The 111,996-nt window shown below is 35.0% G+C and overlaps 1 protein-coding gene across 2 annotated transcripts; it reads left to right on the top strand.

Moving 5' to 3' along the window:
* The first annotated feature begins 12,538 nt into the window (after window positions 1–12,538).
* On the top strand, window positions 12,539–103,474 carry LOC123871729 (lachesin). 2 transcript variants are annotated; one of them, XM_045915673.1, is made up of 9 exons: window positions 12,539–12,841; window positions 28,922–29,121; window positions 57,577–57,683; window positions 63,482–63,667; window positions 64,431–64,623; window positions 73,607–73,735; window positions 86,853–86,972; window positions 99,732–99,902; window positions 100,511–103,474. In XM_045915673.1, the coding sequence occupies exons 2-9, from the start codon at window positions 29,043–29,045 to the stop codon at window positions 100,735–100,737; spliced, it is 1,212 nt and encodes a 403-aa protein (XP_045771629.1). In that variant the 5' UTR covers window positions 12,539–12,841; window positions 28,922–29,042; the 3' UTR covers window positions 100,738–103,474. The 2 variants fall into 2 exon arrangements, with proteins under 2 accessions (XP_045771629.1, XP_045771621.1); XM_045915665.1 differs by having other exon boundaries at window positions 57,577–57,710.
* Window positions 103,475–111,996: the final 8,522 nt, after the last annotated feature.

The raw sequence follows: 111,996 nt of genomic DNA, 5'->3' as shown, positions 1-111,996 counted from the left end.
CCGAGTATTTCGATGAAAGTCCAAGTTTCGTTCCTAAAAATGTTGTTTAGCTGCTGAATAGAAGGAAATTGAGCGTTCACTCTTAGTGTAACGTTCTGCCAAGCAGTTCCTGCCTTTGAACGAAGCTAAGCCGCACGAATCAGCTAGTGGATCATAGACTTTACCTACCGGTTCTTTGAGAATCAGCTAGAGCTTGAATAAAATCTGGAAATATACCTACACCCAGCTGACTGACTTTAATCTACAAGTACTGATGTGATGAGAGCAGAATAGGTACATATACCTTACAAAACTTACGTCTAATAATGAAAGAATGTATGTATGTAACATAGCATAAAATACAATCTTACAACGAAAATATTTTCGTATCTACTACGTCATTCTCGCGTGCATTTTGTAATACGTTCAACTCCTATATTGTGCTCATTCGTTTCATAATTCTGTTAGTGAGAGGCAAAATTGCGTTTTGTTACATATCACTATCAGTCAAGAAAAAAAAAAGGAAAGTTGCCGTCGTATCCGACTAATATGTATTGTGTGGTGCTGAACGTAAAAATTAGGAAATATTTTGAGTTTTTATACGAGTAAATTTGCATATTGAGCATATTGTGCTCACATTCTTGTATTATATTGATGGGAAAATACAAACTTTTAAAAGTAATAAATTCTTATGATTTATCACACGTTTTCAAACACAGGCTTAAATAACACAAACTAATTCATAAAAATAAAATTGCTACGAGAGACAACAATATATCAAACATTTGTATCAACAATAAAAGTACCAAATTGAAAAATAAACATTAAATAAAAAATTACTTTAACAAAAAGACTCATAAATTCGAGTAAGTTTTAGTTAGATTTTTTGTTTTTGAAGAGCGTGATATTATTTTCTAGTAAATTTGAACCTCAAGAGAAAATAAATGATTGATAGCTCAATATTGTGCTCGCATGTGTATTCTATATTTCCTTTAAAATTCTACACCGTTGCATTGAATTTAAATTATTTGGGAGCGCAGTAACAATACAGTTTTAGTAGCGCAAAAATATCGTGGCAATAAACAGAATCCCTAGTGTAAAATATATGTATCGTGTTTCATCCACGTTTGATTTATATTTTTCATAGTGGCACCGAAGTATTTTTAAAGCTTTTGTTTAATAAGGAAATATGTAGTTTTCTGGATAGGAAATACGCTGCGAAACTTAATTGCTTTATTACAGTGGAGTATAGCGAGTGGTTCTGAATGTAAATCAATCTTGATAGCAGTCGGGACTCGAGACCAATACAAGGCATTACCATATTCATACTCCAGTGTAATTTTGAAGTCAGTTCGTAAAGTAAAGCAACTTCGTTACGGGCGAAACTAAATTTAAACGAAATGTACCGTACGGTGAGTGTAAAAGATGCCCTGTAGGCTATCTATCGAAATAGCTAGCTCGTTGAGAAAAACACTCATGTTACGAATAGATGTCTACCCTAAAATGTACGTTGTATGGTTCAAAGTTGTTAAATAGCAATTTAAAAGCTACAATGAATATTTTTAAGGAGCGAAGCCGTTGCGTGTTCTCAGCGTAGTAACTGTGCAGCTGAATAAGTAAATGTCTGGTATAAATCAAGTTAATTGCGTCGAAGCACCTCCTCGTATGAACCAGCAGCCTTCTAGTACAATTTTCGATAGACTACATTTACTATACCCTTCCTGAACCGATCTACTGATAGATTGATCATGAGAAATTCTAACGTATTTTCTTGTCAACGAAGAGATTCCAAAGGACGAAACGAAGTGAATATCATTGTTGAATATTAATTTCCAGGAAAGAGGGTTTTCAATTAATTTAGAGGAGAGAATAGTAGAGGTATTTCTTATAGATGTAGAAATGATTATAAATAGAAAAAAAAATCATTTTAATAATAAGTATGTAACTGTGCTTTTCAACTTTACAGCTCTTAAAGTTTATTTTTTAACTGGCTGAGGCAAACAAACAGATGGACAAACGGACTGGACGAAAATATAGGTGTTATATGTTTCACAACTGTACCCTACAAAGAGAATAACGAAATTTGGGAAAATATTTACTCTAAATAAAAAATAATTTGCCAGTACGCAGTTAAACCCTTTGTGTAAATAATACCTACCTACTCCTTTTTACGACATTTATTTGTCCAACACATATAAAAAAAACCAGTTGGTTTTCTTGAGCCACAATCCAGTTATTTATACATATAATCTATTTATATTTATAAGAAACAAAAAGTAGTTAGATGACGGCGCAAAATCTAATTTAGACGAAGTACTAAACTGGACCGAAAATCCTAAATTTGTGAAGTTGAAAACTAATAATGTAACTACTCTAGCTACCTACTGCGGAGCTGAGAACAAAAACTGCTATCCCCTCTCGAACTTGAACACATTTCTCGCAACTTGTATACAATTTATATTTAGCTTTGCGACTTTGTGAAAGTCTTTTTCTGCGCCATAGCATGCTCTCCGTGCTCCATATAGCTATTGAATCAAGATTTGTGTATTAGAGATTCCATCGCATATCTTTCTTTCCAGTCATAATCTCTAAATTTGATAATTTGACAGAGCGAAGAGAGGTTCCAAAAACTAGGGTGTGTTTTCATTTTCTAAGTCCGCCCATCAACTGCCTATAAGGTAAGAAGAGTAAATAGGCATCTTCTAGGCAGGTACTTTGATGAAAGCGCTGAATTCAGCGAAGAGGTTTAATATCGCTTTGATTCGTATACTTGCAAGTGGATTTCTTGTAGTTGGCTCCTAGTAATGAAGTAAGGTTGATAACTTTAGAAGCACTAGTTAAACTACAGAATTTCTGTGCTTGATTATTACTTGTTTGTACATGTTAATACAGTTTATACTTAGTATCGTGGATACCCCTGTTTAGACACCCTAAATCTTTAAGAATTTATTAAATATTATGGATATCTGGCAGGGGGTTGCCACGATACTGTCTGGCAACGCATGACGTGATTTCTAATAATAGGTATACCGAAGAAAATTAAAAAAAAATGACTTTATACTTTCACGCAAGATTTGATGAGCAGCTTTTACAAAATAACCCTCTAATAGTAACTTCGGAATCCTCGGAGCTTAATCACCACTGCGTTATTGCTTGACAATCAGAAAGTGTACAATAGTACCTACTCAATTTGAATAAATGACTTTGACTTTTGAACGAGGGTTTGACCCTCCCGGACTCTTAGTCCAGATGAAGGAAAACATTGCGAGGAAACCTGCATGCCTTCTCCATAATTTTTTCAAAGGTGTGTGAAGTCTGTCAATCTCCACTTGGCCAGTGTGTTAGACTATGGCCGAAACCCTTCTCATTTCAAAAGTAGACCCGTGCTCTGTAGTGAGCTGGCAAAGGTTTGATCATGATGATGACTATATTTTGTAAGACTTAAATTTTATCTACAATAGACTTGATACCGCAAGCGTCCCGAGCGCATGAACAGGATGCTGTGAAGACAACAATGTATGGCGCTCTATGGAACGAAAAACACAAAGGCTGAGATCGCACTTTGCTCAGACTTAAGACACAGTTAAAACGAGACAGCGTTATACCTCTGGCATAGATATGTCTCGTTTTAACTGAAACTTAAGTCTAAGCAAAGTTAAAGTGCCCTCTATAGATTTAAACCTAAGCACGCGATGTGCATCCATCTGTTCCCATAGAGCGCCATACATTTTGTCTTCACAGCGTCGCGCACTCCGCGTGCTTGCTATATCAATTAGTACCCATATTATATTACCTGAAAAGAATCTAATATTGAATCACACCTCTTTCTCCATCCCATAGTCGACGTTTTGTAAAAACTTGGTTCATTTGGTCAAATGAACTGAGAATTTTAATACCTACTTTTCTTTGCGAACTTAACTTGTTAGAACTTTTCTTCTTCATTCTTCGACGACCTTATTAGACTTTTGCTTCTGGTTTTATTTTAATTATAATAGCAATATTTTCGGAGACAATATATAGACACAAAAATGTATATACTTTTCTACGTATAGTACTATATCACACTAATATTATAAAGGCGAAAGTTTGTATGTGTGTGTGTGTGTGTGTGTGTGTGTGTGTGTGTGTGTGTGTATGTTTGTTACTCTTTCACGCAAAAACTACTGGACGGATTTGGCTGAAATTCGGAATGGAGATAGATAATATCCTGGATTAGCACATAGGCTACTTTTTATCCCGGAAAATCAAAGAGTTCCCACGGGATTTCGAAAAACCTAAATCCACGCGAACGAAGTCGCGGGCGTCAGCTAGTTATAAATAAAGAACTAACTGACGTTCCCCGATTTCAAATAAGTATCTATTAAAAATGGTTTTACGAGCCTTCTCATTCTACTATAAGCAAAAAGTTACTCAAATCGACTACTGAAGCGTTTCTGCATAGTCAGAAATATTTGTTCAGTTGTATTGATTGGATTCCATTATCTAAGTAAGATTGTAATTTAGGCCGAAATAAGTATAGCTGGCGTGAATCAGCTCCGTTTTTAAAATCACCACTTTTTTTTTTTAATTTATGTACCTAATTATTGAGAGTAAATAAGGAGGCACTCAAATTATTTGAGTTCAAACTAATTTTGCCGAGCAAATAGCAAATCACTTGTTTGAAAAATCAAATTATAACTGTCCAAAGCAATACACGGAATTAATATTTTAATGCACGCCGATAATTAGCGCAAATCAAACTCGCCAACATTAATTATCGCAAAATGGCAAACAATCGTTTAATTACTCACTGGCATGGAAACCGCCAAATTAAGCGGCTGCAACGAGACTGTTTATTTTGTACACATTCAAAATTATTTTAGCTTAAATATTATAGAATATACATAATAATAATAAATCCTATGATCTGTTTCTATATGTTGAATAGTTCACGTAAACTTAATCTTACCGTAATATTATGAAGAGGTAAAATTTACCAGTTTGTTTGTTGGGAGTAATCTCTGGAACTACTGAACCGATTTCATAAATTCGTTCCTGAGTAACATAGACTATATTTTATTTTCAAAAAATTTGTGATCCTATATAAATCGAAATAAACTACCCGTGCGAAGTCGCGGTGGATCGCTAGTATCTAGTATTTTAATAAGAAGTTGGTTAAAAAGAAAGGCTAATTTTAGGTGAGGCAATATTAAGTAGGTACCTATTTAATTATAATTTTTACATCAATTTTACTTCAAAATAAATGATTTTAATGTCTTTAGTAGCTCTTAGAAGATTGAGAAAAATTACTGATAAAATAATTATTATCTTAATTCTCTAATTATTATTTTATCTACGCGTTTAGCCTATAAAGCGCCACAAAGGAACAAACAAAAATATTATAGACTTATGAACACATCACTCTTCGCTTTGCGCAGTCTTGTAAAAAGCAACATGATATTGATAAAATCAATTTCATAGTGTTACGCGCATCTATATTTATTGGAATAATTTAGAAATACCTAATATAATCAACAGGAGCATTAGAATTGAGCTTACATTGAAACATGTAAGTTGGAAATTAACGCTTAACCTCTCCAACATTAATTTGCAAAATGGCAAACAATCGTTTAATTACTCATCGGCACGCAAACCACCAAATTAAGCTATTATTATACTTACTGTGAAAGTTTATTTTATACCATAATATCCAATAAATATAATGCACAAAATTATTTATTTTTCAAATTGATTCCCGAATTTTACATTTTCCTACGTGCTTTAAGTTAGTCTATAAAAATCTAACCATTATATTGGTTTGTTGTAATAAAAATACTTGGCAATAATAATAAGTATGTAATACTAAAAGTATTACCAATACTGAAATCTTTACCTAACTAATTTTATTATTATCTTGATAGCTAGGTAGGAGTAAGTAAATTGACATCACCACATTAAAATTCTATCAATTATAATAAATACACAAGTCACAAATCACCAAATTAAGCTTTTTAGCAATTGTACCAACTGCTAATTTTAACGTGCTTTAAGGTAGTGCCTCATAAGGAAATGATAAATATTATTATTTTGTGATTTGTGGTAAAAAATAGTTCACAAAAACACAAACAAAAAATAATTTATTTCAAGGTACCTTTAAGGTACCTTGATATTAGCGTACCGTAGCAGAACGAAAGTAACCGACATAGCTCAACGAACAAACAAGCTGAAGTGCCAACGTCTGCCGCAGAACCGATGGCCGCTGGGGCAAACGTGTTCTAGACTAGAGACCCTGTACCAGCAAGCGCAGTGTCGGATGAGGAAGGCAGAGGACCGTGTGTGGTGGCGCCTTCTCAGGAAGGTCTATGTCCGACAGTGGAGACAAACAGGCTGATTGATATAATTAACTTTTTAAAATTCAATTATTCTGTCAAAAACCTATTGTGAAACAATTATTTGAAAAGCACACGAAAGTAGGGCGTTTATGTAAAACAGTTTGAACGAATTCGAGAATAAAGCTCAAACGCCTGGAGTCAAGGTAAACTTTTGTCGTTATTATCCACATGCCCCAGCACGTTTACGAAATTATCCTCACAGTTCCAACTAGAAACAACTTTCACTGAATAAAAGTGTAAAAGTGATAATGCTCTTAATTTTGTGAATAAATTAACTGGTAAAAATATTTACCAAAAACGTTAACATACTTAGATCCGATACCTACTTTTTAGTTTGAAGTGGACAAGATCTAGCTAAGCGGGTAGTGAAGCTGAAATGGCAATGGGCCGCGTACATAGTTTGAAAAATCTATAGACATTGGGGCCCCATGATGCTCAAATGGCGAGCTCGCACCGCAAAGCGCAGCGTTGATAGACCCCCACTAGGTGGACGGACGACATCAGGCGAGTCGCATGGAGCCGCTGTATTCAGTCGGCGTAAGACCGTGCCATGTGGAAATCCCTACCAGAGACCTATGTCCAGCCGTGAACGTCTATCGGTCGTTGATGATGATGATGAATGTCTACAGTTGCTGTCAGACGTGAGTCTAGATTTTTTTCTCTGGACTTCAATACACAAGACTGTTGAGAATGTAACTAACGAAAATAAACCATCCAAGTGCAGCTTTGATGATAATATTTAATTGCCACGTGTTTAGTCGAGAGTCGCCCACCGGGAGTTCGGTAGATTGGAATGAAACATGTAAATATTAATTTGTTTAAATTAGGTAATCTACTGCTTCAAAAATATCTCTTTTATATGAGAACGCAAAACTAAGTTTGTTTTTAAAGATTTATTACTAATCCGTAAAAAAAAAATTCTGTAAAGTTTACATAATCTTCAACCAACTCAAATTGTTTCAGACTTCAGAGGGGAGAGGGTATTTTTCACCTTAGTACTAAGGGGTAGTGTTCGTTTTTGCTGGTGCTCTAATTACTTGTATAGACACATCCTAACTTAAAATAATGCTGAAGAGTATGAAATTCTCGCTATTATAATAATATTATTCTATTCAATTCTTTCAATAGGTACGTAAGCACGCGAAAGTCGAGCGTTTATGTAAAAGAGTTTGAACGAATTCGAGAATAAAGCTAAAATGCGCGGAGTCAAAAACTTTTGTCGTTATTATCCAAATGCCCCTGTACGCTCACATAATTATTATGTGCTCACAGTTTCAACTAGTAGGTATGCAACTTTTATGTAAAACTGAATACAAACGATATTTTCATAGTTTTTCCATTTTACGTAGGTAGGTACGTAGGTGAAAACAGTGATGTTGTTGGCAATGAGTCATACTACGAGTAAGATGAGGAGTTAAACCAGACAAGGCTTTACGTAAAAACGTAATATCATATCAAACTTTATTCATCCATATCAATACAACAAATGCTAAAGTATGTCTTTCTAGTAGTTTTACGGCTCAGCCACAGAACTGATTTTTATGGACACTAAGACATCCTAAAGAGGGTAGCTACGTTAGCAAAGAATTATTGAAACCAATGATCGCGTTTGTACCTAAAGTACCTAACTCATTTTAAGTATTTAATTACTAACTACTACTAACTACTAATAATTTTTGATGTGTTTATACTTTATGTACAAGATGCAATAAATCAGTTTTCGTTCTTGCTTTCTCTTTTTTAACCCCCGACCCAAAAAGAGTGGTGTTAAAAGTTTGACCTGTGTATCTGTGTATCAGTGTATCTGTGTATCTGTTTATCTGTGAATCTGTGAATCTGTGTATCTGTGTATCTGTGTATCTGTCTGTGGCATCGTAGCGCCTAAACGAATGAACCGATTCTAATTTACTTTTTTTTTTGTTTGAAAGGTGGCTTGATCGAGAGTGTTCTTAGCTATAATCCAAAAAAATTCGTTTAGCCGTTTAAAAGTTATCAGCTCTTTTCTAGTTTTCTTGTAGAAAAGTAGGTTAGATAACCCTTAGGTTCATAATATTCAAGTGTCAATTGACAAATGTCAAGCTGTCAAGATGGACGTTGCCTAGATATACATAATTATTTATTTGAAAATGATGTTTTGGAAAACTTAGATACTTTAGATCGTAGGCGCGGAATAGTCCAAGAAAATCGGTTCAGCCGTTTGAAAGCTGTTATCAGTTCTTTTCTAGTTACTTGTAACCTTCACTTGTCGGGGATGTTGAAAATTTTTAATTTACACTTGTTTTTAAGCTTATTAGCTAACCCTGGTAGTATTAGGACACCATGAGTCATGATCACAGATTTAGGAAAAAGACTCTCTGTGGTCATGACGTATAAAATAATATTATAGCATAATCTTGGACGAATAAATACTCAGCATAATACGACAGCTGAAATTGAGCCGCAACGGGAATTCATAAGAATTCAATAGCTTAGAAATAATATTTTAATATACCTAATCGATTTTCATATGTTTTCCGAATATCATCCTTATTACTATTAATTATTATTATAAATGCGAAAGTGAGTCTGCCTCTCTGTCCGTCTGCTAGATTTTACGGCACCTGTTAGCTGATTTAAAAGATATTTGGTACACGGATAGCTGGCATACTGGGGAAGGACATAAGCTACTTTTGGTCTCTGGAAATGAAAGAATTCCCATGGGATTTTCAAACCTTAAATCTACGCAGTCAAAGTCGTGGGTATCATCTAGTAATTTACTTATAGGTAGAATAATTACCCCAAAGGAGTATCGATTTTTTGATAAATAATTACATTGTGTTACGCTGCGTCATCAATTAAAGAAGTAATTAAACTGAAATTATAACATAACATATTTAATAAGTATACCTACCTAATGTTTAAAAGTTCATACCATACTTACTTACTTAAATACTTACCTACTTTAATTTTACTAGTTCACTCATGTTGTTTTGAATACCATACTGAAAGATACTGAGGTCTGGAGGAGTTTGTGTGAGGGAAATTATTATAGTATAATTATCTGACGTTTCAGGTACTCTGAGTTCACTGACCACGTTAGAAGATCATGCCAACTATAAATCTGTTCCTCAGAAGAATATTTTTTAAAAGAAACTGATACAGATGCATCTGTCTGTAACCACTGAGTTTCTTGCTAACTAGCAAACCAGGTAGGCATGGCGATGGCATTCCGAACCAGTGGTAATTTCTTATGTCGATTCAAAGGCACTTTGAATAAAAATCTATCCTTAGTCCAAGAACTCTATTCTGTAGTGTCATTTATTTTGGGAGAGACTGTCTTCCATAACACATATTCTCTTAGTATGTATAGGGTAGGGATTGACGGTTTGACCTGAATTTACACAGTATTAATAACATGTTACTTTAAAATTAATGTTTATATAACTTTAGCAGATTTTGCGCTTTTTTGATAGACACTGAAGTATTTCTATTTCAGACTATAACTGAGATAGTGAGAATTTGATCCTTTTATTGTAGGCAATCAATTCTTTCGGATTGTGCTAAAATTGCAAGCAAGCCACCACTGCCTCAGTTTCGAATCCCGCAAGAGTTGACTTAATCATAAGAACGAGACGCGAAAATCGCTCGGAACGAAACGAGCCCCTAGGGAGTTCTCGCGATCGGCCTACTTTTGCTTTCTTTAACTCGCAGTCGATCCACTGTTGCAAACTTACACGGATTACAGTGGACTTACGATCTTATAGCCTTAGGAAAAACTTTTACCTTTTAAAGTGCTGCCTTTTTTGTTGTTTAAACGTTAGCGTAAAGAGGCTAACTACTTACTTACTTTTGAAACTCTTTTGGCTTAGAAAACTACATTAGAAAGATACGATCCAGTGTTTCCACATGTGCATCAGGTACTTAAATGGAAAGCAGTAAAGAGTTACTTAATGTGAACTAAGTATATTAGGAACTCCATCTATCATTCTAAACATAAAATACTAAAGTCCTGACTCACTGACAGACTCATAAAGGGCCAGCACAAACCCTTAAGTCCTTACCCCTAGAAAGCTGAAATTTTGCACAGGTTACCTTTATAATGTAAACCGGAAATAAGGCTAGAATTCTCGAAATTCCCATGGGATAGTGAATAAAGAGGATTTATATTTTCGCCGTGCGAAGCCGGAGGTAGTCGCTAGTCACATATAAAAAAGTTGGCGATTGGTAGAGAAAAAGCATATTTTCCTTTTTACTATAAAAATATTATTTTAACTTCCTGCTAACCAAAATTTAACAACTTCAATATTATCTAAGCACCAAGACATACATGAATGGAGAGTTCAAATACCCTGATACTTAGACAATAGAGTTACCAAAGTTCAAATTATTCAGCTTAGAGCTTTGATGAGTTATTCCTTAAATTTGATACTCTCGGTAACATTCATGATGGTACAGCTAAGTGTTAACATGAACTTACGTAATATAATTTGTAGGCGTCGACTCTCATTAGGGCCTTGTTAAATGCGACACTAAACAAATAGGTGCACATTTAATAATAATCATTAAAAAACTGCATAGTGACTTACACGCCAAAAACTCTACAAAGAACAATTATTCTTTGTAAGTAGACAATAGAGTAGCAAATTCCGTGAACTGTGTAAGAAAATTTGATACGGTGAAATAGGTGTCTTGAGGACGTAAGGGTATTACGCTGGCTTATGGCACTGTATTAATTTTGAACCGTAGTAACTTTGGCGGTGACAGAACTGAGACACCGACACATAATTCACTTTGTAACGCAAATGAAACTAGCGTTTAATTTACTGTTATAATTTAGTGAATTCCTTTACAAGGCTCGCCGTGTGCGCGGTACACTGCGGTTACGGGTTGCGGGTTTTTGGGTAGGATTTATTGGTACTACGTAATGTACGCAATACATTAAATATGACCTGTATAGTGAAATAGGTAAGCGATTAGGTCATAAATAATGCATTGCAATTGTATTACTAATCTTCTACAATGTTATGCTCTCGTTTCTGTACTGAGTTTCTCTTTGATAAATTAACTGTTAAATAACGAATAGCCAGCATCTTTAGATATTCCTCCAGCACCTCGCATTTCGACACCTCTTTAAAATAAAATCGTAAGTCCTTTTTGTTTTGTTTTTCAGAGTAAAACAATTACAAGTAAAAATTAAAAATATCTATACCTACTGTAGGTACTGTACTGTCTGTAGGTACTTTACTTCTTAGTAAGTACCTAAGTCAATCTTTTTAAGCAAGCACCAAGTTACAATAAAAAATAATATTAGTTAAGTAGGTATGTGTATTATATTATGTGACTAATTTAAAAACTAACGTAAATGTAATCTATCAATGCAGTAGGATTTTGTTTCCATAAACTCTAAAGTTGTCTCGAAAGTTAGAATTTTTTTTACTTATTTCATTGACTCGTTAGACTACTTACTCTTAATTTTTTTAATAGATAATGTATCAAGTTCCAATGACTTTGTTCAAAATAATTTATTTTTTATATTTTATTTATTTACTTTTAGTATTTAGTATGGTAGCGTTTAAAATTGTTTTTTTTTCATAAGTAGATATTGATGAGTTACCTATGTACAATTCTTCGACCTTTAAACGGGCAATATGCCCAGAAAGATTTATATTTTCCACACATATGTTTCAGAAAAAAACTTTTTGAAGATTTTTAGTCATGTAGAGTATTCATAGAGTATTTATAAACAACATAAAAACGCCATTCAATTAATATCAAAATAAAAGCGAATCTGTTTTTATTTGTTGTTAAACGAATTCAATAAATTCAATTCGAAAGTTCATACGAATTCGGTAGTCAAATCCATTTATTCCGAGTACCAAAGCATTGCCAAATTCATATTACCATACAGCTAGATATGAGCAACCGCACGTGAAATTGGCAAAAAAAAGGGAAGAGAAAATCAGACGGTGTAGTAACGCGGGCCGACTCGGTTCGCGAACTACATTACAGTTTACATAAAAAACATTGTGTTGAACGACAACGGGGCATCAACTTTCCCAGCGAAGACATAAGCGAAATTGAATTACACATATTGAAAAAGAAATGTGTAGCTCCTTAGTAGGCGTGGTTTAGTCAAAGACTCCTCCTCCATAGTCATCCGCGCATGGATCGCGGCTGCATCGCTGGCGAGCCGCTCGCTTGATGTACGTACCAGCCAGTACGTGTTGAGATCCAGGTTGGGCCTGTATTGGATCCGCACGCAACTTTCCAGTCCAACTTCGAGTTGCAATTTGTGTACGCGCAACTTTCAGTGCTAAACGTAAGACATTATAAAGTGTGTGCTAACGCAACTTATAGATGAGTGAATGAAACTGGAAAACGAAAAATATTTAAGTGAAACCGGTTATGTGTGCTTTGAAAAGGACGTACCTACGAGGTGTATAATTTGAATTAAAAAATATTTGGAGAAGAGTTATTTTGAAAATGTGATATTTCAAAATAATAATGATGTAGTAAGTACTATTTAATATTTAAGTCATATCTATGTACTTAGTTTACCTAAGAGCAAAAACATGCCCTATGTTTCAGTGTGTGCAATGATGATATCAATAAAAGACCTGCCATTCTAACTTAAAACTAAAATGACAGCTCTTAATTTATTGATATCCCCTTTATAGTGCTCGTTTAGATTGTATCGAAACAGGATAGTATTAAATTTAGACCTGTCAGTTATTGTTACTATAGAAGACTAGCTGATGCCCGTGACATCGTTCCCGTGGATATAGGTTTTTAAAAATTCCATGGGAACTCATTGATTTGCCGGGATAAAAGTAGTCTATGTGTTAATCCAGAGGTTAATCTATCTCTCAAATATCATAAATCCGTCAAGAAATTTTTGCGTGAATGAGTAACAAACGTCCATACATCCATCCATACATACAAACTTTCGCGTTTATAATATTACTAGGATTGTGTGCAAAATTATTATTAGCCACATTTGTGTATTTGCCAAAATGGGAGAAGGTACTTAAGTACACTGATTTCTCCGAGGTTTTTGGACTTTTTAACAATAGATAGACGCAGTTTGCATAATAATTTTTGGTTCCAACTCCTCAATTCCGATGCTGCAAGGTACTTGCACTAATTTTAAGTACCTACAGAAAGCGACACAGTGCAAATCTGTATCATACAAGTCTGGTCGTGTGCGATCACCTTTTGTTCAATAGATCTAAGGACGCGCACATAGGAGCAACTTTTGTCACCTCGATTTCTTTGCAATGTCAAGTGATATGCGATTCGCACAGAAGTTTTATAGAATTACTAGCCGATGCCCGCGACTTTGCCCGCGTGGATTTAGTTTTTTCGAAATCCCGTGGGAACTCTTTGATTTTCCGTGATAAAAAGTAGCTTATGTGCTAATCCAGGATATTATCCATCTCCATTCCAAATTTCAGCCAAATCCTTCTAGTAGTTTTTGCGTGAAGGAGTAACAAACATACACACACACACACACACACACCTACACATATACACACAAACTTTTGCCTTTATAATGTTAAGTGTGACAATTGTTGTCAATGAAACCGCTGCGTCGCGGACACATAAGATGCTGGTGTGTGTGCATCCTAAGGCTGAGATCTATAGAGCGCACTTTAACTTTGCTCAGACTTAAGACACTGTTAAAACGAGACAACGTTATACCGCTGGCATAAATCTGTCTCGTTTTAACTGAAACTTAAGTCTAAGCAAAGCCAAAGTGCACTCTATAGATTTCAACCTAAGAAGCACTAAAAATTTCTAGCCGCGCTATATTATATATATATCACAAAATAAGATCTAAAACTGATTTTAAATAAGTAATTATAAATTATTTGAATTGGCAGTTAATTTTAAGTCAAAAGCTTCTTTACAAAACTTATTTATATAGATATTTAATCTAAATTCAGCATCATACGAAAAACGAAATAAAAACATGCTTAGATTTTCTTTAAGACCTTAATCTATTCAGCATAATTCACAAAGACATAAACATCTGTTTATATCACTGAGTCAATAGATTTTTTTTAACTTATTCATTAACTTAAAAGCATCTTGAAAGCCCAACAAGACGCTTCGTCTGTTTTATACAGAATGAGGACCAACATAATTTAATATTCCATTCATTTTCTGTATGAATTTCTGTATACGGAAAATTTTAAGAGCTTTAGGAAAAATTCGGTTCTTTAACTCCAAAGAGATAAAACTATCAAGAATTTTAGCGTTTTGCCGTAATAATAAAAACAAAATAAAACTTTAGCCATTAATATTGCAGTATACGGTATACCTAACCTTATAACGAAAATACCGGCCAAGTGCGAGACAGACTTTTGCATGGAGGATTCCATACTCGGATATTTTTTTCGACATTTTGCACGATATGTCAAAAACTATTACACGTAAAAGTAAATGAAAATCTGTTTTAGAATGAAAACGTAAAGCCCTTTCATATGATACCCCACTTTGTATAGTTATCTTTGAAAATTGAAGGCATTTTTTTTTTAAATGATTAAACCACAAATTCACGGTTTTCGGATTTTTCCCTTACTTGTGCTATAAGACCTACCTACCTGCAAAATTTCATGATTCAAGGTCAACGGGAAGTAGCCTATAGATTTTCTTGACAAACACGACAGATGGACAAACGGACAGACGGACAGACAGACAACAAAGTGTTCCTATAAAGGGTTCTGATTTTCCTTTTAAGGTAGGGGACCCCAAAAATTACCATTTTTTACGATGTAAATAATAGTTACGTACCTAAGTACTTCCGGTTGTGTGGTAGCACCAGCTATTGAAGAAGACAGTATTTAGAAATGAGCGAGAACAAGTTCAATAAAAGTTAAGTAGGTACTTAGTTCTGTGGCCTTTATTATCCGGTAGCACCTCTTGCTTTTGCTGGGTTACTTATATACTAATTTGAAATAATTAAGTTTTCTTTACTTCCTAAATTATTACTTGTTAGCTAATAGCTTCATCCAGATTCCACTTCAATGATTTAGTTTTTAGAGTTCCGTATTCGAAGGGATCCAACGGGACCCTATGAAGCCTCCGCTGTCCGTCCGTCCGTCTGTCTGCCTGTCAGCGGGCTGAATCTCATGAATGAATAGGAAGAGTTGAAATTTTCACAGAATGTGTATTTTGTCTATTATCGCTATAATAAGAAATACACGCAGGTCAGGTATATATTAATAAAGGTCAAAATTTGGTTTTCCCTATAATATACACTAACTTTACTTTGACATATCTATTTTTATCTTTGTCAAATGTCTTTTATAATTGGATACTCAAAACGCCCAGTTCTTTTCGACGGAGAGCAAGTTTTTAAATATATTTTGATGAAAACGCAGCGCAAAAGTAATTTTCAAACGACTTTAATTTTTGGCTTGCAATTATTCTGAGTACCCAAATGAAGGGTAGTGTTAATGAAAATGTACAACTCGGAAATACTAGTACTCGACTCAAAATAAGTAAAAATGGTATATACTTACTTTTAATTTATGTACGTACTTTTTTATTTGAACTTTGCTAGTTTTAATTTTTAAGAGGATCTTGCGTTCTTTATTTATCTTTCATAATCGTCAGCCTGTACGTACTCATTCTTGGACAGATGTCTACCTTAGTGAGCACCACCACACCCGGTCCGCAGCTTTTTTCATCCAGCTACTTCCCTCCACCCTTTTTACATCGACAGTCCTAAACTACGCTTACTTGTAGTCTTAAAAATTCACATACAAATCTTTGAGCCCTTGTAATTTTAAAATTATATATTTTTAGAAAAATCTAAAACACCACAGGCACAGATATTAGTTTCTAGAGTATGTCTGCAAAATTTCATGGACTTTGGTTGCTTAATATTCAAATGATATTGGAACTACGATTGTATGGAGTAAGTGACGGAGAGAGTCCTGTTAAATCCGATATAATTGACATTATTTTGGTATAAAGAATTATTACTAGGCATCTATTAGGTCCGGGAGAGAACGTTCCATTTATAAATTGATTTTATTCCGACTAAATTGTATTACCTAGCACTTGCTAAGGTTTCAATAATAACAAAAATATATCGTCAGTCGTCATTCCTGCAGCTAGTGGGCGTAGATGATAAACAAACAGTGAGGCAGTGATAAAAATTAATAATTAATCATATTTATTATTGTTATTCATACTGCTCCAAACATAGTCTACGTGATTTATTCATTCACTTTCCTGGGACGAGCGCCTATGTATTTACTATCTAGATACTTTTATTATATACTGAAAAACAGAAATTCTGTGGTAAGTCGCCAGCAACAACGACTACCAAATATTGTATTGTAAACGTATTTCTAAGTCCTATGACCATTATTTTCTTTTAATATGTGGGGAGGAATTTGTTTATTGCCATAATCTTAAACACAATCAGGATGTAATAAAAGTCCATTACACTAACGCGGCGGTAAAAGTAATTTTTATTCCTTATCTTAATAGTGTGTGAAATACAGCTAAGTGGATTTGCAGTCACGAGTGAGGCCACGTTTCCGGGACGGTGAGTAATTTAAAGACGGCAGCCACTGATATCTGAGGGCACATCCATTACACGAACAACGGGGTAGAGGTGTGCCATAAATTATTAGGAGCTATACTTATTTGTTGATTTATATGCTGACTATGAAGAGCCGCAATCCAGAGTCCTTATTCACTATGAGGCCAAGCGAACCCCATCTAAGCGACCCAATGTGTAAGTTACGCAATTTCAACATGGCTCTGGCATAACTCTGGTTTAGTGACCGAACCTTCTGTTTCGGCTTCGGCTTCCTTCGACTAACCAAACCTTTTCTTTGGCTAAAACGGGCCGTTGTCAAAGCGGAGGGTTTCTTATATGGCAAGCGCCTAAACTGAAATCATTGTGAATGTTAAATCACTTTCAAGTAAATAAATAATTATTGTAATGGACCTTATTTCAAAGCGTTATTATTTATGTCAAGTATAACAAGATAACAGCTGACATTTAAATAAAACCGGCCAAGTGCGAGTTAGAATCCCGCACCGAGGGTTCCTTACAATTTTTGTCATCCTGATTCTCTTACTCAACACTTTCGTAATACTGTATGAGGTGCTGGAAGCACACTGGCCGCTTGAAGTTGCAACGCCATGCAAATTGGTGGACTCTACTCCAGACCACTGTAACGCTACTGCCACGTACATTCTTCACATTGTTATAGCTCGATACAGTTATTGTTTAAAGAGCAGATTTTTTCATGAAAACCAGGAAAAACAAAGGATTGTTCACAGTCTAACTTATATATAGAAAACATTATTTGTGAGCGAGTCAAAATGTACCTATTGTAAACGGTCCAGGCTTCATTTTATTGAGAGATTTTGCTAGCGGAAAAATAGTTCTGTGCATGACACTGGCATGACGCTATCTTGTGTAGCAGTTGGCGTAGCGATTTTTAGTATATCGAAGCAACTGAGGAGAAATTTGCTAAAACAGTGGAACGAAATTTAACAGTATAATAAAATGTAAATAGTATTATATTCTTTACTTTATCCGGATCATGTAATTATTATGTACATAGTATGTGTGTACATAGATTCTAGGGATTTACCTTAGGGAGTTTTGAGGGAACGTAATATTTTAAATATTATAATATACTAGATGATGGCCGCGACTTCACCCGCGTGGATTTTGATTTTTAAAAATCCCGTAGGAACTCTTTGCTTTTCCGGAATGAAAAGTTACCTGTGTCAATTTCCGGGATGTAAGCTAACTCTGTACCAAACATCAAAATCGGTGAATCTGTTGGGCCGTGACAAGCTATCAAACAAATAGACAGACAGACGGACAGATAGACACACTTTCGCATTTATTATATTAGTATGGATGGATTATGCTAAATTGTAGGCACTTAAAAAGTGGGAATTTAAAAAAGTCAAGTACCCAAGCAATAGCAATAGGTATTATGACGTGCATTTTATAATGAACATAATATTACTATTTTTGATGCTCACTCTTTACTATTTTTAAAATACAAATGTAAATTAAATGCAAAATAAAGAATCATTTCATTTCATTTCATAAAAAATTATAACACCCCCGACAAGTGAAGGTTACAGTAACTAGAAAAGAGCTGATAACTTTCAAACGGCTGAACTGATTTTCTTGGATTAATAGCCAAGAAAACTCTCGATCAAGCCACCTTTCAAACAAAAAAAACTAAATTAAAATCGGTTCATTAGTTTAGGAGCAACAATGCCACAGACAGATACACACGTCAAACTTATAAAACCCCTCTTTTTGGGTCGGGGGTTAAAAAGAAAGACTAGCGTATGACGCCACATGAATTTCAATAGTGTGAGACATAGTGGTTCTGTAGTCACGAGTGGAGTCCATGCTTCCTGTGCGGTGATTTAAAGACTTACTGTAAATCTGACACAGCAGTCTGGTATCTGAGGATACATCCATTCACGAACATTGTATTGTAAAGACAAACGTAGAGGTGTGCTATAAATAACGAGCTTCAAACTACACTCATTCGTTGATTTATACTTCAGAGTTGAGAGCGTTAGTGCGCCTTTATTCTCTTAACATAAACATCCATAATATGATTGGTGTTTCCTTTTATAAGGTAACTAAAATGTACGAATGCAAATTAGTTATCTTCTTTTTTCTGTGTTATCTAAATATATAAAAGGAAAAGATGACTGATGGACTGATTGACTGATCTATGAACGTACAGCTCAAATTAATGGACTAATAGGGCTGAAAGGCATGCAGATAGCTATTGCGACGTGTAATAGGCATCCGCTAAGAAAGGATTTTTGAAAATCCATATCGGGGCTTAAAATTTGTGTATTCCACGCGGCTGAAGTCGTGGATATAAACTAGTTAATTATATAATAATCACTCACTCAGTTACTCACTGATTACTTAATCACAAAATTTTAGGAACTAGAAAGCCTACAAAATTAAAATTTGGAAAGTAGGTTTCTTTTTTAAATTTCTCGGGTCCCGTTGGCCCCTTTCGGGTACGGAACCCGAGAAAGAATTTTACAAAAATCTACCCCGAAGAGTAAAGATTTTAATCATGAGTCTGGTTCCAATAGTAATCCAACTCCGTTTCCATGCAGCGCGTTCCGAATACACTTCACTTAAATAGGTATATAATTGTACTTTAATATAACCCAAGATTGAATCGGCCATCGCGGCCGCACTCAGACTGTTGAGGGTTAATTGAGACATAATTTTAAAGCGCTCCTTTCAAATATTCTCTAAAACCCATTAAGTTATTAAGAAATTCAGTTTTCTCTCGCTTTAATTTTGTACTGGCCATTCCAACCCGAGTCTGGCAATGTCTATTTTTGTAGTAATCTGCTCAAATTAGATAACCTGCTCTGAGTGTATCCTTGCTAAAGGTCTGTGCAGGTAGTTCACTTTTTCGGAAGACACGATGTCATCATCAGGTAATTTACGAAGATTATTGACTTTTTAATCCTCATTGATATTGGTTAAGATGTCAACTTCCTATTTGCTAGGTCGGGGGTTCGATACCGGGCACGCACCTCTAACTGTTAGATGTTAAGTACCCTTTAACAATTGAATATTACTAGCTTTAATGGTGAATAAAATAATCGTGAGGAAACCTACATGCCTGAAAGTTCTCGATAATGTTCTCAAAAAGTGTTTGAAGCCAATCCGCATTTGGTTAGCGTGGTCGATTATGATCTAAGCCCTTTTTATTCTAAGTCGGATTGGGCTTTTCACCCATGCTCATTAGTGGAAATTTTCGTTTTGTTTCTGCAAAAAATTATAAGTTTTTAAAACAAGTACCTCTAACTTGCTCAGGTTTTGCAAATATTATGCAAACCAGAATAATAATATTAAATTATGAATAAAAAGAGCTTGTGCTAAAACAAAATGTCGCATCTCTAAAAAATACATTGTGCGCACACCCTAAAAGGTTAATATTTTTTCTGGAATAGTGCCAATTTTCCCCACACTCACATGGAAAAGTAAAGTGAAATACAATTAACTTTCATAACACTTTTTGCAATTACCTCGAGCTTCGGTGAACTTTTATAAAATTGTTTAAAGTTGCATTTCCCAACTATTGTACTTTTAGCTAAGAATTTTCTCTGTGATCGTGTCATATGGGATGACAAATTAAAACTTCCGCCAAAAGCACTTATCTTTAAATGCTAAGGCATTAGTAGGGTAAGTTTTGGTAGACATAATAATTTTGTTGATACAGACCATTTCTTTAAATGTAATTTTCGTCTCTGCGCATACTGCATAGTCATACAATTGATGACATTAAAACATTAAAATAAAATATACCGGAAGTTCATAATACCTACCAAACCTAATAGTATTTTCATAAGTTTTCATAATTTGTAAAATAACACTATTTAAATGGAGTTTAACCTGTAATTAATAATTCAGGAAAAACTCTGGATTCTAAGATGAGTTAAATATTTAGGCATTTTTAGTTAAGCTTAGAATCTATACCTGCATCTAAAAAGATTGGCGTGTCCACATTTCATTCATAGGAACACCAGCAGGAAAATTCTCTATTATTCGTCAGCAGTGAAATGGGACAGAACGAAAATAAAATCACAACGTCAGTCAGCATCCAACGAAAATCAATATAGCTGGCCAATATGTGCCTATCATTTTGACATCTAGAATTTCGTATGCAGTTTATAGCAAAAAGTCCTAGAGACGGCCACTAGATTTCTTAATGAAAGATTACACATAATAGTTTTGAATCACATAGTTACTATCCTATTTTTAGGATCATACTAAAAATAGTTTTTTTTTTTTAATTATATAGCTTGGCTGCAATCAGACCTGCTAGCAAGTGATGATGCAGCCTAAGACGGAGCGCGCTTGCTTAGAAGTTGCCTATTCACTCTTGACTTGAAGGTACCCATAGTATAGGTGGAAGAGAAAACTGACGCCGGAAGGGCGTTCCTAGCGGTTCGAATTAGAAAAGAGGAAGCAAATCGTTTCGTAATTTTAAATATTATGTAGTTCCAAATAAAAACAGCCAAATAGCCAAATTATGTTGCTCATTATTCGATTTGAAATCCACACCTTGTCTATGAAACTATTAGCTTTATCAACCTAGTCAAAAAGTAGACCGTTTGACTAAGTTTTCCAATGGAATCTTTCGCCATCGATCCTGATAAACGACGAAATATAGAATGAAATTGGCCGACTCGTCACATGCTTAGTAAGTGTTGCAACGCAGAAAATCAGGCTACCCTGTAAAAATCCTTGCAAGATACCTAGGTCTAGCAATAGAATGCGGATTAGCGTATGTGGATGAAAAAATGACGACTTTGGAATAATCCGTTTACATACGCATTACCTACGTAATTTTCCATAGGGACATCTTGCAACCGTCTCTTACTCAAAGAATTGTGAAGTTATCAGTGAATATATGTATATTCGTACTTGCATGACGGGCCAGTTTTTGCGCGATACATAACACCCCCCATTCATTAGGCCTCGCTGTCCATGATATTAATTACAGGGTATCCTCGACGCTTGGCCGTGCGTAGATACTTTATATGCGCCAACACAGTCAAAACAACTTTTATATTGTATATGTAGAGTGCGGAAATTGTTGATATCGGCATTAACCACATAATGGTGACATTAACAGGTTCGATAGGTAAAAATTAAAGTGCAAAATTTTACGTAAGTAGCAGATTTCAGAACTTCACCCATTGTAAAGTTATTTTAGGTTTTTTCCAGCAAACCCCCTGATATTTATATTTCAATGTCCTTGAGTGTAAAATCTTATTTTGGGTAGCTATATTCATAACTACGTAAAAAGAAAGTACTAAGTCAGTCAGTCAGTCAGAAAATCAGTTTTTTTTTAATATAAAGCAGAATTACTGACACAGTTCATTTATCTCATTGCTAGATAAGCCAGCAAAGACTTAGCTCATTAGTACAGTAGCTGCAGCTAAAGCGGAGATACTCTGACCGTACTAATTAGAGTTGAAGGTAATACTGTTGAATAAACCTTCTGTATTAAACCACAAGATAGAGAGGTTACAGAATGCCTGCTTAATACGAGCCACGATAACAGATGCACTTATACATAGAATGCTGTCGTCTTAAAAAACCATTTGTAATACCTCTATAACTGCAAAAATATATTTGAGTGATCGTCAAAACAGAGGAGTTTTCAACAAGCATGGTGGCCTGATCTTAATTTTACTTTACTCCATTATCGTCATCCCTTCATCATAATCAACCCATTGCCGGCCCACTACTGAGAATGGGTCTCTTCTCCGAGTGAGAATGGTTTAGGCCATAGTCTGCCACGCTGGCCCTATGCGGATTGGCAGACTTCACACACCTTTGAGTACGTAGAGAACTTTCAGGCCTGCGGGTTTCCTTATGATGTTTTCCTTCACCGTTAAAGCAAGTGCATCTAAGATAGAAACCCTAAAATTGCACTAGTTCTTATAAACAAGCTATGAACAAGCGTAAAAGTGTTCCTTATGTTTCACCTCCATTTTGTAACTTTTGAATCACACATAATATTGGCTTATCAAACAACAGAAAGCTTGTCAACATTGTCTAATACCTGTATTAATTGGGATTTAAATTTAAGCCCTTTAAGAGATTATTGGTATTAGCGACAGAAAATCTTATATGGATCTTCGGAGGCAATAATGAAATACATATGTACCTAATACGAACAAGAACAAACGATTTATTTATTCATTTGTACACATAATATGTATGTGAAATATGTATATTCAACAAACAGATGAAATAAGGACATGAAATGGGTTGAATATATTTTATTCATTTTAGTGGCACACCACTAGGTATCTATACGGGATATTTCGGTTTCCTCATCAAGCCGCTTTGATCCATCACGCTGAAAATTGTCTCACGCTGTCTCCGTTCCAGGTTGTCAAGTCTGCAACATGCAATATGACCGGCACACTGCCACTCCAGCTTGTCGGACCTTTCAGCTGTGTCAATCTATAAGGGTGCCTTTCCAAGCCAAGGGGAGCAGAGATTTGTTGAGCATCTAGACTTTTTATTAATACCTGTTGTGATGTTTTGTTCCGTCATCTGAAAATTACTGATTGGTCAACTATATACACATCTCCACTCCGCTCAACTTCAGTGGACAGGCACCCTTAGATTCTTCTATGAAATTCTTCGTTTTGGATTCTATACGTAAAAGAGAGACAACTATAGTAATTTATTTATTGACTTTGAATTTAATGCATCGGATATGTAGTATTGGAGCGATTTCGATTAGCAAATCACAATCCCACCGCGTGTAGACCACGGCTACATGCGATGGACTGATTACGTTGGTATATAATTGCTGCTCTTACAAATGAGTTGAAATTGCCTACGCGAACGCCGAAATGTTTTCGGTTGATCGTTCATTAATTTGTGTGTATTGTGTCAATTTGTACATTTACCTGATTAATACTGGCTTTGTTACTGATTTCATAGTATAGTTAGAACATTACTTTTGATGTTTGGATTTAAAAGCGGTCTGTATTGTTTATCAATTCATTGTCGTGTATATTTATTTAGATGTAAAATAATGTATCGAATTGCTGATAATAATATTCATTTGATGGATGGGATTTAACTAGTTTGCTTGTTTATTTTAATTACCTACCTACAATATTTACTTATCCAGCTTTTATGAGATATCTGCTATTGTAGATTTTGTTGATACAATAATTATCCTACATATCATAGTGGAGTCATATAAAGCCATTGAAATCCATATCTATACCTACTAATATTATAAAACTAGCTGATGCCCGCGACTTTGTTCGCGTGGATGTGGGTTTTTTAAAAATCCCGTGGGAACCCGTTGGTTCGGAAGGTTTATGTGATCTCTTTGATATTCCGTGTTGAAAAATCATGTTAGTTTTTGATATACATTTTTATTTTTTCTATACTTAATTAGTGGTCTATGAAAGACTACGTTGGTTTTGATAATCAATTTAACTTTTTTTGGATCTCTGATAATGTAAATAACATCAAAAAGTTTAGATAGTCATGTATAAAAAACTATTTCTATGTATAAGATTATAAGTATTTCTTTTTTAGAGGATGTTAAGGGGTTAAGTGAAATAAATCAACCCTTTTAGTTTCCAGAGTAAAAAGTAGCCTATGTCACTCTCCAGGTCTTTAACTCTACTCGAGCAAAAAATTACGTCGACCCGTTGCCTCGTTGCGTCGTGATTGAAGGACAAACAAACACACGTTCGCATTTATAATTTTAGTACTTAACGATGTGAAAATGTCTCGGTCTCCCTGCCTGAGCTTTTTACTTGACGAAATTTGGTAGTACAGAGATAGAAGAGAAGAGATTTTTAAGATAGAAATGATTATCTTTTTACTTGAAACAAAGAATTTAAGGACTCTCAACTATAACAGGTCAAGTTTAACTTAGTGAATCTTTAGTAAAAGTTAGGTACTTAATACAAAATTAATTAAGCAAAATACTTCAATACCTCCGGGAAGTTTGTACATCAGCCGAAGCTAAGATAAGCGCTGAAAATCTTAATCTTCTTTATACTCCAACAAAAACAAACCACGCGGAACAACCCTAAAAACTTTATTACTTGGAAACTATTCCTCGCAAATTGAAATAATTCACCCTGTCCGAGCGCATAACTCCAAAGTAACTTATGAACGGGCGCAAGGAGGCTTTACACAGTGCGATAATTACAGTATAAAGTTGAGTACTCACGTTAAGATACCACAATCATACTCGCAGGAACTATTTTAAGGCCGTTTTGCGAACGTCTACGAGATTAGTGCCCGTTTATTAGTAAAGCCAAATATGATAAAGTAAGTAGGTATTCTTAATAAAGAATTAAAATAGGGGAACAACTGGTTGAGGTTATAGGCTGACGCAAAAAAAAAATTGGTGGCTAGTGTCCGCCATACCTATTGTTTTTTTGTGACGTCACTCACCCAGTATCAGTCTAACAAGCAAGCTGCAAAAATTTTTACCTACACAATACATAGCTACAAGGTACACCATAAACACCCCCCCCCCCCCCCCCCTTCTGGTGAAGTCGGACAAAAATACCAGCATTTCAAATAATATATTTAGGAATAATCCTCAGCCTTTGCCAGATTGCGAGAGAATCTTTGAATTCAAATTCCTGTAATAAGTACGGCTTGCACGTATAGGTACCACATTCACTCATCTTTCAGTTACGGTTCGGTTATTACTCCCAGACAGTGTATGAATAAAAAACATTGTATTCGACGGCTTCCACAGCGCAGTGGTAAACACTGTAATCTTATTAGTGGGAGGTCCCGGATTAGATTCCCGGCAGGGGTTTGAAATTTTGTAATTTCTAAATTTCTGGTCTGTCTGGTAGGAGGCTTCGGCCGTGGCTAGTAACCAGCCTACTGACAAACCGTGCCGCCAAGCGATTTAGCGCTCCGGTACGATGCCGTGTAGAAACCAATAGGAATATGCGTTTAATGAATTTTTCATTTTAATATCAAAAGTTTGTAAAAATAACAAATATTACTATCGCAGATTATACGTACAGTCAGCAACAGCAACAACAGCTAGGTTTGCACCCGTCCATAGTCGGTGCAAACCTATAGCTTTGTTGCTGACTGTACATTGAACTTCGTACTATCAATAACAACATTCGGATAAAAATACTATTGGCGTCACTCAGAAAAGCAGGTATTATTTAAATATTTTTATCGAATTATTGGAATGTCCTCTCCGAAACCAACACAAAAAAAACACAAGTTTAATGTGCAAGGTTATCCGAGAGTTTTAATCTAAACAAACTAATGCTAAAATAAATAATTTAATTAGAGCGTGATTGCTATCACAACATCTAATTATCCAGTTCACAACCCAAATACCGAAAATATGCGATATCGCCCCGAATCTCGGAAGGAGACTGAACTAAAACCTTCAAAACACCCGTATTTATGCAAGTTCAATCTTGTTGGCCTCCTAGTAACAGATTGTATGACATCGAATGAGCCAAATATCGATTTTACCAAACTACCTTCATCAGCTAAATTAATAATTTTATATTATTTTTGACAACTCAAATCAACTTTTTAAAAATAACCTTACAGTTCGGCCGTCCTGAATTTAACACGCCCTCGTGTTTCTAAATAATTTTGTCATGTCAGTCGCGGGCTTCCTTGCCCTAAGTCAAATCCAAATCATGGGCTATCCTGCCCTCCGTCAAATCATTAAAACCTCCCCCTGAACTGCCGAACTCTCAGTTTTAATATCAAGTCAACAATACATCCAAACGACTAACTTCTCATTCGATGTATACAAAATCTGAACCACTCATTGCAAATTACTTTCCAATTCACAAAAGACTAAATTATTAAAAAAAAACTAAAAATTTTAATCACCAAATCAAACTCAATAAAAATTTTAATCAAATGTGGGTTGTTTACAAAAAGATACCAAAGCGAAATTAAGACAACGTGAGACACATCCCGCTTCTGAATTATTGGCGTCACTCAGAAAAGCAGGTATTATTTAAATATTTTTATCGAATTATTGGAATGTCCTCTCCGAAACCAACACAAAAAAAACACAAGTTTAATGTGCAAGGTTATCCGAGAGTTTTAATCTAAACAAACTAATGCTAAAATAAATAATTTAATTAGAGCGTGATTGCTATCACAACATCTAATTATCCAGTTCACAACCCAAATACCGAAAATATGCGATATCGCCCCGAATCTCGGAAGGAGACTGAACTAAAACCTTCAAAACACCCGTATTTATGCAAGTTCAATCTTGTTGGCCTCCTAGTAACAGATTGTATGACATCGAATGAGCCAAATATCGATTTTACCAAACTACCTTCATCAGCTAAATTAATAATTTTATATTATTTTTGACAACTCAAATCAACTTTTTAAAAATAACCTTACAATACTTACATAGAAGTTAAATTCAAAGGCCGCGAACGTACTCATAACATCAAATACCTTTAGTACAGATACAGACCCTGCGGACCCCTATACCACATTCACTCATATTTCGATAACGTTTATCAGTCGCCCGCAGTGGGTGCGTGAATAAAGGCATAAACACAATATTATCATGCTATTTATTGTGCTTACAATTCGCTTAATGTAAAATATTATCATAATCCACTTACTTTGCTTAAAGGTGCTAGAAAAAGTTGTACAGTGATTGCAAAATAAGTAGTCCAATCTGGAGTTCCAACATGCGATAAGCGCAGGTCATACATTAAAGTATGTTAAGGATGTATTTTATTTTGTAAGAAGTTAGAAGTATAAAGTGCTCGACACTAGAATATTACATTTGAATTATTCAGCAAATGGATTTTAGCTTATGTATTTCCAATGAATATTAACAAGGATTTGATTGGGTGCTTGATATAATATTGAAAGTTTACATTTTTAATCAGTGACTGTATACAAACCTACGTGAATTGAGTACTAGGTTACTCACCCCGGCTTTGCTCTTATTTTTCTGAAAATTTTTCTTAGTGGATGTTGAGAATTTAGTAGTTAAAGGAAAGTCAGTGTCTATTATATAACAGTTTTCCCTTCCAGTTTTTATATGGGTACCTTTAAGTCAAGAGTGAATAGGCAACTTCTAGGCAAGCACGCTCCATCTTAGGCTGCATCATCACTTGCTAGCAGGTCTGATTGCAGCCAAGCGCTAGTCTATAAATTTTGAAAAAAATGTATTAGTTATTTAACAGGACCTACTTAGAGGAATGCCGGTACCGTAGGAGGGTCTTTGGAGGTATGATATCTACAGGGGGTGTTCTGAATAGCATAGAATAGGATTTCTTATATAAGTTGATCCAACATATAGTAATCATAACACATAATAATGTAAAGTAGTTCAAATCTAACTCAGTCAGCATTTAAAATGTATCATTCCAAATGAAAGTAATCATCACTACCTACATGTAAAGCCTCCAGTTTCTAGACTCAGCAATTTAACAAGCTGTATGTCCAATGTCAGTCAGTTAGTTTATTCTTTTATATGTTGTATAAGATTGACATCGAATAATGCAAAAATATTTTTACCTGCTTATTTTAAAAGCTACATCAGGGGAACTGCAAAAGAATCTTTGATATCAAATTCCTTTTACAGACCGCACGTAGGTATACCCCCATACCACATTCACTCATATTTCAGTGATAACGTCCAACTGTTGCCCGCAGTCGGTGTTTGAATAAAAGCGCAAATACATTACCATGCTGTATTGTGCTAACACTTCGCATTATTCATTGCATATTTACTTGCAGAGTGATAATTATTCTTATAAATAGTTTTTCTTTCAAATTAACACTGTTAGGGATAAACAAAAAAATTGCTGAACTGTGTAACACAGAATTTAAAAACTATAAAAATGCTAGCAAGCAGGGAAGAAACTTGTAATAATGTTATCCAAAACATTCTCTGATCATCATCTTTTCTATTGTCAACGCTACAATTGTAAACGTCGAACATTCTGCAATAAAATATGTCATAAAAACTGAGTTAACCATTGTTTCGTTTTTGCAGGTCTCAGCAGTAATCAATGGGTTTACCTAAGGATTTACCTTCACACAGTAGGATGGAAAAGTCCAGAAGAAAGCTGAAGAGTGACAGACGGCAGCGCAGGGCAGTAACGCGCTGAGTCAAGATGGCTGCGGGTGCGCAGGCGGGTGGAGGGCCACTTGCGCGTCTCCTGGTTCTAGCTGTCTTGCAAGTCAATTTTATAGGTAAATATTTTTGTCTTTTTAGATAAAAAAAGAAATTAATTCTAGTATCGACTAATTTGTGAGAATAGTCGATACTAGAATTAATGTCTTAAACTGGACCCTTTCAAGTAACGATTTTTATATAAACCTGTGAGGATGATACTGCCATTGTCGCTATTAAAATACCATAAGCCTACGTTGTCGTATTAGTTAACAAATTGCGAAAAACGAAATTAAATTTGAATTTCGCGGGCAGGTCCGTCTCATGCCCCTTAGAACACTTTTTTGAACTAGAATTGAATTGAAGAAAAATTATCTTTGAACACCTTGGTTTTAGAGACTTCAGGTTACTTGATATTTATGTATACTGGAATTTAGCATTAATCATAACTGGACATTAATTTAATCTACAACCATAACTTTATAGGAGTCTCCTTCAAACGCTGCTGCGTGCACTCCATGCAGATTACGACCGAAAACGTTCAAAAAGCGTATAAATCTTTGAGCCGGTGTCACAACCACACATTTTTATGGAAACTTAATAAACCACAGAAAAATATTAGTTTCTAGAGCGCGTAGACAAAATTTTATTGACCTTGGTTGGTTACTGCTCAAAAAAATGGGAACCAAACTTTTTTTATATAGAGCGTGTAAGGATAGTTGTAGATTACAGCCACAATGCACTGCACGCTGCAAGAACCGCACGTAAATTTTATTTTTCAGTACTGAGAACACTGAAAGTGTTTTGCCGAGTTGTCGACTGCATCTGAAGCATCAAATCCCCAGTCGACACGGTTCAAGAAAGATTAGACATTAACTTATCACGTCATTCACATTCGGTTCGTGCGTTCTGCTGTTATCTTCTATTAGCTTAACACGGAAAAGGTAGGTTTTAGCGACCACACTTAGTTTTTTATATCCATCATTACTATAAATTGTCTGGCTTAAATCTTTTTAGTATTCAACGGGTGAGCATTCCGCTATATTGGTATAAATTCATTCACTGTAGCCATCTGTCTGTCCATCTGCCAAGATAGATGGACGAGTGCCAACTTCTAGTCAAATTCGAATATTTTATAAGTTTCTAGCTAATCTCTTTTCATTTTTAACCGCCCCAAAGGTGGAATTAAAAGTTCGTGTTGCCTTAACTTTCAAATAAGCCGTTCCGCTTACGTGGGTTTGAAAATTTTAAAAGTAAGTACGTTTTACTTAACGGTTGGATGGAATTAGGAAACGATCTTTATAAATTCGTTCAGAGTCAGGTGTTTCTTCTGGTGTAAGTTTTTGACAGTGGTTACTTAAGCACATGCCGTCAAAACGCCATAGCACAATCGTATAACTTGTCAACGGCCCACTACCGAGCACGGGTCTTTTCTCAGATTGATAAGTTTAGGCCGTAGACTGCCACGCTGACCCAGTTTTACCCATTTTTGAGAACATTATGGAGAACTCTAAGGCATGCAGGTTCCTATAAGGTGAATCAATGTTTAGACCCTTGACTTAGTTCTAATGGGACACTTAACAGTCCTTTCCAAAAGGCATGTACCTTTTTTGACGTTTTCACGAAAAATATAATGAGGGCACAGCTATACAATACGCTAAAGTACATAAGTACTATTTTTTAGATTTAATGCGAGCAATTAAACATAAAAATTAAGTGGGACATTAGTTTAGAAAGCTTCACACTGACTCAGTGTAAATGCTACAGCGAGATTGCCAAATAATACTGTACCGTACATTTACGACATTTGTGTGGTACGTCCTGAGTTTTGCAGTTTTCATCTAACAAAGTGCAAGCTTTCACAGCGTTTGCGTGAATTTCTACTTTATGACAATACACGGCGCGTTTGCACGGTTATAAAAACATTTTCACAAAAGATTATAGCATCAACGGTTGCCGTCATGTAGTTTTACCTTCACAGACCTACCTGTGTCATGTGTGATTAAAAAGTTTTTTTTGTTGTTAGATATATAAATTCATGTTTCATATTCTGTATAGCTCTTCTTATATTCTTATATCATCTTGATATCACATGAAATGACTTTAACTAAATATTATGAGTTTAATTATACAATCATTGACTCACAATGATTACCTACGTGCGTAAATTTCTCAAAAATTGCAAAGTCACCTTTTTAGGGTTCCGTACCTAAAAAGGAAAAACGGAACCCTTTTGGGATCACTTTGTTATCTGTCTGTCTATCTGTCCGTCTGGTCGTCCGTCCGTCCGTCGTGTCTGTCAAGGAAACCTATAGAGTACTTCCCGTTGACCTATAGAATCATGAAATTTGGCAGGTAGGTCCGTAGGTCTTTTAGCACATGTAAAGGAATAAATCTGAAAACCGTGATTTTGTGGTTACATCATAAAAAAAATATTAAAATGTGTTTCAATTTTCAAAATACGTCATCATATGAAAGGTCTGTACATTCTAAAACAGATTTTATTTATTTTGTGCATAAATAGTTTTTGATTTATCGTGTAAAGTGCGGAACCCTCGGCGCACTAGTCTGACTCGCACATAGCCGGATTTTTATTATTCATTGACTTTGCCCTTAACTGCAATCGCACATTGCGGTAAGTAACAATGCAGTCTAAGATGGAAACGGGCTTAGGTACTTGGAAGGTATATAACAGTTTAATTAAACCCATTCTGTGCCCATACTACCATTCTACTAATCTGTTTCTATGCGACATTGTACGCTAAATCGCTTGACAGTTAAGTATACGTCTTTGTGGAAACTAGCAACGTTCGAAAGTAAAACAAAACCAAACCAGAGCCAATTTAGACTGCAGCTTCATCACTCAAGGATATATCATAAGCTTTGTTAACTACATAATGTATATAGTAATCGATAACTCTTCAATCATATAGTTTTAAAATTTATACTTTGACATAATATTTAAAGCTAAAAAATATGCCAAAATAACTCACGAAGGTTAATAATCCCGTTCAATTCATATATAACATAGGACTATAGGGAGATATGGGTAATAACTACAATCCATTCAACGGGACATTTAAAAATGAAAATTTCGGCCAATTTTGATGCATTTCATTCGACGATCGTAGATAAATAAAAGTTTAACACGGAGGGAGTCTTTCAGAGCTTTGAAACGCCTGAAATTCGCATGAAAAATTCACAGAAAAACGTATCGTTTCGCACTTTGCATGTTATATTTTGCTCTCTATATCGTGGATACTGTGATCGCAAAACAAATAGTCCAATCTGAAGTTGCAAAAAGGTGGTCCGCGCAGGTCATAGACTAAGGATTAATCAATTCAATTCAATTCATTTATTTAACGGACAACAATATCTATTAATTATATTAAATATAATTAACACATACGCCCGGCTGAGATCTGTTTCTACTTATACAATGCTCAGACATAGGTACGCCTCCTTTTTTTAGATTGGTCTACTAGTTTCACGCACACTTAATCCCCAGGTCTATTATGTACTCGATGCATGTTACATACTATTTAAAAATTATTACAGTAATTAATGACTATAAAGTTCGCTGGAACACCACACTCGCGGCGTTTCTGCTGTTGTTGGTTTTTGCCGTGCACATTAGAACTTCGATTGTATCTGCAACGGAGTTATATACCTATAGGTAACGTGACATGTGAGTTGGTATTAAGTCTATTAGCATGGGGGGAGAAACGCCTTGATTAGTCGTCTCTTTATCTAAAATGTTGGCAGATTTACTTTACTCTTTAGTTTTTTCTTTTCATGAAATCTTACAATGAAACACAATGTTCAAGTGTTCCAGTGAAACTAAGAATATTTTTAGGTAAAGTTCAAAAACACTGAGGCCGATAAATAGGATGAAGTCGTTGAAAAGCTGCTTAGCTCAGCAGAGCGTATCTATGTACGCGGCTGGCGAAATTTAATTAATCTCGTTGTAAAATTTTCACTTGCCACCTTATCTCGCGTCGTATTGTCGTTTTATTGTGCCTACCCCTGAAACCATTAGTGAAAATGTCACAGCGCCGGCATTGTAATCGCGCCGCGGCTGGCCCGCACAATGATCACCATTCGACCCCGCCCGTGTACTCCCGCCCTTACCTTTATGCTATGATACAAAATTTGACTCTCCATAATAAGCGGGCCCTCGCATAATTTCGAGTATGCATATTATATCACCCTTTATTTCGTAAGCTAATATCATGACTTCGTTAGGATTGAATTGCGTAGAGATGTTCTAAAATACAGACACTGTGCGTTCTACTCATGGTGTGTTTTTTGTGACTAAAGTCCTATTAGCTTACAACATCCCTGTACTAATATTATGATCAATACTAATATTATAGATGCAATAGCATGTTGGCCAGTCTGTCTGTCTATCAACTTTTTACGGTTCTATCACTGAACTAATTAATGTTGATGTTTGGTCTGTGACTTTATTGGCTACATTTGTTACTGGCCTTTAAGGATTAAAAAAGTAATAATACCAAAAATTGGTTTTTATTAATAACCCCAAGCTCTACAAAAAAAAGTGCACTTAAGAATATTAGGTAGCGTTAAAAATAGCTGCGCGTCAGTTGGGACCGCCAACAAAAGTGAAAACAGAAAACTCTGAAGAAAAATCATACCAAAATACTCCAACTACCGAAAGCATAACGCAAAGTAACAAATTTTAAAACCAAATAAAATTAGCATGTCGGTGACGCGACCTTGATGTTTTTTTTTTTCGCCCGAAGAAGTTTTCACTTGAATAATAATATACCTACACCTCAAAAATTTCTAAGGTTACGTTCACACGACGCCTATTCGATTCTGGTTTTCCACGCATAAGGTTTTACCGTATACGAGACAATCGTTCACACGACGACCATCTAGACATACGACATACGACCATAGAATACGACAGACAAGTTTTTCGCGTGAACACAACACGAATATAAGCGCCACTACGTGTCGTATTCGCTAAAATCGTTTTGAGACGTAGCTTCCTCGGCGACAACTTCGGACGGTATACGAGATAACCTTTCTACTGTCACCTCTCTATTCGATAAAATCTCGTATAGGTACGAAAACATAAAGGGTACATACCACGACTCAGCTGCATGAGTCATGGTCACGACAGGACTGCATTGCTACGAGAGATGAAATTCAAGCTGAGCCCAATTACCTGCTTTCTTGTTCAACAAAACACACTCACAACGCCACTATTACTCGTAACTTTGTTATCTACATTATAATATGTCTAATGTTATCTACATTATAATATTAGTCGTTAAACCACGAAATAAGCTTAAAACCATTACTTAACAACATGGCTGTCTGAACGTAGCCTTATAATATTGTACGAGTTGACAAATCTCACGCGTCCGCGCTAAGATTCCTCTCACGTTGTGAGCAAGTGGCCGACAAAGGAAAAAGGGCTTGCATACCTTATTACCACCTTTTCACGAAATCCCTACTTACGACTATGTGAAACACGACGCACGGGTAATTTAAATAAATAACCGAATGTGTGTCCTACGTGATGTCGCTGATAACCACAGTTATAATGAAGGGTGTAGATTTAATTTCCATAATACAGAAAATACACTCATATTTTTCTCCCTAGACATTTTTTTTTTTTCAAATTACTTAGCTGATGATGCTGGGCTAGGCGTTGGTAACTTAAACTTATCTTTTTATGTATTTAGATTTAAATATTATTATTATTTTGCTTTACGAAGCAGAAGCAGTTAGTAGGGTATAAAATCTAAATACTTAAATCTAATAATGATCTGGTGAAAATAACTTTACCAAGCAGTTAACTCTAAAATATAAAAATTAGTTATAGTGACTTATGTTTTTGTAGTTCCATTTTGCCGCGGAAAATGTTTATTCTCAACTGTACATTATTATTAAACTTTGTTTCATAATAATCAGAGTTTCGAAATGCCAAAAATTAATTTTCCCTTGTCGGAGCCTATTAACAAGCGTCCTGAATATTTTTCTTCGTCAGAATGTCACCGCGGCTTTTCTCGCAATTAATCAGAAAGTCAATGAGCCGTTTTGTTTGGACATATCTGAACGAGCAATCCTTCCCCAGCGAGTAATACCAGAGCATAGCGTAAAATTGAGTTGGAGGTTGAGTTTGAATTACCTACTATTTAATATTTCTGAGTTATGTAAGCGGTATACGAGCAGTAGGTATTAATATAATCATAATTTTATTCGAGATGGATGCAACCTTTATCTGTACAACTTGAATTGAAAGTCTATGTTAATCGAGTCACTTTACTCTTCTATAAAAACGAAAAGGCTGAAGCAGTAGTTTTCCATGCCCCCTGTCTTTGGCTACTGCTAATGTCCCGGCAGATAGCCAAAGCCGGGTCCCACAAAAGTGCAAAATTTAATAAATTTACAGGTTGTTAGCAGTAATGGGTTGTCTAAAACATCGAATTTCTTGGTCAAGAATTAAAAAAAGACTACTTAACAATTTCGTCTGCTTACCATCTACATAATATCTCTACTGAATACTGAACCTTATGTTTTTTCCAAACATTAATGTGCTACGACGTAGCCTTAGGCTCTACGAAATCTACTTTCTAATAGATACTTTTAGTAAATAAAAGCAACGAAGAACTGAGAATTTCATTTTTGCATCATAACTATTTTACAAAAACTGCCCTTACTATCAAATAACATAGGAAGCAATATCCGAAACCAAGTGAGTTCAGTGAACTTGTGAAATAGTGTAAGAGGAAACTAGAAGAAGGAAAAATGCAGAAACAATGCTAGTATTTATTGTCGTTATCTTATTTGCATGCAATTCAAAATATTACTGCCCCCAACATACACCATGAGTCGTACCTACTGCCTCCCGACTTGTTTATAGAATATTTACTCATAAACATGCAGATTGCGGGTGGGACGCGTTTTTATGTAAAAAAGGGAAAGGGGAGCTATTTTATTTATTGCCCTCTTGACTTGGTGGGGTGTCGGAATGAGAGATTGCCTCAACTGCATTTCGGGATTAAAGCTCTTTGTATAATCTTCTTATAACAGAGAATGTGTACACAACACAAGTTAAATGAAGTAGTACTAACCCTACACCGTGGATTAATTGAATAATTTATTGCCTCCATTTTATTCATCAAATGTAAAAAATCTATTAATACTCAAAGTGGATATGAGTAAAATGCAAAAGTGTGTTTGTTTGTTGGTTTATTGGTTTGTCTTTCGATCACACCGCAACGGAGCAACGGATTGGAGCCATTTTTGCATGAATATAGTTAAAGATCTGGAGAGTGACATATGCTACTTTTTATCCCAGAAAATTCAAGAGTTCTCACAAGAATTTAAAAAACTTACCTAATCCACGAGATTCGAGAGAGACAGAAGAAGTCGTGGGCACCACCTAGTGTTTAGTAAAAGCACGTATTTTTGTCACTAAGTACCTACTTGTCAGTTATTAAATTAATGTAAAAATTTCCACGCCGTTGGATGTAATTGAAGAACGAATCCACAACTTTGATTACTGTGGACGAAGCAAATAAAATAAGAATCTTGTTTTCCAGTTCGTGATTCATTTAGAAAACAAAGGATATAAGTCACTGGCTGCGGGAGACATAAATGCTGATATTTATTGCTAGTAATGTCCTGGGACTTTCTACACTAAACATTTTGTTATAATACGATCATCGCCGTTTCAATTGATGTCCACAGCTGGACTTGTCTCTTGCTAGGATTTTCACAGAATATGAGTGCCTGCCCAACGAGGCGATTAGGGTAAAAAACTAAAGTAGATTTGACATTTTAATTCTTTAGACATCATTTTTGGATGCTGTCCTGTGACCTAATATCTTTTGTCCCAACTCATAGGCTTGATAGGTTACCCATTTGATAAGACCCTTATTATTATGTTGTCTGTCTTATTTAGAAAATAAGGTTAACACTAAGTTGGAATTAAATACTGATCCTTGCGTATGTAAGACTGTGAGGGAAGATGAATGAATCCATGCTAATAAATGCTAAAGTGTGTCTATTTCTATCTGCTAGCTTTCACGGCATATCCGTTAGACCGATTTTCACCAAAATTGGTACAGAAATAGTTTGCATCCTGGGGAAGAACATATACTACTTTTTATCCCGAAAGATCAAAGAGTTTCCACGGAATTTTAAGAAACCTAAATCCACGCGGACGATGTCGCGGGCAACTACCCGAACAAAACTGCGTGTAATAAACTGTGCCAGTAATATCATAAAAGTATGATAGCAAACAATATGAAAGTGGCAGTTCAAGAAGTTATAAGATAATTTTCCTTTTTAAAAAACAAATACAAAGATTGTGGATCGCAAAGTAGCAAAAAAATACTTAAGACGCTCCGCTCCTACTTTATCTACCGGAAAATGAAAAGCTTTTAAAATTTCAAGCGCGATAACTTCTTTCTTAACAACTTCGAGGAAAAGCCTAGGAGTTACACAAATAATCTTGAAAATAGTTTTACGCCCCAACGCCTCATAACAACATATTTTGCGTCAGTCTGTTGCTTTTAATGCTTTATTCCCTTGTAAAGTTTCCCCTGTAAAGTGAGAAGTCTATTTAAGACTCTTCCCTCCAGCTATAAGCTACTTTAATACAGGAATAGCGGTTAGTAGAACAATAGCGTTTAAGGATAATAAAGAGTAAACACTTTACTCGTTAAAGCAATTGAAGTGAATGTTTACTTTTGCTAATTGCATTTTCTGTCAACATTGCATAATTATATAACCCATCGCATCCCATTAGTCTATATAACAAAGTTTCATTAACTAAACTTAACTACCTGTCCGTTGTGAATTCATCCGCGTTGATGGTAGGTATTCATTATTCACATAGACCTACCTATTTAAATCCAATAAATTGTGTTAGAATCCGAATTGAATAACTCGTTACTCTAAACACAGCAGCTTTATAGAAGTGAACAATATAGTAATAGTAATTGACTAAGCCGACCTTTATGGCGGGTGCATCAGCCACCAGCGCTGAATGGACCAATACCCGCAAATATGAAAACCTCGATGGGAGCTTCATATTTTGTGCCTTTTCACGAGCTCTTTTTGAAGAAATTTTGAAAAAGGTTATCGCGTCAAACAGGTACCAAAAAGCTGGCAGCTACCTTGGACAAAGTATTAGTTTGACCATCCAAAATGCTGTCAGCATCTCGGTTGTTATGCTTCACTGCGTTGGTTTCGATAAGGTATTTAACTTTTATTTTTATTTTTAATTAATTATAGTCTAATAAGTTTATTTTATAAATTAATTTAATTATTACTGTTTCTTAAGTAAGTAACATTTAAATGCTTATTTATTAATAATAGATACTATAGTTTTACTTGTGAATTCAGCTTTCAATCAGTCTTCACCCTATAGTCGATACGCGTGCTGTCAAAGTTAAATCTACTAGTGAGACGAAAAGGCAAACTAATTAAAAACGTGACCGTCATCACTTGTCAACTTGGAGTGAGTTTTATCTTCACCCACACGCGTTTCAATGAGCTGTTTATTTCAAACAAACTTTCAAGTTTAAAAAGACGGGTACATGTGAAATAATAACACATTTGTTTTAACATATAATCTAGTAGATCATAATGCCAGCGACATCGTCCACGTGAATTAAAGTTTTTTTAAATCCCGTGGGAACTCTTTGATTTTCCGGGATACAAAATTGCCTATATCAATTTCCGGGATTCAAGCCACTTCTGTACCAAAATTCATATAAATTGGTTAAACGGATGGGCCTTTAAGAATTCCGAGGGAACTATTTGTTTTTCCGGGATAAAAACTAGCCCATGTCCTTCACCAGGATGTAAGCTAACGCTGTACGAAATTTCATCAAAATCGGTTAAACTGTTGGGCCGTGAAAAGCTAGCGAACAGACATACAGACAGATAGACAGACAGACACGCTTTCGCATTTATAATATTAGTATGGATATGGACTAGATAATGCCCACGATTTCGTCCATATAAGTTTTGGATATTTTTTAATCCCGTCGAAACTGTATCCGTCTCTATAATGTAAGCTATCTCAGTACCAAATTTCGTGAAAATTGGTTTAAAGGATATGCAATGAAAAACTACCTAATAATTTCTTAAATATAGCAGTATTTTTGGTGAATTAAAAACAAATATTAAATAGGTAGGTGGCGAATCTAAACCACCTTAGATCACTTCCGTACAGCCAAACTCTACTAATGAAACGTCACGAATGAAGGTGAGGTAATTACAAAGGCGACCTTCGTCACTTGTCCACCAACGACAAGTTTTTTAGGGTAACGTACCTCAAAAGGAAAAACGGAACTCTTATAAGGATCTCTTTGTCGTCTGTCTGTCTATCTGTCTGTCTGCCCGTCTGTCGTGTCTGTCAAGAAAACCTAATAGGTACTTCCCGTTGACCTAGAATCATGAAATTTGGCAGGTAGGTGAGGCTCTACTAGAGATCTCATAACTTTATAACAGTGAAAGCATTATGAACTTGTGAGTTTTGGCAACCTTTTTACATGAAATGTTTTTGGTGGGATTCGTCTTGTCTGATGATGTTCAATAGAATACAATTTTCGAATTTATATCAGATTAGGAAACAGGAAAAGCATCTTACTTTACTTCAACACTTTTATTTAATTAAACTTACTAGTAATAATTAGGTACACATTAATAAACATTCATATAAAAAGTAGATAACAATTTTTAAAATTATAATCCTACAAGTTTACTGCCCAAATTGTTAAGTTTTTCGCTTGCTGCTCGAGTTATGGATCTGAATATTTTGCCAGGGACCTGTGAATAAATAAGTAAAGAAAAAAATCTGAAAATCGTGAATTTGTGGTAACATTACCAAAAAAATTAAAATGTGTTCATGAAGAAATAAATTAGTATTTTCAATTTTCAAAGTGAGATAACTATACCAAGTGGGGTATCATAAAAAAGGTACACCTATACATTCTAAAATAGATTTTTATTTATTTTTATGCATAATAGTTTTTGATTTATCGCGTAGAATGTCTAAAAAAATACCCGAGTACGGAACCCCCGGTGCGCGAGTCTGACTCGCACTTAGGCAGGTTTTTTTTAGTATTCTATTCCTTTTGTCTCCCATAACCCCTCTTCTACTATTATTTACATAATTTCTATGTTGAACACACAATTTTACAATATAATTGGTTTAAGTATGTTATGATAATATCTGTGACTTTTAGAAATAGAATATAAAAAAGGGTTATCAGTAACTTATCAACTGTGAAAAATATCATTTTGAGCACAATAAAATTAAATTAAATTAAATTGATTGACGACTTTCTCTCTGTGTATCGTAAGTAATTCATTGCTTTAACTGTGTATATTATGTTTATATGTAGTACACAATAATAAAATAAAATAGGTACCTAATGGAATAAGTTGTGACTGCAGATTATAAAGCCGAAAATATCCGATAGCCCAAAAAAAGAGTGTAAAGTTTTCAGGGTTCATGTCTATGTGAGTTCCTTTATTCCACTGTAATTTCTAAATGCCTGAACAAATTGGGGTGTATATGTATCTTTATGTCAGATTTTAGGCACTATACTATATATACTTTAAAGACCTTCAAAGAAAATCAAAAAGAGCCTTAGCTAGTTTATTATGTTTTTAATTGTGCAATAAATAAAAGTTAATCTTTCCAAAGTACATTATATAAAATCCATTAATATAAGAAAACCCGTAAAGCAAGTAAAAATGAACTAGGAAAATGTAAAGATAAGCTTGTTTTCATAAGCCATATCAAATTCATTACGACAATAAACTCCCAAATGTATTTACAAGGGATCACTTCATGAATAAATTTCGTCAACGGAAAGTTTGATGCGTGAAATAGCGGTGGCAACTTAGACAAAGCTTGAATAAACATTTATGAACGCTCTTCGTTTTCTATAAGCACCCGTTCGTGCTTGCGTGTATTTTAATAAAAGTGTAAAACTATTTCTTAGTAAAATGATATGAAAAAATGATAATGGTTAAAACTTTGTTTTCAGTAGAAGCATCCAAATCGATCGTATTGAAAAGTTGACTGATAAAATGGCCTTATAAAGGCAAACATATTATTATGGGCACCTCTCTTAAGAGTAAAAATATTAATTTAAAAATTTAAAAGCGTTGTTTTCCAATTATAGTAAAGAAACCTTTTTATTGTGGATAAAATAATTAGCCTATGTCCGTCACCGAGCTACAAGCTATCTCTGTACCAATTTTTTGTCTAAATTGGTTTAGCTGTTGTTCCGTGATGAAGTAACAGACAGACATATTTTCGCACTTGTGAAAAACATACATAGACTTGGATTCAAATACACAGCACAGATTTAAAATGAGTTTCCAATGAGCAGAGACGTGAGTTTTGTTGAGAAATTATTTTTTTAAAGATTGATTGATTAAGGAAAAGGACGTCATAAAATTATTACCGCTCCACTCCGCTTCAGTGTAAAGACAGCCTTATAAGAGTTTCCCAAAATCTTAATGATTAAACTTGATCCCATACAAAATAGCCGTTCCAAATTGAATTCTTACCCATTTTGCGGCTTGTGCCCAAATGCAGATCTCAGCCTTTCCTTCCATGTGGTCGCATACCGTGATCAAATTGAAAATTCCTCGGGACTACCCTTTAAAGACATAACTTTACGTACTCGTAGCCAAGTCAATATTAAAATCGAATAACGCTCACTTTATTGTCAACAATAATTAGATTTTTTCACTGGAGCCTTTTATAATGATTTTTTTTTGAATACCTATCATTTCTACCTCATAGATGTATGATATGCCAGAGAATAAAAGTCTAGTTCCATATACAGTTTCGATTTATAAAGTTCTAAGACTAAGATCTGGTGAATCTTGAACAAACTTTGGTAGAATCTTCGTAAATAAAAAAACTAACTCATACATAGACATAAGTTAAAACAAATCTTTGACAAGTGTAAATTAAAAATTTATAACACCCCCGACAAGTGAAGGTTACAGTAACTAGAAAAGAGCTGATAACTTTCAAACGGCAACACCGATTTTCTTGTATTATAGCAAGAACACTCTCGGTCAAACAACCTTTCAAACAAAAAAAAAATGAAATCGGTTCATTAGTTTAGGAGCTACGATGCCACAGACAGACACACACATATACACACGTCAAACTTATAACACCCTTCTTTTTGGGTCGGGGGTTAGTTATATGTGATATTACTACTAGTATATGGCTCGATTGATATAATAAGACCACATAACCCTTTTACTGGAAGCACAAAATGTTTAATACTCCTGACTAACTCGTCCCACGGGCACTATTGTCAGTTCATTCATTCTTAACTCGTATTAAACAAAACCGTTTAAAAGTTTTAATATGTTAAAAGAGATTTATTCACGGAGAACATGTCCTATCAAAATATCTCGGGCCACACGTTATGTCGGCACATTCTTCTCCTAAATTGAAATTCTCGAACGCTCTGCCTTCGTAAACGGGACGGGGTCATGAGCCAAAAGACAAATAGAATGTTCGATTAATGCGATCAAATATTATATTTTCTTCAGCAAAAAAATAAAGGGTATTAAGACATAATGTTAGATTAAAGATCTCGCTGTACAATTTTTATACGACTACCCAAAACATTAGAGCAATGTTTTCAGAGTTCATGTATGTACTCTGTATGTACTCGTAGGTATGTGTGTACATATGAGTTTGTTTATTTCACCATAACTTTTAAATGACTGAACAAAGGATTTATGGGATGTCATTAGAATCCTTACATCATTCCAAGTGACACTCGCTGTAATTTTTCGAAAAAAAAAAATCAATATGTCAGGGCAGTCTTGTTTTGAATTTTTTAAATCGCTTGTAAAATAATATTTTGATTGTAGGTCTATGATTATTTGGTTATAATGCTACGAGTATAAGTAGGTACTACTACCTACAATTTCATAGCGGCAATCAGTCTAGAACTTAGTGCAAAGTAATTCTGATATAACAAAAAAAGGATTATTATAACTTTTTATCGATAACTGGTCTTCTATGAACCGATAAACAGTAATAAATAATAAATATTTTACTGCCTTGATATTATTTTATTCTCTTATCTTTCTTTATCTTTTACCTACTGCTTAACGAGAAATGTGTATTTATATTGGAAACCGTATTAATTAATAGAAACTTCTGCCATGATCCAGAAAATTCTAAGAAAGATCTATTTTTGTTCAAGCAATAAGCGTTGATAAGTGATATGACTTTCCTTTGACTTTCAACCTTTGTACATCTATAAAATATTATAATATGTAATGTCAAAGTATTTCAGAATTGTTTTCAAAATTTCCTGGAATATTTTCTGGTCACTGAAGTTATTAAATCATTTATAGTGATAAACTGGCAATTGTGGCATCCCATTGAGAATTGTGAAATCCTTTTACCTAGCCAGCCAGGCAACTCATGTAAGAAGCTAATACCTAATAGGAACCAACATAAAAGAAATATAGCTCTACATTTTATCACAAACTAAAGAGTGGATATCATACACTCAGTGTACCACAAAAGGAGAGAGGAATAAAGTAAAAATCTATTCAGTGTAGCTGAAATCGATAGCACTATCAAAATACGGCTGTACTACACTCAAAGGCCGCTCGACCTCTTCAAAGAGCGTTTTTAGACGGAACAAGCCGTTCGTTCCCAGATCAATGCCGTCGTGTTCTATCGTGAACTCCTCGGTGAAACTCATCTAGTCTTATTCATGTATGTTAAAACCGCAATGGCGACAAAGGATATCAAAAAGATTTACCTAGGTGCGCGTAAATGCTTTACAGATTCTCACCAACTGTTTTGCAAAAGATCTGTGGCTCTACGTGGTTCTAACGTCCACTATTACGAATAAATTCTATACCTAAAGCCAAACTTTATACCGAACTGTTTTTCTATTTTATGTTCAAGTTTCAAAACCAATATCGTTCGTTCATCATTCAAAATAATTTATAGATTAGTCTTTGTCAAACATCTCGACTCGAAATCGGACGAGGGATTTTAGCGTCCATCAATATTTTATTAACCGTCAACAATTCAAAAGTTACTTGTTATAAACTACGAAACGTTTTAAACATGAATCTCGACTAGTTTTTTTTTAATATTAATGTTGATTATTCAAGTTACGAGTAGTATCTACGAATATAATCCACTTGAAATTCATGGTTCAAATCCCGCAGAGCTAAATTTAACTTTTTTTATTATGACAACGAGAAGAAAAACGTAAATAACTTAAACTAGCTCATACTGAAATGTACCAGGACCTGTATATATTTACATTCTTCCGCTTTGCAAAGTTTCCATTATTACAGAAATAAAATGCAAAAAGCATGACATCCTTATGAATGTCTACGAACTGCACGGGCGAGTAGTAGAAAAAAGGACTACTTACAAACATTTTGTATAGTAAACGATGAAGCAATTTTATTATTTAGCTCAGTCATGCATTATATTTCTCCTCATTAGAAGTATATTTATTTAATTTACTACCGGCTGGGCCTCGACGATAAGCTAAGGGGGCGTGAGCGCCTTAGACTCCGTCGACTGAATAACAATGCATACGGGTACCTACCTAAAACATTGCTTTTATTTAAGAAATTATACACATTATTACATAATTTTGTATTCTATCACAACATTTTATGCAGTAAACTTTATCACTCTTTCCGTTGTATGACGCAAGCTTGACACCTAATGAAATAACGTTAAAGAATTCAAAAGAAAAAAGTTGCTCGTACCTAACCGAGGAGAAAATATAGCGGAAAAGACAAGCTTAAGCTTAAGCTGAGATGCTGCAAATGTAATTTGCTCCCTAATCCATCGTAGACTTTTATTGTCAACTCTTTTAAGATGTAAAAGAAATATTTTATTCAAGTCGACGATGCACGTTCAAGAAAGAAATGTCATGTTTTAATTTAAAGCATTATTCAATTTGACTCCAAAGTACTAAATTCAATATAAACGTTTGTCGTAGTATTCTTTTTTAATTCAGACGTTTATTTTCAGGTTTCTGAACCAGAAGAGTGTCAGCGAGACCCTATTACTAAGCCTGCGCTGTCCGTCCGTCTGTCCGTCAGCAGGCTGTATCTTATGAACCGTAATAGATAAAGAGTCGAAATTTTCACAGAGTGTGTATTTCTATTGCCGCTATAACAACACAAACAATAAAAACCAAGATGGCGAGTTTCAAAATGGCAGCTATGCAATTTTTTTTAAAAGTAAATAGTGTTCTAAACATGTACGATGGTACGGAACCCATCGTTTTCGACTAACTCGCACTTGACTGGTTTTTTAAGTCTATACTTATTTGATATACTTATCGAGGAAGAAGATCCGCATTAAACAAGGTACAAAGTGCTTTTACAACCGCACAAACTACGGCCTATCACTTTTTGATAACATCACTTCCCTAACTTGCCATATGGCGGCCAATATCTTGGGTTCGTGATATTGAAAAAGTGAACGTAAGCACGCTTCTCGGATCCTTACATTTCTGGAAAACTGTGATAATAATATTATGTTTGAAAAGTAAGTAGTAAAATCTAGTTTCTATCAGTTTTTGATTGTTTCAATTCAGTTAATTTTTTTGGAATTGATCATTATGAATTATAATCATGATTAATTAATTCATCGCTGACCCTTAGTACGAGTCTCTTCTCAGAATTGAAATAGGAATTTAATTGTATTTATTTACATAGTACTTTATGAACACAATTACAAAAACAATAATTAAATATCAGCGAGACAGCCATGTGCAAACCAAAACAAAATAATAAACGATAGAGCTGTATTAGTGTAGAAACACTACGTCGCAGTTCTATCGCCCGTAACAGGAACGCAGAAACTTTACACGTATTTGACTAATATACTATAATTGGTAATAAAATAAGTATTAAGTATATAATATTCATTAAGTAAATCAAAGTAAGACCTAAAAACCGGCTAAGTGCGAGTCAGACTCGCGCACTGAGGGTTCCGCACTCGGGTATTTTTTCCAACATTTTGCACGATAAATCAAAAACTATTATAATAAAAACAAATAAAAATCTGTTTTAGGATGCACATGTAAAGCCCTTTCATATGATACCCCACTTGGTATAGTTATCTTATTTTGAAAATTGAAACACATTTTAATTTTTTTTAATGATGTAACCACAAATTAGCGGTTTTCAGATTTATTCCTGTACTTGTGCTATACCTACCTACCAAATTTCATGATTCTAGGTCTACGGGAAGTACCCTGTAGGTTTCTTGACAGACACGACGGACGATAGGACGGACGGGCAGACGGACAGACAGACAGACAACCAGACACAACAAAATGATAAGGGTTCCGTTTTTCCTTTTGAGGTACGGAACCCTAAAAATTAATAACAATGTGATGTGTAATAACATGACGAAGAAGAAGAGAACAAGAAAATAATGAGAATGGCCATGAAAGCCTAGTGGCTGACGTCCACCTTCTACTCGGGAGGTCGGGTGTTCGATCCCGGGATGCACCTTTAACTCTATCAGAGGTCATGTGCGTTTTAAGCAATTAAATATCACCTGCTTGTGGGTTGTAGGTTTCCTTTTACCGTTTGTAAAAAAACATACCCAAACTCAAAATCAATTTAAAGTAGGTACCTAAAGTTGTACATCTTTTGATAGTCAGAATTGTTAGATTTGTAATGATATAGTTGTGATAATTAATTACATAAACTTAAAACTAAAGCTACGAGGGTCCCAAACGCGCCCAGGTCTGAGAAGAGCCCACAACTAACTTAGCCGGGTATGCTTTTTACTATCACCACTTTACAAAATCACTTAATAGAACTATCAAAGCTGTTAAGCAACTCATTCCCAAGCTTTCTTATCATTCACATAGTGAAGAAACCTTGAGAGTAGGTACTCCGTAAAGTTCTCCTAGGGTTTGCAAAGTCTGCCAATCCACACATCCCCGCGTAACGGAAAGCTTATGGTGTAAACCCTTCTTTTGCAATTAATACTATGGAAAATAGCTTGAGCAAAGCTTTCTGCTTCAGAAAAACTCCGATATTAAGCATTCTGCTCCGAGAATTTTTCTGAAGTTGAGGCTATTTGTTTAAAATCCCTGGAATAAAAGGAATATATAAAGTGTGCTTCACGATTTCTTGCGAATAACATTTTCAGTTTGCAGTAAAATTAATAAAGAAATTTTTTAAAAACAGTTCTTAATATTTACTCAACGGCGGATTTTCTGTTACTCGCTCCATACGAAAGTAGTATCATATGAATATAAGTCAATCAATCATTCTAGTTATAGACACGTTCTAAAAAGTAATAACTTACGTCGGTAGTTTGCCAAAATTTTCGCAAAAATAACCAGTTTTAAAGTAACACGGGGTTAAAGACTTGTATGTAGAGAACCATAGACCTATTTATTAGTTCTTAGAACGTCGTATCTATAAAATTTTATTGAGTTTGATACAGTGCTTACTTTAATACTGATTGGATAGCATTCAAAGTACGTTTGCTTGGAGAGTAGGTACTACGATTGAACCTCTCTTAACGAAGTTATTTATACTAGAAAACAAAAATTAACAATACCTGTAAAGTGTACATTGTTCCCGATTTAGTAATGGATGTGTAACATGTTGTAAGTGTAAGTTGACCCACGTCAGACGAAGCGCAAAGTGCTTCGATAACCACCGAAGCCGCGGCCTATCGCTTTTTGATAGCACCACTTTCCTAACTTGCCATCTGTCGGCCATTAGCTAGGGTTCGGGGATATTGAAAAAGTGATATGCTATCACGCTTTTCGAGAAATCTTGTAAGGTTCTTTATTTTGCGAGTAAGAAATAAAGATAAAATAACATCGCTGAATATTAGGTATTGCTTGAGATTCTTGAGCGCGACGTGTAGCCTAGTTGTGATAACGCATATCAATCGATTGCGATTTTAGTCAATAACATTGATTTAAGGCGGTAACTAGATGGAGGTCTGATAAGACATTTTCGTAGTTATGTTGAAACGTTATCTTACGGCCAAAATTAAAGTCAATCTATCTGTAATCCGTCGAGAAGTTACTTAGCAATATTTTTATTCGTCAAAAGTCTTTTTGACATAATATAACGTTGCTAAGTAACTTATCGACAAGTTAAAGATAGATTGAGCATTAATTTTGGCTGTTAGTTAAGCTGTATGTGGAACTCACTGCATTAATATCACAATAAAACACCTAATAATGGTGGAACCATTATGTAATTAACATAAAGAGGTCACCATCTTTAGTAATAAGGAAAACGATGCAGAGAGAGAGAGAGAGAGAGAGAGAGAGAGAGAGAGAGAGAACCTTAGTGAAAATTTTGTATAAAATATTATAGAGATTTTATAACCAAGAGAAAGTAAGCGTAGATAATACAACAATAAACACAAAAATTTAAGATGCCAAAAACCGGAATAGACGTAGAAACAAAGTTATGAAAGTAGTCTCTGGCTCAAGAATAAGATTACGCTTGAAAAAACTTTGCTTCATACTTCCTTAGGTACCTAGGTACTTTAAATAAATAACCCTTACGAAGCCAAACCACGCAACCTTTTAATTGTTATTCGGCTGATCCACGCGCGCTCTTATTTAGCTTACACAAGTAATTCGTTTTCCCGTGAGAATAATTTCAACACGTGCCTTGTCTAGACCAATTGACTGTAATGGACTTTCTGGACTTGAACGATTTATTCACGAAAGGAAGTTAGTGGCCAATAATCGACTGATTATTATTAATTATTATTAGATTTTTGTTTCAGAACTATCTTCGTCCATTTTATTACTGGGATAGCAAAACTTGTTTTAATAGATTTTGTAAATCCGTTATCATTCTTTCACGGTTAACGTCGATAATAATTTGCTTTTATAATCAATCCAGACTATTACCTACTATAAATATCGACGTGTCTGTCTGTAACCTTTTCTTAGTCCATCCGTTTAATTGAATTTAATGGGTTCAAAGTTAGCTTGCATTCCAGAGCCGGCCACGGGCTCCCGGAAAACCAAAGAATTCCAACGAATTTTAAAAATAGGTACCTAAATCTATGGAATGAAGTCACGGGCATTATCTTGTATATTATAAACTAACTTTTTTTTATTTTCTTGAAATAAAGAGAAGTTTTCTTTCTGCCATTGCCAGGTTACCTTTTCCTTTCTTCCAAATTTTGAAAGCTGAGAGGTAAATAATATTAAACGAACAAAAATGGATAAATTAATAAATAGATAAACTTCCAGATTTATAAAATTATGAGAAATTGTAATTTTTTTAAATATATGAAAGAAAAATGGCTGTGGCATCAAAAAAAATTATTTACATTTCGGAGCTGAGTAGGCGACGACCTCAGCAATTAAGTCACTCGAAATATTTAATGAACAGTGCTAGTTCCGAGGCGGAAATGACACTTAATCGGCTTAACTTTGCCTCAAAACTTACCCAAGCCATCTCGCGCCCCTCGACCCTCTTCCTCTGTTAGCACCCTGCACCCCCTCGGACAATACGCTGCATCAAAGAAGTTGGAGAATGTGCAATTATGAGATTGTTTTAATTTAGAAACAATGTTGTTGAAGAATTTCCCTACTTCGACCGAGCTCTGCGAACCAAAATTCTTGGTTTTGTACAACATTGTTTTAGGTTTATTGCTTGGCTTCTGATCTTACAATTTATTTTTGCGCAGCGTTCCCTCACGGGAGTCTTTAACGCGATCATGTTTGCAAACTCGAATGTGGTTTGCTTTTTCTGTAAATATACGAAACTGGGATGTTTTGGTACTTACGAATTCAGCAGACGTATTTAAAGAACAAGCACATTTTGTTCACTCGCTTGTTTATATAACATACTTGGATCAGTACCTACTTGAAAGTAAGGAATAGAATCGATGGAAATATTCAAGGCCCTTAAATAAACGTTCAAACCCATAAATATCCAATGCATTGAATAGACACTAGAGAGTGGCCTTACAATTTACATTATCAGGCGAGCAAACTTCTCTTCGAAACCTCTTAAAACGGACTTGCACAACAATAACAAGACTACGACAACTCTTATAGTTCGACGTCCGAAATAAAGTTCGGACTAACATTTAACTAGTTGTGGCAAACAAATCCAAGTGTGAGTCTAGTGGTCCGAAGTGCAGCCTTGCCCTGCTTCAAACAGCGTAACAACTTCAAAAAGTTTTAAGAAATTCATGTCGTCAAAAGTTGGTATCCACATAGCTCTGAAAAAACTTTGTCGGCTTTACGAGTATGTCAGAAATAGAGATCTTAAACTACATTTTAAACTCTCGGAAATAATTTGTAAAATTTTTAAAGCTTAATTTAATTATATCATCATAAATATCTTTAGGTCCTTTTTCTTTTACTTCCGTTTGCTACGTATTATTTTTGGCCAACTTGTATAATCCGTGCTACGTGCTAATTCTAAATCCGAAAGTATGTCAGTCTATCTGTCGGTTAAGTAAATTTCCACGGCCACGGTTTTTAGTCAACCCTTACAAAGATAGCTTGCATCTCGTTGACCGATTCATGCTAATTTTTATCCCGAAAAACCCAGATTGGGAACTCTGATTTTTCGAGATTAAAAAAACCAAATCCACGCTGACGAAGTCGGGACCACCAATTAGTTATTGTAATATTTGACCATGTGAAGCTAAGTAGGCATATTATCACTAATAGGTATTACGTCGTGTTTTGGTGTCGGTACATACGAGTAGTTTGGTGTGACTTAATTAGAAGATCGTACATTTGAGAATCACTGCACAAATGTAATCAAGGCAGTGTAACTATCAAAATTAGTGCATGTTTTTTTTAAATCCATACCTAGTTACTTAATATTTCAAATACGTAAATAACTTTGTTGGTCTTTTTAACCCCCGACCCAAAAAGAGGGGTGTTATAAGTCTGACGTGTGTATCTGTGTATCTGTCTGTGGCATAGTAGCTCCTAAACTAATGAACCGTTTTTAATTTAGTTTGTTTTTGTTTGAAGGGTGGCTTAATCGAGAGTGTTCTTAGCTATAATCCAAGAAAATCGGTTCAGCCGTTTGGAAGTTATCAGCTCTTTTCTAGTTGCTGTAACATTCACTTGTCGGGGGCGTTGTAATTTTTTTAATTTACACTTGTCCCTTTTCACGGCTCAACCGCTGCACCTAAAGATAGCTTGACATAAGATACTTTTGAAACCCTGAAATTAAGCCAACACACGAGTAATAATGATTTTTAATTCTCAAAGTTTTTAAGTTCAGGTTTAAAAAAAAATTACAAATAAAAAGCTTTTTTAAAGTAACTGCTAATTTGCAGCGCTATTAAGATAATTTTGTTTCTGAGGAACTCGAATAGTTTAACCAAATAAATACCTACGGAACCCTCGATGCTCTAGTCTAGACTCTACAGTTTAGACTGTAGAGTAGCGACTAGTACAGCACACTTGGCTAGTATTTATCGCTAGCTAGTTGGCTAGCCAGCAACTTATTTAATATTTTGAATAAAAAACTTTCAAACATTTGCAAAAATCAGCTGATAAAACAACCTCATAGAACAGCCCATATTTTAAACTGTACATAATATTTTTCCCCAGTAAACCGTTTCCCAAGCCGGACTTTAATGATGTACAGTGGGCCATCGTTTACTAGGAACAACAATAGGGCATAATTCACTGTGCACCGCTCCCGCCCAGTCCAGAAGCTGAACGAAATCACTGAACCAAATTGCAAATGAAACAGTTGATTCATGGATTCATAAGATGTTCAACTCACTATTTAATTAAGCACATTTTTTGCTACGGTGTTAGTTTTAAGTCATTTGCAGTTCGTTAAAGTTTGATTTGCTTTTATCGTACTTTTATCAAAGTAGTGCTAAAACATATCGCTCACTGCATAGTCAATAACATAGAAGTGCCTCGTAGAAGCGCAGTCGTATTGCGGGCCAGATAAGTTATTGCTATGTTGTGCTGTCAGAAACAATAAAAAAAAAACAAGTGTAAATTAAAAATTTATAACACCCCCGACAAGTGAAGGTTACAGTAACTAGAAAAGAGCTGACAACTTTCAAACGGCTAAACCGATTTTCTTGAATTATAGCTAAGAACACTCTCGATCAAGCCACCTTTCAAACAAAAAAACTAAATTAAAATCGATTCATTAGTTTAGGAGCTACAATGCCACAGACAGATACACAGATACACACGTCAAACTTATAACACCCCTCTTTTTGGGTCGGGGGTTAAAAACCAGACAAGTTCGAGTTGAACTCGTGTAGAGAAAGTTCCTTACGGTGAATATGTCAGTCAGAAGTGTGTATAAAGAGATTTACCATGTTATTTTAAGACTAAGACTTCCTATAAGTTTTCCTTTAATGATTAAGCAAAGAACCATTTTCTGTATTTTTTTAGGGTTCCGTACCTAAAAGGGAAAAAGGAACCCTTATAAAGAACTTGTGAAAAAGTAAAAGAAAAACCTACATACTTACCTTATTTATTTCTGCGCTATCTAGTACTTTGCCATATTTTATTTTGGCTATAAACTTGAAGTGCTAGTGAGTTCGTCGCTAGAATATCAATGGAAGCGATAAATTTTAGTTGTAGGTATTTCAAATGAATTTTAACAAGATTTTGATTGCATTGGGCACTTGAAATAATATTGAAAGTTGCAATTTCAATCACTGTCTGTATACAAATCCACTTGTATTGACACGGGAGTGTTGGGACTCGGACACTTGGTATTCACCCTGCAATTCACAGCTACGGAGTATTCCGCTTACAGCAACTCTGCACGGAGAATCTCTAACAACACTCATAAAGAGAAAGGGACTTTCAGACAAGTGTTTAGTACATGAAGTCATCTTGCGCTCTATAAATGCAATACTAACTTTTATTAATAGAATCGGATTTTGACTGATATAACAATTAAATTTATGACTTATTTTTACAGTAAACTAATCTAATATGTTACAGTAATCTGGTAAACCACAGACACAGATTAGTTTTAGAACCTGTCCACAAAATTCAATTGAGTTTGATTGGTTAATATCAAAATGAGAACCGAACTACATTTATATACGCTAGGGAGCGCGAAAATTCTCTTAAAGTTTGGCTTTAGACTTTAACCAGTGATTAAATGTAATGCCTTGTTATGGGAGTTAAACGCTTGTTAGTATGTGATAGAACAATCATTTCCATTAACACTCTGTTAAACCATTTGATGTGATGTTAAATTAACAAACAGAGTATTGTGAAATCGGGTATGAACATCATAGATCTTTTGTCACACATCTGTTACACCAAATTTGAAATATTGGTTTACGAGTGCATTTCAATTCCGATCTCCATTTTGATAGCGATTCTTCCATTGATAAAAGCGAATCTGCAGCTTGGACACTTGTTATTCATCCTCACATCCAATAGTGCGCAGTCATGTCACTGGAATCGTGCATAGTGAATAAGCAAAGTGCCATATCGATCAGGCCGGGCTATGAAAAATCAAAACCTAGCAAGTGACTCTGAATCAAATATTTGAGAGACAAAAACTCACACTTTATTACCAATTCATTTCAAAACTATGAATTACGGTGCCTTGAGAAGACTTCTAAAGCATATTTACGATGGTTAGCTTAATAATAGTAAGTATCAATTATAATACCTACTTAATGTGAGTAGGTGAGCACTATTAATGATCACTTTAACTAGCCGCAATATATGCAATATCACTATATGTATTGCCAAATTGCCAGTGGCAAGATTTTGAATTTGCACAGCAAAAGCTCCTTTGACTATTTTTAGACTTTTAGCTAAACAAATGTTTCGAAGACGACAGTACGAATTTGGAAATTGGATTACCTATGTCTGGACACTAAAGGTTTCGTTGATACTAAATCAATACTGAATACTTTAGTGGGTAGCGCTACAATAAAAGCTCTTCCAGTTCCCAGTTTAAAACCAAAATAATATAATATTAGCAAAGCAAAAAAAAGTTTTTTTGACCTATCTGCTGGTTTATTCGCTGTTCATATAAAAACTGATCAGTGGCGAGTCAGTACACATATAAAGTTCCGTAGGCAAGCTAGTCGCTAAAAACTTTAATGGTCATTATTTTGTAACCGGTAATTTATTTCGAAAAACGTCTACATAATCATAATGATTTTAGGATATCTATCTTACGAGGTACCACTCGAAGGGTAAACAAACATTTTTTCCGCTTCTATTTTTGTGTTCCTTTGAGTAGCGGTAACAGGTTTCTGTAAATGTGCTAAATTTAAAATTTACAATTTTTAAAGTTTATTTTTAAAATAGTCATAGCAAATAGACAGACGAACAGATAAACTTACGAATATAGTCGCACTACAAAGGTGCCTTTTACCATTTTAATACGGAACTCTGAAAGAAGTTATTCTTATCGATTCATGTATCCGTTCAAATGAGTCATTAATTATTATTTTCTTAGAAGTCTTGTTTATCCAGTCACATACTGAGATCTCGTGGGCGTTATCCCGAGGAAAATTCCTCTTTTTATACTATGAAAACTTTAATTAGTATACCACCTACAGAATTCTGACTACTTGTAGACATTAATAGAAAATATGGTACTTATCTACTATTTGTAAACTGGGATAGCGTGGCACAGATCTGTATGACGCCAAGGCATGCTTCTTTACCACTTTTATACCTATTTTAAATTCTATGAATTCTACCTTAAATGCGTAATACTCAGTTATTTTAACAATACCAATTCACCAGTCATAAGGGACACAAAACAATTAATTTGTCCAACCCTGAATATATACAATGTTTATACCTAGGTGTATAGGCATGTGTGCCGACATTTCGACGTGGCGACATTTGCTCTGGTGTTTCAATTGACCCGTTTGGGGTCACCACGGCTGTCGCTTCCAACAAACGTGTATCGAACCTTTCTATTTTCCTCTTTTACACTCACAATATATTGAAATACCAACAAGTATTCACCTACGATTCATCCACGTAGTGTCAGGTTTTTAAAAATTTTGTAGGTTTTTTTCTCCGTGGTAAAAGTAGCCTAGAAAGTGCTGAATATTGGAAAAACAGGTCAAGTATGTTTCCGACTCCATTTTCATGTAGAGCCACCCTGAAAATTAATTTAATTTGATTTCTAAATCAATATTTGGGTTCATGTCAATGTTTTACACCAAGCATCAAAATTTGAGGTTTGTAACTCATTTCGTCTATGAGCTAGAGACCTGTGACATAATCCGTACAGATAGTCGGACGGACGGACGGACAGACCGATAGACAGACAGTAGAGTGACATTAATAGGGTTCCGCTTTTACTCTTTGGGTACGGAACCCATAATCATACGGAACGGATAAATTTATTAAAAGTCTGACAATACAGTTTTTTTAGATTTCCAAATTAATTGCAATTAAGCATGTCAGTGACGCAAAAATTACTCATCCCAAAATTTCCCAACGTAGAAACATCTAAAGATGTTTTCACTTCTGTAAATGATCGGTTCAGTAGGATAGGATGAATATTGCAAGAAAAAAATCACATGCAATAACAATTTTTCGATGAAATGCCATGATATCCGCCAAACTCTATTTTAATCGGTTTTTTATTTATTTATTCGCGTATGTGTTTGTATTTTTAGCACACTTTTCACTTTCAAGTTTGCCTTTTGATATTTTCGAATGATGGAAATATTTAATTCGGATCGAATAGTTTTTACAGGTGTGGTACCTATAGAATATCACTTAGTTTTATAAACACAACTAGCTGATACCCGCGACTTCGTTCGCGTGGATGTAGGTTTTTTAAAATTCCCGTGGGAACTCTTTGATTTTCCGGGATAAAAAGTAGCCTATGTGCTAATCTAGGGTATAATCTATCTCCATTCTAAATTTCAGCCCAATCCGTCCAGTAGTTTTTGCGTGAAGGAGTGACAAACATACACACACACACACATACAAACTTTCTCCTTTATAATATTAGTGTGATTCATGAGTAGGTTTTTGCGTGGCGCTTCCAAAATCGATGGTTGTTGCTTTAGAAATAATTTGTTTTAATGTAGGTTTATCTGTAAAGATTGAGTAGGCACACTGATTTTATCACAAAAAAAAAAGATATGGACACGTAAAGAGAAAGTTTTTAAAAAGATCTGTTGATAAGATATTACAGGATATTTTTCAGAATTTTCTGAACTTTATAGCCCCCTCTTTTATGTCAAAATGTAAACGTATTTTTAATCATCTATGAAATAACAACACAAACCGCGAAAATCTTTTTGAAAATCTTCATAATAAACTCGTTCTACAGTTGGGATAGTGTATTTTCTCGAATAGATAGCTGAGGGCGTCAATATTCTACGTGACCAGTGCCTCGTGTCGTGTCCAAGGAAACATGTGTCGGAAGTGAGGACTATCTATTTGCTCATAGAATAGCCATGGTTGAATTATTTGTAGACACATCTAGTGGAAGATTGGATCTACATTGACTCTGCTTCAATATAATACTCTAAGTTGCATTACCAGAGTGAACTTGAGTGAGGAAACTTTCGATTTGAACCTGAATCGACGACTGGAAAACGTTAAACTTTTCAGGAACAGAAATAGAGAAGAGAGTCGCATCTGATAATAATTTAGTATAATTTAATAGATTAGTTAGCATGGTAGGTACTCGTAACACAACGACGAATAAAAATGCATAAGATATTTTTAACACTTTTTAGTGTTACGTCTCATCGCTGCTCATCTGTTCTAATGTATATCAAAATAGTAAAGTTATATGTGCTGAAAGAGTTAATAGGATATTATTAGTATAAAATGAGTTTGATACATTTTTAACGACGGATAAACGGGATACAATGCTTTTAATCGTCGTAATCAGTACGTGTCTGTATTTTAATAGGAGTATCTTCACATTAAGGTAAATCGAAATGAGCGCAATCGCTTTCCGTATCGTGCAGGCGATCTGTTAATTTATTGTTGTTTTATCGAGTTTTATCGACATTACACAGTACATGTAAATACATACAATAAAATTAAATATAAAACTTTTTCCATTACTAGGGCCCAATAAAAATATTATATTTTATTTAATGAAACATTCATTATTCCCATAACAGTATTGTTAACTCCAAGCTCTTACCCATAAGGAGGTGGTTATAATATTTTGTAACAATTTTATGAAATTCCAGATGATGATCATGGTTTAGGTTTTTAAAAACCCCGTGGGAACTCTTTTATTTTCCTGGATAAAAGTAGCCTTTGCCACTCTCCAGGTTTTTCGCTATACTCATGCAAAAAAATCACGTCGATCCGTTTCTCCGTTGCAACGTGATTGAAAGATAAACATACAAACCTACAAATAAACATACTTTCGCATTTATAATATCATAAGAATGATTATGAATTAATAATACACTTATTATTTGCGAAAAACTACTCAATAGGTTATTGATAAATTGAATTGATTAACAATTAACAATAATCTTTCTTTTCTAGCCCTAGGTCTGGAACCGGACTTTCTCTACCCGCTGGAGAACGTCACCATAGCCCAGGGGAGGGACGCAACCTTCACGTGCGTGGTGAATAACCTTGGTGGTTATAGGGTGAGTGGCGACTCCGCCACCGCCAGGGTGTGTATCAAAACATTTCACTACAGCTATACCGAATAGACGAGCACCTCCACTCAGCACCTGATTTTGAGATCTATAATTGTACGTCTGGATATCCGGGGGCATGATTTATTCAGATACCCAAATTGATTTTCAGCGATTCCGATTGCAATAGAGTGAGAGGAATAGTAATGAGGGAACTTCCTTAACAAGAATCTTAAAGATCTTTTAAATTCTAGATAACTAACTGTTTGTATTGTTTTGTTTTACAAAAATCAGTTTGTACGATAAATGCAAAATATACCTTTGTACTTTTTCACTACGAGCCAGTATTCGACTTTGATTCATTATTTTTATTCTTAAATATACCGACAGAATCTTAGTGAAATCCATCCTCAAAATTAAATCCTTAAAACTATTGAATAAAAGTTAATCAATTATCTGTTATCATCATATTCTTTATGTACCTATATAATTAAGTACCAAAACAACTCCCTGACTAGAAACTGTCGAACTCGTAATAGGAAACGCTGAACTAAACAAAATAGAACAAATTCAATATTTCTGCTATGTGAATGTGAACTTCTGTGAACCACTTAAAATAAAGTCCTTAATTAAATAAGTAAATAACTAAAATGTAGAGTTCGACGTGATGTGATATCTATTTTATTCTAGTGGTGGTTGCTATCTACAATATATATTATGTATTAACAAACCTGTGTGTCTGTATTTAGATGTTTTTGAAAAATCCTTGATAAAAAATTATTGATGGATTATATATTAATTTTATTCGATAGGTAGTTGCTAAGTACAATATGCAATTATAGATCTCAAAGGATTAGTCTTCTGCACTTAACTTTCACACTTCTTTAGCACACAATCTTCCAGTGCACCTTTTCAACACCCTATAGAAACTATCTCTATCTAGCATAGAGTATAACACCATAAATAAATTTGCACAGTCCGTAAGTTTGTTCACTGTAGCATATAGCTAGATATACGAAGCACAACCTGCACTTACACATACACCTGCACATAGAAGGAAGACTCAAGAATGAAACGGGTTCAAAAGCTCGGCGAAATTCTAAACTGTTCTTGGGTTTTACGGTAATGATGCACAATCACACTTGCTATGTCAATAAAATGTAAGTTTTGGAGCATGTACCAAATTGCACTGCACTATTCCACCCTGAAAACTAATTCTAATTATGTTGTGTTAATTTTCTATGATTTTCAACATTCATGAGCTTAATTCAATATAATAAATAGTATAAACATAATGTTTACTGGTAGTCTGACTCAAAATAAAACAAAAACAAAAAATGTTAAGGAATGAGGAAAGAGTTATAAATTCATTGGAAGAAATCGTACTATTTTGGCTGTTCTTTATTAAATTAGTCGAATCAACAATTATTACTTATAGAATAGAAATAGAAAAATGTTTATCCTAGGCTCTGTATGCCTAGGTAGGTAACCTAAGCGGTGAAGGCAATATAAAGAAACATATAATTTAGTAGCTGATTCCCAGTGAATCTAAAATCAGTTGCAAACTTACCAAAAACACCGAAAGTTGGTTACGTAAACTCAGTCGAAACACATTTCGTAAATAGATAGCATCAACACACATTCGATTTAATGCCCTCGCAAAGCCATGAAGCAGGCGGGAATGTTGTGTGCATTCGGATATCAATAATTAATTTGCAAAGCGAAACCGCTAATCCACTACGAGGCTATTCCATTTAGGCAAGAACTTGCGAAACGGTCACTTTACGAAATTAAAATAAAGCCAGGACAAACCCCCTTAGTCCCCGTTCAATCATTTCGAGAGGCACTGCTCTCGGTTGTCCCCACAGTTAATCTACATCAGGTTTAATATCGGTGAAATATTCGATTTTATGTCGCATGCGAATTACAATTTTACTTTTATTGGGATTGCAATTTTTGCGAACTACAAGCTCTGACAAATTTTAGTAAAAATCCGTCAAAACTCGCTTAATTAAACAGGCCGAAGTAATTTGTTGATACGTTACTTAAGAAAATTCTTTAAAAAAATCTATTTTTAACCATAGACTGATAGATCCCACCAAAAACATTTCATGTAAAAAGGTAGCCAAGACTCACAAGTTCATAATGTTTTCACTGTTAAAAAGTTATGAGATCTCTAGTAGAGCCAAGCCCCTAGCTGAGCTTAGATTTGTGCTGGCCATGGGACCTATCCCAAGTCCAAAGTAATATAGCTCTTAAATGTTCTTGACTGTATCAAATTTATAACAATAAATAACAAATCACTCTACTTACAAGCTCTGATTCTACAAACCCTACATCTTGGTAAAAAAAGGACGGCTTGGCCGTATTTTATCAAGATTCTATTCTATTCTATTCTATTCTAAAATAGGCAAAATATACAATTTTTGCAGTTTCCACCTCAGTACCTGTCGAATTTTTCTAACAGTGTAAGCAGCAGAGCTGAGTTTACCATCAAGTGTTGATATGTGGGTGTTCCATAGAAGCTTTGCATCTAACATTATACCGAGAAACACGGGGTTCTCCTTTATTTTCAACATATGATTATTTATCAATGAATTTATGTCATTTAAGGTCCTGGTATTGGGGAGTGTGAATTCAACACACTTAGATTTCTTTGCATTTGGAAGTAAATTGTTAGCAATAAATCAGAGAGTGACCTGTGATATGGCATTACATATAGTATACATTGTCAAAAATTATAATATTAAAGCTGTGCATATTGCGTGAGGAATAGGTTGCAAGAGAGTTGCAACTTGCAGGGTTTGATGCATGCGCTATTGCCAGCAAGCATGAGACATATTTTTATCTACAGGCAACGTCTGAGTAGGTAATGCATACGTCTAACGCAAGTTGAAATGTACCAGTGTATTTAGTTAGACCTATCGACAAGTTTGGAGTTGGGTACAGTCTAAATGTGGCCCGTGTGTTTAGACTGTCAGTTTCTGTCAGTTTCACGTGTCGTCCCCCGCACTTCACCACCCCGCTTGCACAAATCGAGACAGCACGAAATTTTCAAGATTTCTGGGTGTAATTTCTGGTTTTCGTAGTTCCCACATAATTATAACAATATAAAATATATAACGATAATTTTTTTACTACATAATATTCATTAAATTTTCTAGGTCTGTGGTTTTTCCAAATTTCATTAAATTGCTTCGTTGTCTAGAAAAACGAGCACAAAGTTGGGCCTTTTTTTAAAGAAAAATACAAATCTTTGAGCCCCTGTAATTTTAAAACTACATATTTTTAGAAAAATCTAAAACACCACAGACACAGATATTAGTTTCTAGACTATGTCTGCAAAATTTCATGGACTTTGGTTGCTTAATATTCAAATGAAATGGGAACTACGATTGTATGGAGTAAGTGACGGAGAGAGCCCTGTTAAATATCAAATAATAATACTAACAAAAAAAAGCTTCCGATATTTTCACAAATGGCATATTTCAATTTAATAAATTCCCACTCGTCGTGATGGTTTTATTAAAATTTTATTTGCAAGCGATCTTATTTCAAACGACTATGCCAACTCAACTGGGGACGAAATTGCACAATCCTACAATTTCTCTTTTTCCGATACAATCATTTATACCCCACTCCCCAGTGGATAACCGAGACCGAACAGTCTTCCAAGGAATAGGTCACTCGATTTCCTAACCGTTACGGTCCTCGAATAAATATCATCCGTGTTTGCTTTCCGTACCGATCACACACAGTAATTACAGCCACGGTAATATCTTTAAGTCCCAAGAGTCTAAAACTGATAATAAAGCATTAATGTGAATAGATATCCGATATTCCGTGTGTAATAATAATATGTTACATAACCACATTTGGTATTTCTTCTCTAATAGGGTCTTTCGTGTCTCCACCTACCTATCTATGTAGCTATTTTAAAAATATATTACTGACTAATTACACCTCTTATCATTGGTAATTGTAAACTATTTATTACAAGCACAATCCACTGTCTGATATGTTTGTGATTTTGCTAAATGGAATTCATTGGATGAATATGATAATAAAGTATACGAGTGAGCTAAAATAAATTTATCCATACAATAAATAACCATTTTAGAATTGATAACTCGCATACATACAATAGTACCTAATTTATGTGTGATTATTTTTGTTGAGATTTTTTTAACAACAATAAACACTGATCATGATACAAAAACATAATAAATTACATTACGTCGATATGCACCGCTGGTATGGATGAGTTTGAAAAATGGTAACTATTAAAGTTATTTTATCAATACACAATTTTATATATTTTTCTTTCATTTTTAAAGAGTTTAACGTAATTTAAAAAAAAATTGAAACGTCAGTTTGTTTACTTTTCAAACCTGTAACAAAACCACGAGCGAACTACTGGAAATGGGCATCTTTCAGAACCACTATTAAATATTATTACTAGTAATAATGTGGGATTATTTTATAGTTTATTATTTTTCCACGATTGCAAAAAAAAAATTGGCAGTAAAACTTGGAAAAAGACTCTCGGACGGAATAGTTTACGAAAATCGTTGCATTGACTAATACAAACATTATAATAATATATTATATTATAGTATAGTTAAATTGAGAAAAAATATCCTACGATTCTCAACATTTGCCGCGTACGCTTGGCTATTATAACGTTACACATAGTTTGAATTTTTTTTTATAAATTCAATGTCATAGCTGATAATATCAGGAATTTCTATGACATTGAATTTATAAAAACATTTTATACTCACAGGTTTGAAAAGTAATTATTATAGTTACTTTATTTATTTATATTACTATATTATTATTTTCACTAGTGATTTTAATTTAATACCTAAGTCTAGGCGCACACGTCATAATTTAATGATTGACCAGTCGACACTTCGGAATTATAAATTAAAGTTTGGATTATAAAATTTTCCGTTGATTTCCCAATCTTGCGTGAGCATTCCCATACATCATCATTGTTCACGATTAATTTGGTACGTGCACGCGTAGGCTTAGTGTAGATGTGTTTACTTTAGTCACGTAAAGTGCACAAATTAGTGTTTAATGCACACGCACTATACGAAATTAGGATTGTGTAGTCCTTTCTGATAGCACCAAACTTTCTGTAGCACACACTTTCTTGCACCTAACTATATTGACAATATTCCATGTTTTTGTATTCCCCTATTTAATTTAAGAAAAAAAGAACTCTTATCAGTTATATCGTAGCTCTACAAAAAAGAAATACTCGTAGGTATTGATTGATATTTTTTGTAAGAGCAGAAATACTTCATAAAAAATATCTAGTTCAAAGCGTCCACTAAAATCTATCTACAACGCCATATTTTGTGGACGTTTATTCCTTTTTTGTTACGCGCTATGCAGGAAATTAGCTTCTATTGCGATGTCGACGCTTTTGGTAAAGCGGGCAAAACGAGGGCGTTTTCAGTGTACGCCCGCAGTTCGCCTCATAGCTGCGACCAGACGAAAATGTAATTAAAAATTCCGAGAGTATTTTGCGAGTCGCTCGCAACAAGATAGTGTTGCCGGCGCTCGAGGATCGTTGTCATGACTGCCTCTTGGGAAGTATTCGCTTGTAATTAGACTTGTTCGCTCTAAAAGTCTTCATCGCTTACGTTTTTTACAACCGCTAACGTTCTTCCATCAGAGATAATCGGACTTTTATTGTGCTCTTTCGCTGTCCCCGATTTTGTGATTTCGACGTCAGCTTACTCTTCTTTTGTTTTATTGTACTGAAGAATGGTCGGTTATATTCCCTGAGACAGGTAGCATGGATCAAAGCGGACACGAAGGCTATTCTGGCGATACACGAACACGTGATAACGAACAACGCGAGGCTGAGTGTTACGCACAGCGACTTCAACACGTGGACCCTCAACATACGAGGGGTGAAGAGGGAGGACCGAGGACAGTACATGTGCCAAGTTAATACAGATCCGATGAAAATGCAGGTACTTTGCTTAAAGCTTATTAAAAACTTTTACCTTTTTATCCATTGTTGTTAAACGGACAAACAGTGTAAGCCGATTATAGTTGCGAGGTTAATCCAATGTTTTTCCTTTTAACGATTATTTTCCTCTCGGTAAGAGTTAATTTTATATTCCAAGATAATATAGCTAGCTACTGAAAAAGTCATGTAATACGGTATTTTCCTATGTCAAAAATAAATCATTTCTCATTGATTAATTAAATAGAGGGTCTTCCAAAGTACATAAAACCTACGTCCTTTGTTAGTTTTAAGAGCTTCTTCGAAATACTGGCATGTGACGTCACAATGACTTGACGTGCTTTTTTTAGTTTATCGATAAATTTTAAATGGTTATTATACACTTAAAGCTAACAAAGTACGTGGTTTTTAGGTATTTCAGAAGACCCTCTAGTTAATAATTCCTTAGAAATATTTTATTTTTGACACAGGCAAATACCATATTATTATTACCTAAATATCACTTAATTTTTAACGCCAAGGGAAAACCTACATGCCTGTGAGTTCTCTATTGCGGTCTCAAGTCTATGGCCAAGCCCTTCTCATTCTGAGAGGAGACCCGTACTCAGTAGTGAGCCGGCGATGGGTTGATCATGATGTTCAATATAGTTACTTTAGTTTTGAGATTGTGTTGTGTTGTGAATTAGCCACATTGTGAGGGATCCAAAAACTCTCAATAATTAAGTATAATATATCAGTTTTTCTGTATTGTGTTGTGTTTGTTGCAGACAGCATTTCTAGAAGTTGTAATACCTCCTGACATAATCTACGAAGAAACGTCAGGGGACATGATGGTACCAGAGGGGGGATCCGCCAAACTTGTATGCAAAGCGCGCGGATACCCCCCACCCAAAATAGTGTGGAGAAGAGAAGATGGGGGCGATATTATATCTAGAGGTGGACCACAAGGAAAAACTAAAGGTAAACATTTTGTAACTATTATGCATCACTGCCCATATTATTATAAATGCGAAAGTGTGTTTGTTTGTTGATTTGTTGATTTATTGGTTTGTTCTTCAATCACGCCGCAACAGAGTAACGGATGGACGTGATTTCTCGCATGGGTATATGATCTGAAGAATGGCATAGGCTTCTTTTCATCCCGGAAAATCAAAAAGTTCTCACGGGATTTTTAAAAACCTAAATCCACGCGGCCGAAGTCGCGGGCATCAGTTAGTACTTAATAATCATTCACTGACGAAACCTTTCACGAGAAAAAATGGTTGTTCAAACTCTACTATAAATAATTTGAATACGGAAGAAAACTATAACGTCCCTTTTAAAATAAATCATGAAATAACCAGAAATTTATAGGTCTAGAATATCATGCAAATTTTATGAGTAAGCGTTCGCGTGCCTCCCCATTATTAATAAGGTACCTAAGGAAATATATGTTTATGAAGATCGTTATCATTAGTTAAGCGGTTGTGTTCGTTGTTATAACAACAATTTCTGAATGTTATTAAAACATCTTCAAAATAAAATAAAAAAAGTCAGTGGCACCGAAATAAGTGAAAACTTAAATAAATAGGATGAAATACCTGTTTCTATTTTTGGACTTTCACATTAGTCGTAGTGTCAAAAATTAGATTAGGTTTAGTTTTTACATCTATCGACACTCCAATATTAACATTAGCATGTCGGTGATTACCCATCTCAAAATCGCTAAAGAATTATTTTTTTTTGAAAAAATATTAAGGTGTTTTTCAGGAGATAAGTAGGAGATAGCTTTGAATATACATCTTTGTATTCCCAACTTATAAGGAACAATTTAATAAAACATGTAAATTCAACTTCGATTATAATAATATCGAATGCCAAACTTTTAAACGGAAGCTATATAATATGTGAAATCTATAGCATATTCTTAAATTAACATTCCCAATCAATAGCGATTGTTTAATTAAAACTTGAAAACGTGTAGAGTATGCAATCTCATACAAGTTGTACGAGAGAGCCTGACCCCTCAACGAGCTATGCTATGCATATGTTAGGGTGCGATTTCACTAAAGTGGAGCAGAGCGGAGACGTATTCAATAAATTACCAATTAGATTATTTTTCGATAACGTGATATTTACCTCGTAATGTCTTAATAAGCTGATTGATCGAAAATACAAATCTCCGCTCCAATTCAGTGGAAATGCACCCTTAAATGCCAGCCCTTAACTTTCCTTATTTAAAAAAAAAATTATTAGATTAAAATTATTTATTAGAGAAAAATCTAAACCCGCTAAAATCGTTGCATCAATTTTATAGCTGTCACTGGTACGCTCTCGTTTTCAATTTTCCAACAAAGTTCGTTTTCATATAATGTGTAATTTATACCCTTGAAAATAAAAAAACTTAGTACATGAAAGTAAAGTGATTTTAAACGACATTTTTCTTGTTCCAATTTGTAACTTGTCAGAGTATTTAAAAAGCTCACCGATCCGATGTTTAGTGTAAGGATCCATAAACACAGCAGCAACGTATACTTAATTATTTTACCAATATGTTGGATTCATTTTGAGCTGCAAAAATTCAACGTACTTAATTGAACTAATTAAAAAATCGCCATGTAAAATATTCAGAATTATTAATTGCTTTATTTTATACGAGGTACTCGATGCCTTACACTGGTTGTTCTTTAAGCTTCTGAATTTTGGAACAATTGAAATTATGTTGGTACTTAACCATTAATAATACTTATGTAGAAAAACGCTTTAATTTACCTATAGATCTTTAAAAATACCTATTAAAAGAAGTTTAAAAAAAGCAACCCAGCCATACTAATATTATAATTGCGAAAGTTGTATTGTCTATCTGTCTGCTCGCTCTTTACGGCTCATTCGTTTAACCGATTTTGACGAGGCACAAAGATAGCTTGCATACCAGACGGACTTAGGGTATTTATTGTGTCGGGAAATCAAAAATATCCCACGGGATGCTTGAAAACCTCAAATCCACGTGAATGAGGTCGCAGCATCATAATGTTTGGTACAGAGTTAGCTCGCGTCTTGGAGAGAAGCATAGAATACTTTTCATTTCAGAAAATCCAAGAGTTCGGGATTTTCATTAAATCTAAATCCACGCGGATTATGTAGCGGGCATCACCTAGTCAGTAATAAATAAGCTGTAAATCAAAACACAACATCTCGGAAAGTTGCTACTGCCATTCACTCCACCCTTTTCAATCCCGCAGGATTACAATCTCTGGACCACTTCGGAATAATTGCCCACGATTTCATTGGCACTCGGTCAAATAAACAGCTAAATAAAGCGCTGCTGAATGCTGATCATGACATTGGCTTTAAATTTTAAATGATTTTCAGTTAAAACGATTTTTATTTTTACGGAGGAGATATAAGCGTGATCGTTCTGGCTGGTTGAATTGGTATACTTACTTACTTCTCTGGGAGATCTGAAGAAGATCTTGGTCTTTAATACTAGAAGCCACTACTTATGCCTGTTCTTCGCTGCTTCATGTCAATCAGCTCTAGCTATATTCCCTCACTAATAAAGCATGTGATACTTTATTGCTTAAAAGGTGAATAACTTCGAAAAGTTAAAGGGATTGTACCTCGGTCCTGTCGATTGGGAGGCCGACATCTTTAACACTAGACTATTACCCACCACGCCAAAAAAACTATGAATCCTAAATGAAGTACAAACCAAAGAACTTTAAGAAATGAACAGTGAATAAATCAACGCTTAAAATATTCATTATTGAATCTTAGCCGTAAATCAGACCGCAGCACCTCGGGGAGCTCCTATTACCATTCACACCGCCCTTTCGGATCCCGCGAGATTACAATCTCTAGACCGCCAGGGAATAACTCACCTACTTGCTATTGCTATTACAATAAATCTATAATTACTAGACGTACCAAATAGGCAAGTTGCCTCATTCGGAGAAAGCACAGAAGAAAATAAATGAATTCAGCTACAGTGTGAAATATAGATGAGATATTTTAAAAGACACTCTAAAATTGTTCAAAATCTATATACTTAATCACCAAAACTTTTAATCCTAAATGAAATACAAACCAAAGAACTTCAAGAAATGAACAGTGAATAAATCAACGCTTAAAATATTCATTATTGAATCTTAGCCGTAAATCAGACCGCAGCACCTCGGGGAGCTCCTATTACCATTCACACCACCCTTTCTGATCCCGCGGGATTACAACCTCTAGACCGCTCGGGAATAATTACTCACCTACTCATCTACGCTTGGTCAGATAAAATGCTTAGTAAAGTTAGGCCGAGTCTTGCCAAAATAATCGGTGCTTAATTAAGCCTTTTTCATCTGGAGACATTGGTGGTGTTACCACAAAACAGTGTTTTACGTTACACAGTGTTTAAATCTGTTGTTGTCACTTTTGCTTTCATATTATAAAGAGTGACAGTTACAGATTTCTATATAACACTAAACACCGTTTTGTTATAACAGCGTCTCTTGTCTCTCTGTAGTCTGTACTTATCTAGATTAGGACCCGAATAAGAATAGGGCTAGACAAAAACAAAAAAAAAAACAGTCAAGAGCGAGTTGGACTCGCACACGAAGGGTTGCGTACCAGCATACAAGAAATCTCAACCAGTATGATAAAAATTTATCGCACCAACAGCTGTTATCAGTGCTATCTACTTATGATGTGATTTAGTAAACATTTTATTTGGTCGTGACGTTTTTCAGACGTTTTCCTTTACTTGTGCTACGAGTATCAACGGGAAGTACCCTATAGGTTTTGATTCCCTTGGATTATCAGACAGATAGACAGACAACGAAGTAATAAGGGATTTTTCCTTTTGAGGTACGGATTCCTAAAAATCACATAACATTGTTTCCGTTCTTTTTAAAACATTCATTCTCCTTATTGTATAAATCTTAATCTTATTTGCACTCAATTACCTTCTTTTCCCCATTACACGGAATTTAATTATTATTGATACAAAGAACCCTAATTATAGCTACCACTAAAGGGGATTCGTGACGAGTAGCAATTGGAAACTGTACTGACAGGGTGATTAATCGGCAGGTCCTACTTAACCCCACCAGCACTCTGCCCGACTTCTGCCATCAGTCAATTCATTAAGCTAACAAAGTACCACCGGTAATGACTTCCATAGAGAAGCGAACACGGCTATACAACCAAGATTAGAGGATTCTAATTCATTACCAAAGAACCCGTTAATACATCCAAGCGTTGCACAGATAATTAATAGGTAACTACTACCAATATATTATTGTAGTTAGTACAAAGTTTGAATAATGGTTTACCAGTGATCAAACTAGACAGATACTTCATAATTGAAGATACATTCTAAACTTTCTCGAGCACCAGTTTCAAATTACAGCAAGCGAGTCAGCAACAATCAATTTAAATGAAGAAGTCTAATTAAAGAAGCCGTTACAAGTTACCTCCATAAATCTGAACAGGAAACAATACAGGCTATCCATTACAGGCCACAGTTCCAGAATATTCCAATGAGGGAAGTTCGAGGGGTGTCCGACACGACAAATATAGTTTTTCAGCGCAGCCAAGCGGCACTTTCAAATTTGTTATGCCCAAGTTCCTGGGAAGTATGGCATAAATCACTTACAACTTCGAGTAGATTTAAAATACATTATTTGGGCTTCAAAGTTATGATACACGGCCCACTTGCTTGTAAACTAATAAAGACTTACACAAGTTTTTATGAGTTTAAAACAACCAGAACGTTGAAGAGCTACCTTTTGTACTTATCTAAGTAATGTAAATTAGTATTTTCATATTCATTAGTATTATTCATAACACTTGCTCCATTAATGTTCGAAATTACAATAGATTTGTGATTTTATTTTCATCCCTATCAATATTATTAAACATACTTGGACCTAAGTACCTATAGTTATATGTACCTATATACCCGTCTGATTTTATTTTCTTTGAATTTACACCCAGGTACTATCTATTACAAAATCGTAATTAGTCTAACTAAACTCACTCTATCAATAAATAATAATTCGACTTACTAAACTAAACATTCAGTAAATCAACACATTTACATGTAAACACGAAACTTGCTTAACTGATAGAGAAGCAGTGTAAACCGAAAGATATAATTTATATAAAGACACGCGAGTAAAATATACAAGGACTATAATATGAAGAGTCGGTTAAATTAAGCCCCTTAATTTAAATACACAAACATAAGAGTAGATAATAATTGTAATGACAATGACTTCGGTGTATAACAATGGTGTATTTGTCCCTTATTGTTTCACATAAAACATATTCTCCCGGCAACGGCGTGTCGCTCGCCTATTTGTTTCATGTTCTACAAAATTATGTAGATAAGCGAATGAATGGATGAAACTTAGTCTGAGACTGATGAAAATTAACTCCTCCATCCTTCTATTAGACGCTTTTCATCTACCGCTCAAAGTTTCCAACAGATATTATGAATGCTCTACTCTATCTAGAGTTGAATCATTTGACTTCACTAGCTATTGAATTCTATATTTTCAACTAGCAATTCTTGTATATTTAGGCGTATGTATAACAGTTGGTTTCTCAGAAATGGCTCAATCGATTTGGATGATTTTTATATATTTAGAGACTACTTTCTAAGTTTTTGTAAGTAGTGTCATCCCTGAGGTCCGGGTGAATTCAGAGATGAGATGGCTTTTCAGAAGTGGATCAAACGATTTGAATGAAATTTGGCATTTAGATACTGTTTTATTTTCCAAATGTAGAGCTAGATAGGTCTTATCTCCGATTTCCCGCGGGATTTAGAAGATCATTTTAGTGATAAAGCTGCGTTTACATCTTAGCACAATTATTGTCTTCCTTCTTGTTGGTATGTATGATTACTTTATGTTCTATGTTTTGTTACAATAGTTTTGTACTTTTACTGACGATACAATAATATAATAGGATATTTCGCGTTTTTATTCCTATTAAAATGTTTCTGAATTTAAAATTAAACGTCTTTTACTGTCTTGTGCTGTGTGGTTGTAATGGATTGCAACTAAACACTGAGGTATCTTTATTTTTTTATATGTATAAGACGCTCAGTACCATTTATCAATAAAATTAATATAATACATACATACAACTATATACAACTACACTACATACATACAACTATAATATATACATACTTACAACTCACTTTTAAAACATTTATTTATTCATGTGAAGGATTTCGTAAATTAATTTTTCTATTAAAATAGATACACATAAACATTTTCTTCACAGATAATAATTTAAATTAAGTTAAATCATGAACTCATTAAACGTTATCTGTTTTCTTCGTTTAATTCAATTGCTTTTATAAGATGGTAACCTAGAAAATAATAATTAGTGACAGAGCACAGCATAATTCAACTTGTAATTAAAATTTAACTTCGAAGGACGGATCAATGGGTAAATGTTGCTTTTTCATTTTGCTCCCGGCTACTTTTAATGTTTTATCCAACCGACAACGTAGACTTAGCAATTTTCAGACTGGGTACAACTTTAATTGAGCTGAACATTGCACGAAACATTAACTGTTAGGTGACTAAGTACCTAGTTGACCCTTGTGTAGGTACTCAGTACGCACTATGCCACTCTCTAACTATTTTTCTTTTGTGTAAACTTGGATGAATAAATACTCTGTGTAAATAAAAAGAATCTTCTCAATAAATATCTAATATTATGAAAAAATTGTGAAGTTCCGTAGCTACGCCAGTTGCAAAATGTTTGGTGATGATTTCATTCGGTTCACATCTTAAAAGCTATTTTTTTAAACTATCTAGAATTCTCATAATTATTTCAAAGTAAAGAATGTATCGCTAAGGGACAAATTAGTTTTTTTTTTCGACTCACGCTTTTTATCTATCTCAAAACGCAAATATGCTTATATCTATAAATATACTAAATGACTGAAAAAAATTGAATAGCTGGCCCGCTCCCGCTTCAATCGGAATTTTAGAAAATTCTTCCTTCGTAGGGTATACCTATAGTTCTATACGTTATAGGTTTGTGTATAGAGATAACCTATCCACAAAACCGCAAATTTTGAAGCTCAGCTGTTTCAGCTGTAGGCACGTTGATATGTCAGTCAGTTAGTTTTTCTTTCTATTGTATATTATTCAAATTGTATCCTTTTTATTTCAATTTAGAAAATAAGTTTACATGTGAAGAGAATTCAATCTTTATCTTTATTATGTAGAAAAAATGTAAAGTTGAAAAAGCTTCCTCAATATTCTGTAGTCTGCAGCGACACCCCGAGTCCGAGAGGTTTGAACGTCACTTGACTTATGACACATCGACAGGCCAAGTTTATTCAATGGCCCGACTCGGAGACAGCGCAGAAACTCCGTGGAATCGCGGAATTTTATAATTAATTTAATATCTCAAAAGATTCAAAACGTGATGTCTTTAAGAGAATAGTTACCTGCTACCGAGAGCGTAGCGTTTTAATTAAAATAGCAATGAACGTTGACTGCAAAGCTATAATTTTTAAATAATGTCTTGGAAAAAGTAAAACTATATTTCCCGCACGCCAGTGGAATTTGTATTGCGTTTCAATAATCATATTTAATCTTTGCATTGGATGTTTTATGAACTATTATTGCACATAACTTGAATTCGATATACCGGTTTTCCTTCAATGTTTGGTAATAAACTTAACTATTCAAAGTTTCTGAAACGAACTGCTAAGGTGTCCGTATTTCTTGCCACGTTATGGCAAGAGCGATGGCAAGACACGCTTCAAGGTCAAAGTGAATTTTTAGGGAATTCCTCCAATCTAGACCTCACCACCGCTTTCTTAGGCATAATTTTAGTCAAGTGCAAGCCTGTCTTACAATTTGAAAAAAAAAAACTTACATAATTATATTATCCTTTTGTATCCTTTCTGGCGTGTATTATGGCGTGTGGCGCAAAATTATTTTAAGTAAGCAGTAATTTTATTAGTGTTAATCATTCAATCTAAAGTTACTAATCAATATTTTTTTTCATAATAAAATTGCGAGCGAACGAGCAGGCGGGTCATCTGATGTTAAGTGATTACCGCCGCCCATGAACCATTTGCAGCACCAGAGGTACCGCGCCGATGCATTGCCGCCCTTTCAATGCCGGAATTATATATGCTTCTATTTCACAGCGTTTCCATAAAATTAGAAGACCGATGTCATGCACCCTATGATTCATGTAGCAAATCTTAAGAAGTTATACGAATTATATGAATGCTGCTCTATCGACGTGTTAGTCTCGCATTGTTTGCTAACGAAGCGTGGCACGCCGGTCGACCGAGAGCTCTACACTTTAAACCATCACCCTTCAGCTCCTTCGAAAAATATTGCCCCTCCTTTTTATCCGCTTGTTTGAATAATGGCTGTAAACGTACCTACTTCGGTGCCATTTGAGCAAGGTGTCAGGAAAACAGTTCGAGTTCGAACCACTAACCGCACTTGTTTATCAAACCCTGTCTACTTTCGCGTTTCTAAGTATTTTCCAAGACTTCTTGGTGAAATGTAATGTAAGCACTACAGACGATGGCGTGCAAATGTTTACTTTGAGTCGGGGAATTTGTGAAGCTATCATAATATGGAATTATTGTGTCTGTTAAAGACGTTGTTGGGAACTATCTGCCTACTAAAATAATCCTTTATGTTTTAGGGCTTAATCTAGGATCCAGTTTTTTTATATCTGTTGTACACAATCTCTAAACTAAATTGACAAGTCTACATCTAGTACTCAATCTACTTCACAAGAAGCATTATGAAATGGAAATTTATACCTGTCATTTAATTTAGTTCGGAGATTGTGTACAGCATGAATTGCCCTCAACGAGACATTATTGTTATATGAGACAAAAAGAGCCTAACTTAACCCTCACTTCAGTTATTAGCTAATTAATGTTATACTTACTATATTATTTTGCCAACAGTGACGTCACTAGAAGGTGAGATTGTAAATCTCACAAAAGTGACCCGATCAGAGATGGGAGCGTACCTGTGCATCGCAGCCAACGGTGTGCCGCCTTCCGTCAGTAAAAGAATAATGCTTCAAGTGCATTGTAAGTACCTACATGATATTTAATAATTATATCCTGTAAGGCAGTGTCATAAGAGTCTCATTTCAGTACTCATAGAACATGATTAAAAAAATATTATTATCAACTTGAAAAAAGGATGATTCCCGCTACACCGTGCACGAGCTGGGTACGTGCCGTGACTTAATAATAATTAAGATTCAGGACAGATACGAGGTCTAGCATGAATAGTTTAAAAAAAATATATGTTTCTTCGTTTAGTGGATATGGATCTGCCCTTAAAGAGTTACCATATAAAACGGACTTGGATTTCGGCAGTGAATGGTCAATAGATGGAGCTGTCCTAATCATCTATTTTTAAGTTATTTTAAAAAGTATTATATTTCCATTACACCTAGTACCAGAACTCTTCAACTTGGACTTAAGCTATTAGCGAGCTTCGCTGCTTTTGGCAAAGTTTCGAAAGCGCTAGGCGAAATGTTGCGCGTGCATTTTGGCTCTTAATAATGCAAAATCGTTGCATACTATGCACCTCATTAGAGAGGGTACACTGGATACCTGTTATCTATTAACATTGTTGCATTTTAAGACAGTAAACCATCGCTTAGGTTCTTTCAAAGTAGGGCAGCAGGTTGAATACTTATATTTTAACAACATTTCATTTAAAATACTATATTGCATCTATAGTTTTGCAACTTCTACAAAGCCACATAATCGTTATGAATTCTTGTACTTACCTATTGTTTTAAAATTTTACCAAAATGCTTTATAATTCTTCCATATCGATATTATGCTAATACGTGGTCATAGGCTACTTTTGGTCATAGAATATCAAAGAGTACCCACAGGATTTTTTTGAATCTAAATCTACTCGGACAAAGTCGCGGGCATTGACCAGTTTTTTATATATTGTAGCATAGTCTGATCTGTGCCACAGAATAATATGATAGTAGGTACTCTGGGCTAGCACGCTGTAATTATTAACTAATTCTATAATAAATAATAATTCACATTATAAAATCTCTAAACTCAGCCCATCGCATTGCATACCTATGTATTTTGTTTTTAATTTGTGATTAAACTATTTATACATAAAATATATAATTACATAATTATAATATTAAATCAATTAAGTATACAAAATATATTACTAATTTAAATCCAAGCTCTGTTGACTCAAAACAACTTTTATTGGCAGTAGAACTTTGATTTAAATATTGCTTTTCATTCGTCACGTCGAACGCTACGCTTGTCTGAGAGCCCGTAGTAAATTATGTTAAGATGATTGATAAAAGCTAAAGTTGTCATGGGGAGGAATGCAAAAAAACATTGCCTGAATATGTACCACCTACTAGTAGATACATCCGTAGTCGTTCCACAACTTCTAAATTTTAAACGTAACTGACACATGCAACAAAGCTTGATTCATCTCCTAAGGTTGGCGACTTTTAGGTTGAAAACTATAGAGCACTTTGTCTTTGCTCAGACTTAAGTTTCAGTTAAAACGAGACAGATTTATGCCAGCGGTATAACGCTGTCTCGTTTTGACAGTGTCTTTATTCTGAACAAGTGTCAAAGTCAAAGTGCATTCTACAGATCTTAGCCTTAGTGTTTGTCCCCCGTCCATGCATTCTGCACCCTGTTTTTAAGTATTCGTTGACGAGACTTGTCACTGAGATTCAGAAGCGTTTTACAAACTTACAGGTTTTATTAAGCACCTTCTCGTAATTTGACACGGGCTCTCGGGACAACTTTCAGGACTCGCCTTGGAAGATGAAGCGAATCGGATCATTACGAATTCAGGACATGAATCAATTCATCCGGCGATAAAATCTACTCACCTGCGTGTAGTACCAATGAGCAAAAACGTCGCGAACTCACTTATCGGGAGATCTCGAAGGCTAATTTATAACCAAGTTATTCAATGCTCGGTTGCTCGAGATCTCGGGGTCCGACAGTTGAAATATGTAGGGATACCATACCAAGCTTTATACCTAATCGTAACGTGTTAGATTTTAAGATTAACAAAAATCTGGTTCCTGTCTAGTTATAAGAGTTCTTTGTGAAAATTAGTATTAGAAAATTTAATTAAAAAAATACATAAAAATAAAAGGCAAATTATTAAAGATACTTAATATTATAGATATTTGTTTAAAAATTTATTTCAAATAAATTTTATTACATTAACTTTTATTGACAGCCCAATTACAATTAGTCTTAAAATATAATGCAATGGAGAACCCCGTTGTATTAAATGTTGCATTTAATTATTTATTATGTCTGATATCAATACTTACAATTTAAATGCACTATAAAAACGTTATTTCACTTCAACACATGGCATATCACAGAAGTTATGACTATTACAATTTTGGGCAAATTTTTTGTTTCTAACTAGGTACGTTTCTATGATATGTAAATTTTAAAGATATTGAAATAAGATTAATATACTATAATTTTATTATTGTACACCAAATCTACCCAGATACTAAATTAAACAAGTGTAAATTAAAAATTTGTAACACCCCCGACAAGTGAAGGTTACAGTAACTAGAAACAAGCCGATAACTTTCAAACGGCTGAACCGATTTTCTTGGATTATAAGCTAAGAACATTCTCGATCAAGCCACATTTCAAATAAAAAAACTAAATTAAAATCGGTTCATTAGTTTAGGAGCTACGATGCCACAGACAAATACACAGATACACAGACACACACGTCAAACTTACACCCATCTTTTTGGGTCGGGGGTCAAAAAATAAGTATGAAAAAGTTATACAATAGTCACCTTTAACTTATCAATTCATTTGAAGAAAGAATTATCCTAAAAAGAGCTAAAAACATGGAATCTCTAACACGTAAGCAATTGGAAGATTTTCGTGTTATCACGTATCATCTTCAACGCGTGACTTGCATCTCAATCAGGCCTGAGCCGTTTGTAGTCGCCGTGTTTAGTGCCCTGTTGACTATCAGTTTGTCGAGAGCTTTTGGTAGTTATACCAAATGTACCAAATGTTATTGAAATTCTCTCTGTAGCTCTACATTATACCAACCTCGAGAGATATCGTAGCGATACGAGGGTGGACTGAATTACGTTCTTAATGATTGTATAGTACGCAATACGCATTATTAGTAAAAGTGAGAGAGGAGAAGGGAATATAGGCCATGCGTCCACTGCTGGGCATAGTCCTTTCCAAGAGCGCGCCACCAAACACGATCCTCCGCCTTCCTCATCCACCCGCTCCCCGCCAACTTCTTCAGGTTCGATCCTGCGGGCTGGAGGTCGTCCCACACTGCGCTTACCGGCACGCGGTCTCCACTCACGAACACGTCTGCTCCATCGGCCATCGGTTCTACGACAGACATGACCTGCCCATTGATACTTCAGCTTGCTAAACCTTTGAGCTATGTCGGTCGCTTTTGTTCTTCTTACCATATTACCATACGAATATTCACTAGCCATATACACCCATTCCAAACCCTACAATCTAGATAGCTATGCACAGAGGTTCCCCTTATAATGTAGTCAAGGAAAAAGGGCGGATTTTTAAAATAGAGAATTTCATTTTTGCTGAGCAAAGCCACGGGTAGTCGCTCGTAAAGTCTAATTTTGATAAAAATATTATTTAGTAGTATTTCGTTATTTAACTTTTTTATTAATATTTAATTTTCAACGTGACATTGGTACTTACCTAGATTAATTTTCACTCTGTGAAATACCTAAGATTTTGTCTATTAAGTGATGTCAGACTCAGAAAGCCTAAAAGCCTGACCTAAAACCATAGACACCTCAATATAGTATGCCACAAAGACAAAGCAATTTAATTATGAGAAACTCTATTTTATTTTATGTAAAGCGATACAAACGTTAGCAACCTTTCGCAAATAAACAAAGCTTTTCATTACAATCCGAACAAATGATGAATAAATTCTTTTCAGACTGCACTAAAATAAATTAATCTTTTATCTCTGCATCGATTCTCATTCAGCGGTCGTTGGTGAAATCTGAATAATGCACTGGAGCACGCATTTCCATTTACCTACGCGGTAACTGGAATCAAATGTTAAATTTTGCCTTTACAAGAAGTTACGTACATACCGTAAAATCTTTATTTTAACGAAACTTTTTCAAGTAAGTTTAAAAAAAATTACAATAATTACTGCATATTATTATAGAAAAAAGTCCGCCGCTGCACCGCGCTGAGGTCGTATTTATTCGAGCTAATCATAGTGTACGGATTTTCATACTGTTTTACGATATTATTTTGACGGACGAAGTCGCGGGCGTTAGCTCTCATGATCAACCCATTTCTGCCTCACTACTGAGTACGGGTCTCCTCTCAGAATCAGAAGGGTTTATGCCATAGTCTGCCACGCTGACCCAATGCGGATTGGCAGACTTCACACACCTTTGAGAACATGGAGAACTCTCAGGCATGCAGGTTTCCTCACGATGTTTTCCTTCACCGTTAAAGCAAGTGATATTTAAGTGCTTAAAACGCACATAACTGAAAAGTTAGTGGTGCGTGCCCGGGATCGAACCCCCGACCTCCGATTAGGAGGCGGACGTTCTAACCACTAGGCTATCACAGCTTCAGGGCGTTAGCTAGCCGGTTATAAATACGAAAATAACTCAGTTTGCTTATCCTTTTCTTACCTTTTCAATCGCTGAACTGATCATGGATCATGAAGCTATGCTATTATTTTTAATTTTCGTATCTCAATTTAATATCAATAAAAAATATTTTTTTTATTGATATTAAAATATTATTGAAATTATTATTATTATTGATATTATATTATACTTAATCGTATAATATTTAAATAATGTACTAGTTTAACATTATATTATACTTAAAATGTCTTTGCTCCTTAGATTTTCAGCGTATTGTGAGGTTCAGCAAATATCAGGATCCCGCGGGAGTAAAAATCCTCAGTCCCGTAAATACCAGAATCAAAATTTTATTGTGAAACTGCATTCCCGGTCTACCTATGACTAAACGCATTTGGATGTTCCTATCTTTTTAGAAAAAGCATTTCGGTCGTGATGAGATTTAAACCATAATATAAAAAACAAAATACACCCAAAATGTTTTATCGACACCATCCAGCGAGACGATCCATCAATGTTTAGGAAACTCATTTTTATATTAATTTTTACAAAGCTTTCAATCATAGGTAGATAGAATATATTCTGTTTATAACTCTCATATTCAAATGGTTTCAGTGTGGTGATGATATTTTTTCCTGGGCTATTTTTTTAGGTTCCCAAGTAACAAAAAACAAAAGGATTCAGAGGTCCCTATGATGACATACCTAATCTAAAATATAGTATATAAACCTAAAATATAGTATATCAATCATCGTCATACCATCATCAACCACTATCATCCTCTGCTCGACATAGGTCTCTTGTAGGGACTTCCACACGCAACGGTCTTGCGCCACCTGAATCCAACGGTTCCATCTTGTCTATGCACCTAGTAGATAGTCTATTCTAGTCTTATGAAGCCCATAGTAAGCGATCATGTCTCATTAACTAGTATAGTAGCTTGATAAAATATGGGATAGGAATGATATGAATCTAAATTCATCGTAAATTGTAATTACTTTAATAATTGTTTGGACTTAGTGAATATTATAATTTTACAAATCCTGCATTTCCTTTCAAAGTAATTCACGATTCAGTTGAATGCTGTCGAGCTGTTCATCCTTTAATTAACAGTTCTAAATTCATGGATTGCTGTTAGTTCAATATGTGTAAAGTTTTTCGAGGCTTTGACCACTATTCGGACGTGTTGTCCGCTAGGTATTTGCATTCAGTTATTGGGAGCACCGATGTAAACACTCGACTGATTGGACTACGCTTTGTATACTTTATATTAACCTACATAATATCAAAAGGGATTAAAAGAGGAATTTTCGAGACTTTACTTTTATACGATTGCCCAAAAATCCTTTTTTGGGCAATCGTGTAAAATTTTCAGAGTTCATGTAAGTTTTTTTTATTCTACCATAACTTCAAATGCCTGAACTTGTTTGGATATACCTAATGGAGTATCGTTAGAGTCCTTACATCGTTCCAAGTAATAGTCGCTATAATTTTTTTGGAAAAAAAAAACTATATAACGGTTTTATAGTGCCAAATTAAATATAAAAAATTTCAATAATACATGCAATGCAATAGTATATGCAAAATGCCAAGTTTGCCGATGCCATAAATAAGGAAAATTCCAAATCACTTCAAAATTAAGCAATATCTATAAACTAAACTAAAATAATATAAAATATAATAGGGGTCATTTATATCGCATGACTTAAAATTTAAGAAGCCCTCTTGGCATTTTGCGTTTTAGGTAAGTAATTTTTCACCTTTTGCAAAATGGCACAGTTTTAATTTTTGAATTTTGTGTTTTGGCGTTGTGTCTCTATACCTAAATTGACCTATTTTCATCTAGGTGTACTACCTACCTAATTATGTTTGATTTTAAAAAATCTTTGTAAATTACCGCCCAACAAAAACACATTAATGTAACACATGTGGTGGTAGATAATAATATATAGGTAGGTGAAGTGAAATAACGTTATCAAACTGAACACAAACGCTGGTGCACAAATTCAGTTAGTCAAACAGAAGTAGTACCTGCCGCTTAGTGGTTCACAACATAGGTACCTGTATAAAACAAACAGTAAAAGCGCGATGCTCTTAGTGACAACTGAGGGAAATTTACTTCATAGGAAACGCAATTTCAGGCGAACAAACAAACTACTGCCTGGAACCCTTCCACTCAGTTTAATTACTTTGCAAAGAATGCGTCGCGTTCGCTCGATGAGGAGACAAAATTAACACCCACAAATATTTAATTTAAATTTCTTCCCCCGAAAACGAATGATAACAGCCTTATCGCGCGGACTTGCGGCCGTTTTAAGGGTGGTTTCAGACTGTCGTTTTTTCTGCGCGTTTTACGTTCGTTAACGTGCTTACACGCTCGCTATAATATTTCGCGCTTGCAACGTGTGCAAGCGCTCACTCCAGCGTGTTCGCTTGGACCAGCGATAGACTAGATGTCATCTATTTACAAAAACAAGCAAAAACCACTTACAGCCTGGTTTACATTATTTTATTTCCCTGGCCACATCTATGAAGCAATATGATGCTATTAGAATCAAGTTAAACCATACAACAAATATCTACTATTATGTTATTTGGATTAAAGGTTACAACAGAGAATTTTTAACGCTTTCATTTTTTGCTACTCCATTTATTACTTAAATAATTTAACGTAAAACAGACCTAGCTTAATAAAAATACTTTTCATGTCAGAAGTTCAGTTCATTTATAACAATAAATGCCTCGTAACAAGGTGAATTTCTTTTATAGTAGATTTTGTGCGACTGTAGGCAAATGAGTTTTGAGAAAAGAAAACGTTCCCTTTCCCTTTTCCACGAGCTAATCGTAATCAATTACCAGTCTCTGTGTAATGACAATCTTGAGTTTCTTGGTGTAATGACAAGCGTTTTCGAGTAAATTAAAAACTTTTATTTAAATCTTACATCAATTGTTTGATTTATAACTCCATAGATGACTAAGTAGATGATGACTACACGACATTTGCGTGGATTTAGGTTTGAAATTCCGTGGAATTTTTCGGGATAAAAAGCAGCCAATGATACTCTACAAGTCTTTAATCTTAATGGTTAATATTTATTAGTACTATAATACCTATATAATAGAAACTAAGCCACATGATCGTGATTACTCAGGTACATTTTACAGGTAGGTATAACATTTTTTACGTAATTTCATTTAACTTTTTAAAAAGTAAGTAAGTAGTAAGTTACATACTGCATTCGTATGTAACAATAAATTGCAGTAAGGAAATGTGCTTAAAGCAACAAATCCGGTTTCGCTAAGAAGCCGGCTTGAAATCTCGATAAAATCTCAAGGTAGTGCCGACTACAAAACACCGAGAAATCCGAAAACGGCGTAGCGTGTGCGCCACTCGGTTAATCAAACTGTCACTTCAAGAATTCCGCGCGGAATCCTTCTCGAGAAAACTCCCGTAACTTTTGATTGCTGCAGAGAATTCCAATCTACTTATACGTTTGGAAATTTCTTAATCAAGTCCTGAGAACTAGTTTTTTAACCTATTATTAAAATGCTTCTTAATATCATGCTAGTAAATGCTCACATCACTACCTATTATTTCACCTTGTTAGAAACGTTCCCGCAAGTCCCAACAACAACTCTTCAAAGTTATACCGCAATCGGCCGAATGGTATAGGAATGCATAAGGGACAAACAAACAAAGATACACTCATCTTTACATTATATATTTAAAAGCAAATAAATGTATGTGTACCTACTTACCTACTACTATGTGATCATCCGTCTAAGCTATAAAGACGAAACTGCGGAATAACTTGGAAGTAATACTCCATATTCATACTAACATCGCGTGCTAATATTATAAATGCGAAAGTGTATCTGTCTGTCTGCTAGCTTTTTACGGTCGAACAGTTTAATCGATTTTGATTAAAAATCTGAAATTCGATACTGAGGCTGCTTACATATCGCGAACGGGCAAATCAAAAAGTTCCCAAGCGATTTTCAAAACCTAAATCCACCCAAGCGAAGTCGCGGGTATCATCTATTCATACATAAATGGTCAAGACATTCGCAGAGGTCGGGGTTCCTCTGATTTTTCATAGCTTCAGTAGTGGGCTCAGTGAGACGAGATGATGAATTATCATGAGTGGTTAATGATCAAATACAAAGATCTCCACAGAATGTAACTGTTACTTATTTTATACATTAATTTGTTTCGCTCTACCAATGTTAGGCCTTACTCCGGACATTTCGTTAATCGTTATAATTGGAGAAACTTAACACCAGTCTCTTTCATAATTACATAAAAATCTGCTCATTATTCTGGTTTATTTAAAACGCAAAAAGCGGTTCATATAATAAGGGCACCCTTATTGGACCTCCGAGTTATTAATTAGAACAAAAATTCCCGATCGCTCAGATTTCGTTCGCTAAATTGGCCACTTGAAGTCGTGAAAGCCGTCAAAAGGATCTTAACGGCGGTCAAAGAGAATAACCGCAAATAAACCCGCGATCAGCGTTCGATGGAGGAAATTCTTTCCTTATTAATTCATTAGAAATAGGCTTTTGGTTACGACGTTATGACTTTTTACGTCTGTGTTATTTATTTATTATAAAATTGGTAATTTTGTAGACAAGATCCTTATTTATTTTTAATTAACTAGAACTTATGGAGGAGTAATGCTAATGATACTTGCTTGATTGTAAGTACATAATAACATTATATCCGAGGCCATATAGTACCTGTACCTACTACCTTTACGTAGATAATCAATATAAACTGCCTAACACCTAGAATGTAATTTTTAAACAAGCTATTAAGGTACCTAACGAAATACAAATACAAGTAGGTAGTGGAGCAGCCAATTCTGGAATGATTTTCAAAGTAAACACCAAACAAACCTGGAATTTTACCACCGAGTAGCGAAGCGAAGCGACTGCTAGCAAACACTGTGCGCGTTTAATATACTTAGATAATTAAATCACTTACCTATATTACTAGGTGATGCCCCCGACTTCGTCCGTATGGGTTTAGGTTTTAAAAATTCTGTATGAGCTTTTATTTTATGGAATAAAAAGTAGCGTATGCCCATCTCCGATCTCTTTCCCAAAAAGGAAAATGTCTATACGACTTCGTCCACGTGGATTTAGGTTTTTAAATATCCTGCGGGAAATTTTTGATTTTCCAGAACAACAAGGTAGCCTAGGTACGTCACTCTCCAGGTCTTTAACTAAAACTATGCAAAAAATCATGTCGCTCCGTTGCTAACCAACGAACAGACAATAGGTACGCTTTCGCATTTATGGGATTAGTTAGGAGTGATTTAAATATATTTTTCTTACATTCAATACCAGGGTATGAAAACCAAAATCCAAGCGGATGAAGTCGTGGGCATCACCTATATTAACTTAAAGACAATCAAGCAGAAAGGGCTAACTAACTTTTCCTGCGACTTCACAAAAGCGATTGGTAAAATCTTATTAGCTAACTTTTAACTTCTTAAACTAACTTTTTAATTATTTCACTATTTTTTTATTCGAACATAAACCGTTAATCCTTACCTCTGTTACTACGTGAAAAAAGGAGACACCAACAAAAACAATTTAGTATCGAAATTTGGAAACTACTAATTTTAGCTTTGCCCATACCTAAGTACCTACTATATTTTACTTAGGTACATGGGTTTTAGCAAAGGACATTAATTTAAATTCATACTAATATGATTATTGCAAAACTTTGTCTGTCTTCTAGTTTTTCACAGACCATCCGTTCAACTGATTTTGACCAAAGATAGCATCCCGGGGAAGGACACAAATGCTACTTTTTAAGCCGGAAAATCAAACTGTTCCCTACTAGTCTAAATATAGTAAAAGGAAAAGGTGACTGACAGATTTATCAACATACAGCTACGTACAGTACAATGTAGAAGTCCGTTAAGAGGGTAAAATAGGGATTTGAAATTTGTGTAGTTCACGCGGACGAAGTCGCGGGATAACCTTGTTGTCCATAAAATTAAATCAGGAAGTCGTTAAAAAGGAAAACACATTAATAAAACTCTGGACGCAAAAGTATGCAACGTAACATAATCGTGTGTGAAACAAAGAAATTAAAAACAACTTTGCATAAAGTTAACACAATAAAAACAAAATCCCAACTCGGTGCCGCAATGCAAGTAAACAGCTGACAACTGCAGAAGAATTCGCTGCAAAGTGGCGAAGCGAAGCGTCTCTGCAAACACCCGTGTGCGGGAATGCGATATCGCCGCACTTTACTGCGTTTGCTAACACGATTTTATATGAAGTTTAAGCAATACAACAAGAATTTTTGTATTGCTAGCTGACGCCCGCGGCTTCGTCCGCGTGGATTTAGTTTTTTGGAAATCCCGTGGGAACCCTTTGATTTTCCGGAATAAAAGGTAGCCTATGTGCTAACCCAGGATATTATCTATCTCCATTCCACAGCCAAATCCGTCCAGTGGCTTTTGCGTAAAGGAGTAACAAACATACACACACACATACACACAAACTTTCGCCTTTATAATATTAGTGTGACTATTCACAAAAAAACATAGAAGTTTCCCTAGAACGTTTTTTAGCGCTTGCCCTTCAAATATAGTTTAGTGCTCATTTGGATGTTAACTAATCAAACTCAATGAACTTTATAGACACAAGCATATTATATGGTAGAGATTTTCCACATTTTTTTTTAAATAATAAAATAGCGAGCAAACGAGTAGGCGGGTCACCTGATGTTAAGTGATTACCGCCGCCCATGAACATTTGCAGCACCAGAGGTACCGCCGATGCGTTGCCGGCCTTTCAGGAATTTGCATTAAAATCGTTAAAAAAAATATTTTTCTAAGGTTGACTGATCTTTAAAAAGCACTTTTTACTTAAGTGTTTATAATTTATTTTTTACTCACTTGGCTCGTAACGTTTTTAATTAAAGGTCTTGGCTTAAATATTATAAACGCTTAACGTTAAAAACGAGGAAAATTGTGAGTATTACGTTTTATATTTGAACAATCCGGATAATTTGCTCGGAGATTCCGTTGTTCAAAAGCCGGCCTAGAAAGCAATTAGTACTTAATTATGACCCCGGTAAAGGCATCGTTTAATGTAAAGTATCGCATGCCAAAGCTAAATAACATTAAAATGTCTGTGGTAGAGCGTAGATGCGACTGACTGTGCGAAATACGAAAGCCTTGCAGCCGTGTTCACATTGACAGTGTAGCTAAACCTCTCCATGCTTCGGAGAGCACGTTTATCCATCAGTCTTGATTTTATTATTAGTTAAATAGGATAATGATATAAAATTACATACAATAATATAAAGAAATTATCATTAATCACTAGCTTGAAGTTGCAATAAGTAGTATACCTTCAAGTTATTATCATTACTCGGATTTTCTTAAATTATAAGATAAGCTTGTGCTTGGCGACAATAATGATTTTATGTCAAGCACTTATGAGGTGTGAGTTGGAGCGCGTTTGCCTAAAAGTTACCCACACTCATGCCATACCCCAGGTTAGAAACCGTGTAGAATGTAGATACCAAAGGAGTGTAGAAACCAAAGTGCAAAGGTTTAATAAAAACTGCCATACCCCTTCCTGGTTAGCTCGCTTACATCTAAGACTGCATCATCACTTACCACCAGGTGCGCTAACTTGTACTTATCTGAATAAAAAAAGTATGAACGCAGCCTTATAGCGTCTAAGAGTAGCCAGCAACGCAAACATCGCTGCAAATAAATACAAATGGGAAGTTGTGTAAACAAAAAAATGGGGCTTTAACCGCAATATATGTATGTGTACGCATTTACTTTCCAGCACTATGTCAATAAGGGGCAACACACAATAAACCTTATTATACGCCTTTTAAATATGAAAATTGAGTGGCCATGCTCAACGCTGAATACGCGTTGTGGTGCTCACCACATGTACATATTCGTACATCATTGCTAACCGCTAGCTACTATAAGCGGTCGGTTATTTCATGCACTGAGTATTTCTAGTTGTAAAAATTTTTTAGATCTCTTTCGAGTATTCATTATAAAAATATATTCGTATATTTAACCAGCTTGTTACTTTGACGTAGTATCTGTACTGTTTTTTTTACTTGAAATGCCAATATACCATAATATAATAACACCAGAGCCATTGAAGTCCTTCCCAGTAGAATCTGTTTTCCGAACCGACGCAGCGGTGGTAGCGTCTTGACTTACCAATTCATTCCACATTGCGCCTATAATATGAAAGAAAGATATTTGAATTTAAAGACGTAATGACCACCAGTTTTCAGTTCAAGACAATATCTAGATGCGTATTTTTCGTTGTAACATATCTAGTGTGTAAGCGATTGCGCATTAGCACAAAAATATTCAAATGTTATGGCTACTTAAAATTGTAACCAAGAAGAATAAGCTAAAGGTTTCTTATGAAGCCATGTTCTTTCTTTGACTAAACCCCCAAAAAAACTAAAGAGTAAAAAAAAGCCATGTTCTTATTGTAATGAAATGTTTTGTTTTCAGTTCATCCTTTAGTGCAAGTCCCAAATCAACTGGTTGGAGCGCCGACTGGCACGGACGTCACCTTGCAGTGCCATGTTGAAGCTTCGCCTAGAGCCATTAACTATTGGACGAGAGACAACGGTGAGAAAGCTTTACCTATTTTTTTATCGCATGATAAGCTTGCGCTCAAAAACAATCACGCTTAGTAAAAAGACTGGTTAGTGCGCGCTTGTCTAAAAGATTCACTCTTGCCTTAAAGGTATGTTAAAGTATTATACCGATTGACTAAGGATGTGCAAAGATGCATAGCGAAAGATGTTTGTAAAACCCACCCGCAAATCGCTTCTTTTTCATAGCTTAATTTATTTTTCACCACAAATAAAATCAGCTAAGCTATGAAATTCAGCTATCCTATTGGTAGGTTTCATAATTCAAACATAATAAAATCCTTGGCTACGCAATCCCGTTCGTCTCCATTGCAAAGGCAGCCATAATGCAAAATTCACCTATCTGTGTATCAGTCGGTCTATTTGTTACAATTTCATAGCTTCACCGTTGTTAAACAATCTCGATGAAAGTAGAAGACAGAGTTTGCATTCTGGAAACTGCTGGAAAAATAGTATTATTTCTGTGAGAAATTTCAAAATTCAAAATATTTTTATTCAATTGGATTTTTACAAGTACTTTTGAATCGTCAAGAGCAACTACACTGGTTCAGAATGCCTTTCCTACCGAGAAGAAAGAAAAAAATAAATTAATATAATTAAAAATTAATTAAATATATTACATACTTACGTGAGAAACAAAATTTAAAAGGTACATTGTACCTGTCAAACAAATTCATGAACTCTTATTTAAGATGCAAAAAGCCATATGAGTACAGTAAGCACTATAACTCTTTATAACGGCGTTGTAGCACACCCTAAACCTTATATAAAAATGCAAAGAATTAATGAAGAACACGTAGAAAAAAGCATTTTACAACCTTTGATTACGCTAAGCATAAAGGCTAGTCAAGTATAGGTATAACGAGCAAGCCGTAATTTATAAGGCTTATTAAGTCCCGGGCACGAAACTCAAGAACGGAATAAGCAACTAATTTCATTATTCATAAAGCACATTGAAAGCGTTAAAGTAGTCATTAAAGAGGCCGTTATTCATATTTCTACTATCTTTCTTGACAAGCCACGGGGGCTAGTGCTTGCTTACAAGTGAGGCTTAGCACGCACAGTCAAAATATCACGCATTTATTAACATTTTTTTTATTTGTTTGTAGAGTTCCGATCTCCAGAGTAAAAAGGAACCCTTTAGGAAAGGATTACTTCGTTGCCTGTTTGTCTGTGTGTCGTGTCTGTCAAGGCCCGTCAAAGGAATCAAACCATACCATACCATTACCATTAGAATACCTCCCAATTATATTGATCTAGAATCATAAAATTTGACACTACCTATATTTATAAATGTAATAAAAAATGAATCTGACTAAGCGATATTAACTCAAAATTTAAAAAAAAAAAATAAGTGTAAGTTGGACTCGCACACGAAAGTTTCCGCACCATCGCACAAAATTATGTATTTAATTTTTTTTTAATTAGTAGTAATAGGTACGCGAAGGGTGCCAAGCCAACGGGACTCGGCTTGGCACCCTTCGCGTACCTACAGAAACCTAAAAAGATTTAAGGCTGTTTTGAATCCTACAATATAAGACCCGTTGAGTCCCTCGCCTTAACGTTTTTATGGCTGTGTTGAAAAAATGCGCTATTTTCATGTCGGGTTTTCATTTAGTGGCGATTTATTTTGACTTTGATTACACGGCGTCAATGCTACGGCTTATTAACGGCTGTAATTATACGCGGGGATGACAACGTGAAATATTGCTGAGGCGGGAAAAATTCATAAACGGGAACCACATTTTCTAATATAAAATTAATGGTTGAAGAACATAAAAACTCAATTGCTAAGCGGTAAAAGAACAAATTGAAATTTTAAACTTCTTTCTTGTAAAAAAATACAAATTTGTAAAGTTCCGAACCCAAAGCGTACCAACCGGTCCCTATGACTAAGCCTCCTCCGTCCGTCCGTGTGACTGTCAGCGGGCTGGTATCTCGTGGATAAACAGAAAGTTAAATTTTTCACCGCTATATAACAATGAATAGTAAAATTTTCAAAATAGCGGCTATAAAAATTAAAAAATAATAATGGAAAAGTGTTGTTTATTGTACAGTGGTAAGGAACCTCTTGAGTGCGACTCCAACTCGCACTTGACTGATTTTGTTTATTTGTTGGGCTACAATTCTATTATGCAGATCTTAAAAGTGTAAAATGAAATTTTTCTCATAATACTAAACGTCTGTCACGTTTTCAAATCAAAAACAGCTAACTCAACTTGATAAACTTTGAAAAAGTTAATTTCAAAAGTTTTGTGAGCTTTTTTATAATAATTCTACATAAGCGCTAGGTATCTACACCAAGAAAACATTTTCTTTTATTACAAAAAATATAATATACGAGGTAATTTTTTGTAATCTACGGAGAATTTAAAGGTGAAAGTAAGAAAATTCTACAAAAACACGTGCTAACTAATACAAATAACGCTCTTAGCCTAAGAAAACGTAGAGGGGTCGCAAACTTCATTACTTCTCATTATAATGACACCCTAAGGATGAAAGTTGTTTATTTAGTGCCCAGGTGACAGATGAACAAAAAATACTTGTGGCTTGATAAAATAAACTAGGTAGGTACATTAAGGGTTGTTGATTTTGGTGTACCTACTATTTTGTACTAGACATTCTTATGAAAAAATTATTACTTCGAATAATTACTATAAGATGCGATAGTATCGGAAAAGTGTAAAATAGATAAGAAAAATTCGCTCCTGCATAGTTGTAACAAAGAAGCGTCTGTAACCGCCATTGTTTAAAAATTTAAACTTTAAAACCCTGTGTAGTATATAAAGTTACACAATGTATCCAATGCAAACGCAAAACCAAAACCCCGTAGCATACAAGTACAATCGCGGATATAATTCCACAGCTTCATGCCCATTGAACAAAGAGATGCGAGGGTTCCGAATTCGAAAGTGAAACAATTTTCAAACACGGCTAATGCAAACAGGGTAACATTCCAGAGGCGCCAATATCCCCGGATAGTGCGTTTTCGAGCGCGCGACAACGCCTGGCCACTAAAGTCGAGTTAGGAATGGATTTAGTGCACCCACGACATGTGTGGGCGAAAAGCAGCTGCCCCGAACCGACAAAACGTACAAAACTTTTTCGCAATGCGGTCCTTAAATTGTTTTTAAACCGATGAGTTTCGAGCCGTTAGCATAAGTACGCGCCAAGATTTGTTTTATTTTTGTCTGATTACTTTTACGTTTAATGTATACTATGGTCATATATTTTTTTTAACGCTCGTACTGCACTTTGTGCCAGATTTAAAAACAGTTTTATGGCGTGAACATTAAGATATTTATTTTGAATAGAAAGTTCCGCAAATATGTACTAAAATGTATGTAAGGCGGTGAAAACTGTAGACACACATTTAGGTAACTCAGTCAAATGTCTACAGCAGTGCAATGTTGGCTGATCGAATCAATTGTGCCCGATTCTTGAGATTTTCACAGAAATAACCTTTGTGTTTGTGCTGGAATATTTTAGCTTTTGTAGACAGTAGAGAAGTAGAATCCGTGAGCTTTTTTACAATAAAACAAAACAAAACACGCAGTTCAATGGATATTCATACCATATAAACAAACTTTAATCATATACCATAACCAGACAGATATAGTAGGGGCAGATTTAGATGCAGTTACAAAGGCAACTGAGCCCGCCATTACGCGGCCGGAGCGACCGCGCAAAAAGCGGACCAAATTCTATTACCGCCCGATATGCAACAAAGACCGCTGGCCACCCGCTTCAAATTGCTTTAGGCTACAGTCGCGATATTTACTCTCACATAAAATTCAATTTTATATCCACTTTTCAATATGTGGAACCTTTTGACGGGCTGCGCGTGTTTACTGTTTTGTTTTCGTCTGTTCATTACCAACTTTACTTATGTACGCCCGATTGCCTCCGGGTAGTAAATAAATGCAAATTGATTTTAACCCGATTCCCGATTATTGCTTCATTTAAAATTTATTTCGTCTATATTTAGCTTCATCTTAATCATCTGCCAGAGTATTGAACTTATAGTATTATTATAGTATTATATTTTGGAACTAATAACACAATAACACAATCTATCTAAACTAAACTAAAATGACACGTCTAAATGTAAGTATAGCAATCATATTCATAATGCTCCTTGTGGAAAAGAATAGGATACCTACTTAAGTTTAGTTTAGAGATGGTGTACAACAGAATACAGTTATTGTAATGGTTACGCAATTTAATTGTTAAATAACCTACCTGCTTATCAGACCAATAAGTTAAGATAATTTTCCACATAAATCAGATGAATACATCTAGTTTGGAATAGTCGCAAATAGAGGTGACACATGAGCAGACGGCTTTAGGCAATATATTGCTAGGAGTACAAATTAAATTAGGTAATACACAGGCGTGACGAGTCGGGATAAGCGACGGGGCGGCCGCAAGTGACATGAAATGGGAGTGTCCGGTGTCGCGACCGGCCGTCCAGACTCCGGCGACTTTTTCATTTTAATGTCACATCAAATTAAGATTCCGTCGCACATTCCGTCTACATCAACTGCCGGGTTTTGATAGGGTATTACCATAAAGTTTTGAAATATTGGACATATACTTTATCACAAGTTTTAAAGTCTATTTACATATATAATAATGCGGTGTCAGAGATGTGGCTGAGCCCTGAAAGATACCAATATCGTTCAATACATTACAAATTAGGTAATACACAGGCGTGACGAGCTGGGATAAGCGACGGGGGCCGCAAGTGACATGAAATGGGAGTGTCCGGTGTCGCGACCGGCCGTCCAGACTCCGGCGACTTTTTCATTTTAATGTCACATCAAATTAAGATTCCGTCGCACATTCCGTCAACATCAACTGCCGGATTTTGACAGGGTATTATAATAAAGTTTGGACTTATTGAGTGTATACTTGATTATAAGTTTTAAAGTATTTTTATAAAGAACCATGACGTGGTTGAGCCATCAAAACAAATGTATCGTTATTAAACAATTTTTAATGTATTAACTCTCTCATTCATTTTTAATTCATGGACCTGCTAGAACCAGGTATGGGCTGCTATACGGTCGCGTAAATACTCAATAAAATTTTCTAAAAGCCTAATAAATCTATGAGCTTGTGTAAAATAATGACCGCAAGCATCTAATGAAAACATGAACGTGCATCCGACAATTTAATCACCCATATTAAAAATATTAACTTAATAATTTCATTACAACTATGACATCAGTGCCTAACAAGTGTAAATTAAAAATTTATAACACCCCCGACGATCTAAAAGTATTTGAGTTTTCCAAAACATCATTTTCAAATAATTACGTATTCAGGCAACGTCCATCTTGACAGCTTGACATTTGTCTATTGACATAATATTATGAACCTAACGGTTATCTAACCTTCTTTTCTACAAGAAAACTAGAAAAGAGCAGATAACTCTTAAACGGCTGAACCAATTTTTTTAGATTATAGCTAAGAACACTCTCGATCAAGCCACCTTTCAAACAAAAAAAACTAAATCAAAATCGGTTCATTCGTTTAGGCGCTACGATGCCACAGACAGATACACAGATACACAGATACACAGATACACAGACACACAGATACACAGATACACACGTCATACTTATAACACCCCTCTTTTTGGGTCGGGGGTTTAAAAGAAACTGTCGAATTCTTAATACTAAGCGTATTAATATGTGTAATAGCTCTTCATATAGTGTGTTGATAAAGATCACCTACGTAGTTGTGTTTAAATTCAGCTTACAAAAGTCACAAACATGGGTGATGGATTGTTTTACAGCTTTGTAACATAAATTGCGAGTAGTGCAAATTAAATTACGTAATAAACAGGCGTGATGAGCATGGACAATCGGCACAGTTGTCACTGGCATGTGTGTGATCACTGACCTCTACAAACACAAGGGGGTACGGTGGACCTGCGATTGCCAACCTGTTTTCTAAATCGCCATTTTAGTGGTGAAAGCAGCAACGAGTGTACTAGGAACTAAATGTTAGTGATGAAAACAACACGAAGACATTTTGATCGGGCTAGTCTTCGAAATGGCTAAATTGATTTAGATGAAACTTTCAAAGACTTCGATAGGTTTTAGAAGTGATCTAGGCTTCTTTTTACCACAAAAAAATTTATATACTTGTCAGACGAGCAATAACCATCGGTAAGTGAGAAAATATTGTCAAACTTTAATGTTATCTTATACATCGATGTGTCATACTTTAACTAGTAAACGTCTCTCAAGCTTTTCACAATTTTGTACTTATAATAATTTCTCCCTCTCACTTAAAGTATTTTAGCAAAGTCATAGCAGGAATAACTTGAACAACTTGTAAATTAAATTAAATTCTTATGTGAATCTTTATAAGATTATAAAAATATTTTTGACTAACAATCACCATAATCATCATCAACCCATGGAAGTCCACTGCTGGACATTCTACATTCCCTTACTCTCATAGTAAGATGGGACGGCAATACGACACGACTGGAGAGAGACCAGGTGCAGAACCGAAAAAGGGGTGAAACACGAGTATATGTACACGGGGGTAAAACACCGCCAACTTCCTAACTCCGGGGTAGTACTGGGAATTTATTGAAATAAAATGAGTAATCTTGAAATGAATTTATTTGTTTCATGTAAGACTGCTTGTGCCACTTATCAGGTTCGAAAATCAGATTCTACTGAGAAGAGCCAGCAACAAATTCAGCAGTTGCTCCTTTTTTTAAGTTACAATATAGAGATAACAATACAAAATATGTACTTAATGTAACTACGAATGACAGAAAAACCTTATATCCCATTGTGTTTGGTCCGGCCCAGGAGTCGAACTCTAGATCTCATCATCCGCAGTCCAACATGCCACTAAAACCACGAGGCGGTTGAAAGTCTCCCTTTTATATATAATATTAGGTAATTAGGTATACAGATGAATTGAGTGACATACAAATTAAATTAGGTAATACAAAGGCGTGACGAGCAGGGACAAGCGATAGGGTAGCCGCAAGTGACATGGATAGGGAGTGTCTGTCGTCCGGTATTGCGCCCGACCGACGAAAACACCGCCAAGGTTTTGTTTTTACTTTGGTCACATTCACTGACCTGTACTAATAGGTACAAGTACGCTGGACCTGCGATTGCCGACCTATTTTTAAGCAACTTGATTTCCACCATTTTGGCGCTGATAGTAGCAATAAGCGTCATGTGAGCGTACTCGGAACTAAATGTTTGTAATGAGACAGACATATTATTATCAACATAGTGTCAATACGAAGACCATTTGATACAAAATGTCAATTTTAATCCCCGGTATATATGTTCGGTGGGCGCTTCGAATCGGCAAAAAAAAAATAACTGTAAAAAGTAACATGTCCATTTCGGTGGTCTCATCTCATTAAAATGCTGGGTCATCTTTTTTGTCAAATCTCGTTATAATCCTCGATTTACCGGTACATTGTTTTGACAACCAGCATTACCTTAATTAATTAAATTGATTTAATTATGGCGATCTCATTGTTACAGACAAATAAATTACTTACGTTATAAATATTGGATTACCAAGGTAATTATTTTTAATTTGAATTATCTAAAATGAAAAAAAAGCCCTGACCCACTGGCCGCCTCGTCAACTAATACGTCGTAGTACACAAGAAATAATGCCAGATTTTTTGAAATTTCCACGGCATAGTGAATAAAGAAGATTCATATATTTGCTGAGCGAAGCCGCTGTTGGTTAGTAGTCGATAAATAATATCACATCGAGACTGGCAAGGCAAAACATCCTACCTCACTTTTTAGCGATTTTGAGATACAATCATATATTATATATCCATAGTGAAAGTTACGAAAAATTAGATACGAAGTTTTTCCTTTCAGGGGTCGACATATTATTGTAATCAGCTGAAAGCAATACTAATTGTTTTTTATTGAGCATTCTTAGTAATTTCAATATGACTAAAATCTAAAAACGTGTAAAAACGCGTAATTCTTATTATTATGATCTATGCCACCTGCAAATATGGTGTAGGTATGCCATCAGATAAATCAGATGCCCGAATATAGGCTTATAGTTACACATGTGTATTGTAACCGCAGGTTCTCTGCAACTACGATTCATGCAACAGGATCGAAATTCCAATATGTTAAAAGCACTATCGCTGTAGGAAAGCTAGGAACCTGAAATTATTTACTCTATTTCGACACTGCTTCGTAAACTCTGGGACTCGAAATGAGTTTGCAATTCTCTTTGGACTGTGATTCGTATTTTGTTTAGAAAGTTTTATTGGAAGATAGGTTTCTGCTTGACGATTATCATGCTTAGTAAAAAAACGGCCAAGTGCGAGTCTGATTCGCGCACTGAGGGTTCCGTACTCGGGTATTTTTTTCGACATTTTGCACGATAAATCAAAAACTATTATGCATAAAAATAAATAAAATGTTTTAGAATTTACAAGTAAAGCCCTTTCATAGGTATGATACCCCACGACCATTTGGTAGTTAACTTACTTTGAAAATTGATTTTTTTTTGTAATGTAACCACAAAGTCACGGTTTTCTGATTTTTCCTTTACCTGCCAAATTTCATGATTCTAGTTCAACGGAAAGTATCCATACATAGACTATATAATGATCCTGTAGCTTTTTTTGTCAGACACGACAGGCTGACAGACGGACAACAAAGTGATCCTATAAGGTTTCCGTTTTTTCTTTTGAGGTACGAAACCCTAAAACGCAATGAGCTCTAGGTTGGAGCGCGCTTGCCTAGAAGATGCCTATTCACTCTTGCCTTTAAGGTATTTACGTTGTACGTGGCTGGAAATACGGAAGCCGGAAGGGACAGACAGGGAGAACCAAAATAATGAATAGTTTATCGACATCTACGAATCATTAATTAAGTTGTTTGGTGATAAACAGAAGAGGGCGTGTCCATCGCACGCGGGCACCGTCAAGGTGTCAACTGCACCGAGCGGGCCGCAGATTTGTGGTCAATTCAGCCGGACTCAAGCCCAGAGCCGCCCGGTTATACGGGTCAATGTACTTGCCTAATTAATGAGGTTTCAATTCAAAATACTGTACGCAAATACCTACTCTAGCTGATCAGCCCGGATTCCGCTCAAATGTAACCTTTGAAGATTGATAGGGTAGAATTTAATAAAATCTTCTTCTTTATTTTGAAACGAAAGCCCAATTATTATTAGCTTTCATGGATAGGTAGGCATAACTTGAAAAATGACGGACTTTCATACTTTTCATTCCCTGTTAACGGGGCTTAAGGATGGAACTTCCAAAATCCTTTCATAGTGAGTACCTGAAACTCCAGTGGTTTAGGCTGTGCATTGATAAATCAGCGAATCAATCAGGAGTTGTCTTATTTTTTGTGTATAGTTGTAAAGATACCTATATTATAGACAGTTGTCTAAATTATTTTTCTTTTCGAACATTTCTGGTATCGTACTTCATGGCATATATTAACATACTAACTAAAGCTAAAATCTCGAAGGTATCATTCTACCATGATATTATGTTAGATTTATCTCTCTTCTCTCGTTTTATTAAACATGAAGTTAACAAAGAATAATATAGCGTTTATTAATAATAGCATATATTTCAAATACCTACCTACTTAATATTAATATTATGAAGTCAGAATTATAAAGTTAAATGGGATATTTTAACTTCTTGATTGGTAATGCGAAATACCTTTGTTTTATTCCCCACAAACTTGCCACAATACCTTAACAAAAGTTACAGAAATTTCCGCAGTGGAATGCTTATTGCTTAAAGATAAAACCAATTAAATATCTTTGTGATACAGTAGCGGTTGGATGGAAATGAAAAATAAAAAAACGGTCAAGTGCGAGTCGAAATCGCGCACCGAGGGTTCCGTTTCTTGGAAACATACCAACGTGTAATTATTTTGTTGCTTAAATTATCTCCAAAGGCAAATATAAGTTTGTGATGATTGCAAATTTAATGTGACATAACTACAAATTTATAGTTTTCAGATTTTCCCCTTTACTTGTGCTAACATTGCTTCTTCACAAATTTCATGGCTCTGGGTCAACGGAAAGTAGGTACCTATTCTATAGGTTTTGAATTCCTCGCGAGTGTCAAAATATTTATGCCGCATATTTTGATTGCCGGCGGTATCTTTTGATTGCGTTGAGTAATAGTTAGTTGAGTTACAGCTTTAACTGATTAATATTTCAACTTGATACCTCTACTCGTTCTTGAGAAAAAGGGTCTGGACAGACAGACAGACAAACGGACAACGTGATCTTATAAGGGTTTCTTTTTTTCGTTTGAGGCAAGGAACCCTAAAAATAAAAATCCACCCGCAAAAATAAACGAGACAAGAAGAATGCAAGCAATTTTTAATGTACAACGAGTGGAAAGCACCGTGACCCCCACCCTTAGTAATAATGTAGCTAACAACGAAAATCCGGCGAAATCCGCGAACCGGCTCTTTACACATTTTAAACGTTCTTCTTCAAAAAATAAAGTAATGAGGTTCTTACTACACTGTGTACATTGGAAAAGTTATAGTAGGTAGAAGGTTAAGGTATAGTAGGGTATAACTGGACTTCTTTTTAACCCCCGACCCAAAAAGAGGGGTGTTATAAGTTTGACGTGTGTATCTGTGTATCTGTGTATCTGTGTGTCTGTGTATCTGTGTATCTGTGTATCTGTGTATCTGTGTATCTGTGTATCTGTCTGTGGCATTGTAGCGCCTAAACGAATGAACCGATTTTAATTTAGTTTTTTTTGTTTGAAAGGTGGCTTGATCGAGAGTGTTCTTAGCTATAATCTAAAAAAATTGGTTCAGCCGTTTAAGAGTTATCAGCTCTTTTCTAGTTTTCTTGTGATAAAAAAGGTTAGATAACCGTTAGGTTCATAATATTATGTCAATAGACAAATGTCAAGCTGTCAAGATGGACATTGCCTATATACATAATTATTTATTTGAAAATGATGTTTTGGAAAACTCAAATACTTTGGATCGTCGGGGGTGTTATAAATTTTTAATTTACACTTGTTTACTTTATTATCTTGTAGTTTAAACGTTTTTAATTGGAATAACTTAATTTACTTTACTGGTGCGCTTAAAAGCTGACTTTTACATAATGTTAAGGTATTTAAAGTTGGCCGCGACTTCATCTGCGTTGATTTTAATACTAGGAAAAGAACCGTATTGCCGTCTCGAGCATACAAGCTATCTTCTGTGCCAAATTTCATCACGATCGAATATAGCTGTTGAAAAAAAACAAGTAGACAAACGAAGACAAACACATTTTTGGGCACGTTTTTATTATGTTGGTGAAGATTTGTGAGACCCGATTAAATATATTACCATTTAATTTTGCCCATTTAGGGTGTTAGGGTACAAATATTTAAGTTTATGTTTTGGAAAATGCAGAGTTTCAAGAAATAACATTATAAATACCTTTACAAGTTTTATATAAATTCATTTCTTTATCTATTAAATATAGAGAAGTAGGTAGGTACTATTGAACAATGCGATTTAAAAAATTAGCCTCAGCCAAATCTTGATCTGGGTGAAACTCTCTACACGCAGTAGATACCTCTGTACTATCTACGAATGCAACACTATTCAAAGGGCATGTCGAAACAACATATTTCACTACGATATCGAGCGGACAATGGTCGGAAGCACCCGAATATAAATGATCGGAAAGGCATGTGCCTATCGAATAAAGGGGAAGGTAATAGCACTATTGATGCTATTACCTTTTCCCCCCACCCCGTTTATTTATTTGTAATATTTAGAGAGCTTAATATAATAACCATCGGCATGCGTCCATGGTAATAATATCTTTATCAAATGATATGTAATATTTTCCAAAAATAAATCTTATTTCTCAAAAATACTCCTCGTACCTACCTATGCCTACGCCAGAATGCCTATGTTTTGGTGGATTTAATGGTGCCTATGATTTGGTGGCTGAGTGCGATCTCTTTTAAGGGGCTTGAGACCGGCTTGCCCGCGAAATTCAAATTTAATTTGGTTTTTCGCAATTTGTAAACTAATACGACAACGTAGGCTTATGGCATTCTGATTCCGACAGTGGCAGTATCATCCTCACAGGTTTATATGAAAATTTTTACTTGAAAAGGTCCAGTTTAAGAAATTAATTAAAGTATCGACTTTGTGAGAATAGTCGATACTTTAATTAATATATCTTAAATAATTTCGCGGGCAGGCCGGTCGCTTCGCCCTTAAATTAAAAAATCTAAGTGAACCGATGTGATCGGTGAAAATGCCGATGAAACAGTGAAAAAAAAATTAATTACAAATGTAAATAGTTCAAAATATAAGAATAGTTTAAATTAATATAATGAAAAAGTAAAGTACACAACTATATTTTTTATTTACTGTTTAGCCTCGACTGAGATCTCAGTCAGTTATTACATCGATGGTCAGTAGCGATACAGTTTAAGGCGGAAGCAGGTTAACCTGGAAAGGGTGTAATTTAAACCAAAGGTAGCATTTTGTAGCCTCATACAGGAACACTCAATAACTTGACGATACCGGCTCTTTATAAAACTAGACAGCAAAGGCAATTTAGAAATTTAAAAATCCCAAATAGCTCCCGCCAAGAATCGAACCCGAGCGTTCCCAATTATAAAACCACACCACTGTGTCAGGGAAGTCGTTAAATATTATGTTTCTAATCAGACCAATTTATTGTGTCGCAGGGGAAATGATAATTTCCAACGACAAGTACTACATGAGCGAGATCAACAGTTCGGCGTACAGCGTGCAGATGCGTCTTGTCGTGCGAAACATACAGACTGGTGACTTCACCGGGTACAGGTGTATCTCCAAAAACTCCATTGGGGACGCCGAAGGCAACATACGATTATATGGTGAGTATTTTTTACACATTGACACGTTAGCCTAGTTTAAAAAATTAAAAAATTCAAGAAGCCGGCGAACATAACGCGTAGTTAATAACACTTGTGATTAAAAAGTTTTTTTCTTTAATCCAAACGTTTTTGAGCCACTGAATATAAATCTGGACTCTTTTTCAAACATGATGCCCTAAAACTGTGCTGAAAGTGAGTCCAACCATGATTTTGATTACTGAATACAAACTTGAACTCATTTCCAAGCAAAATGGCCTAAAACTTTGCTAAAATTGAGTTCGTGATTTTGCTCAAAAGGATACAATTGCAATAATGTTTCAGTAGATTTTGTTCAGTTTTTTGCTCCTCCTGCAAAGTTTATTTCGTGCAATAAGGCTACTTTTTATCAAACGTCAAAACGCTCGCTTAGTAAGGGAGCTTATTATATGAAATTCACAGATGTGACGTCATACACATTTGGCGTAATTTGACGTACTTTCTTAGTTAAATTGATAGTTTAAAATGGTTAGCTAACTTAAAACAAACACGGAATAATTTGTTTTTGACATAGGTAGTAGGTACACCGTTTTGTTGGCCAGCTTCTTAATTAATTATTTTTCTTGTCCCAGAAATGGAGTTGCCACACCGAAAAAACCGTGTGGATGACGACAGCGATACAGATGTAGAAGAGACTAACGATGTGCGATCTAGCCTCCAAGGCTCTCTTCGAGAAGGTGGGCACAGGGCAGAAGATGCGGGCTTCCTCGGTGGTGGGGGAGCACCCCTTGGCTCAGCTACCCGAGTAACCCCCTACGCGATCTTTTTAATATCAGCCTTACTCTACGCCGCGTCCTAAACTTTTCCCTTAAAGCCATATGCAAGTTCTCGAGAGTGTATGGTATATCACGTATCCATTGTTCTTCCAAGTTTAATACATGTTTTTCAATTACCAAGACTTTTCTATTTCGGTTTAGTGAAGTTACCCTTAACGTTGCTTTCAATATTTGAAAATCTGTCCTTTCGCAGCGGTACAGTTATCAAAAAAGTTCCCATAAAATAGTACGTAAAAATAGACTAGTGTACAAACATAAATATATTTGATCATCGTAATGAAAAAAACCACGATATTTGAAATAATTCTCCTCTTTTTATAACTTAACAACAAATCTTGGATTCTATAGCTATTGATAAAATACCACAAATAATATTTAAATACTATATTCTTATATAAAAACGCCCGATGAAATGTTAAAATAATTTTGTATAATTGACTTTTACAAGAATCAGTTTTACCCACAGTCTTGTAAAATCTGCCCTTTTAACTAACAAAAATGAATCTGTTGACAATGTTACGCGAATTTTCGGGCGGAAGGCGCCAATACAGGTACGAAGAAAACCAGTCATGCCAGCCAGTGTGCGCCTGGCCTTAGGTATATAGACCAAAACACAATGTGAAAGTTTGATTGTATAATAAAAGAATAAAAGCATAATATTATTATTGTAAATGCTTAGATAAAATTATATAAAGTGATGATGACAAGCTATTATAATAAAATTAATTACCCAGCTAATGTAAACTAATGAAAATATTATATTGTTAGACATACTATATAGGTACATACTACTTTGTAAAAATATTTTGGCCGTACTCTTTAGGTATATACAACTTCAAACATTGTTATACTTATCTGTTGTGATGTTATAAAACGTATTTTATATTTAAAACAACACTTATTTTAATGTATTTTTTTATAGTTCAGTGTCTCTTTCTTAATTTCATAACAATATTATTTTACGTGTTTAAATTTAAACTATTTAAAATGTTTTATATCAGATCGTATAATCATAATAGGTACTCGACCATTTCATGAAATGATGGCATTTCACGAAATAATTACACGATGTCTAGGTACATCATGATGTACCTTGATCCGATCAATAATAATAATAATACGAAAACGTTTATCGATATGGCCACTAAACGCAAACCTATTATTCCATGTCATGGCCAAGTAAATGCAGGACCAATTTATGATAATATATCAAATAGCTCAGTCAAAATAGACATTCAAGGTTACAAGGAGCTGAAAATTTGTACGACTGTAAATGAAATGTGAAAAGACCCCATCGATCTAGCAAAAAAAAAATAGGGCATTATTTTTAAAATCATTTGCACCTTACGATTTTGATACGGCCAAACCTTGGTGATCAAATCGAGACGTGTTAACAATATGCCCAGTATAATATTAGTTGGCCATGTCATGAAATTCCAACATTTCATAAAATAGTCAGGCGATTCATGAAATGGGTAAATTCTACGATCAGGCTTTATTACCTTACTCCATGATTACTATCCAAATACATAAGCGAACTGATTTATCATAGTGATTGGAGTGACGACGAAATTCTTCTATGTAGTAGAAATGCCGCCTTTAGGAGTACCTACCTACCTAGTCGTTATAGTAAAAGCCTAATGTGCCCCATTGCCGGTTAATGCAAAGAGAAATAAAGTTAAACTCAGCACAATATTCTAGTCTTTACTGTTTTACATAATTTTATGCCTACCATTTTTATTGAGAAAATATATATTTCATGAGCATTATTTATTCCAAATTGAATCTTTCAATTATCATATAAAATTCAAAGGTTTTTCATTCCCAAAAGAAATATTTGTTTGTATATTTATTCTTGTCCGTTGTTTCATAGATAATTTTTTTGTTTGTAAAATTATGTCTACCCAATTCTATAGAGGTTCAGTAATTTATGACTTTATAATCTATGTGCAATGAAAATGCATTTGTATGTAAATATTTATAGTGACCTAGCTTGTCTGGAATTTGTTATGGTTATTTATTTTTGTAAAACGTGTCAATAAAGCGTTTAAATATAATAGATACATAGCTGTATTGGAACATATATCAATAAAACTAGGTGATGTATATTATAATATAGGTTATGATATAATAATTGTTAAATATAATATTGTTGAATTTATAAACCGTCATTTGTAATCTAGATAATAATATAAAAAGGGAAGAACTGGCGTGTCTGTATATTGCCGCATTATTAATTGTAAACTTTACAGTAGGCATACACTCAATTAATTTCTATTTAGATCCAACAAGTAGCGTAAAGTTATTAAATAAAAAGAATTCATTCTGAAACACAACCACTAGCCGATTTCTACTGTTACAATTTTACTGATGACTTAATTTATTTAAAGGTTGACCAAGTAGTATTTTAATAAATAGGACAGGAGCGAAAAAATAACCGTTAATTTTTAAGTAGCGCTTCGAGTATTATTTGGAAAAATGTTGGTCAATTTTAAGGGGTAACAAAAAAATTTAAGTAACATTAAAAAATTGTATGTATAGGTACTCTTGGTACCAACTACCAAGTCGCCGATATCCGCTACTGCAAAGTTAACAATATGTAAAAGTAAATAATAAGCTGTAGTTTTGTTTGTATTTTCAACCAAGCAAAAAAACGTTACTTTAGTTATTGTAAAATAATTTCTGCTACCAGTGTCTACATACAGTCGTAATAAATATGTATGATATTGCAAACAATTATAAACAATACAATATTATACAGATATTTGTTTTATTAGTAGTTTTAATTTAAGACATCCCTTCCTAATCCATATTTTGTAGATTCTTCATAGATATATTCGATGAAAATTTAGGATAAGGGGGTTATTCAAGAAAAGTTATGTTACACAAGTGTAAATTAAAAATTTATAACACCCCCGACAAGTGAAGTTACAGTAACTAGAAAAGACCGAAAAGCCCTGATAACTTTCAAACGGCTGAACCGATTTTCTTGGACTATTCCGCGCCTACGATCCAAAGTATCAGAGTTTTCCAAAACATCATTTTCAAATAAATAATTATGTATCAAGGCAACGTCCATCTTGACAGCTTGACATTTGTCAATTGACATAATATTATGAACCTAACGGTTATGTAACCTTCTTTTCTACAAGAAAACTAGAAAAGAGCTGATAACTCTTAAACGGCTGCACCAATTTTTTTGGATTATAGCTAAGAACACTCTCGATCAAGCCACCTTTCAAACAAAAAAAACTAAATTAAAATCGGTTCATTCGTTTAGGCGCTACGATGCCACAGACAGATACACAGATACACAGACACACAGATACACAGACACACAGATACACAGATACACACGTCAAACTTATAACACCCCTCTTTTTGGGTCGGGGGTTAAAAAATATTGATAAAAAGTGTGTCGATTACGGAAACAAAGAAAGATCAAAAAGGAAATCTTATTTGCAACCGACCAAAATCATTTGGAAGTATAAAACCCTAGAAAAACAGTCGTTATAAAAAAAATCTTGTATGAATAAGATCGTTGATGAGATAAGTATCACAATTATTGGATAGAAGCAGACATTAGTTAGATACTTTGTAGAAGTACAATATACATAAGGAATAGCAAGCAGAATCCACAATTCGTAAAGTATTTGCAATTGTCCATTGTAGGACATGTTATTCCATTGTGGAGTCTACATCTCCTAAGGATGTCCGTAGTCGAAGTAAAACGTCCCTTGAATGTGTTCTAGAAGATTTTTTTGACGATTCAAAAGCACTTTTAAAAGTTTAATTGAATGAAAACAATTTGAATTTGAATTAGTGTGATGTCAAGTGCTGGCGCTGTATAGCTTGCTTTTCCTGCTTCTTTAGTAGTAGGGAAGGCGGTACATATCACATGCTGCACGTTGCACCATAAATAATATTTGTCTGTTTTGACGGATTATAGGACATTAAGCTTGTAGTTCCTTGGATCTCAATTCTTATAAAACTTGCTTTACGAAGCCATTAATATTATTCCGACCCTAAATTGTAACGAAAGTGTATGACATGTTCAATAATAAATTTACTACCGCACGTTAGTAAGACATCCCCTTGTAAATCAATAATAACATAATCAATACCACAATACCACCAACTTGTACATTAATATTCATGTCTACATAATTGAATAAAATCCCTCTAATATGCGGAACCCTTCCTAAGTAAGTATCTATTTCCGCATTATTATACAACAAGCGGTCAAAGTCACCATACATTTATTGTTAAGAATTGACCACCAATAAAGTGAATTGCATGTGGCACTACTAGAAGTCATAAAGTAAAATAAGAAGAAAAAAGTGGATTGCTCAAGTCAGTACTCATACCTCTGAGATTAAGTTTAAAGATACGGTATAAAGTTAACAAAACCTAACTTATGCAACCCATTTTGCTTTTATAATTGTTTGTTATATTTCATCGTAACTATAACCGACTCTCATGCGATTGGACCTTAATTTAAAGGAGTTCTTGGTTTAGTTAAGAACAAAAACCGCAGGGGATCTGACCAATCCACGCGGGCGAAGCTGCGGGCATCAGCTGGTTTAGAATATGATCCAAACCTTTAACTCACGAACGAAACAGACTATTACGCAAATAAATTTTAGTTAAGTACAAATAGAAGTTAAAAATAGGTAAGTATAGGTACATAACTTTTGAATTATACAGTTAGGTAGGTAGGTATATTTTCTCAAGCATCTATATCAATTAAGGAATATATTCAATAAAATATGCTGTATATTATGTAGGGAACCCTCTTAATTGGTTCATTCGGGCCGAGAAGTGTGATCTAGATAGGGTGTAACCGCGTGCATTAGCAAAATTACCTGCGGCTTTATTATTTTCATTGCGACAACCCTAGCTGAGTCTGAGGATGGTAAAGGGTGTGAGAATTTCTGAAACTGCGAATATGATTATACTAGCTTATGCCTTACGACTTTGCTCACGTGGACTACACAAACTTCAAGCTCCTATTTTACCCGTTTAGGGGTTGAATTTTCAAAAATCCTTTCTTAGCGTTTGTCCATGTAATAATAGCTATCTGAATGGCCAGACCGTTCCGTAAAATAGTTTGAGCTGAGCGTTGATAGTTCAGTCAGTCAGTCAGTAGTTACCTTTTCCTTTTATGTATTTAGATAAAATATAAATGCGTATAGTAGCCCCGGTTTTTATAGAACTGGTAGCCCAAAAATTTAGTAAAGACAAATAATAAGATAGAAAGGCTTCAACAGTGTTAGTCACCACTATACCAGAAAAGTCTACGAATGCCATACCAGCGATCACCTAACCATTTAGCATTCCAGTTCAGTGTTGGGCAAGAATTCTTTGGGATTCAAAAAAGACTAGGTTAGCCCGCTGGCCATTTTAATTATAAACTTCATCGCTTTTAACATCCAGTGAATAGTCAAGGGTTAACATAATATAGAAAAGAACAAAGTTGTCTTTATATTTTACGATAAAACAAAGAGATCAAACAGATTTCTAGCTCATTGAAGCATACTAGCTAACTCTATAACTTGTGCACTGCTGAACGTCTCAAGGGTCAACTTGAATGCTAGAGTTTGCATCTCCTTGTCTATCTAGTTACCTACCTACTAGCTAAGTATGATGTAGGTTCCAGCTTCCAATACAGGACCTCTATTATGGCTACTAATAAGTCAATAATAGTGGTTTATATTTTAAGAATGAAATCAAAACCTTACTTATTCCATCGATAATGTCTTTTTGCCTCTTTCCCCGTTATTATCATATCATAGCTGAGGTTTTCTTGGAATAGACTATTCTAGATTCTTTCGGAAAAATAGTTTTTATTGTATAAGTAAAACTATCATTATGGCTTACCCAAGTTAAACTCTAGAATACGTATCTACGGTTCAGCAGTAGACAACCCACTGTACCCAATGTGTACGACGAGATTAAACGAGTAGAAAGAGTGAAGCAGGCGTCAGCATCATTTAGGATTCAAATTAAGTAAAATAGATATGCAATGAGACAATGTAATAATAATAGGAAATATCCAGACACAACTTTTTAATAGCTTTTTAAATTTGTTAATTATCGCAAACAAGTAGCCCAGAACGAAATCTAATCATCCCGACTCCACGCTATCTTGTCGGTCCTACCTCAGTCGGTCTAGTGTTTCTTCAAAGCATTAGGCCAAGCCGAGCTCAAGCGAGTGGAGTGAAGGGGAGAGGTGATGAGCGAAGCGAGCGTGCCCAGCGAAACAAAGGTCGAGAAGGTGAGCTAAATAAGGGGTGACGAAGCGAGTCTTTTGGCGTAGCCCATTAAAACACGGAACCCTAAAAATTTTTCGATCAGTTCAAAGTTAACACAGCAGGGTAATATTTCTTTACTTAAAATTTGAACCACATTAATTTGCATTAAAGAGAATATTTTAATATCCAGCCCCAAGATTTTTATTAGCTTATAAAAATCTTGAATTAATTAAGGTTCAATTTTCAATGAATAACTTCACTTGTGGCCGTACAATTGTTTTAATCAAAGGACCGTTTATGGCTCAGTAGACACTTCCATAATAATATGTCTGTGAAAGGAGTAACTTACAAGCTATTGAGGCATCTATGAGAACAAGCGATTAAGGCCATTGTACATTTCCGAACGTCCCAGTAGAATTGCAGCGTAACTACAGAGCTTGCATCTCTGCTCACTGTACTGTACAAATATTAAACAAAATCGTAGGACTGTGAATTTAGCAGAAGATAAGTTTTCAAAGAGCACTGACTGATCATTTATATCTGCAATCTGCATAATATATTTCTAGATCCAACTCTACAATTTTAAAGGCTTGAAGTCATTTAAAAAGTAAGCTAAGTAAGTAAAAAAGTTTGAGAAGATATAATTATTCTTTGCGGATTGTTATGTTGGTAAGAAGCGAGAATGGATTTGAGTACAATAATTTGTAAACAAAAAAATTCTCGTTTCATCCGCTACTTAAATATATCGTTGGTTCTGCAATTGCACAACGACTACGCTATTTCCGTTATGGATTGACAAAATGATTGCTAAAGCAACGGGAAAGTGTTGTCGCACTGATTGCACTTGGGCTGGTCACTGGTGTACACTGCTCAAGACGTTGTAAGACAATATATGGTTGTCACAGACGTAAGTAGATTATTGAGGCATCGCCGGGAATAGAGCTACGATAACCGAATATAGGCGTCCCAATAGAATTGCAGCTTGACTGCCAGAGTTTGTATCTCTGTTCACTCTACTGTACAAATACTCAAAGGAAATTGTAGGACTGTAAATTAGACGGAAGGTAAACTTCTCAAAGCGTATAGACGCCTTGCAATTATATCTACAGGTAGGATACCGAAATAATATGCACTTTCACGCTTGAAATAATTCCCTAAGTTTTATTCGCTGGCTATTTAAGGTACCTCTCGGTAGGTTTCGATTTTATTGGTCTACGTGAAAAATGCAAAATGCACCCGTCAACATTGATGTAAGTATATCCGTTTACAAACACGCTGTCCGGGGAATAACCCGATTTCCGGTCACAATATACACAACAGTGTTGCCCGTTGATTGCGCTTGTAGTAATATTGCTATGACTTTATTGCAATAAGTTCTTACACGTACAATACACGCAAAGGAGGCATACTACTGAGATTGTGTGTATGTAAGTTGATCATGGAAGAGCATACCTCATTTAACAGATATCGGAAAAGTGTCTCCACCTAAGGATTACAAAGATGTAAGTTTGAAATTAATAGGTATTTTTAAGTAGGCCTATCTCTATCTCCATTACTATTGTTGCATTACCGTAAAAGTTTTGTAATTTACATGAAAGGAGAAAGTTAAAAGGCTAGTGAAATACTTAGTACTCAAGTGACGCAGGTGAATCAGACTGAGTTCATTTTCCGGGAAACACATATTTGCTGCTCTAGTAATCTCGCTACTCTCTAACAATTGATGTATACTGTTTACAAGCGCGTTGTCTTGGGAATACTTACCTCAGTCAGAGATGAGAGGACATGTTTTAGATCTGTACAACGCGGCTGCCCGTGGCTTTCCTTGTATGTTGTGTTGGCGAACTTTGGGACAAAATGTTTACAGCCCCGTCACATATCGGCCGCTTAGGCTGCCTTCAAATTGAAGCACATTGTAATTGCAATTAAAAATATATAACTTGATGATCACACTATAATACTAATAATATTATAAACATGGAAGTTTCTCTGTGTGCGTGTGTGTGTGTGTGTGTGTGTGTGTGTGTGTGTGTGTGTGTGTGTGTGTGTGGGTCTGTTTGTTACCCTTTAAGGCTTTCACGCAAAAACTACTGGATGGATTGAGCTGAAATTTGAAATGGAGATAGATTATACTCTGGACTAACACATAGGCTACTTTTTATCCTGGAAAATCAAAGAGTTCCCACAGGATTTAAAAAAAATGGCGCGGGCATCAGTTAGTATTAAATAAGTGAGTAAGTATAGTAATTATTTACAATATGCAAAGCGCGCAAGTCGGTTATTGATGTATATCTGTTTACGACGTACCGTCCCGGGAGTGCCCGCCGCCGTGCTGGACGTCCGGTCACAATCTGCATAACAATGCTGCCCGCAGTTTGTGCTGCAGATGGATGGTAATTGGCTCTAATCATAATTCATGTCTTAATGAAGTGAGATGACCATTGCATAATATAATCACGCGCCAATAGCTTAGCAGATATTCACTACCCATTGCTACGCATGACTACGCAAATTATAAATACTGTAATATACATACTGTTCTCAAACGTGAATGAAGTTTGCCAATCCACACTTTGCCAGTGTGTTGGACTATGGCAAAACCAGTCTAATTCTGAGAGGAGTCCTGTGCTCTGTAGTGAGCCGGCGATGGGTTGATGGTGAATGAAGTGAAATATTATTTGCACAGTTAATCGTATTCATGGCAGCGCTATTGTTATGCGTTATTTTCAGCTGCAAATTCAGTTTTGAAAAGGAAAAGTGGTTTATTGTGTTCTTAAACAAAGTTATTCAGCGCACTTCGCAGGCATATTGTGTGGAGGCATTGTGCCCGGGCCCAGGTGTTGCCCTTATCCATTCACCTAAAATAACCCTATGAATGTCAAAATTACTTAACTTTATTTACCTGTTTTCATGGTATTTTTGTTTGGAAAAATGTGAGCAAACCAAAAAGCCGCCTGCAGGAATGAAGCGGTATACTTACTCTATCTCACTCAGTCATGGGTGGTTTCATTGCCACGTTCGTTTACCTATTTTTTCACTTTTTTCCGTTTAGGTTCCATAAGCCTTTAATTAACATGTAGAGATGTTAGATAATATATATTATTAATTTATTAATTATCTACGACATGCGGCTTAAATGTAATCCATACTCAATACTCATAGTATAAATGCGAAAGTGTCTGTACATTCTGTATGTCTGTCTGCTAGCTTTTCACGTCCCATACACTTGCATTCTAGGGAAGGACATAGTTAGGCTCCTTCTGGTTTCGGAAACCAAAGAGTTTATCATCTACTTACTTCGTACAGACTACAGAGATGTAGCTTGTATTCTGGACTACTTTTTGACATGGAAAATCAAAGAGTTCCCCGGGATTATTAAAAACCTTAACCTAGGGGATGAGATCGTGGGCATCATTTGACATTAGGCATTTTAAGATCATTTTTTTTATAAAATTACTGTTGGATTTTTGTTGATCATCTAGGGTAAGAGCACCACAGACTAAACAGTTTGTGGAACGACCATATCGTATATTTTAGATAATGTTTATCCAATGTCGGGTAAATTGCGTACTTACAACGCTCGCTGCAGCGAATCGCTCGTGACCACCGGTAATTAAGCTTTTAAAGTTGAATCTGATACCTAATTGATCAGCCACTAAAATACGCTGCTTTTATGTACGCACATAGTGAGTACAAATCAGGTAAGTACCTACCTAATTTTGAACTTATTTTGGTTGATTTTGTATAGCTAGGCCCTTTCTATTTTAGGAACCGTATTATATCGTACAAACACCGGTTTACTGTGCACAAGACAAGTGTGTGACACGCCAAGACAAAAAAGTTGATTGATAGAACATTGTGGTGCATTGAGCGATGATAGGCAATTGCTTTTCTTCACGATGTTTTCCTCTACTTGCATAAACATGCCCACCTATGACAGTTCTTTATGATATTCTTAAAGGTACGTACCCGAAGTCTGCCAATCCGCACTAGGTCAGGCGCTAGCTGGCAGACGCCTTAACCGTTTTCATTCTGAGAGGAGACCTGTGATGATCATGATGATTGAACATTCTAAAAAGGATAGAATATTATATTTTGTTTAGTTTATGTAATATAATTTTAGTTTAGTTTAGAAATTCCGATTAAGCACCATTGCCTCACAAACCTTAAAATTCACTGTATATTTTGTTTAAAAGCGCAGAACTCTTTTTAAAAAGTATTTGCTGTGAAAAGTGAAGTGCCGTTAAAAACAACGAATAACAATAGGGTTATCGCGAATGCGTTTAACTCGGGTAATATTAATTGAGTTTTAAATAAAGTAAAGCCAACCAACTTATGAAGGGTAAACTAGCTGTTCAGTCTGCATTATTACGGACAACGTATGCGACGTAATGTTTTGCATAGTTACCTTATAGCTAAAGATTTTTAGAGCGACATGTACGCTATTTTTTAACGCGGAAAATCAAGAAGTTCGTATGGGATTTTGCAAATCAAATCGCAAGCATCAGATAGTTGTATAATATATGATTATTTGTTTTAACTTCTTTATATTTCAACTAGTTAACCGATTTCTACGCTACAAAGTTAGCTTACAGAATCCTGGAGAAAGACATTGGATTTTAATTTGTCTTGGTAAAGCAAAAGTTTTTTACTGGATATTTAAAAAATCTAAATCCAACTTTACCCCGCATTGCGTAATAATTTAATGTAGCTATCAACACGGCAATAATTCAGATCACTATCTGGTTAAATATTAATTATTTTACTACCCAAACTCAATTTTAATGGCATCTAAAATGTTTTCATTTAAATAACAATAGAAGGTATCAAACTTAAAAAATATTTTGATGGGTCCTAGTGTAACATTTTTAAAAACGAGCATTTTAGAGAAAAATATGTAAAATTTGCATCTCAATAACAGGGATATGAATATTTAAAAATGTTTAATACTATTTGCATGATTTATTCACACTGATTTAGTGTTTTTCACGTCATGTCAAGCCATTTTGTTTTACAACTTTTCATTTTAAA

Source organism: Maniola jurtina, chromosome 2 (genome assembly GCF_905333055.1).
Source record: "Maniola jurtina chromosome 2, ilManJurt1.1, whole genome shotgun sequence".
NCBI classification, from domain to species: domain Eukaryota; kingdom Metazoa; phylum Arthropoda; class Insecta; order Lepidoptera; family Nymphalidae; genus Maniola; species Maniola jurtina.
This window is presented reverse-complemented; position numbering and strand designations above follow the sequence as displayed.

What these genes read in the sequence shown, in the direction of transcription:
- LOC123871729 (XM_045915665.1), top strand. Translation starts at nt 29,043, where the DNA reads ATGGCTGCGGGTGCGCAGGCGGGTGGAGGGCCACTTGCGCGTCTCCTG. An exon ending in CAGATCCGATGAAAATGCAG is followed by an intron (nt 63,668 to 64,430) that starts GTACTTTGCTTA and finishes TGTTTGTTGCAG; the next exon opens with ACAGCATTTCTAGAAGTTGT. An exon ending in CTATTGGACGAGAGACAACG is followed by an intron (nt 86,973 to 99,731) that starts GTGAGAAAGCTT and finishes ATTGTGTCGCAG; the next exon opens with GGGAAATGATAATTTCCAAC.